The sequence below is a fragment of the Pelobates fuscus genome, chromosome 2 (genome assembly GCF_036172605.1).
Source record: "Pelobates fuscus isolate aPelFus1 chromosome 2, aPelFus1.pri, whole genome shotgun sequence".
NCBI classification, from domain to species: domain Eukaryota; kingdom Metazoa; phylum Chordata; class Amphibia; order Anura; family Pelobatidae; genus Pelobates; species Pelobates fuscus.
In genome coordinates, this window is record NC_086318.1 from 217,831,540 (window position 1) to 217,953,435 (window position 121,896).

Here is a 121,896-nt window from a genome sequence, read left to right on the forward strand (position 1 = left end):
TGCATTATTTTTAGCACACGTTACACATCTTCGTACAATGGCCTGAGTCAAGTTGGACAATCTCGGTATGTAGAAATGTTTTCTGAGAGATTCTTCAGTACTGTCTCTCCCAGAATGTGTCCCGTTGTGATAATTTTGGACAATTTCTACCGCTAGTGATGCTGGTATGACTATTCTTCCATCTTCTAGCTGATACCACTTGTTCTCCAAATACTTTCCTGGTTCAGTCTTTAACCACTCCTCTTCTTGAGCTGTATAAACTGGAGTCCATTGGGACAATGGAGTTGGTATAAGAGCAGCTATATGCCCCACATATTCCTGTCTTCTTGATTCAGCGGCACGCTTAGCTGCACTATCTGCCATCCGATTTCCTTTGGTTACATCACCATCTCCTCTCAGATGCGCTCGACAATGTATGATACCGACTTCTTTCGGCTCCCACACTGCTTCCAATAGTTGTAGGATTTCAGCTGCGTACTTGATTTCTTTGCCTTCTGAATTCAGTAGTCCTCTTTCTTTATACAAAGCTCCGTGGGCATGAGTGGTTAAAAACGCATATTTGGAGTCCGTGTAGATGTTCACTCTTAAACCTTCAGCCAATTGTAACGCTCGTGTCAGTGCTATCAATTCTGCCTTTTGTGCTGATGTTCCTTTCGCCAGTGGCCGAGCTTCTATCACCTTGTCTATTGTTGTCACTGCATATCCTGCATAGCGGATCCCTTCTTTCACATAACTACTGCCGTCGGTATAATATTGAACATCGGGGTTCTGGATGGGAAAATCACGAAGATCTGGTCTACTTGAGAATACTTCATCCATTACTTCCAAACAATCATGTTGACTTTCAGTAGGTTGTGGCAAAAGGGTAGCTGGATTTAAGGTGTTTACAGTCTCTAAATGCACTCTTGGGTTTTCACACAACATTGCTTGATACTTGGTCATACGGCTGTTACTAAACCAATGATTTCCTTTGTAATCCAACAACGTCTGTACTGCATGTGGGACTCGTACATAAAGTTCTTGACCCAGAGTGAGTTTATCGGCTTCAGCTACTAGCAGGGCGGCTGCAGCTACGGCTCTTAGACAAGGTGGAAGTCCGCTGGCCACTGCATCCAGTTGCTTAGACATGTAGGCAACAGGTCTTTGCCATGATCCCAAGTACTGTGTCAATACTCCCACAGCCATTCTTCTTTGCTCATGTACATACAGGTAGAATGTCGTGTGTGATCAGGTAGACCTAATGCTGGGGCACTCATCAAAGCCTTCTTCACATCTTCAAATGCCGTTTGCTGTTCTTGGGTCCATAAGAAGGGGTCGTGCTCTGTACCTTTGATAGCTGCGTACAGAGGTTTTGCCAGTATCGCGTAGCTGGGAATCCATATCCTACAGAAGCCTGCTGCCCCCAAGAATTCTCGCACTTGTCTTCTATTCTTGGGTATCGGTATTTGGCACACAGCTTCTTTTCTCTCTGGCCCCATAATTCTTTGACCTTCAGAGATATGGAATCCCAGATATTTGACAGTTGGCAAACACAACTGAGCCTTCTTTCTAGACACCTTGTATCCTGCCTTCCATAGAATGTGTAGTAGATCATGCGTTGCTTGCTGACAGATTTCTTTTGTAACTGCTGCTATCAACAAGTCATCTACATACTGTAACAATACACACTCTCCTGGGATGGACTCGAAATCCAGTAGAGCTTGACTTAGAGCTGAACCAAATAGGGTAGGTGAATTTTTAAACCCTTGGGGCAGTCTTGTCCAAGTCATTTGGCGTTTTGAGCCTGTTACAGCGTTCTCCCATTGGAAAGCGAAAATACATTGACTTTCTGCGGCAATTCGGAGGCAAAAGAAGGCATCTTTGAGGTCTAAGACTGTAAAGTAAGTAGCCCCGCCCGGAATTAAGGCAAGCAGGTTATATGGATTGGGTACAACTGGATGTATACTAACAACCGCATCATTGACTGCTCTCAAGTCCTGCACAGGTCGATACTCATCTGTACCGGGCTTTTGAACAGGCAGCAATGGGGTGTTCCAGGGGGAAGTACAGAATTTTAGGATACCATACCGTATGAACTTATCCAGATAAGATTGGATGTTCTTCTTAGCCTTCTGCGGGATGTGGTATTGTCTTAGGCTTACTGGATAAACCCCAAGTTTTAGTTAAATTTTTATAGGTGGAATATTGCGGGCCAGTCCTGGTGGGTTGTTCTCTGCCCAAACTCCTGGTATGTTGAATAATGACTCATCACTCCTAGGGTTTTGGCTAGTCAACGCTGTATAAAGTCGCCACTCTTCTTCCTTTGGTACGGATAATGTCATGATACCTGAAGGTCCATTAAACTTTAAGGATGTTGTTCCATTTGGTAGGAACGTAATCTGCGCTTGTAATTTTGATAGCATATCACGTCCCAGCAATTGGACTGGACATTCAGGCATATAAAGGAATTGATGTTTTACTACGTGGCCTCCCAATGTACAGAGTCGACTTTTAAGAACCGGTTTTTCAGCACTTCTTCCAGTTGCTCCTATTACAGTAATAGTCCTTCCAGATGGAGGAGCAACTAGATTAGTCACCACTGAATGTTCAGCACCAGTGTCGATCATGAACGCACTCCTTTTTCCCCCTATTGATACATCGACCATAGGCTCCGCTCGACCAAGGGGGATGGAGCCCGGTCGGTATCAATAGTCCTCCATGACCGTGTCAGCCAATCCTACAAAGTCCCTGCCTTCTCTATCGCGGGACCTTTGCGCTGCTGGGATATATCTATCTTCCCTAACACTTCCCATTGCTCCCTCTATTACCATTACTCCCTCCGGGGCCTCCTCTACCTCTCGCTCTGCCTCTAAAGTTTCCGTAACCTGCCCTGGGTTGGTCTCTCTCGTACTGCTCTCTTTGTGGACATTCGTTCCTCCAATGCCCTTCTTCCTTGCAATACGCGCACTGATTCCTACTCAAGGGCTCCCTATTCCATCTACTATCGCCTCTATCTGGGCCCCGTCTATCTACGCCTGCGATCGCTACCGCTAGCATGTCTGCCTTTCTACGCATCTTGCGCTCTTCCTCTTTCTTACTTTCTGTTTCCCTATTCATGTATACCTTATTTGCTACTTCCATTAGTTGGGTGATGGACATACCTGCAAACCCTTCTAACTTTTGTAGCTTGCGCTTAATATCTCCGTAAGCTTGGCTGACAAAGGCGGAGTTCACCATTCGGGAATTATCTGCGTCTTCCGGATTAAAGGGGGTATACAAGCGGTATGCCTCCAATAATCGGTCATAAAAGACACTGGGCGCTTCATCACTTTTCTGAATCACCTCAACTGTCTTCGACATATTAATAGCTTTCTTTCCTCCGGCTTTCATGCCAGCAATTATAGCGTCTCTATAGGCTCTGAGTTGAACCATGTCAGCACCATTTACATTCCAATCGGGATCGGTGTTGGGATAATGTGTTGCGGCCCATGCTGATGGATTGGCTTGGTTTAAAGTACGGGCTTTATCCTCTAGTGCTTTAATGGCTGCTTGATTAATTCTTGCCCTTTCCTCATTGTTGAATAAAGTCATTAATAACTGCTGGCAATCAGCCCATGTCGGGTTATGTGTCTGTACTATTGAGGTGAACAGATCAGTCATAGCTTGTGGTTTCTCAGTATACGAGGAATTGTGGGTCTTCCAATTTAAGAGATCGGTCGTAGTGAATGGGACATATACAAAGACCGGGTCAGCATGTGCCATTTGGCCTGCGGCATCGATATAGGCTGACCCAGGATTCAGACGAAGAGGCATCTGATAGTGTTTTAATTGTTGGGCACCGGTCAGTTGTCGGGTCTGTATGGGGCTACGTGGAGGGGCGTCAGTCATAGGTTCCAGTCGGGGAGAAATAGGGTATGGGGATGTGGGAGCTTGGTTTTGGGTAAAGGTTGTAAATAAAACACTTCGAGCCGAGCTAGAAGAAGCTTGACCGGAAGTCTGAAGTGGCGCCAAATCAGGATATTCGGATTTAATGGGGGTTGGTTCTGATTCTGGAAGGGGAGATTTAGTACGAGGGGGGGTGGATTCTGTACTGGAGGAGGAAGCGGAAGTGGATGAGGGTAATGAGGGGAGGGTTGCAGGACTTCCTGCATTTGCGTCACTTCCTCTTAACGGAAAGTAAGGGGGCGGCAAAGGGATCTCGGACTCAGGGGGCGTGTCCAAAATGGGCCTAACACCAGTCCTAGTGGACAAACAAGTCCTAGCTACCATGAGGCGACATTGCTCCTCGTGGCATGTCTGGAGCCATTTTGGCGAGTCATTTACGGCCTGTCTCCAACAATCAATATAAGGAAACTGGCCGTAAAGTTCAGGCCTACCCGATACAGCCACGTGTAAGCGCTGTACCAGAGTTGGATCCAAACTGCCACGTGGCGGCCATGCCGCAACCAAAGTAGGCCACTCCCTAGTACACAAAGTGACCAAACGTACAGGAGACATTTTAACCCCAAAATCACAAGTTTTGAATCCCTTTTTAAAATTCTTCACCATACAACCTAAGGGATCCGGAATCGTTGACTGCGACGGACCCATACTTAACAATGGAACGTCGTCGACAACGAATACTATACACGCGTACTATTCAACAGTCACACCCGTTTCCTCTGGCAACAGCACCACGTGGTACAGTTACCAAGTGAAACGTATACAGTAACACAATAAACACTCAGGGAATTCCCGTACACACACAGCTGTTACACCAGTCACTAGATAATCAATATTATGCCCTTTGGCGTAACTATACAGTCACCCACGCTATAATTCTCTATATACGAATTACCCGTCTATAACACACCCCAGTAACATCGTCTTTTACAAATAGCGGTTACAGTACGGTTAGCATAGGTCAAAGCACAAGTTAAGGTCACAATACGATTATTAGTGGTTATGGTGTTAAACATGCAATGGACGACAATGATTAGTACTTATATACAGTGTCAGTAAATATACAGGGTTATGGTACCGTGCACTATAATACAGCAACACACTATTAACACTCTCGCTAGACGGCTGAGCTCGCGCTATCTAACAAGATATACACTTTACTAAACAATCTTTATCACATTTACAATTCCCAACTAAACTATTGGCCAGTACCTTGATGGACTACCTAAAACTATATACACCCGTTTTGGTTAGCCACACTGCCCAAGCACCACATATAGCGAGCTAGAGGACCGAATTTACACAGGCGCCTCTTAGTCGATTACTATCAAAAATCTAGTGGGTTCCAAATTTACACGCCTTCCCACTTAGCCAAGATAGGTTGAGAGCTAGCGAACCGAATTTACACAGGCGCCGCTTAGTCTCCCGGTCCCTCCGACCTAGCGAACGTAATATACACCCTAGAACGCTAGTCTAGACAAGACACCGGTGTCCGGCTAGGGCTATTTACACAGGACCCCGCCTGACTAACCAAATCAAACGGTCTGACTAAAGAGCGTTCGATTGAGCGGTGCGCCTTCGCTCCTTCCCTCCGACAGAGGGGGCAGATTCCATACACAAATAACCCCTTATGGGCCTACCGCACAATCGGTATACCCCTAGTGGGTCTGCCGTCTAAAACAGCAGTTGTCTTACCTCCTCGTTCCTGAACCTGAGTTCACACTCATCGACGGGGACACCCCAGCACTTCTCACGTAGAGGCCGATGATCTCCTGGACAACAGACCAGTGGCGCCGAGACGAAGGGAGGTCCACGCAGAAGTTCAGGGGTGCAGCCGTAGAGAACGTGGGCAAAGATAGACCGTCTCACGCCTCTGCCTCTCAGCTACCGTTGAACGATGAGCTTCCCGGCCAATGCACCAAATGATACCGGAGAAACTGACGGAAGCGAAGCACAGAGAGATGGACACAGGTTTCTTCAGGAAGGAAGAGATTCTTTATTGGATCACCGATCGGGACTCAGAGGGACTAGCGTCACCAAAATACCACAAGTTCTGAGCCCCGGACAATAGTGCAGGCTCCTTATATAGGCACATAACTCCTCCCATATTAAGCTCCACCCGCACATTCTCTTGACCAATCAATACAAACAAGAATTAACTTCCTGCTTAACCGCATGGCTTGTCCAGCACAATGGAGGAGGGGAATACTACATCCTGTATTCTTGCACATGCTCGGTACACTACTGATCGTATCTTGCCTCGTGCAACCAACTGATCGATACGTCAGCATATGCACGTACACATGCCACGTGGTAATCTCGGCCTACTAAATTTATTTTTACCGAGATTCCACCACAATACCAGAACATTTCACTCCAATTTTGAAATATGTTCGCCATTTAATTGGAAGTCAATGCAGGGAGTGGGGAACAGGTGCTATGTGGCAGGAGCGAGTTTGATTGGTCAGTAGCCTGGCTGCTGCATTTTGTACAGTCTGAAGGCGATGGAGTTTTTTTTCTAGGAGGCTCAACTAAAGTACATTGCAGTAATTTAGCCGGGAGGATACAAATGCATGGATAATCTTGGCATATCATCCGGTGAAATTAAGTGTTGTATCCTGGCAATGTTTTTCAGATGAAAGTAGGCAGATTTTATTACGGAGGAAATCTGCTGTTTAAATGATAGTCCAGAGTCAATCAGTAGTGATGTACCGAACGGTTCGCTGGCAAATAGTTCCTGGTGAAAATAGCGTGTTCGCGTTCGCCTCCGCGGGCGAACATATGCACGGTTCGATCCGCCCCCTATTCGTCATCATTGAGTAAACTTTGACCCTGTGCCTCACAGTCAGCAGACACATTCCAGCCAATCAGCAGCAGACCCTCCCTTCCAGACCCTCCCACCTCCTGTACAGCATCCATTTTAGATTCATTCTGAAGCTGCATTCTTAGTAAGAGGAGGGAAAGTGTAGCTGCTGCTGTTTGATAGGGAAATGGATAGCTAGGCTAGTGTATTCAGTGTCCACTACAGTCCTGAAGGACTCATCTGATATCTGCTGTAAGGACAGCACCCCAAAAAGCCCTTTTTAGGGCTAGAACATGAGTCTGCTTTTTCTTCCTGTGTAATCTAATTGCAGTTGCCTGCCTGCCAGTTTCTGTGTCAGGCTCACAGTGGATACTGTGCCCACTTGCCCAGTGCCACCACTCATATCTGGTGTCACAATAGATTGCATTTAAAAACAAAAAAAGTTTTTGACTGTAATATAATAGCAATCAGTGTCCTTCATAAGTGTGTCAGGCCTACAGCGTGTACTCTGCCAACCTCTGCCAGTGCACAGTGCCACTCATATCTGGTGTCACAATAGCGTGCATTTTAAAAAAAAATGTTTTTTCACTGTTATAGATTAAATAGCAGTTAGTTGTCTTCAAGCGGGTGTGTCAGGACTACAGCGTGTACTCTGCCCACCTCTGCCAGTGCACATTGCCACTCATATCTGGTGTCACAATAGCGTGCATTTAAAAACAAAAAAGTTTTTGACTGTAATCTAATAGCAGTCAGTGTCCTTCAAGCGGGTGTCAGGCCTACAGCATGTACTCTGCCAACCTCTGCCAGTGCACAGTGCCACTCATATCTGGTGTCACAATAGCTTGCATTTAAAAACAAAAAAAGTTTTTGACTGTAATACAATAGCAGTCAGTGTCCATCATAAGTGTGTGTCAGGCCTACAGCGTGTACTCTGCCAACCTCTCCCAGTGCACAGTGCCACTCATATCTGGTGTCACAATAGCTTGCATTTAAAAAAAAAATAGTTTTTGACTGTAATCTAGTAGCAGTCAGTGTCCTTCAAGCGGGTGTCAGGCCTACAGCGTGTACTCTGCCAACCTCTGCCAGTGCACATTGCCACTCATATCTGGTGTCACAATAGCGTGCATTTAAAAACAATAAAAAATGTTTCACTGTTATAGATTGAATAGCAGTTAATTGTCTTCAAGCGGGTGTGTCAGGCCTACAGCGTGTACTCTGCCAACTTCTGCCACTGCACAGTGCCACTCATATCTGGTCTCACAGTAGCTTGCACGCATAGTACCACTAATCCAAGAGGCAGAGGCAGGCCACCCCGCAGGGGCCGTCATGGTCGTGATGCTGTGATTCCCTTTTGCCCTAGAATAATGCCCAGTTTTCAGAGGCCACGTACCCTGAACTTGAAAAGTTCTGAGGACATAGTTGACTGGCTAACACAGGACACCCAATCTTCTACAGCTTCCGCTTGGAACCTTGACGCACCATCCTCCTCCAGCTTAGCTTCGGGCACCTCTCAAGATACCACTCACCCGCCTGCCGCCACCACCAACACTAGCACCACAGCCGCTTCACTTCATCTGTCAGAGGAGTTATTTACACATCCGTTTGAAGAAATGAGTGATGCGCAACCATTATTGCCAGAGGATGTAGATAACAGGGATATGTCTCAGTCAGGCAGTATTACACACATGGACGTACGGTGTGATGATGGTGATGTTGTACCCGCTGCTGCTTCCTTTGCTGAGTTGTCAGATACAAGTGAAGCGGTTGATGATGACGATGCGTCCATAGATGTCACGTGGGTGCCCGCTCGGCAAGAAGAAGAACAGGGCGAAAGTTCAGATGGGGAGACAGAGAGGAGGAGGAGACGAGTTGGAAGCAGGGGGAGGTCATCGCAAGGAGCTAGTGGCACAGTCAGACAGCATGCATCGGCACCCGGGGTCAGCCCGACAGCACGCCAATCAACGCATGCTGTGTCCACCACCAGAATGCCGTCATTGCAGAGCTCAGCAGTGTGGAATTTTTTTTGTGTGTCTTCCTCTGACAACAGCGATGCCATTTGCAACCTGTGCCAAAAGAAACTGAGTCGTGGGAAGTCCAACACCCACCTAGGTACAACTGCTTTGCGTAGGCACATGATCGCACATCACAAACGCCTATGGGATCAACACATGAGTACAAGCAGCACACAAACTCAAAGCCGCCATCCTCCTCCTGGTCCAGCATCTTCAGCCACATCAACCACTGTTGTCCTCCTTGCCCCCTCTCAACCATCCGCCACTCTGTCTCTCGCCTTGAGCAGTTCCCGCTCATCTGCCCACAGTCAGGTGTCTGTCAAGGACATGTTTCAGCGTAAGAAGCCAATGTCAGAAAGGCACCCCCTTGCCCGGCGTCTGACAGCTGGCTTGTCTGAACTATTAGCCCGCCAGCTTTTACCATACAAGCTGGTGGAGTCTGAGGCATTCAAAAATTTGTAGCTATTGGGACACCGCAGTGGAAGGTACCCGTCCGAACTTTCTTTTCACAAAAGGCAATCCCCAACCTGTACTCGATTGTGCAAAAGGAAGTAATGGCATGTCTGGCACACAGTGTTGAGGCAAGGGTCCATCTGACCACTGATACCTGGTCTGCAAAGCATGGTCAGGGCAGGTATATCACCTACACTGCGCATTGGGTAAACCTGCTGACGGCTGCCAAGCATGGAATGCGTGGCTCTGCAGAGGAGTTGGTGACACCGCCACGACTTGCATGCAGGCCTGCTGCCACCTCCTCTCCTCCTCCTACTCCATCCTCTTCCATAACCTCCTCGGCTGAGTCCTGCAGATATCCAGCGGCGAAACAACATGCCAGTGAGGCACTTGATTTGCGACAGCCCGACACGTTGGAATTCAACACTCCTAATGTTCGACCGCCTGCTCCAACAAGAAAAAGCCGTTAATGAATATTTGTATGACCGGGATGCTAGGACAGCCTCTGGGGAGCTGGGAATTTTTTGCCACGTTACTGGGCGCTCATGTACAATGCCTGTAGGCTCATGCGTCCTTTTGAGGAGGTGACAAACCTAGTCAGTCGCACCGACTGACTAGGTTTGTCGTGTGCCCTGCGAAGAGTGCTGGATCAGGCCATAGATGAGCATGAAGAGGAAGAGTTGTGGTCACCATCACCACCAGAAACAGCCTTATCAGCATTGCTTGCTGGACCTGCGGCAACGCTGGAAGAGGATTGTGAAGAAGAGGAGTCAGAGGAGGAATGTGGCTTTGAGGAGGAGGAGGAAGACCAACCACAACAGGCATCCCAGGGTGCTCGTTGTCACCAATCTGGTACCCGTGGTGTTGTACGTGGCTGGGGGGGAAGAACATACCTTCATTGAGATCACTGAGGAGGAGGAACGGGAAATGAGTAGCTCGGCATCCAACCTTGTGCAAATGGGGTCTTTCATGCTGTCGTGCCTGTACTGGGTGTTACGCTACTAGACCCCCGGTATAAGCAGAAAGTGGCTGAAATGTTACCAAATTACAACAAGTCGGAAAGGATGCAGCATTTGCAAAATAAATTAAAAAGTATGCTTTACACAGCGTATAAGGGTGATGTCACAGCACAACGGGAATCTAACAGGGGAAGAGGTGAAAGTAATCCTCCTCCTCCCACGACCACGCCGGCAAGGACAGGATGCTTTACAGATGTGTTGTTGATGGAGGACATGCGGAGCTTTTTAAGTCCTACGCATCGCCACAGCCCTTCAGGATCCACCCTCAGAGAACGACTCGACCGACAGGTAGCAGACTACCTCGCCTTAACTGCAGATATGGACACTCTGAGGAGCGATGAACCCCTTCACTACTTGGTGTGCAGGCTTGACGTGTGGCCTGAGCTATCCCAATTTGCGATAGAACTTCTGGCCTGCCCCGCTTCAAGTGTCCTGTCAGAAAGGACCTTCAGTGCAGCAGGAGGTATTGTCACTGAGAAGAGAAGTCGCCTAGGTCAAAAAAGTCTAGATTACCTCACCTTTATTAAGATGATTGAGGGATGGATCCTGAAGGGACTGACAGTGGGCGATACATTCGACTAAAAAAGGCCTGATGAGATGAGCTGCCTTGGGCTAAAAATGGTCCGCACGCTGCTGTATTTTAGCTCTGAATGCTGGTTGACTTGCGTGACTTATCCGCCACCAACTAGGGTTCAAGCCGCAATGTTTTAGGACACTTTCTGCCTGGGAAACAAACATCAATTTTTCTGGCCGCTGCTACAGCAGCAGCTGCAACAATACCTAATTTTTCAGGCATGTATACATGCCTAATTTTTCGGGCCTCTGGTGCTGCACTGTGGCTTCAAAAACCAAACCAAAAAAAAGGCACATAACAGGGATTAAACTGATAGGAATAGTACTACTTAACACACCACTCCTATCTGGTGGCACATTAGATTGCACGCGCAGTGCCCCAAATTTGAAGTAGGAGGACCGACCAAGCATCTTTTTCCATCTCCCGGTTCCTAAAATCGATGCCATATACACATCCCCTGATAGGGCGCCAGCTCGTTATTCTCTTGGGCACCAGCTCGTTATTCTCTTTTTCACTTCACTCGGGACACTTTACTGCACTATGGGCACTTAGACCCACTCTTTGTCTTGCACAGTGTTATTCCTAGCCAGCATCTGTGATGGGAAATCAGGCAGTCATCTAAACTTTTAGATTGAGCTTTAGCTTAGAACACCCTTGAAGGTGTTTAAGGAGATTAGGGCTAGTTTATAGGATTCTTCTTAGACCTCTCTGAGTCTTTATAGCCCTTCTACCTATCTAGCATTTCTGGAAACTAGCTAAGAGAAAGGGTGTCTATGTATCTGTGATACATTTAACTTTATATCACCTTATTGACACTTTTTATGGCAGCATCACTCCGGTCTCCATACTCTCTGCCTATACCCATCTATTTAGAGGGAATTTCATGGCCCTGGCAATATTATATAATAGGTAATAGTATTATCATTATTACACAATTAGCCACTATAGGGGAATGAGTATAGTATCCAGTATCCCTTTGTTATTTATAAATGATAAAATAAAGACTTTTGTCCATTACTCAATTTACTTTAACAAAGGGTACTAACCACGGTATTAGGAAGCTTTCCCTTTCTCCCTCTATTATACACCTATGCTCACTAGGATTTGTAGGTATCACTTTATTATAGTTGTCTAACCTTTTCCTATGCCAGTTTTAGATCTCCTTCTTTGGAGATTTTTTCCTTTTTTCAGTTTATTAGCATACCTGGGTACAAGCCCTCGGTGTGGCTGGCACCACCACCTGACCACATTTCCTCGTTTCTTCCACTCATACCGCTTTTTCCATCTTTGAAGGGGTTTGTCGAAACAAGGAAATAGTCCTCTACTCGTAACAGGGATTAAACTGATAAGAATAGTACTACTTAACACACCTTATAATAACGCAGAGAGAGGCAACGCAGAGAGAGGAGTCTGAAGAAGAGGAGTCAGAGGAGGAAGGTGGCTTTGAGGAGGTGGAAGACCAAACCCAGCAGGTGTCCCAGGGGGCTTGTTGTCACCTTTCGGAGACCCTTGGTGTTGTACGTGGCTGGGTGGAGGAAGAGACCTTCAATGACATCAGTGAGGACAAGGAACGGGACATGGCTAGCTTGGTATCCAACCTTGTGCAAATTGGGAGTTTGCGGTTGTGCAAATGGACTGTTTGCGGTTGTTTGCGGTGCGTTAAACGGGAGTTTGGTCTGTCACTGTGAAGCGGGCGTAACCCTTACAACATCATACAGTAGGTCCCCCCCTCATTATTTTTATGGCCCCCACCCACCGCTCACGGGTGGGGGCGGGCGGGAGGACAGTAGGTCCCCCCCATACAACATCATACAGTAGGTCCCCCCCCTCATTATTATTATGGCCCCCACCCACCGCTCACGGGTGGGGGCAGGCGGGAGGACAGTAGGTCCCCCCTTATCCTTATTTACTGAATATTCCCCTGTATAACAATGTTTGGCATTTAGTGAATATTTCCTATTCTGCTCTGTGTCAGTGTGTATCAGGGTCTCTGAGGACAGGTGTCAATCCATATCTGCCAAGTGACCCTATGTAGGAGGAACAATCCCTATTCTGCTCTGTGTCAGTGTGTATCAGGGTCCCTGAGGACAGGTGTCAATCCATATCTGCCAAGTGACCCTATGTAGGGGGAACAGTCCCTATTCTGCTCTGTGTCAGTGTGTATCAGGGTCTCTGAGGACAGGTGTCAATCCATATGTCAAGGTGTCAATATGTCATATGTCAGGTGTCAATCCATATCCATTGTGATTTAGGAATGTTAGGTGATTTATGCCCTTTATGGATTAAAACCAGACTCTGCATCAACTGTGTAATTTTCCATGGGAGTTTTGCCATGGATTCCCCTCCGGCATGCCACAGTCCAGGTGTTAGTCCCCTTGAAACAACTTTTCCATCACTATTGTGGCCAGAAAGAGTCCCTGTGGGTTTTAAAATTTCTCCTGCCCATTGAAGTCTATGGCGGTTCGCCCGGTTCGCCGGTTCGCGAACATTTGTGGAAGTTCGCGTTCGCCGTTTGCGAACCGAAAATTTTATGTTCGCGACATCACTATCAATCAGCACTCTGAGGTTTCATGATGAACTGATGAGTTCCGTGCCTCCAAGCTCCAGACCGGTTGGGTGATCATGGGATATTTTTGTTGCCCGGGGTCCCTTCACCAAGAGTAACTCTGTTTTGTCCGGGTTCACTTTAAGTCAGCTAGCATTCATCCATTCTATGACGTCTTCTAAGCAACTGTTGATGCAGCATGTTGGGTCTGTGGTATCTGGAACAAAGGAGAAGTAGAGTTGTGTGTCCTGATGTCCCCACTAGTAGCAAGTAAGCTGCGAATAGCATGGGAGAAAAGATGGATCCTTATGGAACTCCGCAGAACAGTTCTGTTGGTGCAAATGAGCTTGATCCTGATGTTACTCTCTGTGATCTACCAGTGAGGAAAGATTTAAACAAGTTAAGGACTGTGCCTCCTAGACCACAGATGTGCTGTAAGCGCTCTATTAAAATCCTATGGTCAATGGTGTCAAATGTAGATGAAAGATCAAAGAGGATTAGGATGGAGGAACTGTTCCTGGTCTAAACTGTGATAGTTGTGCACTTGTGCAATTCTGTGTTGGAAAAGGCTGCTTGCTCATACTAACTGTAGAGCTAGATCTGGTGAGCACACAGTGGGGAGCTCAATTGCAGTTTTGCACATATCCTTGCGATCTCTGCATCCACTCCTTTACTGCTTGCTTTCTTAGTCCTGCAGTCCTCCTTGAGCAGCATGATGGTGTTGTTCCAGAGAAGATATTCCATGCCAGTGGGAGGGATTATATCAATACTATGTATGCCATTGTCGTTCTTGCTGGCATTGCTATAGTAAATTTAATGATCCTCTGTGAAGATTGGTTAGTGTCTGGCTGGGAAGAGGTAAACAGTGGGAAGGGAAGTTGGCTGACAGGGACTGGCAGCGAGGGGTTTAACAGTGGGTAGGAATGCTGGCTGATGGACTGGCTGGGAGGGATTAACAGTAGTGAGGTTGTCTGACATGGACTGGGAGGGAAGAGGTTAACAGTGGGTAGTGAGGTTGGCTGAAAGGTACTGGCAGGGAAGGGGTTAACAGTGGATAGTGAGGTTTGCTGACAGGCACTGGCAGTGAAGGCGTTAACAGTGGGTAGGGAGTTTGGCTGACATGGCCTGGCTGGGAAGGAATAACAGTGGGTAGTGAGATTGGCTGACAGGGGGTGGCAGGGAAGGGGTGAACAGTGGGTAGGAAGGTTGGCTGACAGGAGCTAGAGAACAATGTATTCATTACGTTACAGGGAGGGAGAAGAGCACAAGCCCAGAACAAATCACAATTTCAGCAGCTGCAGCATGAAAGGTAGATCTCCCTATCACACTGCAATCACTCAGTACAGAGTGCTCACACTGTGCTCTGTAATATGTGAGCTGGTAAACCCCTCTGCTGATGTCAGTACTGACAGGAGTAGGATTAGGAGGTAGGATAAAGGGGTGGGATTAGGGCATGATCAGGAGTTTGATAATAGGCAGGTTTATGGAAAGGATTAAGAGTTTGGATTACTGGTTGGATTAGGAAAAAAGGTATATGAGGGGTACTATTATACATGAGTACCGTAGCAAATACAGATATGGGGTGTTTATTGTAGTGGGACATGTGTGGTCTATGAATTACCCCAAAATAAAACACATGTGAAAAAACAACACAAAAAAAATAATATTTAGCAAATTGGATCCCAGGGAGAGGATCCACACCAGCCCTCCAAAAGGTAGGAATGCTGGATGGGCCTCAAAAAATAAAATTAATTTGTGAGAGTGTGCATGAATGTGTTTGTGTGTGTGTGTGTGTGTGTGTGTGTGTGTGTGTGTGCCTGTCTGTCACACATGTGAGGGTTTGGAGAAACACAAAGAGGAGCTGGGGTAGGAGAGATACATGATGGGGGAAGAGACACATGCATGGGCTGGGGGGGAGAAACACATGGAGAGGCTTGGGTGCTGGGAAAGACACATGGGGGGGTTGGAGAGATGCATGGAGGGGCTGGGCAGGTGGGAGAGACACATGGGGGTGGGAGAGACACATGGAAGGTCTGGGGGTGGGAAAGACACAAGGAGGTCTGAGGGGGGGGAATGAAACACGTGGAGGGACTGGGGGAGAATGAGATATGTGAAGGGGAGAATGAGGCATGTAGAGGGGCTGGTAGGAAAATGAGACACATGGAGGGGCTTAAGGTAAAATGAGACGTGGAGGGGCTGGCGCATGAGGCAGAATGGGACACTTGTAGGGGGAATGAGACACATGGGGAGGGCCCAGGGCAATTATTGCACTGGAGCCCAGGTGTTTCTAGTTACACATCTGCTGCACAGGTCCCTAGCACGCCCAGCATTGATGCGGATGCCTTGATGATGTCATATCCCAGCTGTTGGCTCACTGCAGGGCATGCAAGGGAGCTGTAGAGGAAGAGCACAGTATGTAAAGGACTCCCTTTAAACCGGGGCGCGAGTTGGACATGCCTGGTCTAGATAGTGTTGTGGGCAGTAAAGTAGGATTACAGCACAGGGAATTGCAGCATATAAGTACATTTTACTAGTGAATATTTATTATTTTTTCATGTGAAGTATCCTTTAAGAACTTTCAACACAGGGGCCAAGGATGAGTTCAGAAAAGCAATACATCTCCTACAAACTGTAATACTGTGTAATAAAAAGCCCTCGTTGTGGCTTACCACCAGATGAAAATTATCAAAACGTATAAAAGAATTTGGCTTGCTCTCAGCAGTAAGAAGAACTTGCCATGCAATATTTGCCAGACGGCACACAAATGAAGCTTAAGAGAGATGTATTATTAAATTACAGATGAAAACCAATAAATGGTTCCTTATGATTCTTTATGATTCCTCTTAGTATCACGTCACATGTGCATCATATATGGTCAATAAACTAAAAAAAAAGAAAAATATATGTTACACAGAAAATGTGCAAAATTAAACTCTCAGGTAGAAGAATGAAATCAATTATATATAGATATATATATGATATATATCTAATTTGAACACAATTTGGCATAGATTCATAGAATATGTTCTAACATAATATGTTCCGTTTTTAGATATTTAAAAATATGAAGAAAGCATATTATTTTAATTATGTGGCAGAACCAGTTTCATTATACTAAACTATTAATCACTAAAACAAATATGAATGACTTACTTATCCATAATCAGCCCACAACTTGCTGAGCAGTATGGCAATACATATAAGATGTTGAGTAGTATCACAAAGCATTAGTACAAATTTACTTATGACGCTACCATTTCTTCACCGATGTGAACATGTAAAAATACAATCAAACCTCTGATTGTAATCATCATGGTATATATTTCACAAACACCTGCTGTACCAAAGTTAGCCATCACTAGATTAACCCATGATGAGTTTTAAGATTGCGTATATGTTTTTATGATCTAATAACATTTGTCTGCTGTGCATTGAATTAGTTATGTTAGTTTGGTGCTTGTCTGTCTGCAGTGTTTATTTGACAAGAGAAAATCCCTTTTGTCTGTGAGAGGAGAGAGATCCAGCAATCTGCATAAAGGATGCTTATGTGGTGTCAGACTAAAGATGTTGCACTTTCAGGAGTCCTTCTAATATGTCTGTGTGAGAAAATGAAATCTGTGGTTTGATTGACAATTAAAGCAAAACTGACATGATGTGTATGCTATTTTTATTTCAAATAAAATATTAAATGTAATATTGCCTCTTTATTTTAACTTAAAGCAAACATATAAGTAAATATAGGTTTTAAAAGGAAAACTATACACAGATGTTTATTCCTAATGCTATAGTGCCATTCTAACACCTTGGGTTACTGCCCCTCATCACCCCCCATTTCTTCAATTTAAAGCAGTTTTGCATATCTTTTCTCCCTCACAGCGCTGGTCTCTGTACCTGCCCTGCCTCCAAGGCTGAAATGATCAATCTTGACCAGTGGTAGTCAACCTTTTTCTAACTACCGCCCACTAATGCATCTTTTTGGTTGAAAAAATGTCCTTACCGCCCACCAGTTTTCGCGCAAGTGCGGAATATTTTTTTCGAAAGGAGGGTGTTTTTAAAAAAATAAATGTACGTACATTTATCTTTTTATTTGCAATTAATGTATGTTTATAATGTTTTTAACTTTATAAAAAGTTTAATGAGAAAACAATAAAGTAAATTGAAATTACCTTTACTAGTGATTAATGAGATCCTTGAGGTTGTAAGGAACAAACGAAGGTCTCCTCTTTCGGTGATATTCAGACGACTTCTCTGTTTGCGCATAATATGATTTCTCATCTGTGCGTCAGCTCCCCTCTTCTCCCTCCTCAATTCCCCTCCCCACCTTTTTTCCCCCTTTTTTTAACCTTCCTTATAGCCATGCCCAGTAGGAAGGCTGAGCTAGGTATCCCACTATAACAGACTGGCACACATACATACAGACATACAGACACACATACAGACATACAGGCACACACACACACACAAAGACATACATACAAAGACACATACACATACAGACAGACACAAGAAACAGACACACATACATACACACATATATACAGACAGACACACACACGACACATACATACACACATATATACAGACAGACACACACACACACACACACGACACATACAAAGACATACATACAAAGACACACACACACAAAGACATACATACAAAGACACACACACATAATACATACATACAAAGACACACACACACACACACACACACACACAAGACATACATACAAAGACACACACACACACAAGACATACATACAAAGACACACACACACACAAGACATACATACAAAGACACACACACACAAGACATACATACAAAGACACACACACACAAGACATACATACAAAGACACACACACACACACAAAACATACATACAAACACACACACACACACACAAAACATACATACAAACACACACACACACACACACAAAACATACATACAAACACACACACACACACACACACACAAAACATACATACAAACACACACACACACACACACACACAAAACATACATACAAACACACACACACACACACAAAACATACATACACACACACAAGACATGCATACAAAGACACACACACAACATACATGCAAAGACAAGACACACATATATACAGACATACACACAGACACAAACAAGACATACATACAAAGACAAGACACATGTATACAGACATACACACACACAAGACACATACATAAGACACACACAGGACATACATACAAAGACAAGACACACATATATACAGACATACACACACACAAGACACATACATAAGACACACATACAGACACACACACAAGACATACATACAAACACAAGACACATGTATACAGACATACACACAAGACATACATACAAACACAAGACACATGTATACAGACATACACACAAGACACATACATAAGACACACACAAGACATACATACAAAGACAAGACACACATATATACAGACATACACACACACATAAGACACACACAAGACATACATACAAAGACAAGACAGATGTATACAGACATACACACACAAGACACTTACATAAGACACACACAAGACATACATACAGACACACACAAGACATACATACAAAGACACATACACAAACAAACACACATTATATTTAAGTCACCCTCCTGTTTCCTACCTTTAAGGTGCAGGAGGGTGACTTTCCCTGGGGTCCAGTGGTGGCTCAGGTGCATGGGAGTCAGAGTTCCCACTCTGACTCCCTCCTCCTCCTTCCTCCCGCGCGGCTCTCTGTATGCTGGGAGGAGTGACCGGGGAATCACTTCCTCCCAGCAGATTTGATGTCATCACAGGGGGCCCGGTCGCGCTGTTAAAGCGCCCAGCGCTGACCGGGCCCCCTCACAATCCACATCCATCGGGTGGCCCTGACAGCATGGGCCACCCGATGGACCCCTCCATATGCGGCCCCGGCGGTTTGCCGCCGGGGCCGCAAGTGGTGATGGCGGTACCCAGTCACAGCGGTACCGCCGCCTCGCGCCCGCCCGCCTGCCCAATTTATAAAAAAAAAAATTGAAAATCCCTACCGCCCACCTGGAATCCTGAAACGCCCACTAGTGGGCGGTAGGGACCAGGTTGACGACCCATGATCTTGACAGTCTCAGTCATTTAATGTTTTCCCATAGGAACGAATTGTGAGGTTAGTGCACAAGCCCTGCAAAATGCTATGTTGCATTGATCAGATCATCTCTATGAGACCATTCTGATTTAAATGGTCGAGTGATATTATGGTAGCTACTCTAGTGGCCGTCAGAGTGACAGCCACTAGAGGCATTTAAACCCTGCTATTAAAACATTGCAGTCCCGGCAGAACACATTGTTTTACAATGCAGGGATATAACGAGAGGGACATGGCACCCAGAAGTGAGAGGAAGTGGTCTGGTTGCCTATAGTGTTCCTTAATGCATCTTCTGGCTTATATTGGTTCATAGAAAAAGCCATTGTTAAGTCCTCTATGGTTAGCACCATTTATCTGACCAGAATGCATTTTTCATATGCCCAGCACTGGTATAGGAGTTATGTAAACACTCTAGCTTTTGTTACCTGCATTGTATTTAGTGAGAATTCGTTTTTCTAACCAAAGTGGTATTAACCCCTTAAGAACCAAACTTCTGTAATAAAAGGGAATCATGACATGTCACACATGTCATGTGTCCTTAGGGGGTTAAAGGTGGTCGCCTCCAGGAACCAAGGAATAGACGAGGTATGAAAAAGGATAATTATTTGTTTGTATGTATAGACATTATAAAGTGTAGCATATGCTACATGGTGTTTTATTTTAAATAATACAATTTGATGGCACCTTTCCTTTAAGTAAAGATTAGAGGTATGTGTCTGTAGTAAAAAATGGAAGTTGAATATATGGGTTTCTGCATGGAGCCTTACTCATTATAATGCAGAGATATTCCCTAGGAGACAAAAATATCCAATTATATATTTTATGTGCTAAAATTACATCTGTCACTCTGACTGGAGCAATTCTGAGCATGCCAATGTTAGTGTTCAGCAAACAGGCTAACATAATTCTTGCAGTAGCCAGTACATTGTGTGAAGCTTGAATGATAACACTTGCAGTAATATATAACTAAAACTTGATTAGAGACGGGGTGTGGGATGTTAATGTTGGCAAACAACTCAGCACTACTGAGCTGGCCGAATCCAGAGAATTTATACTGGGATAAACAAATAGATGTAGTACATGCTGAAACTGAACTATCACTAAAATAAAGTGAAAATAAAAATGAAAGTGAAAATAAAGGCACATACAGTGCCAGCCCAGGAATGAAGCGAGGCAGCAAAGGATTACCCAAGGCAGAAAATGGGCAATTAAATGTGCAATTACACTGAACAAAATGATAAATGCAACACTTGTTTTTGTCCCCATTTTTCATGAGCTGAACTCAAAGATCTAAGACTTTTTCTATGTACACAAAAGGCCTATTTCTCATAAATATTGTTCACAAATCTGTCTAAATCTGTGTTAGTGAGCACTTCTCCTTTGCTGTGATAATCCATCCACCTCACAGGTGTGGCATATCAAGATGCTGCTTAGACAGCTTTATTATTGCAAAGGTGTGCCTTAGGATGGCCACAATAAAAAGCCACTCTATTCGAGACAGCTATTCGAGAACACCAGAAGGAACATTGACCTGATATGGCGATTGACGACCACAACCACAACAGCACTAGTACTGTCACTAGATGCCGAAAAGAGTTAAGAGTAGACAGAGTAAAATGGCCCTACATGTTCCAACTTCTAAAACATTTAAACTTCCCAGACACTTTAATTACCACAGTGCGAGCAATGTACACTAACATTAAAAATCAGAGACCAAAACTTTGTAGTTCCAGGATACGCTGATGACATCCTCCTCACATTAATAAATCCCATTAAATCAACGCGGTCCCATTTCTATCCACTTATGGAGATATAGTAGGTTACAAAGTGAATATGGAGAAGTCCAGTGCTCTCCCTTTAGATCTCTTGGTGGCAGACACGATACGCATTGGCGACACCTATAAAATATGAATGGCACACAATCACATTAAATATTTGGAGATAAATCTCACTGTTGACCCAGAGATGCTGTACCATGCCAATTACACCTCCTGCTATGGGCACTGATGGATGACATGGAGCAATTGACCGACAAACCAATATCCTGGATAGGCAGAATTCACTCAGTAAAAGTGTTGTTTCTCTTTTAGACATTGATTATACTAATCACTGAAAAAAAAACTTAGCACCACTACAAAGAGAGATAGACGATTTGTATGGCAGAATAAGAGACATAGAGTGGCACGCAATATACTGTACCATCCCAGAACTGCTGGAGGGTTAGGACTGCCACACCTTCGCTATTACTATTTAGCAGCCCAACTAACACAGGTAGCCCTATGGCACACACCTCCAGATCAGAGGTGATGGATAGATTTAGAGTCTATGATGATGGACAGGACCAGAGTCAGCTCTACTCTGCAACATCACATTATTGGCCCGTAGTGCCTTAGCTCAGCCTTGGCTACAGTCCACCACTCCTTCTATGGCCACAGTACTCACTAAACTCAAAGATAACTATTTAATGGAAAAACTAACAGCACATGTAAGAGGGACAATAAAAAAGTTTGAACGGGTTTGTGAACCATGGGAGGCCTATTTGGGGACGATGTGAGGGAGTTTAGGGGCTTGGGACAGGTGGAGAAGTGTCAGGCCTGCCCTACCCAACCACCCTTTCCGTGCCTGTGCTCCATCCCTGGGCCCTCGAGGGATTCTGCCTGGCTGCTCTCTGTCCTCCTGCCTCCGCTTGCCTCCTCAATACATCCTGCCGATTGCAACCTCATTTTGTTACTTTATCTGATTCTTTTCTGTCCTGCACTTAACTCTTCTCCTAGTTCTCCATACTACTCCTCCCATCTTTAATGGGACTCTCAGTATATACCATCTACTTTATTAATGCTTCTCACTGGATTACGCATCCCAGAGAGAAAAATTTAAAGAAAAACCCTCATAAGGCGGGTCTAAAATAACTATCACCACGACATATGAATTCATAACACTTATACTGTTAGTCATTTCCGGTAAAATAATGCATATTCAATTTTAAAGGTTTTACAGCAAATAACTAATAGTCCAACATACTATTCGGGTAGGAAAGGAAAGGGAAACTTGGAAATAGGAAAGGGGATCCATCCATTTTAGTATACACATGAAATAGTCTACAAAACAGTTATACATCGTTGAGCTTAAAAAATATATCTTCTATAAGCAGTACTTTTTTTTAATATCTTCTTCCCATTTATCCCAAATATGTTGAAGATTTGCAAATAAATGTGTGGTTTTTTTTCTATAAGACATTTAATTTGCCTTATTGTCTAAAACCATGTTCAAAACGTCTTTACGTGTAGGTAGATTTTTTTACTTCCAGTGTTGAGGTAAACCTGAAGTAGCTGCGATTAGGATGTGGCCTATTATTATTCTATCGATTTTCATTTAAATTTCTGATATGTATAACTGTACCAATGTATAAACATGTACAATTGTAAGACGCCGAAGGCTAGATCTTACTATCAATATCAGCTGCCATATACTCACCAAGTACTAATGTTAAAGGTATCCCAATTGCAAACACATTATATTGGTTATGCATTCAATGTATTACAAAACAGTGCCATCATTAATAGTCGATTTTCATGTTACTGAACACTGTAATGTTTAATTTGATGACACTGCTACGAGTGGCAAAAAAAAAAGAATGAAAAAAAATGCAGGGTAGGAGATACAAGAGAGGATAACAGACACAAGAATGGATAAGAGACAGAAGAAGGGGATAGTAGATACAAGAGGGACAAAATGGGGGAAGTATACAGATGGGGTAATAGATGCAAGAGGAAGATAGGAGACACAAGACTGAGAATGGCAGAAATCACTGGACCACAGGTCAAATTTATCCCAGATACACAACGAGATGACGTTCAGAGAGTTCTGTGGGCTTTTAAGTTTGAGCTACTAGAGTCTATCCACTTCCCTCTGTATTTTTTTAGCAGCCATTAGGACTTTATACACTAACTTGCCTGCTCAGACTGTGAGCCAAGATGCAAGGCTTGTACCTTTTTCTATCTCACTCCTCTTTGTTTTATGTATTAAGCTTTTTTTGCATTACATTAGATCCAACTTGGATATAGAGTATGGTAGCTTTTTAACACACTCATTAATTTCTTTGGATTTACTTTGGATTTCACTACTACCTGTACGCAGATGACACCCAGATATCGCTTTCCTCCCCCCATCTCTCCCCTGCTGTCCTATAATGTGTCATCACTTGCATTTCTTCAATCTCTGACTGGATGTCCTCTCGCGAATAAGTTGGCTCTATATAAATAATAATTATAATGATTCTCCCATGATTTAATATGAGCTTTAGATAACAAGACAATCTTGTGGATTGGAAGAATTCAACTATTAAAATTCATGTTTTGTCCAGACTCCTTGTAACTTCATTTGGCAGAATACATGACACAGGATAGCCTGTGATCTTCTATATCCTCTCAAACAGAAGAGAGTACTGGGTCTCCCATATTTATATTTCTCATTTAGCCAGGTAGTCACTTGGCACTCCCATCCTTACACCCACAGGTGGGTTGACTTAGAATTATTACTAATGGGCTCTGGTTACCCTAATGTTTTATTTGGGTACCTAGACCTGGCACACCCAATATCCTGCAATACTTGGCTCCACGTGGCACCCTCTCCTCTTATTGTTTTTCTATGCAACAGGGCATTCCTCCCCACCCCCTCCCAGGTTTGAGACAAAGAGCCTTTAAGTTGATGGATTCTGGCATGCAATGGTATATGCATCTATATGTTAATATTACTTTTATCAAGATTTGTAAATAGTAATTTTCATGATCTCAGAGATTATTTTCGTTATTTGCAAATGAGAGATTTTGCATTGGGTAATTTTCTTGAAGCCCCCTTACTTTCTATGACAGGCTCCGTATGTCAGAGGTATATTAAAAAGATCTTTTATTGTTAATATGGACACATCCACAACTCAGGTTTGAAACAAAATGAAAAGCTGCTGCAAAGTGTGGCAGCCCTTGGAGGAGAGTCTAGGTAAGAAGTTTCTCTACTGCTTCTGATTCCTTATAAGCTTTCTCTGGATTTGTAGGGCACACAGATGGGGACCTTCCTTACCCCCTCAATTTTCTTTTTCTATCAACCTTTGAATTTTATTTTTATTTTATTTTTTAGAAAATGGCCGGTGATGGACTCTTGTTTATTGGCTGCTAATATAACTGTACCACGTTTTATGCATTTTTAATGAATTTTGTTAAATTAACAAACATTGTCTTGCGCAAAATTTAAAAATATGAATAAAAGAGGTTAAGAGAAACACATGGAAGTTAATAGAGCATTATTCTAGATCTTACCAAACCTGTTGAAGAAATCCTTTAATGACAAACTGAATCAGCATAGTCAAATATGGTGAATTATATTGTTGATCATCTGAGGAAAAAAAAGAAAGTTTTTGCATTTAAAGTGTATAACTGAGAAAGTAACAAATGTACTTTTTATATACACTACAAAGGGTAATCTCAATTTTGTAGGTAATAGACTTGTCATCAACAACTTTCTATATCCTCAATTTAATTCTATCAGCTGTTCAGAAGTTGTTTTTTTTTGTTTTGTTTTTTACATTTCATCTGAAATGAATGGCAGCCAAACTTGATAAATAAGCTGGTTGCTTGAGAAAAGAAACAAAAATACTTCAGAAGTACTTTTATCAATCTTTTTTTGACTAACCAGGTTAGTCATTAAAATAGAAATAAATAACAAGGAGACATCTGACTGCTATTTTGGGGTCAAGAAGGAATTTTATTAAGACACGGAGGCTCCTATTATGCTGCACTCTTTCTTTATTTCCCTCAGCAGCAAAGAAAAATTTTTTAAAACATAACCAGTACATAACATTAACAGTCTGAGAGCAGTGTCTCCTTAGCAACGGTAACAGCCAATCAGGTTATTCTCTCCAGCATAATAGGTTCTGTCAACCAATCCAATTCCTCTTTCTTTGCTGCTCCCTCAGTTAAGTAACATCAGGTCCCCACGGTTCCTTAACTGTGGGGATCATATTTTGTATTATTATTATCAAATTTTGTATTATAATTCATTATTGTACCTTTAATAATTTACTGATTAATATTGTCTATGTACTATGCCTGTGGGATTTATGTATCTCTTTAATTGATTCCTGTCATATACAGTTTTCTCCTTATACTTTCATCCTTTGTGTACATACTTGTTGTTATTTTCTAATACTCCTGGATCCTAATTCCTACACTGCCAACCTGAGCCCAATCTTTATTGATCGGGCGCAGGGAAGTTGAGCGGAATTTTGGTGTCCTGTCAGCATTTCTGCGCGCCATTTGAGCCTGTCAGATCCAACCGTCATTCACTTTGTTCTACCGAATAGCTTAGTATTATACAACGGCATTCGTGTATTTACTTACGCATTCGGTAGTTTAACCGCACAGTGATATCTAGCTTCACCTTTCGCGGCAATCAATTACACGAACACTGCCTTGTTCGTGACTTTAGCCGCGCGCGGCGGCCATTTTATTGGTTTCCCGCGCTCTGAAGCTGATAACGCCTCCAACGGCCGGAATTCGGTGTTGGGGTTTAGCGTTAGTGGCGGTCGGACGGCTCTCTGTGCATCCGGTTGATTTTTTACACTCATTCATTCGTTTATATTGTGAGTACCTATTTGTACCCTCATTTCCCCTCCTTTTTCCTTGGGGTTAATCAACCCTCCCTTCTAGGTTGTTTTATTCCTCTAGGTTGTATAAATTGAATCTGTTCTGTTTAAACCTGTCAGTTTCTCAGCATAATCATTATGCCTACTGACAAGGATGGTCAAAATCCCTCAGGGTCTCATGTCCCCATTCAAGGGAGTTCTAATACACTCCCAGCTGAATTTAATACCACTGCGGATATGCAGACTGTATTTGACAGATCCATGTCACAGGCTATGACAAAAGCCTTTACTTCAGCTATGGGACTTATGTCTGATTCACTGTCACAGACACTGACACATGCCCTCATGCAGGCACAGAAATCAGCTCAAACAGCCACTACCCAGGCCCCTATACAGCCTCAGGCTGGCCGCAAGGCATTGACAAAATCAAAACACTCCTCTCTATCTCAGATGGACAGCTATACACCTGTCACAGATGGCGCGCCTATTCCACCACCGCGCAAAAGAGCCACTAGCCGGGCAAAATCGGCTAGGTTATGGAAGAGGGCAAAAGCCCAGCTAGACTCTGAGTCGGATCTCAGTGATATTGAGGAGGAGACTTATCAGGATTCTGAAGATCCCTCGGATCTAGAATCAGATAGTCTGGCTGAAGGTTACGACCCTGACCGAGATCGCACTGCGTCTCAAACCGATGTATATCAGTTGGACCAAAAAACCCCAGGGGACACGGATATGATCCTGGACCCCCACGGGGAACCCCTGTTTTACCCTGTTGACCTGCGCCACCCGCGTTCAGCGGAATGGTCACCCTCGGACCATGTGGCGAGATATATTGCTTCTAGAGTGCGCAAGCCTTTGGATAAGGCGACACGCAATAAACTCAGGGCGGAATGCCCACGACCCACGGTCCCTGATGATGCTTGCAGAACACCTGCAGTAGACCCCAAAATTATACAATTCCTGAGTAAAACAGGTTGGAAGCCTAACAAAGGCTTGGATTTTTCCCTGCGCAATTGCCAGGATAAAGTGTTAGACATACTTGGTCCAGCAACCAAGATTTTTGAGATGGTCGAGGACGACCAGGAGTTGGACCGAGCCGCCATAAGCGGGTGGATCCAAAGACTGATTTGCTTAATTGGCAATGCCAACACTGCGATGGCTACGGAGCGTCGCAAATCTATATTGCTTAAAATTGAACCAAAATTAATTAATATGGCTCTGAATGAGCCGGGCACCCAAGCCAAAGGTCTCCTGTTTGGAGACAACTTCGTTAAGGAACTGGGCTCCTTCGTCCAGACGTTTACTGCCCTTGATAAGGCGCAATCTAACATGCGCAAAGTATTCCACCCTAAGATTTTTGGTGGGGCCGGAAGAGCCAGGAGCCGCCTGTCCGGCCGTGTTAACAGGAGTTCTTTCAGACAGAACCGAGGCTCCTACATTGGGCGAGCTACCTTCCAAGAACATCGCAACACCCCGGCCTTCTTCCCACAACGTGGGCGGCCATGGGTTGCTCGCGGACCACGAAGTGCCCACTCAGGACGACGGCCTTATGGTAAGTCCTCTTACGTTTCATTCTTCCCTATGGGCAGTGGGGGGCAGACTCCGTCATTTTTCCCATGTATGGGCACACATTACATCAGATGTCTGGGTATTGAACACTGTAAAGGGATATGGCATAGACTTCCTATCCACACCAATACAACACTACCCCCCACGGGAAATCCATTTTTCCCAACAAGACACAACCCTTGTCACCAAGGAGATACGAGATTTGGTAAGAAAACAAGCCATTACAGAAATCCCTGTGAACACACCAGGGTATGTGAGCAACCTATTCCTAGTTGCCAAAAAAGGTAGCGGTGTTCGCCCAGTGATCAATTTGAAACACCTCAATACTCACGTAGCATACAACCATTTCAAAATGGAGGGAATACATTGTCTAAGGGACCTCCTCCAGCCAGCAGATTGGATGGTAAAGTTAGACCTACAAGACGCGTACCTCACGGTACCGATTGCCCTACAACACCAGGACTTCCTGCAATTCATATGGCAGGGAAGGAAATGGAGATTCTCATGTCTCCCGTTCGGACTATCTTCAGCCCCGTGGTGCTTCACCAAGCTGATGAAGCCCGTGGTCGCCTTACTGCGCAGTCGAGGAGTACGTCTCGTAATCTACTTAGACGACATCCTCGTTATGGGCCAATCTTCGCAACTTGCCGAAACCCATCTACACTGGACTCAGACTCTGCTACAAAACCTGGGTTTTCTCGTCAATTGGGAGAAATCAATTCTGGTTCCCACACAACACATAGAATTCTTGGGGCTCATCGTGGACTCCACGTCTCAAACCTTACACCTGCCATTAACGAAACTGAACGGTATAAAGAAAGAGATCAGACGCACGCTGGCTATGCCCCAGCTCACTATCAGACAATTGGCAAGGGTGATAGGTCTTCTAGCGGCCTCTATACAAGCCATTTTTCCGGGCCCTCTCCATTATCGGGCACTACAGCGCCTACAAGCTTCCCATTTGAGAGACGGGGTAACCTACTCGGACTGGATCACCCTAACCGCAGAAGCAAAAGAAGAACTAAAATGGTGGCTCCTCCATATGGAAGCCTGGAATGGTCGCGCCATCTTTGGCACCACACCAGACCTCATTATAGAATCCGACGCGAGTTTAATCGGTTGGGGTGCACGCTGTGGGAATGTATCTACAGGTGGCAGATGGTCCGACATAGAATCATCCCTCCATATCAATTGCCTGGAACTTCTCGCGGGGTCCTTCGCGATCCGCAGTTTTTCGCCGACCCATGCCCAGTGCTCTATTCTTTTGAAGATGGACAATATATCAGCAGTTCGATATATCAACCATCTAGGGGGCACGAAATCGAGGATTCTGGCGAACATGGCACGAGATTTCTGGCAATTCTGCCTGGCACAAGGCATTTCAGTCACAGCAGAATACATTCCCGGTCTATGCAACACCACTGCGGATTGGTGCTCACGACACCTCAAGGACCCCAGCGACTGGCGACTGAGCCCCAGGGTCTTCAAAGAGATACGGTCATTATGGGGCCCCTTGGACAAAGATCTCTTTGCTTCCCGCTTGAATGCACAAATACCCAGATTTGTCAGCTGGAGACCGGACCCATCCGCACTGGCAACAGATGCATTCACCCAAGATTGGGCGTCCACAAGGAATTATGCCTTTCCACCGTTTGCCTTGATCCCACGTTGCCTACTACAACTGCGTCGCCAGACGGGAACAATGGTGATTGTGACACCGTTATGGCCTTCCCAACCATGGTTCCCTCCCCTCTTAGAGATGGTGATAGATATACCCCGCACTCTCCCGCACTTCGAGTACCTCCTCCAGGACCCGGACGGGTCCCCTCACCCCTTGATACAACAAGGTCTTCTTCAGCTCACAGCGTGGCTGATTTCAGGGGACCTTGGACAATCCAGGGAGTTTCGGAGGCAACTCTTCAGCTTCTCGAGGGCGCATGGGCACCCGGCACGAGACAGGCTTATAAGTCTGCTTGGAACAGATGGCGTGATTGGTGCCTGGAACGAGATTTGGATCCCATATCGGCTCCTTTGACTTCGATCCTTCCGTTCCTGACCTCACTATTTCAAGATGGCAAGGCCTACCGTACGGTAAACCTGTATCGGTCGGCCATTTCGGCTTCACATCGGGGCTTAGATGGAATCCCGATAGGAAGACAGACAATGATATGTAGACTGTTGCGCGGCATAAAATTTGCACGCCCACCGTTACCACGATATTCAGTATTATGGGACGTCTCCATCGTTCTCACTTTTCTAGAAGCATGGCCAGACAATGCAGTCATGTCTCTGAAACAACTGTCTGCTAAACTAGTGATGCTCCTGTGCCTCATATCCTGTAAGAGGGTTTCTGACGTCAGGGCTTTAGACCTCACCACACGCTCCTATACCCCCGAAGGGGTCACTTTCGATATTTCTCGAAGAACAAAGACATCATCAAAAAGTGTGTCATACCCAGCGTTTCCAGACAGGCCACTCCTATGCCCGGTCAAATGCCTACAAACTTACGAATCTCGTACCTCAACAATACGAGACATAACGAAACATGAACTCTTCATCTCATTCCAAAAACCACACCTTCCAGTTTCCACTCCGACACTAGCTCGCTGGGTTAAGTGGATTATGTCCTCAGCGGGCATTGACACTGCATTGTTCACACCTCACTCTGTTCGGGGAGCGATGGCCTCCAAGGCCTCCGCGATTGGTTGCCGACTGGAAGACATTATGAAAGCGGCCGATTGGTCATCAGAATCCACCTTTCGTGATTTTTATTTTAAACCTATTCAACACTTTGCGGGAACGGTAGTCTCCCAGCTTTAAACCAGCATAATAGGAGCCTCCGTGTCTTAATAAAATTCACAGATTTTACTATTACCATGACGTAAAGTCATGATTTTATTAATGACACGGAGGCGAGTATTATCCCTCCCACCCAACCCGAAGAAGGAGAGAATTTTGGGTAAGTTGATCTCAAGGTAAGTCCTGATTTGGGAAGTTTTCTTCGTAATGTCATAAAGGTTTGCTTGATCCTAACCACAAAGGTCGGATTAGTGGTAAGTGGGTGCACGGTAAGTCCTGATGTCATATAGTTTCCCTCCGGTTATGTTTCTCACCCATTACTACGTTTTCACAATAGCGTAAAATACAGACACTATCCACTATGCCTGGTAATGTTGCATACATCCAGTTTTATACTAGAATATTACCATATTTCTCCTTTTTCTACAGCCTAACCTACGTCTCACTATGGATATTACATTGATACCCGGATTAATTTTCTCAGTTTGACGGTTATCATTCTTCGGGATCGCAAATAAAGAGGAATTGGATTGGTTGACAGAACCTATTATGCTGGAGAGAATAACCTGATTGGCTGTTACCGTTGCTAAGGAGACACTGCTCTCAGACTGTTAATGTTATGTACTGGTTATGTTTTAAAAAAAATGTCTTTGCTGCTGAGGGAAATAAAGAAAGAGTGCAGCATAATACTCGCCTCCGTGTCATTAATAAAATCATGACTTTACGTCATGGTAATAGTAAAATCTGTGAATTTTTTTCTAGTTTATTGAAAATTCTGTTTAATTTAGAATTCCTTATCTCCTGCTCTGTTAATAGCTTGCTAGATCCGGCAGAAGCACATTGTATTTAATTAAAGTTCACTGTGCAGAAGATAAAAAAAAAATTATAGTAAGTAACCATTTTGTTTCCATGCAGGCTGTCAGTCACATCCAGAGGAGGTGTGGCTAGGGCTGCATAAACAGAAACAAAAGTGATCTAACTCCCAAGTGGCAGTGAATTGAGCAATGAAACTTAGAAGATGTGGTCTATACATTAAAACAGCTTCATTAAGCTAAAGTTGTTTTGGTGACTATAGTGTCCCTTTAATGATTGTCTGATGTAAGCATGCTGTTTGCAGAAATTCACCCAATGTCCTTACTGCTTTTCCCCAATTCTAATGAAGCATGGGATTGGCACAGAGATAATCAGTAATAGAGTAGACCTACAGTGTAGGTATTTTGTCAGCTGATGTTGCTACTGACATCAGTTTAGGGATCTCCTTAACTTGCTAACTACAGAGAATTTTTTCAGATCAGCTATTTCTGCCTGAATTTTGCAATAATATTTTGTGAAAAAAAAACCTCTAAATACTAGTAAATATATCACACTGCAATCATGTACATGAGAATAAAAGAGGCGGTAAAAGCACCGTCCCCTAATGCTTTATATTTTTAATGGTGATTTTATAAGCTTGACTTGACCATAAGGTTCATGAAGTACAACTAATTAGCCTTAATTTTAAAATGGAATAAAATTACCATTTATAACAAAAATGGCACTCTTCAATGAAATGTCACTATGAATACAGTAAAATTATTGTTGTTGTCGCATAATATACTAAAATGTCTAAGCAGCAAGAGTCTTCATTATTTATTGACCTTAATATATATATATATATATGAATGCTAATGTACAAACAAAATCCTCTTGTTAGTTTGTAGTGCCGCCTAGTGTTAAACTACAAAACTGACTTGCTTGAATTGTAGTTATATGGTGTCTGTTATACAGAAGAAAGCCAGTCTTTTTTAACACACAACTTCCAACTATCAAATAGGTTAGGGAAGTGTAATAGTGTATGCAGTTATTAGGACAAACAATTCCCATGATTAAATTAATATACTAGGCCTAGGACATGGTGCACATAACTAGCATATGTAGTTTGCTTTAATTTTGTATACTCTTTTATAAACACTCATATATATTACATGATCTGCCACTTATTTCAACATTGCAAATCCTGTATGTATGGTGTGACTGACCATTTGAGGTGAAAGCTCCCTAATCTCAAATCAGTGGGTCACATATCTCTGTACTCAAAATTAGTGGGAGCCACACATGGGGTACACCATAGATTTATTTCCAATCTTGTTACTGACATACTGGGAGAGGGACTGAGGAGACAGATATTGTACAATTGTACTCCCTAGCTCCTTCATCAGCATATCAGTAACAGAGGGACTGAAATAGTGATGGTCATTAATTATGTGAATTTATTTTTCCATTATAGCATAATCCATGATGTCATAGACATAAAGTTTCATGCTGGTCAGTATGATGGCACAGATAGAGTCAGTTCATCAGATATTTTATCCTTAAACAGATATTTGCGTCAAAAAGAAGCAAGCTAAGAACATGCAAAAATTAGGACATGCCTCTAATAGGATCCTATAACTTCCCAAAAAAACCTGGCTAGCTATCCATGGGGATGGTGGGGGTTGTAAAGTTATAGTGAAGGAGAAAAACATGCAAAGGTATTAAATTCACCATGAAATTTGAATATGTAAATTAAAGTAATATATAACATCCCAATACAGTAGAAATTATTGGTGAAATGGCTGAATGAGGAGACGCAAAATGCCCTGCATTTATTAACCCGGATCGTTTGTGTTTATATGTATCATAATTAAGGTCTTTGGGCCAAATGTGATATGTGCACAATTAATCAATCAGCTAAATTATGAAACTGCTAAGTGTCTAATTTAACTCTGCAACTACAAAAAAGAATTTGGGGTATTGCTGTTTTCAGGGTATGTAGCTGAAACCAAAGTGGGAATTTTAGTCTGCAAGATACTGTATCAGAGTTACAATACTCATAAGGAAAATGCAATGATTTGCCCTAAGATATCCACAGTCAGCACTAATAAATTGATTTATTTTGAGCCATTTTTCTTAAAGGGATACTATAGTCACCAGAACCACTATATTAAAGGAACACTATAGACACCCAGACCACTTCAGCTTAATGAAGTGGTCTGGGTGCCAGGTCCAGCTGGGTTTAACCCTTTTTGCAATAAACAGTTTCAGAGAAACTGCTATGTTTACCTATGGGTTAATCCAGCCTCTAGTGGCAGTCTCATTGACAGCCGCTAGAGGCGCTTCCGCACTTCTCACTGTGATTTTCACAGTGAGAAGACGCCAGCGTCCATAGGAAAGCATTAAGCCAATGACAGAAGAAGAGGGAGGAGAATCCCAGCGCTGGAAAAAAGGTAAGCGATTAACCCCTTCCTCCCCCTTCAGCGCCACGGGAGTGGGACCCTGAGGGTGGGGTCACCCTCAGGGCACTATAGTGCCAGGAAAACGAGTGTTTTCCTGGCACTATAGTGGTCCTTTAAAGACCAGATGAAGCCCTAGGGAAGCGGGTGAAATGTGTCATACTAGACATCATCGGAGGTGGATCTGAGGAACCTTGCGTGACTGAAACCTTAAAAGAATTGCTGCTGGTCGGTGTTTTATATTTGTCAAACTTGAATCTGGGTACCTGATTGGTAAACTCACCACTGCTTTAAGTAAGCTGCTTTTATTTATTTTAATTTTTTAAATTTATAATATTTTATAGTTTTTTTTTGTTTTTTCCCATTAACTAGGGATACAAAAAGAAAATCAAATCAAATCAAATACATTAACATCATATAAATAATTACAATACAAATACAAAACATATCAAAACATATAAAGAGGGAAAAAAAAATAATAAGAAGAAACATCCCAATATCTTCTATCATTTAACTCAAGCAGAACATTTAAGCTTATGTTATCTATACACACCGATAAACGCTAAATTCCTTGCCTTAATACTCCGATCTGATCACTTATAGGTTAAGTTCACATTACATATGTAACAAATTGACTCTAAGTATTCTAGGATCAGAATATCTTTATAAACAATATGGTATATTCTTAATACTGCTCTTCCCTATTTAACGTTACCAATCTCCACTTGTTCCAAATATCCCATGCTGCTTTCGCAATTTGCGTAGTCTGATATTCCTTATTAAAGCAGCATTCATAAAGCCTCTGCTCATCCAATTCAAGGTATACCCACTCAATTTTAGGAATTTTAGAGGTTTTCCACGCTCGTGCAATACATCGTTGACCCGTTAATACTACATGGAGAATTTATTTTTTAAGATGTTTAGGTATATATGGAGGGAGATTCATCTGTTCACACCACTACCAGCATAAGCACACACCTCAAACTGGAAAACAAATTATCATACACCATGGCATGCTTTGTTCCTGTAACTTATCTGCTGAGTGCTGGTGGAGAGTTCTAAAAAATAGCCCTCCTACCCCCACCTCACAAAATTATAAAGTATCCCATTCACTATATGCCCAAACAAAAATGATGTCCAAATTCATATTCCTTATGTTACTTGCCCTTGCAAATGATGTGGAGTCTAACCCTGGCCCCTCAGCTAATTCTAGTCCTAATCTCCCCACTAAAAAAGGCCTCTCTTTTGTGCACTGCAACATCCGTAGTTTACTCCCTAAACTGGATGCACTGCAAGCCTGGTGTTCCCATTACAAACCAAAAATCATTGTGCTCTCAGAATCTTGGTTCACGACTAAAATACCAGACACCGCCATTGCAATACAGGGGTATTCATGTTTTAGAAATGACAGAGCAAAGAGAGGAGGAGGCATTGTTATTTATGTTGACAATTCCATAAAGTTTACCCCTTTACAAAACCTTAGTCCTCCTGCCACCTTTGATTTCCTTTCTGGCACAATTGATGTCCCGTGCAGTAAATCAATCATTGTTGCAGGAATCTACCGCCCACCTAGCTCCCCTGTGCATTCCCTTTCTGACATAGCCCATTTCCTTAGTGAAACCATTGCTCAAAACCCTAAAAGTGAACTGTTGGTCTTTGGAGATTTTAATATTGATTGGCTTAATCCTAAAAATAATAGTTGTTGCACGCTTTTTAAGACTTTGCAGCTAACGCAATTAATCTCCTCCCCAACTCACATAAACATTAAAAGCCTTAACCATACCCTGCTAGATTGGATTCTCTCCACTTCTCCTGATAGAATCCAGGAGGCCGGTGTTCTCCCAAACACTTTCAGTGATCACTGTTTAGTGTACTGTGTGCGCAAAATAAAGGCTATTAAATCCTCTCCCAAGGTTAAAATAACTAGGTCCTTCAAAAAATTTAATCTTGAATCCTTTCTAAAAGACATCAAGACCCTCCCATGGCACAGATTAAACATTATCCCGGATCTAGACTGTGCTGTTGAATTCTTTCAGTCTGAACTCCTACAAATTTGGAATCTGCATGCCCCGCTGCGTAAGTTGAGGGTAAAAGGAGCACATATGAACTGGATCATTGCTGACCTCATCCAAATGTACCAGTATCGGGATTCTTTGTGGTCAAAGTTTAAGCGTACTGGCTCTATGAATGATCACTGTGCGTATAGACAATGGCGAAATATATGCACAAAACAAACAAAATTGGCCAAGGCCCAATATTTCTATGACAATCTGAACAATAACATCTCAAACCCTAGAAACTTTTGGAAAGTCATAAATAAACTACAAACTCCCCCAATCCACTCCCAACCCTCCACTGTCAAAGTGGATAACCAAACCCTGCAACTTCCGTTAGATGTAGCAAATGCCTTTAACAATTATTTTGTCGGATGCTCTACTGCCCTGATTGCCAAGCTAATAAATGGCAGCATCATGAAACTACAAATGTGGATCAGGTCTCACTAAATTTGCAAACGCCCAATATAGACAAGTTCATTTTTAGACCTGTACCTGTTAGTGTCATTGAAAAACATCTTAATAATCTAAAAATGAAAAACCAGTCCGGACCTGACCAAATCCCAGCAATGCTGTTGAAACTCAGTGCGCCAGCAATTGCTAAACCCGTCACAACTCTAATTAACGAATCCTTGGTGTCTGGATACTTACCCAAACTTTGGAAGACTGCAAGAGTAGTGCCTATCCATAAAAATGGTGACACTACTTTGGTTTCTAACTATCGCCCTATATCATTGCTCCCGGTATTGTCAAAAATCTTAGAAAAATGTGTCCATACCCAACTATGTGAGTATTACCAACAATCAAACTATCTGACCCCTGATCAATCGGGCTTTCGCCAGAATCACTCCACTACAACTGCCCTCTTAAAAGTTTGCAATGACATCCAAACTGGCATGGAACAAGGAGACCTAACTGGAGCTATTTTCCTTGATTTTGCAAAGGCCTTTGACACAGTAGACCACGACATTCTACTGCACAAACTCAAAAACTCAGGTATTGGTGATCATTCGCTAAATTGGTTTCGATCGTATGTATCGGAACGCTCACAATATGTGTCCATTTCTGACAGCGACTCCCTCCCTCTCCCAGTCACGTGTGGTGTTCCCCAAGGTTCCATTCTCGGCCCCCTACTATTTTCATTATTTATAAATGATCTGCCAAATGTCTGCAAATCCTCAAACATACACATGTACGCAGATGACACGGTAATCTATGCGAACAATTCCGATCTACCGCAGCTTGAGGCTGTGCTCCAAGACCAGTTTACAGAGGTAGAAAAGTGGATCGCAAAAAACAAACTCTTCCTGAACACTGACAAAACTGTCACAATGATCTTTGGAACAGTACCTAAATTACACAAATTACACAATTCCCACCTATCCATCAAAACAATTTCAAATGGCACACTGACCGCAGTCCACTCTTTCAAATACTTGGGTATGATGTTAGACCCCAATCTATCTTTTGGCCTGCACATAGAAAAGCTTGCATCTAAACTTTATCCAAAACTAGGTGCCCTGTACAGAAACAAATCCTGCCTAAGCCCAGCTCTCCCAGCTCTCCCTCTCTTCAAACCGCTGTCTCACCTTACTGCCCCCCCCCCCCCCACCTCCGTATCTCCCCCTTCTATTTCTCACTCAACATGCCTTTCAGTACTCGGACAAAGCTCCGTGACTTAATCGAAAAACAGAAGTAGTTCGATACAACCCGAGATTACTAACGGTTGCTTCACACACTTGCATTCACTCACCAGATGTCAGGGTACCTGTAGTCTCTACCTCAGATGAGGTGAGAGACTTAGACGTTTATCCTCCCAGAAGGGTTGTTTCTTCCGTTCCTCGCGGTTCTCTCGGCCATTTACAAGCCGACCGCGAGGGATCCACTTCCTTATATGACGCGACGCTCAGTAGTCGACGTCATGACGCCAACCCGGGTCGACCTGTCAGTCAAGTCCCGAGCACTAATCAGGACTCGTCGGGGGCGTGATTACCCTCTAGAATCAAGGTATAAAGTAAGGCTTTCGGCATCTGCTCATTGCCCTGCCGTGGTTCTAGCCTGTCTAGTCACTCAGTGCTCTTGTATTCTAGTTGTCTCTTTGGTTCTGACCCGGCTTGTTTGTACTACCCTGTTTACCTCTGTTACCCTTTGACTCGGCTTGTCTCTCGCTTACCTGTCCTCTCGTTCCCTCGACCTTGGCTTGTTCTTAGACCATTCTCTACTTACTCCTTACGTTAAGTCCGGCCATTCTAAGGTCCGGTATACGTACCTACCACCTGTTTGTACTCTGCGTGTTGGATCCCTGTCCCGATCCTGACATTACGACAGGGCCAATGGATCCTGCAGGTACAAACACTCAGGTTGGTCCTTCTGACTCTAGGTTCGACGCCATGGATCACAGAATGGACCAGATGGCTCTAGCACTACAGGCGTTACTATCTCGTTCTGGTAATCAACCAGAGGAGATGCGTAATACTTCTATCTCTCCTGCGAGTTCAGGTCTAGAGGTAGCCACTGTAGGTGATTCTTCCCGTATCACTCCACCTGTACGTTATGGTGGTTCTCCAGAGAAGTGTTGTGGTTTCTTAAACCAAATAGGTATCCATTTCGAATTACAACCCCGCTCCTATCCTACAGATAGGGCGAAGGTTGGATTTATTATCACATTACTTGTTGAGAAAGCTTTGAGATGGGCCAATCCATTGTGGGAAAATGATAATCCGTTAGTATATAATTATAATGCCTTTGTAGCTGCTTTCAGAAGAACTTTTGACCCTCCAGGTAGAAAGGTCAATGCAGCTAGATTACTGTTGCGCCTTAGACAAGATAACCGAACACTTGTGGATTATGCACTAGAGTTCAGGTCTTTGGCGGCAGAGGTTAAGTGGAATGAACAGGCTTATATAGATGTATTTTTAAACGGGTTATCAGACATAATCCTTGACGAGGTTGCTACTAGAGAGCTTCCTGAAAATTTGGAGGATTTAATTTCTTTTATTTCTCGCATTGACGAACGTTTAAGAGAGAGGCAGAACACTCGAGAGAGAAACCGTAGACCTTCCTTTAAACTAGCTCCTTCATTTCAAAGTTCTGAATCCACAACCTCACTTTTTCCAGAACCTATGCAGATAGGCAATACTCGCCTCTCAGAAGAGGAGAGACAGTACAGAAGAAGGGAGGGGTTGTGTATGTACTGTGGAGTCAGAGGTCATTTACGCCTAAATTGTCCTAATCGCTCGGGAAACGCTCGCACCTAAGTTTCTCTAGAGGACAGGCCTTGGGTGTTTCTATTTTGTCCTCTAATCTTAATTATAAAGATCACAGGCTTCTGCTACCCGTTTCTTTAACTTGGGAGAAGGGAGTACTAGAAACTATGGCATTGATTGATTCCGGAGCTGCTGAGAGCTTTATCGACCAAGTTTTTGTTACCAAACACGCTATCCCATCCCAGTTAAGGGAGACACCCTTGGCCGTTGAGGCCATAGATGGTAGACCTTTAGTTGAGCCTGTTATTTTCCGTGAAACCATACCCGTTAAATTAACTGTTGGTATCTTACACGAGGAAGACATATCTTTATTGCTTATTTCTTCTCCTTCTGTTCCCATAGTCCTGGGGTATCCTTGGTTAAAAAGACATAACCCTATTATTGATTGGGAATTAGGGGAGATAATCTCATGGGGTCAGGGTTGTCAGGACAGGTGCTTACGGACAGTGTCACCACTTTGCGCAGTTAACACACCGATTAATTCTACCTACTCTACAGAGGTACAAATACCGTCCCTGTACCTGGATTTAAAGGCAGTATTTGACAAAAAGAATGCTGATACTTTACCTCCACACAGGTCTTTTGATTGTAAGATTAATCTACTACCTGGTACTATGCCCCCCAGGGGTAATGTATATCCGTTGTCCACTAAAGAGAACTTAGTCTTAGAGGAGTATATTCGTGAGAACCTTGAAAAAGGATTCATTAGGAGATCCTCCTCCCCTGCCGGGGCTGGGTTTTTTTTGTTAAAAAGAAGGATGGTACACTAAGACCTTGCATTGATTATCGAGGTTTGAACAAAATAACCATTAGAAATGCCTACCCAATTCCTTTGATTACCGAGCTCTTTGATCGTCTAAAAGGCTCCAAGATTTTCACCAAGTTAGATCTCAGAGGGGCATATAACTTGGTGAGAATTCAGCAGGGACACGAGTGGATGACGGCGTTTAATACCCGTTATGGGCACTATGAATACACAGTGATGCCTTTTGGTCTCTGTAATGCTCCGGCAGTATTTCAGGACCTGATCAATGAAGTTCTTAGAGAATTTCAACATGACTGCGTTATTGTATATCTGGATGATATACTTATACACTCTAGAGAGATTGAGACTCACCACAGACAAGTCAGAAGGGTATTGCGCAAGCTTCTTCAACATGGCCTGTACTGCAAATTGGAGAAATGCAGCTTTGACCAATCCCAGATAAACTTTCTTGGTTATGTGATTTCTGGGGAAGGGTTTAAGATGGACCCGGATAAGCTCCAGTCCATTTTGGATTGGCCTTTACCCAGGGGTCTCAAGGCCATTCAGAGGTTTATGGGATTCTCCAACTATTATAGGCGCTTCATTAAGGGTTACTCTTCAATTATAGCTCCTATTACCAATATGACCAGACAGGGGTCTGACACTAAGAACTGGTCTTCTGAAGCCCTCCTTGCCTTCAAAACACTCAAGGAACTGTTTGCTTCTGCACCAATATTGGTTCACCCTGATACGACACTGCCTTTCCTACTCGAGGTAGACGCCTCAGAGACAGGTATAGGTGCTATCCTGTCCCAAAGGTTAGGTGTGGATAAGCCCTTACATCCATGTGGTTTTTTTTCCAAGAAACTATCAGGTCCTGAGAGCAGATATGACATTGGTGACAGGGAACTACTAGCAGTTATCATGGCTTTAAAGGAGTGGAGACATTTATTGGAGGGTACCTTACATCCTGTTACTATTTTGACAGACCACAAGAACCTGTCCTATATTGGGGAGGCCAAGCGCTTGTCCTCCAGGCAAGCTCGTTGGTCTTTATTCCTCACGCATTTCAATTACGTGCTCACTTATAGACCTGGTTCTAAGAATTCTAAAGCCGATGCTTTGTCTCGACAATATGAACCTTCTGCGATATCGGAGCCGGTTTTGTCTTCTATAGTACCCAGGTGCAATATTATCGCCAACACGAGTCTTAAGATTCACTCTCCGTTGCTTGGTCAGATCATGAAGTTCCAGCATCTGGCGCCTAGACAGACTCCTAGGGCAAGGCATTTCGTTCCTCCTGAACTCCAACTGGAACTCTTACAATGTTTTCACAACAGTAAGGCGGCCGGTCATCCGGGTATTCGCAAGACATGTTCCTTGATCTCTAAAGATTTCTGGTGGCCTTCTTTACGGAAGGATATTAGGGATTTCATCGGAGCATGTGAGGTCTGTATGAAGACTAAGCAACCTCATACGCTTCCATGTGGGTTGTTACATCCCTTGAACATTCCAGAGAGACCATGGTCCTGTTTGGCTATGGACTTCATTGTACATTTGCCTGTTTCTAAAAAACAGACTGTGATCCTCACGGTGGTTGATAGGTTTACTAAGATGGCTCATTTCGTGCCCTTAACTAAACTCCCGACTTCTCCTGAATTGGCGGAGATATTCGCGAGAGAGATTTTTCGCTTACATGGGATACCTTCCGAAATTGTTTCCGATAGAGGTTCCCAATTTGTTTCACGTTTTTGGAGATCCTTCTGTTCTCAACTAGGCATCAAATTTAACTTTTCTTCTGCCTATCACCCTCAGTCTAACGGAGCTGCTGAACGTACCAATCAAAAGATTGAACAATATTTGCGTTGTTTTGTTTCTGAACACCAGGACGATTGGGTCGGTTTGATTCCTTGGGCGGAGTTTGCACACAATAATCTCATTTGTGATTCTACTCGTTCCAGCCCCTTCTTCATGAATTATGGCTTTCATCCTTCCATTCTTCCCTCGGTTTCTCCTTCCGAAGGGTTACCGTCGGTTGATCTTCATGTTGCCAATTTGAGGAAGTTGTGGGATCAGACTCGACAAATTCTCCTACATAATTCCATGTTGTTCAAGAAACACGCTGATAAGCACAGAAGGGCGGCTCCGGTTTTTGTTCCAGGTGATAGGGTATGGTTGAGTACAAGAAACATTCGTTTAAAGGTTCCTTCTATGAAATTCGCTCCTCGTTACATTGGTCCTTACAGGGTTCTGACTCGAATTAACCCAGTTGCGTATCGCCTAGCTCTTCCAGCTGCCTTACGCATTCCTAACTCCTTTCATGTCTCCTTACTGAAACCGTTAGTCTGTAACCGATTTTCCTCCACTATATCCCCTCCTCGCTCTGTTCAGGTTGAGGGTCAGGAGGAGTATGAAATCAACTCCATCATCGATTCTCGAATCTCCCGGGGGAAGTTACAATATCTTATTGACTGGAAGGGATATGGTCCTGAGGAGAGGACTTGGGTACCTCAGGAGGATGTACATGCTCCTCGCCTCCGCAGGGCTTTTCACTCCCGTTTTCCATCTCGTCCCGGTTCCTTCCGCCCGGTGGGCGTTTCTGAGAGGGGGGGTACTGTCAGGGTACCTGTAGTCTCTACCTCAGAGGAGGTGAGAGACTTAGACGTTTATCCTCCCAGAGGGGTTGTTTCTTCCGTTCCTCGCGGTTCTCTCGGCCATTTACAAGCCGACCGCGAGGGAGCCACTTCCTTATATGACGCAACGCTCAGTAGTCGACGTCATGACGCCAACCCGGGTCGACCTGTCAGTCAAGTCCCGAGCACTAATCAGGACTCGTCGGGGGCGTGATTACCCTCTAGAATCAAGGTATAAAGTAAGGCTTTCGGCATTTGCTCATTGCCCTGTCGTGGTTCTAGCCTGTCTAGTCACTCAGTGCTCTTGTATTCTAGTTGTCTCTTTGGTTCTGACCCGGCTTGTTTGTACTACCCTGTTTACCTCTGTTACCCTTTGACTCGGCTTGTCTCTCGCTTACCTGTCCTCTCGTTCCCTCGACCTCGGCTTGTTCTTAGACCATTCTCTACTTACTCCTTACGTTAAGTCCGGCCATTCTAAGGTCCGGTATACGTACCTACCACCTGTTTGTACTCTGCGTGTTGGATCCCTGTCCCGATCCTGACACCAGATTAGAGACACACACCTCAGCCACGGTTTCACAAAACACGACCATGGAACGATCCCACACAGCAACTGACCACTAAATATGACCTGACTATCACAACCGCCTTATTGGAAAAGCGAACCATAGGCGGATTGACCGAGTCCGAAATACCCTACAGGCTGATATAACATTCGAACTATCAGACTACCTAATACCTACGCCACACCTTGGTCACCCATGTGCCTACTCTGACGGGTTAAACATACTCTCGCGCCATTCCTTTATAATGCACATCGCGTTCCAATTGTTGTCCGTACAATATTTGCTGGGAACTGCATGTCTCCAATACTATGATTACCTGTTAAATTTAAAGTTACTTGTTATTATACACCGTTCAGGACACGTTCTGAAATGTCTGTGCTGAATGAAGCCGTTTTAAACTTAAACGCAGATGAAACTCAAGCCAGTTAGGCCACATGACGACATTTCATGCCTGTCTTGACAAAAGCTTTATACCGGACTTCATGTCAATGGCACTTGTTTATCCTAAGCTTTATATTACTGTTATATGTGTTTACATGAGACCTGCGTGTCTATTACGTTATATTCTGACCACCCTGCTGTAATTTAAACTGAAGACACAAATAAAGCTTGTTAAACTAATTCTGTAATAGGTTCAGTTTTTCAGGGCCCCTCCCCCTCTTTGGTAGCAATTTGAAGAAAGTTACTTAAAAGTCTCTAGGCACGCCCCCCATAATTTATTTATTTTAAATTGGGTCTGGTTTGAAATTGGTCCTGCTTCAGCAAGTTTTGCACATGCCTAGTGTCCTTTAGGAGGAATTTTTCATTGAGGTTGCCATGCGGGAAGCAGAGCCTCTGTATTCACTGGTCATCATTGGCCGATAAAACCAGGGTGTTGGGTTACAGTGCCCAGAAAGAGAAGCAAGAAGCCATCTTGAAAGTAACATAGGAGCAAAGCCGCAGTAGCGCCTGGTATCTACCAAATGTAATATAGAATATATTTATTCTTTTTCTCTCCCCTAATAGCCCCAGTGACTGCCTGAGGGAATTTACGCAAATATATGAAACTAGGTACGTGAAAGGGTGACTAGGAGGGGGACATTTCTGACACACAGAGCACGGTGTTTTAATAAATCCTACTGCACAGACCCACTATTAGTACAGCCGAGACCGGAGACACTCATACTGTGGCTAGTTGAAAAGTTGTGAAGCTTTAACTGCAGGACTGAGGCTGATCTGATTCCAATCTGTAATAACTGCTGATTCACTTAACCATCTCAGCTACTTCATGGCTCCATATTACCAATGTCGATTAATTATATAGCCAGCTGCAAAGGTAATAAGTCTACAAGTATCTTGTGGCTTTAACCCTGTACGCTGAGAGCTAATGGAGTAGCCAATATGTTTCATAACTGCAGTAATATTTAAAAGGAATCCAAGTTTATCATAGCAGGGGCACTACTGAAGAGGAGATCATGTAAGGGAGAGCAAAGAGAAGGCTAGGAAGATAGAGAGAGATAAGATATCTTCACATGTTCTGTGTGGGTATCTCTGTATTACTGTGTAATCATGGCTGTGAGGCATAGTTAGGAGTCAGTGGTGTATCCTGGTTTTGTGCTTCCATAGGCAGGACAAAACTCAGGCGCCCCCCCCCCCACCCTTCCCCCTGCCCCGCCTTCTAAATACACACACACATTCACTGACAGATACGCATACATTAGCTAACAGAAACACACACACTCACTAACAGACACACACACACACACTCACTGACACTAACAGACACACACACACTCTCACATTAACACATTTGTTTTTTTAATGTAACCCCCCCCCCCCCAGCCTCCTTACCTTTGGGAATGCTGGGGGGGTCTTTATCTCCCTGGGGGTCCAGTGGCTGCTGGGCTGGCGGCTGGCGGGGGGGCACTTCCCCTGGGCGCTCTGCTCGGCTCCCTCGCGCGCCGCGGGGTGGTGCCGGGAGACGGAGTGTGATGTCATGTTCCGGCTCCCGGCCTCGCTCTGCGGCGCGCGGGGGGGCTGGGCGGAAGGCTCGGGGGGGGTGCTCCCCCGCCGGCGCTGCCCGCCCAGCATGTCAGTTTGCCGCAGGGCTGGCAAGACATTTGCCCTGGGCATTTGGGGGTGGCTTTTTTTGCCGCCCCCTGGAAAATGCCGCCCAGGGCAGATGCCTTGTTTGCCTCGTGGCTAAAATGTCCCTGTTAGGAGTATCTCCTTATTGTGTCCAGCTCTGTGTGTTATTTCTTTGAATTTTACTCAGCTCTACCTGTTGTACTGGTATCTTTGATGTCTAGCCAGCTCTACATGTATCTTTGTATTGTGCCAAACTCTGTTTTTTTTCTCAGATCTGTTTGCGATACTGTTTTCTCTGTATTGTACTCAGCTCTATGTATTTTATAGAGATCTTTATGTTGTGCCCAACGTGTTTAATTGCATGAGCATCTCTGTATTGTAGGAGTATCTTTGTACTGTATCGGGGAGTAAAATTCTGGAGGAGAAGTCTGGCACCCCACCATCTTAAAAACATCACCAACCACCACTACCCCAGTTAATAAAATATTTTCGATAAATATAAATATGTTGTTATGTTATTATAAGTTCCTGTATGTTTTCTGACATGTTTTGTGTCAGGATTTCTGTAGATGCCCAACACGCAGAACTTAAAGGGACACTATAGTCACCTGAACAACTTCAGCTTAAAGAGGTTGTTCAGGTGAGAACTATAGCTCCCTGCAGCCTCTCTCATGTAAACACTGTATTTTCTGAGAAAATACAGTGTTTACATTGAAAGCTAGGAACACCTCCAATTGCAGTCACTCAGAATGCCACCAGAGGGACTTCCGAGTTGATTGAAACATAAAACTCCTCAATCCACTCAGATCAGCTGTCAGCAGAGCAAAGGGCAACACTGTGTCACCTCCCTCTGCATGCAGACACTGAACTTTCCTTATAGAGATTCATTGATTCAATTCATCTCTATGAGGAGATGCTGATTTGCCAGGGCTGTGTTTGAATCGTGCTGGCTCTGCCCCCGATCTGCCTCTTTGTCAGTCTCAGCCAATCCTATGGGGAAGCACTGTGATTGGATCAGGCTACCACTTCTTCTTTTAGATAAACAGCATGCAGAGTTACAGCTCCTGGCTTGAATACAGTAAGATTTTTACTATATTTATGGAGGCATGAGGGACCCAGGGGGACTAGATGGTGGTTTTTACACTATAGGGTCAGGAATACATGTAGTTGCACTGGTGACTATAGTGTCCCTTTAAGCAGATGTAAAGCAAATACCTAAAACGTATTACCGGACCTTAGAATAGCTGGATTTAATGTAAAAAGGCAAAAGACACTGTGGCGGAACCAACCTCGCCACTGTGAACTGGAAAAGCCTGGTTGCTAGCCTCCTGCCCTGCGACTATGGCCCTGGGGTGTATTAACCCTGTAAGATGGGTATTTGGGCACAATGGATGTTTATATGCTGTTCCTGGCCATTTAAATACTGTGGAGCGGTATTACAACTTTTAAACTGGCACTTCGGATGCAGTCGAAGTGGCCGCCATTACAGTCGAACACGTGGCGGCGGCCATTTTAATCCAGTCGAACGCGGGGAGCTATACCTTCCCCTACCCTTCGACACTGCAGCTGGAGACTAAGTCCCGTTCGAAGATTCGAACACACGTTTGAACGGGACTTTGTCATTTCTGGGTGTAAAATAGACCTCTGGTAGACAATATAACACCACGGAAACACAACCCCGGTTTCACCTCGACAGAAGTCGAAGTGCATTCGACGATTCGAACGCTGCCTTCGGATGGGACTTTGTTATTTTCAGAGCAGAAATAGACCGACCGCACAGCTTGAATCCGTTACAGACACAAGATAGGGAAAAGCCAAGACAAAGGAATAATGCAAACGATAAACAAGCCAAAAGTCAAGAAATGGAGATATCAGAATAGTCAGGAGCCAAGCCAAAAGTCAAGGAATACAGAGATTGGATAGTCGATAAGGGAAGTCAAGGTCAGATACACAAGAAATCAATACAAGGCACACACTCTCAAATAACCAACTGGAAACCACGACAGGCCACAGAGAAATGGACAAACTAGGTTTAAATAGCTAAAGGCGTTTCCCGATAGGCTGAAGGGAAACATGTGATCCAGCTTGTGTGTAACACACCCATATTAAATTATTTCATCTGGCCCTTCAAGGGTTAAACAGGAAGCCCTTTATTATTCACAGCAGCAGCGGGCGGCGCCCTTAATGATACAGAGCCGGCTGCCGAGAGAGGCGAGGTCACCTCTGGTGAGTGTTTGGCAGTATTTCCCTTAGTTTGTGGGAATACCGCTGTAGCGATACGCGCCTGCCGGGACCCATGCTGCCCTCTGACAGGAGCAGCGCCGACGGGTGGCGTGACATTTTGGTTATTCGTATATTATTAACCCCTTAAGGACTGAGCCAAACGTACCCGTTATGATCAAAACAAAACAAAACGTAAACAAAAACTTGCGCTATATGTCTGTTCAGGCGTAATTCGTATTAACTTTCATATTATGTGCACCCACACTTATTATATATCATTTTATTCAGGGGAAACAGGGCTTTCATTTAACATCAAATATTTAGGTATGAAACATAATTTAATATGAATAAAATCTAAAAAAAATGGGAGAAATGTTTTTTTAGTTCTACGTGACATTTTAACTGTGAATGTCACAATACTGTTTGCTTTTACTGCAATAAAATACACATATTTGTATTCAACTATGTCTCACGTGAAAAACAGTACCCCCTATGTACAGGTTTTATCGTGTTTTGGGAAGTTACAGGGTCAAATATAGCATGTTAAATTTTTCAGTTTTTTCACATTGAATTTCACCAGATTGGTTGCAATTCCTTTCAGACCGTATGGTAGTGATACCGGAGAAACTGACGGAAGCCAAGCACAGAGAGATGGACACAGGTTTCTTCAGGAAGGAAGAGATTCTTTATTGGATCACCGATCGGGACTCAGAGGGACTAGCGTCACCAAAATACAGCAAAGTCTGAGTACTGAATACATAGAGTACATTCCTTATATAGCACTGTAGCTCCTCCCACAATTAACTACACCCACACATACCCTTAACCTATTTAATAAATAGAGTCTAAACTCATCCATCCGGTCTAACCACGTGGCTCATCTGATACAAAGGAGAGGGACGCGTAATTCCAGTTCTTACATTCCTGCACCTGGTCAGTACAGTGATAACAGTATCTTAGCTACGTGTAATTAACTAACTGATACTACAAACACATATACATACATATGCCTTGTGGCAATCTTAGCCTGCTAAACTTGTATTTTACTGGAATTACATCACATTCCCCCCTTTGATGCCTCTGATATTTCACAATTACTTGAGGCATCACTTAACCTTGGTTTGCATATACCTCAGGTTACCATGAACCAGACCAGACTTATCTTATGATGTGAATCTTTTAACACTCATCTTCCTGCATTGGTTCTCCTTGATCTAGAGCCTTATACTTATATATCGCCATTATCTGTGCAGCAGCCTTCCTCTCTGCTATACTTCCTATCAGGCTTTGCACAGACCTAACTACTAAGGGTATAAGACACGGTAGGAGTAGACACAACAGTAAAATCAGTAGGACTCCACCTACCACTGCCTTAAGCCCTCCAAACCACTCATACCAGCTACCAAACCAACTACTTGGATTATACCCTTTCCATACCTGAGTAGGCACATGCACTAGTTTAACCATATGGCTAGTAAGCTCAGCTATTGCTTGCCCTTCGTCATCTATTTGAAGACAGCAATTGCTCAGGTTAAACTTCCCACATACACCTCCCTCTACTGCCAAAAGGTAATCCAAGGCTAATCTATTTTGGTACACTGCTGTCCTCATCCTGGTATTATGCTTCGCTAGAAGATTGAGTGCTTGTGAGGTCTCATTAGTAATAATCTCAACCACCGCCTGTAATCTTATAATACGGTTGAGCATATAAATTGGGGTTCTATAACCAAAGGTACCATCTTCTGCCCACGTGGCTGGCCCATAATAATCTATGATACGCTGGGGAGGCCATTCATTATCTTCCCAGGTGCCTATCTCTAAGGGTCCCCTTTTCTTCCTATGATTCACATCATACACTTTAACACCTAAAGTCTCACCTGTTTCAATCGGTAACAAGAAGAAGGATGGTTTGAGCATACCCAACACACATGCCCCTTCCCAGTCCTGTGGCAACTCCGAATAGGCTTTCTTACCACAGATCCAGTACAAATTTGCTGGGGCTCTCCAGGTAGATGTGATGGATAGATCAAACCACACATCCTTTAAACTGGCATATCTAGCAAACGGGTTAGATGGTTCTGAGACATTTGAAGCCGACCACCAAGTTGTATTTTTAGTATCATCATCATAAGCTTTTTGCCCTAGACAAGTTAATTCTCCTACAGAAGTATTATACATTATTCCTTTCCTTGCTATGCAAACATAACCTATGATGGAGGTCTTTAATCTCCACTCAGATTTACCTCTAACACTCATCTGATAATCGGCTTGTGAAGATATTAATTGTTGAACTGCCTCAGAACCGGACATTACCTCCTTTGCTTCCTAAGGCCATTGGTCTCCCATGTTAGTACCTCCACACACATAGCAGTTGGTAACATTAAGACTACCGGCAATACTTTCAGCTAAATCGATGAACAGGTTTTTAGCATTATGGGGGATCTTATTATCTATACTCATCTCTTCATAAAAGGAATGGTATACTTGATGAGTCTGGGAGGATACCGTATCAGTCTCTATTCCTATAAACAATAATGTCCCAGGATCTAAACCCGTCCCGTATATCTGAAACCCAAATAAATTTCCATACTTATCTAGGAACTTGTCGGGGTTATTAATAAGTATATGGACTGGGTTGCATTCCATAGACTTACAATAAGGGCTAGTCGGCAACTTAGTCACTATCATGTCTTTATCTACTGTCTGTCCCCAAGTCGCCCACCCCACACAAGACCAATATGGACAAAAGTTATAGTCTTTATTTGGGCATCTAGGACTCACATATTTATTTTTACTACTGGGACAAATATATTTATCATTAGACCCATACGTCCTCTCCCATCTAAGATCCCCACATACATTCCACGGCTTTCTACCACTCGATATCGCTTTACACGCATCAAATAGCAGAACACCCGAAGAATGTACGGATTCTAACACCGTCTTATTAATTAGGGTCCCCTGAGGATCTCCATTCCTGAGAGTCAACCAAATTGTACGAGGTTGATACTCTGGACTGAAGCACTTAGGTTCTCCTACTCCTAAATGGCACACACTATAGTCTATATTTAGGTATCTACATCTTGATACCTCTCCTTTACATTCGTATTGTGAATGCCAAATTAGGGTTTGGGAAATATGGTTACCTGTTCTCGTAGTCTTAATGCATACCTCACAGCTAGGAGTGTCGGTACCTCTACCTTCCTGAATATAAAAACACATATAAATAAACACAATCAAAAGCACATCTTTCGCCGTCATCCTCAGTCTTCGTCCGTGCGATGGAACCTCAGCTTCCAGGATGTGAGGGCTGCAGGGAATGGAGTTCTGCTCGTCTTCACAGGTGTCCCTTCGAGACTTTCCTGGCTTATACACTATGTGTTGGTAAGCGGACAGGCTTTATTATGGCCTTCTCACTCACACCTGTAACAATAAAATTTGTAATCCACAATAATTCCTCGTTACTCCGACTGAGTAGTGCGTTTCAACCGGATCTTGCAGGGATTCTCTGGATCTGCTGTAATTTGCCAAGAATCGACTGCTGCTGGTTTAACCCTGGAGTGATGTATCCACGGAGTTACTTCGGCTACTTTTATCGCTGTAGGGGTAGACAAAAGAACAACATAAGGACCTCTCCACTTGGGCCCTAACGGTACATTATTCCACTCTTTAATCCACACTTGATCTCCTGGATGATAACTATGAACAGGGGGATAAATATTCACAGGTAATCTATCTTGTACCCATTTCTGTACCTCCTCCATAGTCTTACCCAACTCTACAACCTGCTGCCGGGTAATTCCTTCTCCCAACTGACTCAAGTCCCCCCTTAAGTTACCAAGTACGGGAGGTGGTCGCCCATACATGATTTCAAAAGGAGAGAGGCCCATCCTTCTGGTAGGGGTACTGCGGATTCGCAATAAAGCTATGGGTAAGAGAACGTTCCACTTAAGTTGGGTTTCCTGACACATTTTAGCCAACTGGTTCTTTATAGTTCTATTCATTCTCTCTACCTTACCAGAACTCTGGGGTCTATATGCAGTATGAAGCCTCCACTTTATACCAAGCATATGAGTCAGTTGTTGTAGGCACTGATGAACAAAAGCTGGACCATTGTCCGATCCTATAGAACAGGGTAGTCCATATCGGGGTATTATTTCTCGTAGCAGGAATCTTACAACTTCTCCTGCTTTCTCTGTACGAGTAGGACATGCTTCTACCCAGCCTGAATAGGTGCACACAATTACCAACAGGTAACGATGTCCACCCGATTTAGGCATTACTGTAAAGTCTATTTGTAGATCGGACATGGGGAGTCCCCCCATAAACTGGACTCCTGGTGGCTTTACTGGTCCTTGTCTTGCATTATTCTTAGCACACGTTACACATCTGCGTGCAATGGCCTGAGTCAAGTTGGACAATCTTGGTATGTAGAAATGTTTCCTGAGAGATTCTTCAGTACTGTCTCTCCCAGAATGTGTCCCGTTGTGATAATTTTGGACAATTTCTACCGCTAGTGATGCTGGTATGACTATTCTTCCATCTTCTAGCTGATACCACTTGTTCTCCAAATACTTTCCCGGTTCAGTCTTTAACCACTCCTCTTCTTGAGCTGTATAAACTGGAGTCCATTGGGACAGTGGAGTTGGTATAAGAGCAGCTATATGCCCCACATACTCCTGTCTTCCTGATTCAGCAGCACGCTTAGCTGCACTATCTGCCATCCGATTTCCTTTGGTTACATCACCATCTCCTCTCAGATGCGCTCGACAATGTATGATACCGACTTCTTTCGGCTCCCACACTGCTTCCAATAGTTGTAGGATTTCAGCTGCGTACTTGATTTCTTTGCCTTCTGAATTCAGTAGTCCTCTTTCTTTATACAAAGCTCCGTGGGCATGAGTGGTTAAAAACGCATACTTAGAGTCCGTATAGATATTTACTCTTAAACCTTCAGCCAATTGTAACGCTCGTGTTAGTGCTATTAATTCTGCCTTTTGTGCTGATGTTCCTTTCGCCAGTGGCCGAGCTTCTATCACCTTGTCTATTGTTGTCACTGCATATCCTGCATAGCGGATCCCTTCTTTCACATAACTACTGCCGTCGGTGTAATATTGAACATCGGGGTTCTGGATGGGAAAATCACGAAGATCTGGTCTACTTGAAAATACTTCATCCATTACTTCCAAACAATCATGTTGACTTTCAGTAGGTTGCGGCAAAAGGGTAGCTGGATTTAAGGTGTTTACAGTCTCTAAATGCACTCTTGGGTTTTCACACAACATTGCTTGATACTTGGTCATACGGCTGTTACTAAACCAATGATTTCCTTTGTAATCCAACAACGTCTGTACTGCATGTGGGACTCGTACATAAAGTTCTTGACCCAGAGTGAGTTTATCGGCTTCAGCTACTAGCAGGGCGGCTGCAGCTACGGCTCTTAGACAAGGTGGAAGTCCGCTGGCCACTGCATCCAGTTGCTTAGACATGTAGGCAACAGGTCTTTGCCATGATCCCAAGTACTGTGTCAATACTCCCACAGCCATTCTTCTTTGCTCGTGTACATATAAGTAGAATGGTCGTGTGTGATCAGGTAGACCTAATGCTGGGGCACTCATCAAAGCCTTCTTCACATCTTCAAATGCCGTTTGCTGTTCTTGGGTCCATAAGAAGGGGTCGTGCTCTGTACCTTTGATGGCTGCGTACAGAGGTTTTGCTAGTATCGCATAGCTGGGAATCCATATCCTACAGAAGCCTGCTGCCCCCAAGAATTCTCGCACTTGTCTTCTATTCTTGGGTATTGGTATTTGGCAGACAGCTTCTTTTCTCTCTGGCCCCATAATCCTTTGACCTTCAGAGATATGGAATCCCAGATACTTGACAGTTGGCAAACACAACTGAGCCTTCTTTCTAGACACCTTGTATCCTGCCTTCCAGAGAATATGTAGTAGATCGTGCGTTGCTTGCTGACATTTTTCTTTTGTAACTGCTGCTATCAACAAGTCATCTACATATTGTAACAATACACACTCTCCTGGGATGGACTCGAAATCCAATAGATCTTGACTTAGGGCTGAACCAAATAGGGTAGGTGAATTTTTAAACCCTTGGGGCAGTCTTGTCCAAGTCATTTGGCGTTTTGAGCCCGTTACAGCGTTCTCCCATTGGAAAGCGAAAATACATTGGCTTTCTGCGGCAATTCGGAGGCAAAAGAAGGCATCTTTGAGATCTAAGACTGTGAAGTAAGTAGCCCCGCCCGGAATTAAAGCAAGCAGGTTATATGGATTGGGTACAACTGGATGTATGCTAACAACCGCATCATTGACTGCTCTTAAGTCCTGCACAGGTCGATACTCATCTGTGCCGGGCTTTTGAACAGGCAGCAATGGGGTGTTCCAGGGGGAAGTACAGAATTTTAGGATACCATACCGTATGAACTTATCCAGATAGGATTGGATGTTCTTCTTAGCCTTCTGCGGAATGTGATATTGTCTTAGGCTCACTGGATAAACCCCATGTTTCAGTTCAATTTTTATTGGTGGAATATTGCGGGCCAGTCCTGGTGGGTTGTTCTCTGCCCAAACTCCTGGTATGTTAAACAATGTCTCATCACTCCTAGGGTTTTGGCTAGTCAACACTGTATAAAGTCGCCACTCTTCTTCCTTTGGTACGGATAAAGTCATAATACCTGAAGGTCCATTAAACTTTAAAGATGTTGTTCCATTTGGTAGGAACGTAATCTGCGCTTGTAATTTTGATAGCATATCACGTCCCAGCAATTGGACTGGACATTCAGGCATATAAAGGAATTGGTGTTTTACTACGTGGCCTCCCAATGTACAGAGTCGACTTTTAAGAACCGGTTTTTCAGCACTTCTTCCAGTTGCTCCTATCACAGTAATAGTCCTTCCAGATGGAGGAGCAACTAGATTAGTCACCACTGAATGTTCAGCACCAGTGTCGATCATGAACGCACTCCTTTTCCCCCCTATTGATACATCGACCATAGGCTCCGCTCGACCAAGGGGGATGGAGCCCGGTCGGTATCAATAGTCCTCCATGACAGTGTCAGCCAATCCTACAAAGTCCCTACCTTCTCTATCGCGGGACCTTTGCGCTGCTGGAATATACCTGTCTTCCCTAACACTTCCTCTGTTCCCATTACTCCCTCTATAACCATTACTCCCTCCGGGGCCTCCTCTACCTCTCGCTCTACCTCTAAAGTTTCCGTAGCCTGCCCTGGGTTGGTCTCTCTCGTACTGCTCTCTTTGCGGACATTCGTTCCTCCAATGCCCTTCTTCCTTGCAATACGCACACTGATCCCTACTCAAAGGCTCCCTACTCCATCTATTATTGCCTCTATCTGGGCCCCGTTTATCTACGCCTGCGATCGCTACCGCTAGCATATCAGCCTTTTTACGCATCTTGCGCTCTTCCTCTTTCTTACTTTCTGTATCCCTGTTCATATAGACCTTATTTGCTACCTCCATTAGTTGGGTGATGGACATACCTGCAAACCCTTCTAACTTTTGTAGCTTGCGCTTAATATCTCCGTATGCTTGGCTGACAAAGGCGGAGTTAACCATTCGGGAATTGTCTGCGTCTTCCGGATTAAAGGGGGTATACAAGCGGTACGCCTCCAATAATCGGTCATAAAAGACACTGGGCGCTTCATCGCTTTTCTGGATCACCTCAACTGTCTTCGACATGTTAATGGCTTTCTTTCCTCCGGCTTTCATGCCAGCAATTATAGCGTCTCTATAGGCTCTGAGTTGAACCATATCAGCACCATTTACGTTCCAATCGGGATCGGTGTTGGGATAGTGTGTCGCGGCCCATGCTGCTGGATTGGCTTGGTTCAAAGCACGGGCTCTATCCTCTAATGCTTTAATGGCTGCTTGATTTATTCTTGTCCTTTCCTCATTGTTAAATAAAGTCATTAGTAACTGCTGGCAATCAGCCCATGTCGGATTATGTGTCTGTACTATTGAGGTGAACAGATCAGTCATAGCTTGTGGTTTCTCAGTATACGAGGAATTATGGGTCTTCCAGTTTAAAAGATCGGTTGTAGTGAAGGGAACATATACGAAGACAGGGTCAGCTTGTGCCATTTGACCTGCGGCATTAATATAGGCTGACCCGGGATTCAGACGAAGAGGCATCTGATAGTGTCTCAATTGTTGGGCACCAGTCAACTGTCGGGTTTGGATGGGGCTACGTAGAGAGGCGTCAGTCATGGGTTCCGGTCGGGGAGAGATAGGGTATGGGGATGTGGGAGGTCGGTTTTGGGAAAAGGTCGTAAATAAAACACTTCGAGCCGAGCTAGATGAAGCTTGACCGGAAGTCTGAAGTGGCGCCAAATCAGGATATTCGTTTCTAATGGGGGTGGGTTCTGGTTCCGGAAGGGGAGATTTAGTACGAGGGGGGGTGGATCCTGTACTGGAGGAGGAAGCGGAAGTGGATGAGGGTAATGAGGGGAGGGGTGCAGGACTTCCTGCGTTTGCGTCACTTCTTCTTAACGGAAAGTAAGGGGGCGGCAAAGGGATCTCGGACTCAGGGGGCGTGTCCAAAATGGGCCTAACACCAGTCCTAGTGGACGAGCAAGTCCTAGCTACCATGAGGCGACACTGCTCCTCGTGGCATGTCTGGAGCCATTTTGGCGAGTCATTTACGGCCTGTCTCCAACAGTCAATATAAGGAAACTGGCCGTAAAGTTCAGGCCTACCCGATACAGCCACGTGTAAGCGCTGTACCAGAGTTGGATCCAAACTGCCACGTGGCGGCCATGCCGCAACCAAAGTAGGCCACTCCCTAGTGCACAAAGTGACCAAACGTACAGGAGACATCTTTACCCCAAAATCACAAACTTTGAATCCCTTTTTAAAATTCTTAACCATACATCCTAAGGGATCCGGAATCGTTGACTGCGACGCACCCATATTTAACAGTGGAACGTCGTCGACAACGATTACTATACACGCGTACTATTCAACAGTCACACCCGTTTCCTCTGGCAACAGCACCACGTGGTACGGTTACCAAGTGAAACGTACACAATAACAATAAACACTCAGGGAATTCCCGTACACACACAGCTGTTACACCAGTCACTATATAATCAATATTATGCCCTTTGGCGTAACTATACAGTCACCCACGCTATAATTCTCTATATACGAATTACCCGTCTATAACACACCCCAGTAACATCGTCTTTTACAAATAGCGGTTACAGTACGGTTAGCATAGGTCAAAGCACAAGTTAAGGTCACAATACAATTATTAGTGGTTATGGTGTTAAACATGCAATGGACGACAATGATTAGTACTTATTATACAATGTCAGTAAATATACAGGGTTATGGTACCGTGCACTATAATACAGCAACACACTATTAACACTCTCGCTAGACGGCTGAGCTCGCGCTATCTAACAAGATATACACTTTACTAAAACAATCGTTAACACATTTACAATTCCCAACTAAACTATTGGCCAGTACCTTGAATGGACTACCTAAAACTATATACACCCGTTTTGGTTAGCCACACTGCCCAATCACCACATATATAGCGAGCTAGAGAACCGAATTTACACAGGCGCCTCTTAGTCGCACTATCAAAAGTCTAGTGGGTTCCAAATTTACACGCCTTCCCACTTAGCCCAGATAGGATGAGAACTAGCGAACCGAATTTACACAGGCGCCGCTTAGTCTCCCGGTCCCTCCGACCTAGCGAACGTAATATACACCCTAGAACGCTAGTCTAGACAAGACACCGGTGTCCGGCTAGGGCTATCTTACACCAGGACCCCGCCTGACTAACCAAATCAAACGGTCTGACTAAAGAGCGTTCGATCGAGCGGTGCGCCTTCGCTCCTTCCCTCCGACAGAGGGGGCAGATACAGATTCAAAAACCCCTTTGGGCCTACCGCACAATCGGTATACCCCTAGCGGGTCCTGCCGTCTAAAACAGCAGTTATCTTACCTCCTCGTTCCTGAACCTGAGTTCACACTCATCGACGGGGACACCCCAGCACTTCTCACGTAGAGGCCGATGATCTCCTGGACAACAGACCAGTGGCGCCGAGACGAAGGGAGGTCCACGCAGAAGTTCAGGGGTGCAGCCGTAGAGAACGTGGGCAAAGATAGACCGTCTCACGCCTCTGCCTCTCAGCTACCGTTGAACGATGAGCTTCCCGGCCAATGCACCAAATGATACCGGAGAAACTGACGGAAGCCAAGCACAGAGAGATGGACACAGGTTTCTTCAGGAAGGAAGAGATTCTTTATTGGATCACCGATCGGGACTCAGAGGGACTAGCGTCACCAAAATACAGCAAAGTCTGAGTACTGAATACATAGAGTACATTCCTTATATAGCACTGTAGCTCCTCCCACAATTAACTACACCCACACATACCCTTAACCTATTTAATAAATAGAGTCTAAACTCATCCATCCGGTCTAACCACGTGGCTCATCTGATACAAAGGAGAGGGACGCGTAATTCCAGTTCTTACATTCCTGCACCTGGTCAGTACAGTGATAACAGTATCTTAGCTACGTGTAATTAACTAACTGATACTACAAACACATATACATACATATGCCTTGTGGCAATCTTAGCCTGCTAAACTTGTATTTTACTGGAATTACATCACATTAGCACAGGAATGAAAATTACCCTCATGGTGGTGCCTCTTGCTTAGGTGTTGCAGCCTCTGGGGCCTTTAAAAAAAAAGGTGTGTATTTGTAATGACAGATCATGTGACACTTAGATTGCACACATTTCACTAATTATGTGACTTCTGAAGGTAATTGGTTGCACCGGAGCTTTTTATGGGCTTCATAACAAAGGGGATGAATACATACACACATGCCAATTTTCTGTTTTCTATTTCTAAAAAGTAGTTTTATGTATATATTTTTCTCATTTCACTTCACCAACTTAGACTATTGTGTTCTGATCCATCATATAAAATTCAGATTAACCCCTTAAGGACGCAGCTTCAAAAACTGGACTTACCCTTAAGGACACAAGCATTTTTTGCTGTGTGTGTTCAACCTGTTTGCATTTTTCTTATTTATTACACCAACACATGTTATATATCGTTTTTTTTAAAGGACAAAAAGGGCTTTAATCTGATGTGACATATACATATATAAATTCTTATTTATTATTAAAAAAATCCAAAAAAATGAAATAAATTGTTTTTTTTCACAGTTTAGGCAATAATAACGTGTGTATAATAAGTGCAGCTTAAGGAAAGTAATTTTACAAATATTCAATTAGTTGTTCTGATTTTCAGAGTACATAATATGTCTAGGATTTCAGCTTATTTTGAAAGTTACAGGTCACAAAATACAAGGAGTAAAAACTTTTTTTAATGTGGAGCAATTTTAGAATTTGGCATGTTTGTCTTGTAAGCTTAATAGCCATCACAGAAAGCAAAATTGCTGCACAAAAGTATATATTTATATAAAGCACACATCACAGGCTATTTACCAAAGGGTATTCTGACACTTTTTACGTAGCCATTTCGCTGCCAATCTCTGCTAAATCGTGTAGTAAAATTGTGTTTTTTTCAGATTTCTAACATACACACATAAAACAAGGATTTTTAATGTGTATTTCATAAAGTTGATATATACTACTGCTGTAGAAAACCCCATATTGTTTTCAGCCATATCAACAGAGTAAAATGATACCCCCAATCTATGTCCTTGCCACTATACTGTGAAGTTATAGTGCCATAAAAGAGACCTGACCATTTCAGTTTTCACAGTGATAATTTTGATAGATGAATTTGATGGAGCAAGTCTCATTTTGGGGCATTGTAGCAGTTTAACTGTTGAATTTATCCCTCAATGACCTACCATTGGTGAAAGTAGACACTACAGTGTATCTCATATGGTATATATTGTGCCTTAGCGTGATGCCATTTTTTCACCAGTTTATGTCAAACTTTGTGGTAAAATATTTTTTTTTGCATTTTTTACATACACATTACATTTTTTGGGGTCATTTTTCAAGTCTGGTATGTGCCACTGTGATCAAAACCCCATAATTATGCTCAGCAAACTCTTCTGAATAAAACAATACCCCCAATGTATGTCTTTGACACTATCCTGTGAAGCTACAGTGCCTTAAACGAGTCCTGACCATTACAGTTTTTACAATTAGAATTTTGATAAATGGATTTGGTGTGTCTATATCACATTTTAGGTCATTGTAGCAGTTTGACAGTTAAAATTACTCCATAAATGCATACCATTTGTGAAAGTAGACACCACGTGCTATGTCATATGGTATATTTTGACCTTTATTATACAGTTATGTTAGCACCAATTACTTTCAAATGTTATCATATTGTTTTATTTTTGCATTTTTATACACACATGTTGTATTTTAGTAGTTAATTTCGGAAACTTGATATATGTTACTGTAAATTAAATCACGAAATTATTCTCAGCTATATTTCCTGAGTACAAAATTACCCCCTTTGTACACCTTAGCCAGGTTTTTGTGAAAAAATACAGGGCTAAAATCATACCCGGCCCATTACAGTTTTTTTTAAATGGCAAATTGACGAATGGTCATTATTTCATTTTGGGGCATTTTAGTCGCTCATATATTTAAATAACGCCACCAATGCATACCATTTACAAAAGTGGACAACTTGGGGACCCTCATATAAAATATTAGAAGCTTTATTGAAGTGACATTTTGTTACCATTTTGTTTCAAAGTTTGTGGTATTCATTTTTATTTTAACATTTTTACATACACATAGTATTTCTGATGATTATTTTTTAAATATCCTGTTTCCCACTGTCATAAAATTATCTTAGCTGTACTCAGCAACATCTTCTCAGTACAAATATACCCCATATGCATATCTTTGGAAAGTAGCGATCTTAATATTAATCTAAATCTCTAATCCCAAACCAAGCCCTAATTCTAAACCAAATCCTAATCCCAAATCTAACCCTCAATCTAATAATAAAGCATTACCACAATCCTAACCCATAACGTAATCCCACGTGTAACCTTAATTATAACCTTAAACCTAATCTCAATCCTACCTTTAGCAATAGTGTTAACATGATTCCCCCTGCTGGTGTCAGCCGAGGAATTCCATTGCTATATTCAGCAAGGGATGCCCGTGCTGACCCTAATCCTAATCTGAACCATAATCGGAATCCTAATCTGAAACATAATCCCAATACTACAATTAATTATAAACCTAATCTCAAACATAAACTTAATAATAAACCCAGTAATAAACCTGATAATAAATCTAGTATTTATGCTAAACCGAATAATAATCCTTAATTGTAATCCTTAATTTAATCTTAATCCCAAAGGTTTCCCTCTACTAATATCAGTGCTGATATTAGTAAAGGGATTTTAAACTAAAACACAGTGGTATGTTGCTGCCATCTACTGGCTATTTTCAGTATTGCAGTCTCCCATCTCTTACATTGAAGACATTATTCCCAATGCAATGCAATCTGTGCTGGGCAACTAAAAATGCCCAGCACTGATCAGAATGGCATTTGGGCATAGAGGGTGATCCTCCAGGGTTTGTTCAGACCCTGGGGGTCTCCCAAGCACCACATCACTTGAGAGAATGACTGTAGCTGAGCTTGATCGCTCAGCTGCAGTGTTCTTTGTGGATTTAAATGGCTACATGCAGTGCTAACTTTCAGCACTGCATGCAGCTCATCAAAAAGTCTGGGGCCACTAAAAATGGCCCCAACTGACAGAGGGGACCCCCAGGTTTCTAATGATACCTGGGTTTCCTAGTGTGAGCAAGGATTTAACCCTGCTCACACTACATTGCTGTCTATGGGGATTTAAATCCCCATTAAAAGAGCTGCTTGCCGACCTCACTTTGAGCTCTGCATGCAGCTCATCAAAAAACCTGGGGCCACTAAAAATGGCCCCAGCTGACAGAGGGGACACCCAGGTTTCTAATGATACCTGGGTTTCCTAGTGTGAGCAGGGATTTAACCCTGCTCACACTGCATTGTGCTCTATGGAGATTTAAATCCCCATTTAAACAGCTGCATGCTGATCTCACTTTGAGCTCTGCATGCAGCTCATCAAAAAACCTGGGGCCACTAAAAATGGCCCCAACTGACAGAGGGAACCCCCAGGTTTCTAATGATACCTGGGTTTCCTAGTGTGAGCAGGGATTTAACCCTGCTCACACTACATTGCTGTCTATGGGGATTTAAATCCCCATTTAAACAGCTGCATGCTGATCTCACTTTGAGCTCTGCATGCAGCTCATCAAAATACCTGGGGCCACTAAAAATGGCCCCAGCTGACAGAGGGGACACCCAGGTTTCTAATGATACCTGGGTTTCCTAGTGTGAGCAGGGATTTAACCCTGCTCACACTGCATTGTGCTCTATGGAGATTTAAATCCCCATTTAAACAGCTGCATGCTGATCTCACTTTGAGCTCTGCATGCAGCTCATCAAAAAACCTGGGGCCACTAAAAATGGCCCCAACTGACAGAGGGAACCCCCAGGTTTCTAATGATACCTGGGTTTCCTAGTGTGAGCAGGGATTTAACCCTGCTCACACTACATTGCTGTCTATGGGGATTTAAATCCCCATTTAAACAGCTGCATGCTGATCTCACTTTGAGCTCTGCATGCAGCTCATCAAAATACCTGGGGCCACTAAAAATGGCCCCAGCTGACAGAGGGGACACCCAGGTTTCTAATGATACCTGGGTTTCCTAGTGTGAGCAGGGATTTAACCCTGCTCACACTGCATTGTGCTCTATGGGGATTTAAATCCCCATTTAAACAGCTGCATGCCGATCTCATTTTGAGCTCTGCATGCAGCTCATCAAAAAACCTGGGGCCACTAAAAATGGCCCCAACTGACAGAAGGGACCTCCAGGTTTCTAATGATACCTGGTTTTCCTGGTGTGAGCAGGGATTTAACCCTGCTTACACCACAATCTAGATATAGGCATTTAAATGCCTATTTAAGCAGATACATGCCGCGCTGACTTCCAGCACTGCATGTAACTCATCAAAAAGGCTGGGGTCACTAAAAATGTCCCCAGCTGATAGAGGGGAGCCCCAGGTTTCCATTGATACGTGGAACTCCCTTGTGTTAGCAGGGATTTAACCCTGATCACACCAAATTGTAATAGTGGGGATTTAAATCCCCATTTAAATGCTTGTTTGCAGCGCTCACTTTGAGCTCTGCAAACAGAGCATCAGTCAGTCTGGGGACACTAATTCTGGCCCCAGGTGAGAGAGGGGAGCCCCAGGAATCAAATGATACCTGGGGCTCATAGTTACCAGCAAGGTAATAGACCCTGCTGGAAAAATACTGCATGACGGAAATGTTCCGTCATGCGTCCTTAAGGGTAGGACCAGCATGACGGAAAATTTCCGTCATGCGTCCTTAAGGGGTTAATAAAACATTGAACTTAAGGCTGTAATGTAACAAAATAGGTAAACAGTTAAGGGGGGTGAATACTTTTGCAAGGCACTGTAATTTGTGAAATGATGTCCACCTGTGTGCAATATAAGTGTCACATGATCTGTCATTACATATACACACCTTTTTCCAAAGGCCCCAGAGGCTGCAACACCTAAGCAAGAGGCACCACTAACCAAACACTGCCATGAAGACCAAGGAACTCTCCAAACAAGTAAGGGACAATGTTGTTGAGAAGTACAAGTCAGGGTTAGGTTATATGCTATGCCGTCCATGTGATCGTGAGGTCCTCGCGATCACATGGCCCAGGGGGGCCGAAATGGATCTCCCTGGGCTGCCAGTTGAGTCCCCACACCGTGATCGCCGGCGACGAGGTAAGTAGAAAGGACGGCAGGGACGTGCTATGCCGTCCCCCGGCGTTTAGAACCGGGTCCCCAAGGATGGCATAGCACGCCCGCCGTCTTTAGGGGTTAAGTTTGTCATAGCAAGGTTGATGCAATGAACATATTTGCTACACCCAAGTAAAATAAAGGCTTTTATGTTAGTTCCTTTTGGAACTGTGTATTTTTTTATTTTATTTTTTTGGTATCCCAGTAACAGAGTCTTTGGACCTCTTGGCTGGCTGCACAACGGTTATAGCCTTGGGATAAATCAAGAGAGCTAGGCATGAGAGCCACAAGTGCCTTGGTAAAGGCAATAGCAATCATTGTTAGCAGAGCTGCAGAGGAATATGTAGCGGGAGCGCTTAGTGATAGGAATACATCTCTGTATTTCTAAAGCTAGTGTCCCTTTAATACCCCCTCCTCCTTTGTGTGTCTCATATTTCAAAACAAGGTATTAAACATTACAGGATACCTAATATAACACAGTATGAGGCTCAGCTGTAATGTCACTTTAAATTAAAGTCAGTCATGGCAGGCCATTCGCTTTCTATGGAGGCTTAGTTTTCACAGGGAAGAAAAGCCAAAGGGCAGCCATCTCTATTATGATAACTGTCCCTTTACATGTCAGTAAAAATCCCTATGGGAAATCCAAATCAAGCCCCACAATGCAACGGGCCAATGCCATAACCGGATTCAAAAACCAATCAAACGTTACTCATCTCAGCCAATCACCACGCGTCTTTCAGAGAGAGTTTTGTGAAACCCCCTCCGATAGGCCAGGACGGCTGTGGAAGGGTGGGGTTAGACGCTCTGTCCTTCTTCCGATCCTCCTCCATTATGGCTGCTGCCGGCAGTGGTTGTAATGCAGGGAAGAGCTTGTTGCAGTTTATGAAGTTTATAGGGCAGCTAAAGGTAACGCGATCCTCTGCGACCCAGCTAATACACCATATCAGTCCGGGTCCACCGGCGAGGGAGGAACGAGAGAGAGAGAGAGAGAGAGAGAGAGAGAGAGAGAGAGAGAGAGAGAGAGAGTTACTGAGATAACTGGCTCTCCCTGTGTGTGAGTCACAGGGCTCAGTAGTAACCTCTGTCTCCAGTGCAGAGGAATAGAGCTCTATAATAATAATAATAATTAATGATATTAATAATGATATTAATAGTGATAATAACTGGCATTTTATATAATAAACCGGCTCAACCTGTGTCTTAACCTGTCAGGTGGATACCCACCATTAATAATCACATTAATACACACACTGTGTGATAGCCAGGTATTTGTTGTTGTATTATTCACTGTGATTTTAACCCCATTGTGTTACCCATCCCTCCTCCATGCTCACAGAGAAGCTCTCAGTCTGTGCTGAGTTTACAACTGACTGAACACAAACTGAAGCCAAGTTGGAGAGTTTTGAGATAGAGAGATATATATATATATATATATATATATATATATATATAATTTTTTTTTTATATAAAGTCTCTAGCTCAGAACAATGTCAGCCATAGAGTGCATGCCTAGTGATACAATGGGGATATTTTGCTTGTTATGCATAGGAGTTAATAAAGACAACTGTCACCTCTCATTTTTTTTTTTTTAAAGAAAAAATTATTTTTTTTTAAATGTATATTTTGAAAAAGATAAAAGGCCGTCCCTTCCTTTAGTGTATGACAGGATCCATTTGCATACACCTTAGGGCAGACAGGTGAGAATTCAAAGTGAATTTCAAATTTAGGGTTAGAATAGCTGAAAAGGTAAACACTCAGTGAGCTTTGTTTTCAGCTCAGCTTCTCTGACCTTAAATGTGAAATTCCCTCTAAATTCTCACTCTGGTGAATAATCCTGTTGGTCTCTATGAGCTGCCCTGCATCTGTGCACGGAGTGAAGCAAGGAAGAAAATGGATACTAACTGTCAGTTTTCACACACGGTCTGACCCAAGGTGTATGTATATCGCTTAACGATCCTGTCATGTAATAAAAGTAGGGATGAGTTTTATTTTTTATTATATTTACTTTCAAAACTTAAAGAGTTTAACAAAATACTTTTGAGGTGACAGTTTTCCTTTAAAGGGTTACTCCAACCAGCAAAACCAATGCAGCCCCCTGTAGTGGTTATGCTAGGAGTACCAAGGTGCCATTCCCTTGTACTAGGGCAAGCCATTTTACAGCTCACGCGTGGTTTATTCCGTGTGTGCAGCGTTTCATGACAAAACACTGCACACATAGACTCCAGGCAACATGACCACTTCGAATAGGTGAAGTGGTTGTGATGTCAGGAATAACCCTTTAATTATTCAGAGGCTCGAAGTTTGGCAAAATGTTACTTGAATAAAAAAAAAATATTATTGTTATCATTTATATAGCACCAACCTTTCTGCAGAGCGTTACAATTATACAATGCTAATATATAACTTTAAGTAACTGATAAAAAAATATATGTTAAAGGAACACTCCAAGCTTGGGGTAGTGATTATGGTGCAAGAGGTTCCCTCATTGTAAGTAGCTAAATAAGGTGTCAGTGTACATAATTAAACCGTTTTTGGTACGGTTTGATTATTTTTGTTTTGTTTTATCCTGGGGTCCACCAGGCACTGCAACACACTCCCCGCCTTTATAACTAATGATGGATAGCCAGAAGCTCTTAAGAAGGAGTTTCTGTTAGCTTTCCTGAGCTAATCCCACTGGCTAAGGGCACTGTAACATATATTATATCCCCTCATCTGCCAGTCTAGCCATGGCTGCCACTCTTCCCTGGTAGAGTTCATCACTTATGAGGGTCTCAGCAAATCCAATGCTTCTCCATAGAAAAGCATTGTTGAGCTAGTGGCATGAGTGGCTATTGCCACACTGTATAAATTTTCATATTCTAAATAGACATGCATTGACTCATTGCATCTCAATAGGAAGCATTTGGTGGCTTCATGCTGAGCCAAACATTGGTTTTGCAAAGATTTCAGGACCACAAAAGGAAGGGCCTCTAGTGGCTTTCTAAGTGACAGCCACTACAGGATGGCTTTCGGCTGCAATGTGAACACTGCCTATGCCATCATACAGTGCAGGACAGGACTTTAACACGTGTTGATGGCATAGAATGCCATGCATTAAAAGTACCAGCAGGGATAAATCCCTGCTTGTACCCAGCAGCCCCAGGTATTTAATATTTGAGGGAATCAGATTGACAGATGACAGATGAACTGTGTGCAGCACTGCATTTATGCTCAGCCACTGTGATTCTGCTACCCGAGAGAGGGAGACGTACAGGGTCAGGGCTTCCTGTACAAAACACACTCTCAGTGGGCTGCTGTGATAAAAAAAAAATGCCAGGGCCGAATTATTTTCCCAGTCCGGCCCTGTGTACAGGGCCGCCATCAGGGGGTGACAACCATAACGGTTGTCACGGGCCTGGGGGTCCGGCCGCCCAGGCCCCTCAGGTGGCCCACACACTTAGGGCCACCCGATGGGTATATATCTTCAGCGGCCCGGTCAGCGATGTGGTCGTGGTATAGCGCGACCGGGCCCCTTTAAAAAAAAAAAAAAGCAGCCGCAAGTGCTGCTGGGAGGAAGTGGTCACTTCCTCCCAGCTCACTCCCCGCGGGAGGAGCGCGCGCGCCAGTGAAGACGGAGAGCTGTGCTGACTCCCAGTCACATCAGCCCCAGCCACCCTCCTGCAAAGAAAAGAGACAGGAGGGTGGCTGGAAAATGAGCTGTCTGTATGCATGTATGTCTATATATGTATGTCTATGTATGTATGTATGTATGCATGTATGTCTATGGATGTATTTCTGTATGTCATTATATATGTATGAATGTATGTCTGCATATCATTATGAATGTATGGATGTCTGTATGCATGTCTGTCTGTCTGTGTATGGATGTCTATGTATGTATGTCTGGATGCATGTATGTCTGTATGTATGTATGCATGCATGTATGTCTATGTATTTCTGTATGTCATTATATATGTATGTCAGTATGAATGTATGTCTGCATATTATTATGAACGGATGGATGGATGTATGTCTGTATGCCATTATGACTGTATGTGTGTATGGATGTCAGTGTCTGTCAGTATGTCTGTATGGATGTATGTCGGTGTCTGTATGGATGTTAGTATGTGTCTGTCTGTCACTATGTATGCCTATGTGTGTGTCAGTTTGTATGCGTGTATGTCTGTTTTAGTATGTGTGTCTGTTAGTATGTATCTGTCTCCTTTTGTATCAGTGTGTGTGTTTGTGTCTGTGTGTGTATTCCTGTGGGCGGTATTTGGAGGCGGACCCCATGGGGCCCAGACCCTGAGCTGAGTTAGGGGCCCCAAAATTTCTGGTGGCAGCCCTGCCTGTGTATATGTATGAGGAATGGAAAAAAAATATTTTGTGACTTATATATACATAAAAATACTTTCCTTCAAAGTTCCTGTTATTTCTGCTAATGCACTGCAAGCAGAAACAGCCCTCCAAGATCAGAAAGAGAATCTATTAATCAGGACACTCTTATTCCTTTTTACAATCAGGAGAACTAACCGGGAGTAAAATTGTTGATAACTTCAAAGGTTAGTCAATTTGAATTGCTGAAGGGTGTTTTTAATTTCAGAAAGTTATGGGAGTGAGGAAGATAAGTAGCATTTATAATAGATTTTAGTGAGGCAGTGCCGTTATTGAGGTGCGAGTTGCATTAAAGCGTGAAGTGTGTCAGCGAGTGCCTTAGTTGCATCTTGCATTAGATGAGGTAGAATATGAGCAGTGTTTTTAACTTGTTACTCCAAGCACCATGGTTTCAGGTTTTTTTGTATATGGTTATGTTGCAAGGAACCTGTATGTGCATTTTAAGACTGTCCCTGTCTTTATGTAATTGTAAGGTATTGGAAGCCAAATAATTATGTTTCCTTTGCATAAAGTTGTTTTAATGTTTTCCTTCGGTCATTGGTCGCCACCTTGTCATTTATTTGCATTGTTTATTTGACAGAGAGTCCCAAGGACAGGATGGGTGTACCGCAAAGTGGAGAAACCAGAAAGTGTATCAGATCATATGTACCGGATGGCTGTGATGGCTATGCTAACAGAAGACCAAAAACTTAATAAGGACAGGTAACTATATTTATTGAATTTCCTCTCTTTGTATTTATGACACATATAGATAAATGTGCAAAACAAAATCAATTGTAAAGCATTTTTGTTCTTGGTGTTTCTGCTAATGTGCTACAAGAAGAACCAGAAGTAAGATCTAATTGAAAATGAAATTATTTTTTCCCATGTTGGCAATGTGATTCACAGCCAGGGGCCATCTGTGGCTATGACTGCATAATCAGAAGCAAAAGTAATTTAACTCCTAAATGGCAGAGAATTGAGCAGTGAGACTGCAGGGGCCATGATCTATATACCAAAACTGCTTCATTAAGTTATTTTGGTGCTTATAGTGTCTTTTTGAGCCTGATATTCTTAAAGCCCAGGGCGGCCGGCTACAACGCTCACTCAGCCGGCTGCCTCCATAAAGCCCAGGGCGGACGGCTACAACGCTCACTGAGCTGGCCGCCTACATGCTCCCGCAGGTGGACAGCTGGCTCCATTATTTGCCAAGACGCCCGTTTTAGATAAAAAGTTGACAAATCCCAGGCGCCAGGGCAAGCTTCTTAATCGCCATGGCGAACTGGCGTCTGGGATTTGTCAAGCCGTGTAACTAATTTATCAAATATTTCTGCTTTTTCATTGTGTAATGCCATATAACACCTGTACATCACTATGTGCTCTTTGTTTTTTATGTTTTAGCACCTAGCTGTATCCCTTTCTTTATATTATCCTTCATTTAAAGCAGGCCTGCACAACCTGCAGCCCCCCAAATGATTTGAACTACAACTCCCACTATCCCCTGGCTATCTCTTTCATTTAAATAATCATGGGCATTGGCCCATGGGGGGGGGGGTGTCTGAGTCTGTTAGAAGTTGTAGTCTAGCAGAGGTAAGAAAGTTGTTGCACTTACTTTGGTGAGACAAATTCCACATAGAGTGACTTGCTCCTCTCTTCCTCCCTTTTCCTTCCTTCTCTTCCCTGCACAAAACTAATATTGCCTGCCACAAAGAGTATTCCACCTGGCTGACTGATATCCCAGGGAGGAAGCTCTACAGATAAAATAAAAATTAATTTTAATTTCTGGAATGACACATTTTTAAAAGGAAAGGCTTCAGGGTGTGGGTCTCTGCACCATAATTACATCAGTAAGTTGAAATGGTTATAGTGCTTATAGTGATATTATAGTGATATTTTAAGACACCTTACAGTAATAATAATACAGGTATAAGTGAATAAACCTAACTATAACCAACAATAAGAAATGTAAGGTATAAAGGAATGCAGCCAGTTACCCAGGTTTGTTGTGACAGATTTTCTTTTTCCATCAGATGTATACGACTTGCTCTAGTGCATGACATGGCAGAGTGCATTGTGGGTGATATAGCTCCTGCTGACAACATCTCTAAGGAAGAGAAGCACAGGCAAGAAAAGGTGGGTGTTGTGTGCGTTGCACAAAGTGTAGTAATGATTTCTGCTTGAACATAATGTTTTTTATCCCTACTCTTTTGCATTTTAACAATATTCTGAAGTTTATTGTAAAAACTTATTTTTTTCTCTGGAAATGACTTAAAGGAGTACTTCACATCCATAGACCACTTCAACTTGCTGAATTGCTATATGGATGTGGAGTATCCCTTTAATATCCTCATTTATAAAAGTGCCAATTTCATTGTGAAATTAGCACTTTTATATCTGAAAATAGAAACGCCTCCACTGAGCTAACGGAAGTAGCAGACACGTTCTAATAGAGCGTGCCTGCCTTACTATATTGGCTGCAAGAACTGCCTGGGTGCAATCGATGGGGGACGGGCAGGAGGGAAGTTCTCCCCTCCTGCCTGTCAGTTCTTGCACGGTCTGTCCCCCTCCCTTCCCTGTGTCAAAGCCCCCCCCCCCCTCCTGTGCCTGCTGACCTTGTTGTTGCCCATCCGTAGGTAGAGGAACTTTAGTTTCTTCTACCCGGACAGAACACTTCCTGTCAGTCTGGATAGAGGAAACTAAAGATACTTTACCCACAGATCAGCAGCTTTGCCACAGGGAGAAGGGGGAGGGAGGTTTTGCCACAGGGAGAGTATGGGAAGGAGGCTTTGACATACAGAGAGAGAGAGAGAGAGGGCTTTGACGCAGGAAGGGTAGGGGAAAGGACTTTGACGCAGGAAGGGGAGGGGAAAGTGCTTTGACTCAGGGAGGTGAGGGAGGATGAGACACATGGTGGGTCTGCAGGGAGGAGAGACACCTGAAATAGAATAGAATATATTTACACACACATTACTCTTTTATGTAGAAATTACAAACAAATTCCTTGATGTTATATGGCATTACACAATGAAAAAGCAGAAATATATGGTAAATTAGTTACAGGGCTCGACAAATCCAAGGCCCCGGTTCGCCATGGCGATTAAAAAGCTTGCCCTGACGCCTGGGATTTGTCAGCTTTTTATCTAAAACGGCCGTCTGGGAAAATAACAGAGCCAGCTGTCCACCCGTGGGAGCATGTAGGCGGCCGGCTCAGTGAGCGTTGTATCCGGCAGCCCTGCGCTTTATGGAGGCAGCAGGCTGAGTGAGTGTTGTAGCCGACCGCCCTGGGCTGTATGGAGATGGCTGGCTTAGTGAGCATTGTAGCCGGCCGCCCTGGGCTTTATGGGGGCGGCTGGCTTAGTGAGCGTTTTAAACTGCCACCTCCATAAAGTCCAAAGCGGCCGGTTACAACGCCCTGGGCTTTATGGAGGCTGCCGGCTGAGTGGAGCATCAAGGCAGTTGGCTGGGGCAGGGTACGAGGGAGCAGTGATCTTCCCGCAGCTGTTCTCTGCTCCCTCACGCAGTTTAATGATGCTGGGAGAGGGAATATGACGTCATTCTGGCCCTGGCATCAAAGGGAGTTGAGAGTAGCTGCATGGTAGATTACTGCTCCCTCTCACACAGGAAGAGAGCAGCCCCACTGGACCCCAGGGAAAGTCCACTCAGCTCTCCCAAAGGTAGGGAGGCTGGGTGGATTAAAATACAAAAATTAAATGTGTGAGTGTTTGAGAAAGTGTGTGTGTGTGTGTGTCTGTCAGAGAGTGTGTCTGTTTAGGTACTTGCCCCCCTCCGATCACGTGATTTGGTGTTTTTACTCACCTTTTTTCCCCACGCTGTGCAGGTTTTGTCGTGGCTTTTCCTGCCTCCATTGCCAAGTTCATCAATGTTTATGATCTCAGCTAAGCCAATGCTTTACATTAGAAAAGCGTTGGGAGGATATTGTGCATGTTCTGTATGGTTAACATTCAGCGCTTCCATGCAGAGCACTGACACAGGACTATCTAGTGGCCGTCTGAGTGACAGCCACTAGATGTCTTAGTAGGCAGCAATGTAAACACTGCTTTTTCTCTGAAAATGCAGCATTTACATTGAAAAGACTACATGGACAGGCTATAGGCACCATAACACACTACATTAAGCTGCAGTGGTTCTGGTGACTATAGTGTCCCTTTAAAAAAAAAAAAACTGGCTCCTAGATTCCAAAACAAATTTGTCAAGCCCTGAATTAGTAAATTAGTTCATATCTCCTATGTAGTAATGATTTGAGGTGTAGTGAGAACAGGTAATTTTGGACAGTGGTTGTTGCAGTATATGCAGTTAGACACATTAGAAAAGGTGTGCAAAAAGATCCAGGCACTCCAATGCTTAAGGGCACGTTTAAGTCCTGCGTACCCAATCGGCTTATGGATTGAGTGCAATTACTGTTACTTGCCATTAGAACAGGTGGTCATCTCCCAAGATAATACAACTATTTGATGGAGAGATGTTTTTTTTGGGGGGGTTTAATTTATGGTTTTATATTTGGGCAGTGTATGATTCATGGATATAGAAAGCTAGTCCTCTGATAACATTAATGGTAAAAAGAAAGTGGCAGAGTTTATCAAATAAAATTTGAAGTACAGTCGAGCTTAAAGAGATACTCCATTTAGGACAGTTGTGTTTAACTTTTTATGTCAGGGATGCCAATTAGTTGCTTGACATTAACTTATTTACTCATCCTTCAAAAACACAATTGGCTTAGGGACCAATTCATCTCATATAAGTTAAAGGATTACTCCAACTATTTTTAATTTTTATTCAAAACTTACCTGAAATCCATCACCAGGGAGAAGCTCCTGATGCTCTTCTCCACACCCCGTTGCAACGTCACAGGCTTCCCCACGTGGTCAGGTCAAATGCGTCTCGAACAGAAACATTGATTGGACCATTCTCACAAGTTTTGAGCACATGCACACGCTTGGAGCCAGTGATTGGAGAAAGTGGAAGTGAACAGGCATGGCTGGACTGCTATTTAAAAATAAAATAAACATAATACATCTTTACAACGAAGGAAGGCTGGGATGAACTGCAAGGAGGGAGGAAGGGGGAGCTAGCAGAGAACCTTGCAGGCAGAGAACCTGACGGCAGATGTATTTTATACACCGCCCTTGCATGAGACAAATTAGTGCCTCAATTGTCTCAACTATTTCTTTGATAGTGTTGGAATATCAAAGAAATTTCAACACACTCAATAAGACTTTCTTATGCAGTTTATATTACAGGGTTCCTTTATCCACTAGGTATGAGTGCTGTTACCATAAACAACTTATTGTGAGCAGTAGCCTGTGATCTTATGAATATGATCGTCTGTTCCTACAGTGGTACAACTACTGATTATTGTATTTATTCTTGTGACTATAATCATTTCCTTTAGGCTTTTTGCAGTAAACACTGTCTTTTCAGAGAAAAGGCATTATTTACATTACAGCCTAGAGACACCTCCACTGGCTACTCCTCAGATGACTACTAGAGGTGTTTCCTGGGGCACCTACTCAGTGTGCAGCACTGACATTGAGTGTCTCCACCCTCTGCATGGAGACACTGAACTTTTCTCATTTATTCAATGAGGAGATGTTGCTTGGCCAGGGCTGTGTTTGACGTGTGCTGGCTTTGCCTCCTTGACAGTCTCAGCTAATCCAATGCTATCCTATGTAAAAGTATTGTGATTGGCTCAGAACACTACTTCTGATTATGTCAGCCAAGCAGGCAGATCAGGGGCAGAGGCCGCAGCAGCAGACTAAAATAAAGGTTAGATTTTGCTATATTTAGAGGAACATGGTGGTTTTAATACTATAGAGTCAGAAATACACGTTTGTGTTCCTGACCCTATTTAGCTTAGACTTGATGATTACTGAAATTCAAAACATTAATAAATAAAATATTGAAAGAAATAACAAAACGGGTGAAACACCAAAATTAGTTTAACTTGGGTAATAACCTAGATTCCTTGGGTCATAGTATTTGATTCAGGAAATCTGGATCTCTTTATTCTGTTAAATACAAAAGAATTAGCAATACGGGGTGAGACACGGTACCAAAAAACATCCAACAACCTCTGGAGTCTCCTAATACGTTATGTTTCCTTACGGCACTTGCTTATAGATCTATAGAACCAATTGTCTATAAGTAAGTGACATAAGGGCACAATGTTTTTTGGAATCTCTACATGTTTTTTTTTTGGTTTGTTTGTTTGGTTTTTTTGTATTGCCCCCACTGCCTTGTTTTTGTATTTAGAAAAATAAGAAGATAAAGATTTCTGGATCATACACTGTGTCCTGCAGTCGCTTTGAGAAATCCACCAATTTTGGTTTATTCTTAACATGTTACAATTACAAATACTGGTTGATGTAGTGATTGCCCAGATTATGTAACATAAATGTAATGGCAGTATACCTAGAGTTGTGGAAGGGGTTTTGTCCGGCCTATATCTACCCCCTTCCCAGCTATGTCCTGGCATTCTGCCGAACATAGAAAACCCCACCCACCCTGTCCTACAATTATCTTTTTCAGTAGATGGGCCCTTTTTTCAGCTGTGAGTGGGAAGAGCCTTCCTACTTCAAGAGTCTGGTTTGGAAAATACTCCCTGAGCAGAATCCAAGCTGTTGTTGCCAAGGCTAATTCTGATACATTCAGAGAAGTTGCTGTTTGAGGGGGTCATAAATTTAATTTGTGTGGTATTACATTTTGTTATTTTTGGTCGCTTTTCTTACATTTCTTAAAACCCTCTTGGGGAAATAAAAGTTGTAGGGTGTTTGAAAGAAAAAAAAATATGGGCATCTTCCCGTTTGACATTGTAAAAACACAAAGCAAAAAGAAATTGCAGAAGAATAAAGTAACTTTATCATTACTTGTTTAGGAAGCCATGAAGCATTTGACTCAGCTGTTACCAGAGGAAATGAAGAAGGAGGTGTATGAACTGTGGGAGGTAGGTGTTAGACTTACTATCGTGTGCATGTTTTTTTTCTTCTGTGTTCTAGTGTAATCCTTGTGTTTCAAAAGGATGAATACGTTTCAGTAAATACAAAACATTGAAGAATGAAATAAAATAATAAAGTGCATAAAAGGGGAAACCACTACAGTGTGACCTCACACAAAGAAATGAGAGAAATACGTACAAAAGTGTAGAGGATCCCAATGTGTATGAGTGACCCCACATCTCAAATCGTGAAAGCCACAAATAAATAAATGGGATGTAAGGTAATACGACTTTATAAATATGAAAGGATAGCTATAGAAAAATGTATAGAAAACTATAATGTAATACCGTATTTAAAATAAGAAGAAATGGGAGAGAGAGAACTTAAAAGAAGTACAGAAATGTCACACGTCTCCCCACCTTGGATGAATGTTTCACCGTATAGCAAAAATTAACTATGATACATTGCCTTCGTAGAATAAGTAATGCTACAATACAACCAGAACTAAAAAGAAAAAAAGTAAATATTGTTTGTAGCATTATCAGGTTGTATAAAACCATGAATAATATGTTACGGGACACACTGAACACCAAAACTACTTCATCTTAGCCACTTAATGACCTACGATAGAATTATCTTTCATGGATGTCCTTACCTTAAGAAGCCATGGCAGAATAATTCCATCATGCGGCATATTACCAGCTGGGACTGTTTCCCTGCTGTTAACAAGGAAACCCCAGGTTAAGGAGATATAGCTTTGCACAGTTAGTGATTTTTTATTGCAGTAGCACACATCTTTACAGAATAAACTACAATGTGCATGTAAAAAAACCCACAAAAAAAATATGCCATAAATTAACATGGATGTACAATAAGTACAAAATATACCATATGACATACCCTGTGCTGTCTACTTTTACAGATGACATGCGTTTCCCAAAATGTGGATTATAAAGTCCAGCACTGACTGCTAACTGAGTAAGCTATCACAGCGAAACTCGTTTTAGAGATTTTTTCACAAGCTGGACTTTATATTAAGTGAGCGTTATTGTTTTTATATTTGTATTTGATGTTATATAAACTTAATATCTGTAGCACTGTTGCCAGCACTTTATTACAACAAGGATCAAGATATACACCTGGGGAAGTGTCACAACACAAATTGACACTAGATGCGTAACCTTAGAACCAAGGACTTATAGGCTCTAAATAAGGTGAACGTCCATATTTTATTGTATCCATATTAGATATAATACTTGTCAGGCATGCTTTCTTATTGTGGTATTCCTGTGTTTTTTTCTGGACACGTCTCCAGATAGAAGACAGGTGAGGTGCTATCTGGAAAGGCACAACTATGCATTAAGTGAGCCTATATTTTGTGGTCCATTACATGTGTGTGTGTTTACACCCCACTATTCACATTTACCAAGGATTGTTACCATCTGCATTTGTTGTTCTCTCTGTTTTATATATTTTATATGCTTCTGTTTTAACTTTGCTATTGTACAGCATACTGTAAGGGGGTAAGATACTTCTTTCCACACAGCACTCCATTTTGTATTATAAGTCTTGCACTTGTAATAAATAATGTTATTTATGATTATTTTGGTTAAGGAAAGTACCTTACACAAGTGTGTTTTTTTTTTTTTTTTTTCTTGTGCTGCTTGTCTTTAATGTTTTTCGCACACTTAATATTTTCTTGTCACAGATTGTGGGTTTATTGTTTTATTCATAAGAGTTTCCCGAGCATAATTTGGAGTGTTTGATCATAGTGGCACATCAGATTTGCTAAATGGCCAGCAAAAATGTAGTGTCTATGTAAAAGATGCATACAAATTTTTACCACAAACTTTGACACAAACTGTTGAAAAATGGAAGCATGTTCAGTCACAATAAAAACTGTATGAGATATACTGGGTGTCTACTTCAAAAATGGTAGGCCTTTCTGGGGTAATTTTAACACTCAAACTGCTGTAATGCCCCAAAAAGAGACATCAAATTTCCAACTGCAAACACTGAAATGGCCTGGTGTCTGATATACCACTGTTGCTTCACAAGATAGTTGTACTCTGAATATGTAGCTGACTGAACACAATATGGAGTTTTGAAAGGAGTAGCACACATCTGTTTTATGAAACACACATTAAAAAAGGTATGTGTTTAAAATCAGAAAAAAAAGTTTTTACTAAAATGTTTAGCAGAGATTGGCAGTTTAAAGGACCACTATAGGCACCCAGACCACTTCAGGTCACTGAAGTGGTCTAGGTGCCAGGACCACCTAGTTTTAACCCTGCAGCTGAAAACATAGCAGTTTCAGGGAAACTGCTATGTTTTACTGAGGGTTAATCCACCCTCTAGTGGCTGTCTCACTGATAGCTGCTAGAGGCGCTTCCACGATTCTCACTGTGAAAATCACAGTGAGAAGATGCTGGACGTCCATAGGAAAACATTGAGTAATGCTTTCATATGGGCTGTTTGAAAGCGCGCGCGGCTTTTGCTGTGCATGTGCATTCGGTTCTGACGTCGGCAGGAGGAGAGTTCCCCAGCACAGAGGGAGCGCGGCGATAGAGAAAGGTAAGTGGATGAAGGGGTTTTAACCCATTCAGCCCAGCAGGAAAGGGGCCTTGAGGTTGGGGGGGACCTAATGACCCTATAGTGCCAGGAAAACTAGTTTGTTTTCCTGGCACTATAGTGCTCCTTTAATGGCCATGCAAAAAAATAAAATTACCTTCAATAAATAGCTTGTGATGTCTGTTTTATACACTGTGTGCAGAATTATTAGGCAAATTAGTATTTTGACCACATCATCCTCTTTATGCATGTTGTCTTACTCCAAGCTGTATAGGCTCGAAAGCCTACTACCAATTAAGCATATTAGGTGATGTGCATCTCTGTAATGAGAAGGGGTGTGGTCTAATGACATCAACACCCTATATCAGGTGTGCATAATTATTAGGCAACTTCCTTTCCTTTGGCAGAATGGGTCAAAAGAAGGACTTGACAGGCTCAGAAAAGTAAAAAATAGTGAGATATCTTGCAGAGGGATGCAGCACTCTTAAAATAGCAAAGCTTCTGAAGTGTGATCATCGAACAATCAAGCGTTTCATTCAAAATAGTCAACAGGGTCGCAAGAAGCGTGTGGAGAAACCAAGGCGCAAAATAACTGCCCATGAACTGAGAAAAGTCAAGCGTGCAGCTGCCAAGATGCCACTTGCCACCAGTTTGGCCATATTTCAGAGCTGCAACATCACTGGAGTGCCCAAAAGCACAAGGTGTGCAATACTCAGAGACATGGCCAAGGTAAGAAAGGCTGAAAGACGACCACCACTGAACAAGACACACAAGCTGAAACATCAAGACTGGGCCAAGAAATATCTCAAGACTGAAGGTTTTATGGACTGATGAAATGAGAGTGAGTCTTGATGGGCCAGATGGATGGGCCCGTGGCTGCATTGGTAAAGGGCAGAGAGCTCCAGTCCGACTCAGACGCCAGCAAGGTGGAGGTGGAGTACTGGTTTGGGCTGGTATCATCAAAGATGATGGAGTCAAGCTCAACTCCCAGTCCTACTGCCAGTTTCTGGAAGACACCTTCTTCAAGCAGTGGTACAGGAAGAAGTCTGCATCCTTCAAGAAAAACATGATTTTCATGCAGGACAATGCTCCATCACACGCGTCCAAGTACTCCACAGCGTGGCTGGCAAGAAAGGGTATAAAAGAAGAAAATCTAATGACATGGCCTCCTTGTTCACCTGATCTGAACCCCATTGAGAACCTGTGGTCCATCATCAAATGTGAGATTTACAAGGAGGGAAAACAGTACACCTCTCTGAACAGTGTCTGGGAGGCTGTGGTTGCTGCTGCACGCAATGTTGATGGTGAACAGATCAAAACACTGACAGAATCCATGGATGGCAGGCTTTTGAGTGTCCTTGCAAAGAAAGGTGGCTATATTGGTCACTGATTTATTTTTGTTATGTTTTTGAATGTCAGAAATGTATATTTGTGAATGTTGAGATGTTATATTGGTTTCACTGGTAAAAATAAATAATTGAAATGGGTATATATTTGTTTTTTGTTAAGTTGCCTAATAATTATGCACAGTAATAGTCACCTGCACACACAGATATCCCCCTAAAATAGCTATAACTAAAAACAAACTAAAAACTACTTCCAAAAATATTCAGCTTTGATATTAATGAGTTTTTTGGGTTCATTGAGAACATGGTTGTTGTTCAATAATAAAATTAATCCTCAAAAATACAACTTGCCTAATAATTCTGCACTCCCTGTATTTATATAACAGTCTTGTTTTCTTTGATGGCAAATAATGGGATACCTATCTATGAGTGCCTTGATGTCTTTTCTTTCTATTGGATTTATTACTGGTGTGACAGTCATCGGTGTACTTACACCCTTTATTTAAACCATTAATATAGTAAGAAGCTTAAGATAAACATACCAAAGTCTATATTCATCTCACATTTATATTTGTTTTACTCTTAGTAGTTTGTGACCTATAAAGGTAATTCAGACAGCTGGGAGGATGCACTTCATCATAGTTTTTTTTCTGCAGCATGAAACCTAAGGCAGTGTTTCTAAAGAGAAACATTAAAGGGACACTGTACGCACCCAGACCACTTCAGCCCATTGAAGTGGTTCGGGTGCCAACTACCATCACCCTTAACCCTACAAGTGTAATTATTGCAGTTTTTTTATAAACTGCAATAATTACCTTGCAAGGTTAAGTCCTCCCCTAGTAGCTGTCCACTAGAGGCACTTCTGGATCCTTAGATTACTTTTGGTCGTCTAAACAACGCTGGATGTCCTCACGCTATGCATGAGGACCTCCAGCGTCGCCTGAATCCCCATAGGAAAGCATTGAATAATGCTTTCCTTTGGGGAGGTGTAATGCGCGCAGCCATTGCCGCACATGCGCATTAGGTCTCCCCCGTCGGCGGGGGAGGAGCATGGGCGGAGCCTGACCCAGCGCCGAGGGACATTGGTGCTGGATTCAGGTAAGTGACTGGAGGAAGCAGGGGTGGCACTCCAGGATTCTACAGCGCCAGGAAAATGGGTTTGTTTTCCTGGCACTAGAGAATCCCTTTAAATTCAATGTTCTACTATGAGAAGCAAGCACCATGCCTCCTAGTTCATTTTATCAACTGGGAGATCATCAGTATCTATATTATCTCCGAGTACGCAGAGCAGAGCTGCGGTGAAACAGTCCATATTATATTATTATATGGTCCTAAGGAGAACGCCCCACTGAGCATCCACAGTGGTAACCGTTATAACTGCAAATATCTATATCTATGTGTTGGAATGGAGAACTGTGTTCTGTTTGTTACCTTATGTAGATTCATCCACATTTCTCTGTTTGCATGTATGTCATTAATTTGCATTCTCTTGACAGTCTGTTAGGAGTTGACTGAACTCCCACCACTGATCTTAGCTTGGGTGGTTAGTTATCTGTGCCTGCCAAGAGCACTGTCAGTGTAACAAAAAGCAATCCTTTTCGACTATTCTTACTAATCAGCATATCTTGCCTGCTACCTTTCTGCACACATGCCAGTTTCCAAGGTGACTAACTCTTCTTTAATACTTAGAAGCCCAGAAACCGTCACAATAACTTTGTTTTGCTAGCTAGACCCTAAAATAAAATAAGAAATTAAGTACACGCCTATAAATAGTATCTATAAGCTAAATATTTTCTTGTTATGCATATTTGTTTTATTTCTCTACTTAAAAATCCATGTATGACTGAATTGCCTAGATATGACCTGCTCTGTTCTTCCATCCAAGACCCCAGCATCAATGAAAAAAAATCTTAGACTGGCGGTGAAAGGTTGAGAGTGGCAGCTGAAGCTCTCGGCCTATCACTAGCTTACCATTGTTAAAATTGCATTAGAAAGTTGTGTAAATAGTTTTACCCCTTTTGGTAAGTGGGCGCCCAGGACCTCCATACACCATTATAACTTCATTAAGATGAGTAGTTGTTATGAAGAGTGTAGTGTTTCTTCAACACCTTCACTACCAGTACCTTTTGAGCAAAATAATATGAGCCTATATGATTTGAACACTCCAAGAGTGTGCGTCATGTAGTTGTGGTGGTGAAAGGGTTTAAGTTCACTATTTGTCTGCACTAGACCAGAAATAATGACAAAATCCCCCTTAACACCACCTACACTTAAACATAATAATATAAATGTTACTATTTTAACGCTGCCACCACCAAGGCAATTTATAAATGGGGTGCCTTGGTCCCCCAGGTAAATCAATAATAAAAACCCACTAAATATTACTTGGCACAATATCAATGTAATTGCAAAACACTAATTAGTCTCTGCAGGTAACGTGATTCTTTTTTTTTAAATTCTTTATTTTACTTGTGCATGAAGTAACAACAAGCGTGCAGGACCACGACAGTAGCTGCAGGCATTTTCCATTGCATTTTAAAGTGTGGCAGATTAATCAGCACATTTTTTTTTTTTTAAACTTGAGAATATCTGGCTTTGTAACATCGTAGATTGTTTTAAACATGCTAAGCTAGACAGGCGTATGATTGATTTAGTTAAGTTTAAGATTATGTTAAATACATGGCATTGCTTTTCTGAGGAGGGTAAACATGCATATTTATGCCATAGTTACAACAGTTTAAATTCTCGTTTAGTTAAGAATCAAGGTGAGCCCGTCAGGCAAGAAAAGACAGAGGAGAGACACAGAGGGAAAGCATTGCATTTATGTACATCTCAGCACTGGGTCCCCAACATTGTGAGTTATGCGTGTCTGCAAGCAAAACAGAGTAAGTTTACAGGCAGTATACTACAGACATGAGGAGTGTTATCTAGGATGGTCAATTAAGTAAGCCGGTATGCAAGTGACCGCTGGTGTCGAGTCGGGTCCCGCTCTGCTACCAAGCTCTGTGTGAGGTCTGACATGGGGAACATGCCTAGAAAAAGAAAAACGGCAGCAGCGTACCGCTGGACCTCTCAGATCTGAGGCTGCCAGTTAGTTGCTTATCTAAAGTCTCTGTGAGGGTCCTAAACTGCGGGCCTCTGGGTGCACCGGTCGGGATTGCGTCATCCGATACCAATTTTGGTGGCTTGTCTTGCGTGGCAGGGTAGGTGCTTCATCGGGGTTCAGTCTCCGGTGGGTCGTGGATTGGGTTCCTGTCGATTCCACCCGCCTGCCAACAACCTTGCGGCATCGCTGTGTGCTTTGTGGTTTTCACATGTGGGGCTGCTCTTTGTCAGTCGAGGGTTGCTGGGGCCGCTGGATGGCAGGCATGTCGGGTGCGCTGGTTGGCTTACCCTGTAGCGGTATCGATTTCGGTAAAGGACCCAGGGAGGTCTTGCTCTCCCCCTGTCTCCACATTCCCCTCCTTCGTGTAGCAGGCGTTGGGGCTAGTTAGGCGTGCTGGCGTGGGGCTTTTTGTGCACAGGATGGGTATTGGTCGACCATCTTGGGAGTACATGTACGGATCTCATTGCTCGGTGTGGCCGAAGTGAAGGCGGTACGGTTTGCGGTGGCTGCTGCCCATGGATACCGGGATGACCCCCCCGGTCCAGAGGGGGGGGGGGAGCAGCAGACCGCCGGCTGGAGAACCGGGAGAGCGGCCGTCTCTCTCGGCTCAAGCTCGTAGGCCTCAGGCCTCGGCCGGGTCACTTTGGCGCCGTGGATGTTCCTGTTGGGTATCCCCTGGGTCACAGTTGTCTTGGTGGTGCAGTGAGCACAGTTTCAGGTCGGTGTCGTGTTTAAGATCCGCAGTTGGCTCCGGTATTCCAGCTCAGAGGCCGGAGCTCAGACAAAGCGTGTCTGATCCGACCGGCGGTCAGGCCCCGCCCCCGGTAACGTGATTCTTAACAAGACAAAGGCAGAACTTAAAGGAACACTATAGTCACCTAAATTACTTTAGCTAAATAAAGCAGTTTTAGTGTATAGATCATTCCCCTGCAATTTCACTGCTCAGTTCAATGTCATTTAGGAGTTAAATCACTTTGTTTCTGTTTATGCAGCCCTAGCCACACCTCCCCTGGCTATGATTGACAGAGCCTGCATGAAAAAAAAACTGGTTTCACTTTCAAACAGATGTAATTTACCTTAAATAATTGTATCTCAATCTCTAAATTGCAATTTAATCACATACAGGAGGCTCTTGCAGGGTCTAGCAAGCTATTAACATAGCATGGGATAAGAAAATCTTAATTAAACAGAACTTGCAATAAAGAAAGCCTAAATAGGGCTCTCTTTACAGGAAGTGTTTATGGAAGGCTGTGCAAGTCACATGCAGGGAGGTGTGGCTAGGGTTCATAAACAAAGGGCTTTAAGTCCTAAATTGCAGAGGATTGAGCAGTGAGGCTGCAGGGGCATGTTCTATACACCAAAACTGCTTCACTAAGCTAAAGTTGTTCAGGTGACTATAGTGTCCCTTTAATAAATGAATGTTTATTATAAGCAAAAACTAGTCACAGTGCATACACAAATACATGATAAATTATTTACCCCAACAACAGATAAAAACAAAAATGATACCACATATCAAATGCGCGCAGCCTTGAAACCACTGACATTCTTTGAACGCTGGTGTCTATCGGAGAACTTGCCCCGTGGAACGATCACAATGCTGTACGCCCATCTCTGTTCTGAGACAAGGGAGTGGGGCTGACTAACTTACACTGAACAATGGGAACAGGAGCTCGGAGAGTGGCAAGAGATTTGGGAGGCCAATGACCACCACCTCTATATGTGTGACCCTCCAGGAGCAATCATTTAAGACAATGTTTAGGTGGTACACCACCCCAGTAAAACTACTTCGGATGCGCAAAACTATGAATGATGAATGCTGGAGGGGTTGCGGGCTAAAGGGGTCATATCTCCACATGTGGTGGGAATGCCCCAGTATGGTCAGGTTCTGGAAGGGCATCCAGACCCTTCTGAGTCGGGTTTTCTCCAGAACCATAGAGTTGGACCCATGGGTTTATCTGCTCAATAGACACCTCGAGGGCTGGACCAGGGCTGAACAAAAACTCATACATAAAATTACCTTAGCGGCCAGGAAGGCGGCAGCGGCCTCATGGTTAAAACCCACAACCCCTGACGAGTCAGAAATAGTGGCCAGAATTAAAGAGATAAGGCTAATGGACGACCTAACAGCTAGACTCAGAGGGTCCACTAAAACCTTCCACATGATATGGGACCTCTGGGACGACAGCGAACTGGGCTGAACCACTTACCCCTCCCCTCCCCCCCACTCTTCTGTGGCACTCAGGACACGGAACGACTGGCAGGGCCTCAGCACCACGTACATCCCCCCCCTCCCCTAGATCCTCCGTTCTCCTCCACATTAGACTACCTTCATATCTTGTCTCCCCTCTCTTCTCCACATGAGCCCCAGGGACGACCCTAAATTTAGGGCTTCCAGGTACCAAACAATCTGCATCCTTACATACGGGCCTAGGATGGTAACCTATCTCGCTCACTGAGAGACCTATGCTCTACAAACACGCACTCACCATTAAATAGAACTGTTGACAGCACTACTACTTCTTAGGCAACAACTCTCTGTGGCGATAACATAGACACAGGTAACCCATGATACCAAGCCACTTCCCAAAAGCCCACCGACTGAACCTATTAATGGCTTGTAACCTCATGACACGGGTCTCATCCTCACAGGGAAGGGAACTAGACAACTGAGGACCGGACAAAGCATAGCGGTGGAGGACTGATGAATCAACAGTCCCTATCTCCCCTATCCCCCTCCCCCTTTTTCTCTGTTCCCCGCTCTCTTTTACCCCTATCTCCACTTTCCACCTCTACTCAAAAACCCTCGGTGGAAGACAAGGGTATGAATCTACATATATGCATAGCCTACTGTTTCATTCTATTTGTTATTCTACATACTTATGCACCGTATCAACTGGCACTGCTTATTATGACACGGGCTTCTGTGTGAGCCTGAAAAGTTGTTAACTGCACTCCCTTTCCTACCGAGTGAAAATAAAGAATTAAAAAAAAAAAGGATAACAGAAGTCCTAATTACTCACTTCGTTTTCAAAGCAAAACGTCTGCCCAGGGGGCCAGATCATTGGATATATACCCTGTGGATTATCAAGTCTTGCCCAGGGGTGGATTAAGGTGTACCTACCTAAGGTGTAACAAACATTGGTTTGTTCCAGACCAATGTCTATCCAAATGGACACATTTGGCACTATCTTGCCTTTTGTATCGGCCACAGAAATAATAATCGCATCTACAAATTTATTATTTTCCCATCACATAGACACGTCGTACGCCCCACCCGCGATCCAATACGACGGACATCACAATTCCTGCCACACGGTTTAAGTTGTTCAACTCACGTTTAGGCTTAATTAAAAGATTGGCTTGTCCCATTCCAAATATAATAAAAATTAGGCTTAATTATTAATGTTTCTCTTTGGTATGATACTGGAACACCAGGGTCTTCATGAAACTAATACCATTACCATATCAAAGGATTGAACTATCAATTGAGAGTTTCAGGCCATATGGTCAAAGTCAGTTAGTTTACATTGAAACTAGACATATAGGCAGCTCAAGTGTAAAATGTCTCACCTTGCAGGGCCTTTGATAGATCAAAAGGGCAATCCTTTTCACACCTTGCAGAAGCCTCTTTTGATCAAAAGTGCAATTTTTCTCTGCCATTTGTCCTCTACCCAGGGGTCAAATTACTGATGCACTACGCAAGTAATATTAAATGGCAATATTCCATAGTTTAATAATAAATTATGCACCCTTGCCGTGACAATGCATATCTAGCATTTAAACATATTGTAACACGGCTATGTATTTGAAAATAATAGTAATAATTTAACTCCTTAAGGACCGCTGGCGTGCTATGCCGTCCTTGGGGACCTGGCTCTAAATGCTGGGGGGCGGCATAGCACGTCCCTGCCGTCCTATTCACTTTCCCAGTCGCAGGCAATTCCACGCTGGTGATCGCGGTGGGGAGACTCACCTGGCATCCCAGGGAGTACTCCTGCTGCCGTTCCGGCCCCCCTGGGCCATGTGATCGCGAGGTCCTTGCGAGGACTTCACGATCACATGGACGGCATAGCCATCCACAGCAGTGCCAGCAGGGGGAGTGCTTGTAAAATGTATAAAAAAAAAAAAAGGTTAAAACAGTTTAAATTAAATACACTGTCTGTGTATTTTAATATATACACCCTGTTCCAAATTATTATGCAAATTCTATTTAAGTGTCACAACGATATTAAATATTTTGTTTTTCAGTTTAACTCATGGATGGCATTGTGTCTCAGGGCTATTTTGATCACTGAAAACAATCTCGGACACCTGTGATAATTAGATTGCCAGGTGAGCCCAATTTAAGGAAAAACTACTAAAGGAGGGTGTTCCACATTATTAATCATTGCACCATTTTCATGCAATATGGGGAAGAAAAAGAAATTATTTTGCTGCCAAAAAGAGTGAAATAGTTCAGTGCCTTGGACTAGGTATGAAAACATTAGATATTTCACAAAAACTTAAGCGAAGCGTGATCATCGCACTATTAAGAAATTTGTGGCTGATTCAGAGCACAGACGGGTTCGTGCAGATAAAGGCACATTGAGGAAGATTTCTGCCAGATGCATGCATCGGATCAAGAGAGCAACTGCTAAAATAACATTACATCGCAGAAAACAGACATTTGTAGCTGCTGGTGCCTCTGGAGTCCTACGGACACCAAGGTGTGGAGTCCTCCAGAGTCTTGCAACTGTGCATAAACCTATTCGGCCACCACTAACCAATGCTCACAAGCAGAAACTGCTGCATTGGGCAGAAAAATACATGAAGACTAATTTTCAAACAGTCCTGTTCACTGATGCGTGCCATGCAACCCTGGATGGTCCAGATGGATGGAGTAGTGGATGGTTGGTGGACATCCACCCTGTTCCAACAAGGCTGCGACGTCAGGTGGAGTCATGTTTTGGGCCAAAATCATGGAAAGAGAGCTGGTCGGCCCCTTTAGGGTCCCCGAAGGTGTAAAGATGACCTCTGCAAAGTATATGGAGTTTCTGACTGACCACTTTCTTCCCTGGTACAGAAGGAAGAACTATGCTTTCCGTAATAAAATCCTCTTCATGCATGACAATGCACCATCTCATGCTGCAAAGATGGGGATAAAAGGAGAGAAAGTCATGGTGTAGCCTTCAACCTCCCCTGACCTCAATCCTATTGAGAACCTTTGGAGCATCCTCAAGCATATGATCTATGAGGGTGGGAGGCAGTTTACATCCAAACAGCAGCTCTGGGAGGCTATTCTGACATCTTGCAAACAAATTCAAGCAGAAACTGTCCAAAAGCTCACAAGTTCAGTGGATGCAAGACTTGTGAAGCTGCTATCAAATAAGGGGTCCTATATTAAAATGTAACGTGACCTGTTAAAATGTTTAAAAAGTAAAAATGTTATAAGTTTGATTGAAATAGCTTTAGATTTCAGTAAATATGCTGCAAACACAACACACGACAATTTTCAGTTCTTTACAACCTATAAAGTGTTTTGAAACTTACTGTGCGTAATCATTTGGAACAGTTTTTTTTTTTATGTTTAAAATAAATACTCTTATCATTAGGAGGTTTGGTCAATACAATTTGAATTGTACTCTTAATAGCTGATAACATGAGAATTATGCTGACTGTTATTTACATCAATTATTTAGGTAAATGAGAAAAATATAATTTGCATTAAATGTGCTATTCATTGGTAAGTGCACTTACACTTTACATATATAAATTAATTATTTTGTTTGATACAGTAACCTTGAAAAAGACCTGCAGAGGTCGAAACGTCGGTTTTTGGTTCGCACATGATTTAAATAAAACGGAATATATATTTTTTTGCAAGTCCTGTGTGTGCATCCTGGATTTTCGTCTTGTTTATATATATATATATATATATATATATATATATATATATATATATACATACACACACACACACACAATTGTATACACACATGTGTATGCATATATTTATGTAATAATTTTACATAATTAGGTCATTTTATTAATTACAATTTGCGGGACCTGCCTGACAACCCAGACCAAAAGTCCAGGGGATTTAATTTGCTAGCACTATAGTTAACCCTGTAACTTTCCATAAAACCCTTACATTGGAGTGCTGTTTTACTCTGAAGACTTTGCTGAACACAAATATTAGTGTTTCAAAACAGTAAAATGTACTGCAACGATGATATTGTCAGTGTAAGTGCCATTTTTTTGCATTTTTCACACACATACAAATGGCACTTACACTGATGATATAATTATTGTGATACGTTTTACTGTTTTGAAACACTAATATTTGTATTTAGCGAAGTCTCCCGAGTATAACAGGACCCCTCATGTAAAGGTTCCATGGTGTTTTCAAAAGTTACAGTCAAATATAAGGCTTGCTTTTCAGTTTCTTTCACATTGAAATTCGCCAGATTGGTTACGTGGCCTTTGAAACCGTATGGTAGCCCAGGAATGAAAATTAACCCCATGATGGCATACCATTTGCAAAGTAGACAACCCAAGGTATTGCAACTGGGGTATGTCCAGTCTTTTTTAGTAGCCACTTAGTCACAAACACTGGCCAAAATTGGCGTTCAAATTAGTTTTTTTTTTTTTTTTTAATTCTTTATTTTTGAAGTGCGCACAGTTATAACAGTTGCTTATGAGGTACCCCAAAGGCAATCCTCTAGCACGTTAGGCATAGTTTGAACATAGGGGTAAACATGAGATCTTGCACACAATTTTTAAGTGAGGACGTGAACAGTAATGATGTACATCGCTTAGAGAGTGTGAAAAGCATAACATATAAAAACAACGCTTTTGTTTTCGACGTAGTAGGTTAATATGCTGTGTCTGATGCTAGGCAGAAACATTTAAAGTTGTTCTGATTCTAAATTAAGCATACAGGTTACACATTATACATCTTAGTTGAAGACTCAGCTGGAAGCTAAAACTGAAACGGGGTGTTAAACGTTTAACTAAGTGTAGGCTATCGCTGGTAACTGTAAGGTCGTAGGGTCACAGGCTTAGTTAAGATAGTAACACAAGTAAGTTTAGCTAGCAAATTATAAGCAAAACACTAGACCTTAAAAATAATAAAAGTTAATCATGCAACATGTTGAGCCAGAGTTAGATCAGGCACAGTGGAAGTAAATGAGCTTTTAGTGCTTTGACAGGCTGATCATATACGAAAGTATGAGTAGGGCATTATAGAGCGATACAGTATGCTTGTGAGTGCCCTGCAGGATGAAATTAGATAAATACCAATATCAAATACTGAGTGATGCAGCAACAAAACAAATAATCAGTGCCCTGACTACAGGCTGGCAATGCTTATACTGGAAAAATGCAGTATTGAGACAGAAATGGGGAAAAGCATATCGACAGGGGGAAACAGAACAATAAATGAAAGTGAATGTAATGAGTGTAATCTGAGCTCAGCTGCAGTTATCATAGTCCTCGCTGCTGCAAACCTTCACCCGATGCCACTGACATGCTGGAACGGATAGTCCATTCTTTAGCCAGGTAGGATAACGCTGGTGCGCGCTGGTGGGCCGTCCAGGGCCGCCGCTGTGCGGGTACAGGAAGTGGTAATCCTCCAGCCCCAGGCTGGTGAGTAGGCCGGCATCACTGTGCCACAAACCCGGTGACTTCTAGAGTCCGAGTTTCCTCCTCTTGTGGGAGTGCTGGAGGGTCTGGCGTTTTGTTGCCGTTTATATCGCTGTGACCGCAGCTGCCGTGGAGGATGCTTTCGGGCTTTAGCCCTGGTGGCCTTCAGCCTAGGCGGGCTACTTGGGGTAGGGGTACTTGGCTGTGCTGTTGCTGTGCCCGAGGACACCCTCCCTGCTCCCCGCGGCCTGTGCCCCAACTCACCGGCGTGTGTCTTGGTTTGTGGCTGAGTACGAGTGCCGGGGGTGTGGGTCAGTACAACCCTCAGGTGATGATGTTGGCGTGTGCGGCTTGCAGATCTCCGCTGATCTTGCCACTGGAGTACGGTTCGCAGTGTGCTCTGTGTTCGTCGGTGGTAGGCTTATTCCGAGGGTGTTTGGGTCTCCGTGGCCCAGTTTGTTCGCCCTCGGGGGGGTTTTGGGGGCCCCTCGGCAGGGCGCGCACAATGGTGATGGCGGGCCCAGCCGTGTGTGTGTCGCTTGGTGCTCGTTGCAGTCGATGGGGTTCCCTGCGGTGAGGTCTGTCCCCAGAAGGTGCGCCTCCCCGTTGTGCTTGCTTGTGCTGGGCTGCTTTAAGTTCAAGCTTTTGCCAAAATCTCTGGAGCAGGTCGTCCAGACGCTGCTCCAGTGTTTTTTGCCGCTCTGCCATCTCACAGCCATCCGCCGCCATCTTGAGTTTTGTGGCTTGTCCATGTGTGCTGCGGCAGTGGGGAGAAACAGGTGAGTCAAGCTGCTTTCTCGAGACCGGGATAACCCCCGCCGGTCGTGGGGGGGGGGAGGGGGGAAGTATTTAGCTGCGGTCCCTGGTACCGTCAATGCCCCAGGGAGCGGCCGTCTCCCCGCAGCTCAGTTCCAAGTAGGCCGCAAGCCTCGTTTTGTCAGGTTGGCAATGCAGGGGTTCATGAGGGGCACCAATCGATTCGGTAGCCCCCCCTGAGTAGAGGTATTGTATTGGCTTGGTCGTGGGCTGTTGTGTTCCGGCGTTATACCCCATTTTCCTTCTCCAGACGTGGGAGCTTGGATCCGCCCCCTCAAATTAGTTTTTTGCATTTTTCACACACAAACAAATACTAATACTAAATTTGGCCAGTGTTTGTGACCAAGTGGCTACTAAAAAAGACTGGACATACCCCATTTGCAATACCTTGGGTTGTCTACTATTGCAAATGGTATGCCATCATGGGGGTAATTCTCATTCCTAGGCTACCATACAGTCTCAACGGCAACGTAACCAATCTGGCGAATTTCAATGTGAAAAAACTGAAAAATTTAACATTCTATATTTGACCCTGTAACTTTCCGAAACACCATAAAACCTGTACATAGGGGGTAAGTATAGCTTACTAACATTGGCAAAATACTTTATTTAATGCTAAATTGCAGACATTCTTTTTAGAGTTAAATCAGATTTTCCTAACATAAGATATATTTAAATTTTCTATAGCAATCTTTATCAATCTGTAGGAATGATATGACCCATAGAAACTTATTTTACTATTCAGAAGGAGGGGTGAGATTAAATATTCAGCAAACTTACAGGCATTAAATTAGTATATTTTGGCTTCTGGACGAGAAATTCATTCTTCCAAATGGTGGTAATCATGGTTAAAGTATAAATTAGGCTTAGTGAGGATTAATAGACTAGATTTCATACTGCAAAATACACGAAAAGAAACATTTATGCTCAATCCTGGTATTGAAGTGGTTAAAAATGATGGTGTCATTTAAGGCCCACATTATCAGTTAAAGCGGCACTGTCATGCCGAACTTACGTTTCTTTAATCGATTCCTCTTCTCTCCCTCTCTCAGGATCTGTTCTTCATTTCTTCCTGTCTGCTCTAGTTTTCTTTAAAACATAAGACAAAGTAGGGACTATTTGTCTTTTGGAGGTTTCCTACGCCTGACCATCTCTGACCAGCGGGGGAGCAAAGTGTGCTTCATTTCCGGTGGTCAGAGAAATTTTCCCACAATTCTTACCTTTCCTCCGTGTTCCCGCAATGTTTCCCTTCACTTTTTCGAACGTTCTGTCACTTAGACTTTTTTTTTTTTTAGCCCCCCACCCAAATAAAAAAATTATTAAACCCCTACCTACCCCGCTCACCCTAAAAATAACGGGGGGAAATAAAATAACTAAGTACCTGTATAAAAAAATAATTAAACCTACCATTTGATGTCGTCTTTTTTCTAAAATCTTAATTTTTCAGCCCCAATAAAACCCATAATACCCGTCGAACTTGTAAAAAATAATATAAACCAGAGCGCAAAAAAAAATCTGCCGAAAAAGAAAAAAACAGATGCTAAAAAATGAATCCAACTTCACCCGGCGAGGGCACGGCGCAGACTGAGCTCCGCGGGGCAAAGAAAGGCTTATAAATCCTTCCCACGCCCTGCAATTTGACTCATAAACCGGCTGCTCACTGTTTAGAAGACGTGCCCCTACTCGCAGCATAGCGAGTAGGGGCATTCGGGAGATTTCAGTCTCCCTTATGCTATTATACGGGTCTTTCTGACAAATGAATGGATGAAATTCCCGTTCGCATGCCCAAGTGTTTAACTGGGCATGTGCGGGAAATTCACAGCGCTATATAGTGTGGGCAGATGACATTTCCAACAGGGACTTTATCTACTCGCACAAAGATGGTGGCACCTAGGTCGGGGCAAAAAATAAAGTTTAAAAACTAGGTGGTAATAGGGGCATTTGGGGGTGTGGTCAATTAGATGCAGTGGAGTCGGGAGGGGGGGTAAAAAAAAAAAACGGGATTCGGCCAGGACAGTGCTGCTTTAAGAAAGAATTCCAGAGCCAAGAACCTTGAATAGATTTATTCATTATTTCTTTTCTTGTCAAACAAATGTCTGGCTTCTCGTATATACAAAAGCCCACATCCACCTTCTAAGCAACAGCCATCTGTCAAACCAAATTGTTATCTCATACCTCCGAAGCAGGCCTGATTTCTTCTCTGTGGACTTAAGGGAATGATTTGGTAAGCCTCTAAACCACTGTCAAGATTGGTTGAGACTGATGATTACACTAGGAGGCATTTACTTTGTGGTAGAATTTGAAAAATACTGATACCATCTAAATTAAAATTATAATTTTCTGATGTGAATGATATGACTCCTGTTCAATTCAAGTTACAAAATATAATAATAATATTGCAACCCCTCTTGGTTTTACAAGATCTGTTTTACAATGATTTGTCATTGTCGCTTAGTTTGTGCATTTCTGTTCTTTCATCTTCAGTCCTTTAGAAAGGTAATGTAATGTAAAGAAGCCTAGGTAAACCTGTGCTTCACATGCTTCAATGCATGTCTGTGTATTGTTCCTAACTGAGAGTGATTGTGGTACTGGTTGCTGTATTTTTTTTATATTTTTTTTTTTTAAATGTCGTCAAACTGTTTCTTATTTAAAGTCACCAAATAGTCACCAAAATAACTTTAGCTTAATGAAGAAGATTTGGTGTATAGATCATGTCCCTGCAGTCTCACTGCTCAATTCTCTGCCATTTAGGAGTTAAATCACTTTGTTTATGAACCCTAGTCACAACTCCCTGCATGTGACTTGCACAGCCTTCCTAAATACTTCCTGTATAGAGTCATCTAAAGTGTATCCTTCCTTTATTGCAAGTTATGTTTAATTTACATTTGCGTATCCCCTGCTATGTTAATAGCTTGCTCCTGTATGTGATTAAAGTTCAATTTACAGAGAAAGAGATACAATTGATGCAGGCTGTGTCAATCAGAGCCTGCATAAACAGAAACAAAGTGATTTAACTCCTAAATGGCAGTGAATTGAGCAGTGAAACCTGAGAAGCATGATCTATACACTAAAAATGCTTAATTAAGCTAAAGTTGTTTAGGTGACTATAGTGTTCCTTTAAGGCATAGTAGATAAAATACAGAAATAGCAAATGTGTACTTGACAGAAGTATTGTAGGTATGCATATGGAACTAAACTCAGAAAAATGCAGGCCCTTTTTTCTTTTTCTTTTTTTTTATTTTTTAAAAACAAAATTTAAACATGTTAAGCAACTCTTATCTCAGCAAAAAACAAATTATACTGTCACAAGCTAATCGAGATATGTAGAGAGTAGATGTAATAGATGCTTTAGAGATAAGTAGATATCGCCAAAGCTTGGCAGAAATGCGCTGCCTTGTGAGTAATCAGACTTGGAGGAAACACAAGTGGTGCCAATATCATATGAAGATAGTGTAGAAAAACTGCAAAAGCGTCATTGGCGACTGCCCATAAAGAGCTGTAGCCACTGAGGCAACAAAGCAGAAAATAAATTGGCCTGGGTAGGCAGTGGTCCATGGCAGGACCAAGCCTTTGTTTCCGCAGTGTCTGTCGAGGCATCTGCCTCTTCGCCACCATTTTTAGCGTTGCATCAGTACTGTCCCCGGCGGGCAACTGCTTGGTTTCAGTGTAGGCGAGATCAGGTTGAACTGCTGGTTTACCTCCTGATTGCACTGCACGTCGCTGGATCATGTACCAGAGTTGTACCCACAGTCTCTCAAAGGCTTGGGATATCCGTTCTTCCAGTGTGACCCACAGAGTGGAAGCAGCAGGCTTCCCATCAGTGGCAATTTTGTCATGCGGTATGCAAGTAGTCAGCTCCACGAGTTCTGCCAGCTCCAGGACATGTGAGTGGGTCAGCACCTCAGTGGGAACTGGGATAACCCCCCAGCGATCCAAGGGGAGGGGGTAGGAGCCTGACAGGAGCGTTGCTTATGGAGCGAGGAGATCGGCCGCCTCTCCCTGGCTTGTGAGCCCTTAGACCGCATGTTGTGATGCCGGCTCCCAGTAACTTGAAGCATCGATTGAGGTATCCCACAAGTCAACGGCTCACTTCCTATGTGTGGGGTGCAGTTTGGGGTGATTTCAAGCTTGGGGTCTGGTGTTAGCTCTTCTTTATGTGGCAGATACTGTAGGAGCTCTCTAGGCACACGTCTGTTAGGCTTGGCTGCCAAGCTCCACCCCCTGGTTGCTGTATTTTAGCTACATTAACTTTTTTATTATTATTATTCTATATTTTTCTGTTTTTGACATTAGTTTCTGTCCAGATTACTTTTGTCACCTGCATTGCATACATGCTTGTCATAGTCTAGAGATATTCTGTTCTGTAGATGCATATATTTTGGTTAGTACTATTTCAGGGTCATAAAAGTGAAGCAAAAGTTGTTCTCTCAGTCATTCCAAAGTGTTAAACTCAGATTGTGACTTTCTTTTCATATGATTAACTTAATAAATATTGCTTTGGTTAGTGGTTTTCTCTACTGAAAAAAATTGTGGTTGAAAACCCCTTCCACCTGAAGTCTGTGGATAGTTAATACAATGTTAAACAAAAATCACTGGCTTTGCATCTTTTCCTAAGTTGGTCATGCTTGTTGTCTAAGAAATTACTGTACATTACCATTTTATATAGCATAACAATACTAGTATGTGAATCCCTGCTAATTGAAGGTACTGTTATTAATTGAATCCAGCTGGATAGAGTTCACAAAATGCATTGCAGTCTGTCTTGAACTGCTGTTGCACTGTCCTCCGGTATTCAGAATGACAGCCTCCTTGTGCACACAGATGGTTTATACTAGTGCCCTTCAATGTGTTTTTTTTTATTTTTTTTATTTTATTTAATACAGAGAAAGACATTATACAATTTTATGTATAGATGCAAAGTATGATTCTGTTTTGACATGCATGTGAGTGCTAGTTTTAGTCTTGTGGCATAAAAATGCAATCCGAACTGTCTGATGCAGGAGCACACAAACGAAAAAGGAAAAAAGAACTGATAACAGAAATAAAACAAGTTCTCATTACGGGCATACTCTCAAACGGTGCAGACCAATGCAGGAATCTGTGGATGGATAAAAAAGAATCACATGCAGCAAACATGAATCCCAGGGCAAGAATTAGACAGCTACAATTATTTCATGCCTTTTGGTGGTTTGTACAGTGATGCCATCATCTCATTGGCTGCAAGATTGCATGGACAGATGATTTGATTTTGGATAATTAAATATTTAAGGAAAGTAGGCAGATGGAAAGAGCACCAAATCTAACCAGATTAATATTTAGCATCTGAGGGAAAGTAGTGACTTGGTTTCACCAAAAAAGTATACAAATTTATAGAGCACACAAAAATATATCTAATTGTCGACAGCAAATATCTAAAGGTCTTGTAAAATCTGTGATGGTTTGCTCACTAAGTAAAGTATGATTGTTTATCATGCAACAGAAAATAATTATGACACTCTGCAATAAAACGTGGTTTGTTTCTTTGCTTGATGACTCAGAGCTGCTGCGCTGGCACTGGGGTCTTCATGGTCCTCATGAACAATAAATGTGACAGAATCTGACAGTGTGATAGCAGGTTTGCTACCTGTGTTTTCACTTGATAAAACAAGTATCTGGAGAGTTTGTGAATGTGAGCTAGTATTCCTTTCCATACATGGAATACTGCAACAAAGGAGGCTAATTCTAGCATTGAGAAGAATAGTAAGCTTATTATTTTTTCTATTCCTTTTCTGGATTAAAACCAAGGATATTTCAGTAATAGGGTGCAATTTTGAACAGATACCAGTTTCTCACATTTTTATCCTTTGGAATTTACTTTAACTGAGGTTGATTCTCTAGTTCAGGCGTCCGCAACCTATGGCACGTGTGCCATGCATGGCACTCGAGGTGCCTTTGCATAGCACTCAAGGCTGCCAGAGCAAATGGCATAGTGGGACTTCAGATATCTGCTAGTGCAGCCCGAGCGATGATTGCAGTTGGTAAGGGACAATCTTCAATGTACACATTGCAGCACTTAGAGGAAAGGATCTAAGATCACTTCCTTCCCACACTTGTGCACGGGAATCTGAACTAGAGTAGAGCAGCCAGCAGCAGCTATCACAGCTCCTGCCCTTGATCTGTACCAGGCCAGCCCAGTCCCCACCGGACCCCAGGAAAGCCACCCACACTGCTGATTGTACACAGAGCTGCAGAAGAAGCCTCCCCCTCATACAAATAATGCATATAGCCCACACACAAACACACACCGTTCCCACAAACACAACATCACTGACAATCCACATACATGCACACAACCTCACAAGCAGCCACTTTCATGCAAATCCACAAGCAGCCCACCATACACAGCCCACATTCAAAGGCGTTATTATTATTATTATTATGATATTTATAGAGCGCCGTAAAATTCCGCAGCGCTTTACAATGGGTGGACGAACAGACATGTAGTTGTAACCAGACAAGTTGGACACACAGGAACAGAGGGGTTGAGGTAAAATGACACAAAAAGGTAAGGATAGTATTAGACTAGTGACAGTTGCAATACCACAAACTACTCATAAACATACAATATAACCGCCCACATAAGCACAAATACAATTACAAAGCAACTGTAGCACCCATAAATAACACAAGCATAATACTGCAACATACACACCCCAATTTAAAAAACAAAATAGGACCGGCACACCGACTTCAAGATTTTGGCGCAGTGCTATTAAAAGGTTGCCTACCCCTGCTCTAGTTAATTGATTATAGGGACACTCCAGGCAACTAAACAAGTTACGCCTAAATTAATGCAAATAAACTAAAATGCCAATGGTTAGTTTCTCTTCTTTCCATTCTGTGTAGATTTCCTGCAGTGCTGTAACATGTTTTTCTGTTTTAGCAGTGTAACTCAATCTTAGCCACCCCGTCTCACAATTTAACATATTCACAGTGTCTGAAAGAAACATACCTTTTGCAGTAAGTTCTAGTGTCTGAATGCTGTATTTGTAGTGTAACTTAAACTGAGTACTTCTTGGCCAGACATTGTGGGTGTGTCATTACTAATTCTCTGTCACGTATTCATCCACACATACAAATGTGGTTAAAGGGACACTATAGTCACCATAACAACTACAGCTTATTGAATTTGTTCTGATTAGTAGAATCATTACCTTCAGGCTTTTTGCTGTAAACACTGTCTTTTATGTGTTTACATTACAGCCTAGGGATACCTCCCTTGGCCACTCCTCAGATGGCTGCTAGAGATCCTCCCTGGGTCATGGCTGCCTAAAATGCATCCAGACATTTAGTGTCTCCTCCCTCTGCATGCAGACATTGAACTTTCCTCATAGAGATGCATTGATTCAATTCATCTCTATGTGGAGATTGGCCAGGGCTGTGTTTGAACTGTGCTGGCTCTGCTCCTGTTCTGCCTCCTTGACAGTCTTAGCCAATCCTATGGGGAAGCATTGTGATTGGATCAGGCTACCACTTCTGATGATGTCAGCAGGCAGTGGGCAGGCCAAAAGGAAACGGGGACAAAGCCTGCAGCTTCAAGCTTGAATACAAGTAAGATTTTACTATATTTAGGTAGGCATGAGGGGACCAGGGGGGCTTGATGGTTTGTGTTCCTGACCCTATAGTGCTCCTTTAATGGCATTTACCGTCCTGACCGGAAAAGTTGTGCCGAGCAACATTACGGTCATGACAGGAAAAGTTGTGCCGAGCAGCAATCATGCACATGGAAACCTGGTAATTGCTTTTGGGGTCAAAGGCCGGTTACGGCCAATCTGATCCACAGGAGGGTTTGTGCTGAGCAGCAATCATGCACATGGAAACCTGGTAATTGCTTTTGGGGTCAAAGGGTCAAAGGCTGGTTACGGCCAATCTGATCCACGGGGGGGGGGGTCGTGGTTTCATCCTGATGGTAATCCTAGTGTGCGTTCGTGATCTTGATTTTCTGGTATTTTACTTTGCCTTCATTTTGACTTAGGGTAATATATTCTAAATTAGTGAATATCTATGGTTCAAGGTTACACTCACACACGTTAGTTGATTGTAGGCATATCAAAAGGTATGATGATGATATCAGAATAGTATGAACTGCTCAGACTTCAAACCAAAGGGCATGTGGGAACAAAAATAAATACAACAATAAGTGCAGACTTAAAAGGCCAATAATAGCGCTAGTTTAGATAACACTTACACACTGGAGGTGTAGTTCAGGCATATAGTGGTCTCAAAAGGTAGTTGATCCAAGAATTGAAGGTGACTTCTTGATAATAATATAAGTAAATGTATTAGGTATAACAAAGAAATAATCAAAATAGAAATAAAATTAAAATAAAACATAAATGAATTAGATTTAAATAAAAGTCCCACAGGGGCCCAACCCTACGCGTTTCGTCCGGTGGTGTGTAAGTGTTATCTAAACTAGCGCTATTATTGGTCTTTTAAGTCTGCACTTATTGTTGTATTTATTTTTGTTCCCACATGCCCTTTGGTTTGAAGTCTGAGGAGTTCATACTATTCTGATATCATCATCATACCTTTTGATATGCCTACAATCAACTAACGTGTGTGAGTGTAACCTTGAACCATAGATATTCACTAATTTAGAATATATTACCCTATGAGTTGTCTTTATTCTTCCCTTTGTAGATATCTATTTTGTATGTATTTTCTTGAACCATAGATATTCACTAATTTAGAATATATTACCCTATGAGTTGTCTTTATTCTTCCCTTTGTAGATATCTATTTTGTATGTATTTTCTGTGAGGACTGGGAGGAGTCCTTTATTCTCTACACTGTGGGAGTTACATTTAGGTAAAACTATCCTATATATTTTATTCACCAAGTGGTGTATAGAGTTTTCCATTTTTAAGGGTATACATATTTGTTTTGTTTTGCTTCATTTTGACTTCCCTGAATTCTGGTATCCTTGATGGCTTTTGGCTTTCCCTCATCCTTGTGTCTGATTCTGTGTTCCTGACCTCGGCAAGTATTTTGACTATTCTTGGATACGTTAAGTCCGGCCATTCTAAGGTCCGGTTATACGTTATCCTTAGTCCTTGGTGTGACACAGTTCTGCATGCTGGATCAACTTGTAATCCTGATATTCTCATTGAGAATCACTAGAGCCTTGCCATTGGTGGACAGACATTGTGGGCGTATCATTATTGATTCTCATAGAGAATCACTGCAGCATGACCATTGGTGGACAGTCGGACTGAAATACAGAAAGCAGGGAGATGTGGCATGAAATTAGAGGAGAAGCAGACAATCTGATCATAGTAAAGATTCAAAGAGGCACAGTACTTCTAAAGCTCATTTTTACACTATTTAGGGAATAAAGTATTTAGTGACAATAGGTTTACTGTGGGGGAGGAGGGTTGGAATGGAGTCAGAATATGCATGTTTTTGCCTATACAGTTCATTGAACCTATTTTGACTGAGTGCTATTATAGCACGTGAAATAGATATGGGAAATCGGCACTCCAATAACTAGGCCTGGGTTTAAAAACATGTAGGTTTCTTAAATATAAACAAATCCGTGAGAAAGCCACAACTCCAGTGGCAAAAATAAAATAAAACTGTATAGACAACATCTAATTGACAATGTTTCTTTATAATGCAGAGCAGGCTATTTCCAAAGCCAGTCCGTGACCAGCAATATGTACCAAATTTCTCTCCGTGCACATCTTACATAGTTACATAGCTGAAAAGAGACTTGCGTCCATCAAGTTCAGCCTTCCTCACATTTGTTTTTGCTGTTGATCCAAAAGAAGGCAAAAAACCTAGTCTGGGGGCGGGGCCTGACTGCCGAGCTAAGCAGACGTGCTTACAAAGAGCTCTGGCATAAAGGAGCCTAAATTCAGCTATAACTTACTAAAATCGTGAAAATTGCAGCTTTGCATAACTGTGGATTGTTGCTGAATCAAGTGGGAGCTCGTGGGTACCAGCTCCGTGATTTTTTTATCAAGATATCCCACACCTCACAAATGCGGCCTAAAGCAGACGGAGGCCTAAGGGACGGGGGAGACGGCCGATCTTCCGACCTGGGGGCCTCTCAGAGCAACAACTCTCCTGGCTCCCCGCATTCCCCCCCCTGGACCGGTGGGGCTTATCCCGGTCCCCTCTGGGGAAGTCCAGATACCTACAGCAGGAGTCTCCTGTCGGAGCAAAGTTTACAGGCTGAACCCAAAATGGCTGCTGAGCCACAACCTCCGCAATCTCGAGGGGAACAAGAGATCCAGACATGGAAAGAGCGTTTTGAGATGTGGTTCGATCTTATATGCCAGGAATTCTGGAGGCGCTTGGAGCACAGAGCTACCCTTCGAGACTCACCTGCTACACCCGCAGTGACAGACGAAGCGACAGCCCATAGATCCGGTGCCGGGTCGCGACCCAATATGGCGGAAAGTTCACCCTGCCATCAGCCCCATCGGCAGAATCTTCAGACGCCAAAGTGTACAGCAGCCCGACCATACCTGAACTCTGCCAGGCCGTCTCATCCCCGCTTCCCTAGGCGACGCTCTGGAGGAAGGCAAGTCTACACCCGCAAGCCGCTCCCCCGGATGGTGCATTCCAGGCAACAAAGCTCACGAGCACGAAGAACGACCGGAGGCCCGGAGCAGACTAGAGAGCTCAGCTGCTTGTATACCGGCGAGGTGCAGCAACACACAGGCGCTGGTGGCAACCCCAAATACTAAAAGGAGGACTCGGGTTTCCCAGCGATAACAGCCTGCAAATAACGGGCATCGGCTTAGCAGACTTACACACAGATCTAGTCATGGCAAACTGTATTTTGGTAGCGAAAGGCAAGATTTTACTAGCTCACTGTTACTCCCATTTTACCAGATTTTCTGTAGTAGCCATCTTGTGGACATTATTTACCTAATAGTACCAGCACGTTATTATTTTGACCTCCATCTATTTAACATATATTTCAGGTGGCACAGCGGCACTACATTATCTTTAGCTCCAGTAGGAATCTTTAATTTCGTTTTGTGATGTTATTTTTTTAAATTTTATTTTTAAAGTCAATCATACGCTCTGCCCAAAGAATATAATAATTGAATACCATGCACTACCATGTAAAGTATGTATCCTAGGCTGAACCTATCTGCCTCCTCCAGCTAACATGATATGATGCCTTAACCATGTTTATTATATTGGCTGTGAAACAGGGCTCCAACTCTGCAATGCCATGTGCTAGTTAATCACTATGTATGTAGCCATGTAGCCTGCTATCCCATGACAACTGTTCAACGTAAGCATACTGTAATAATACAGCTAGAGTGGGCCATGCAGGCTCCCTGCCCGGGCGGCATTTCGCTGAGGTCACACCAGCCTATTTAACTGACATCCTCCCTACTGCTGTGGGTGCATTCGGGCTGAGATGGGCATGACAGTGCAACCATAATTTTACACCCTGTTAGTCTCCCACGCGCCCACACCGACCACGGTGCCCAGCGGCTACCCTACTGAAAAATGAACCACGGTTTAGCATGTTACTTTCTCTTTATCTTTATTTTAGCATAATCGACTACGTTAATGTCAATCTATATAGTATGTCTCAAGCAACCCTACAATTTTCCTGTTAAGCAACATTATATGCATTAATATGTTTACATTTAAAAATGTGCAGTTCTAATATGGCCATCTCCCTGCAGCTCCGGTCCATAGTGAAATGTAAGCCCACGAGAAGCCGATTCAGACCAATTAAGAGACAGGAAAATGCAGGCAGCTTGGTAGGGTATTAGACCACCTAACTCAGCGCTTACAATTATCTATGACGAAAACACGACCTAACGGATTACCAGTTAAGCTCATATGCCCTGTTAGATCACAAAGCGATGCTACTTTATTAACCAGCCGGACAGAGCAATGTCTCTTGTCCTTCAGAGACCGGCGACCTATGTAGGTACAGCATACCATATCTATCACTAGCCCAGCAGGTCCTACACAAGTAAGACCCACGATCACTCTACTGTCACAGAAAACTAGACATGCAACATAATGCTTTGTTTATACCATATGCACGAAAAGTTAACCCTGTTTATTCCCGTATTACTTGTAAACCAGCTCAGTTACAATCTTATACATGTCTGAGGGAAACTACTGATTGTTTAACCCCTTAAGGACCAAACTTCTGGAATAAAAGGGAATCATGACATGTCACACATGTCATGTGTCCTTAAGGGGTTAATCTCTATGCATGACCTTACTTAACTAGTGCTTATCTCACGTACTCAATTGTTCTCACCTGTTTAATTTACTTTTATTATTAACCTAAAAAATGTGCCTGACTATCGTTTACCACAACCTGTACAGCAAATGTTTACTACCATACTTTGATGTCGCTGTTGTGGCGCACCAAAGCTTACTGTTACTTTTGTGCACAACAAAAATAAAGAATTAAAAAAAAAAAGTGCAGTTCTATCATATGCCACAGTCCTATGCCTCTTGAAAAATCTGTATTTACTGTCGTGGCACGGCAAACTTGTCTGTCTAATTTCTGCACAACAAAAATAAAGAGTAAAAAAAAAAAAAATAGTCTGAAGGGCTTCCAATTTTGACACAAACTAGGAAAAAATTACTTCTCGACCCCAAAATAGCAGTCAGATGTCCCCTTGGATCAAGCAGCTATTACCCCACTAATTAGAAATGATATCGCTGTATGTTATGTTTTTGCAAGTATTTCTCCAATTACAGTTTAAACATCTGTATAAGGCAAAATTTATTTGCCTTAAATGAAATCTCCTTTCTTCCAGCCTAAATGTGTGACCCCGTGTCCTATGTATAGCCCTGTTTATGAATAGATTTCCAGATAAAGGTTTGTACTGGCCTCTCTAATTGATATAACTAGTATGGAAGATGAATTCCACTTCTATCTATAGCAAAGAAGAGGGGGATGGAAAAAAGGTATGATTCTTATCTGGGGGATGGCTCCAGGAGACTTCTGGCCCCATATCAAATCATACCTTTTAACAATTCAAATGGATCAAGAGGGACACCTTAATTTTAGGGTTGTTAGTGGACTTGTGGTCGGGGCAAGGCTGTTCTGTGACATTTCAGGCAACTTACTAATAACAGTTTATGCAACTAAAATATAATTCAGAACAAGAATACTAAAGAAATCTAATTTACTTAGGCTGATAATATGGTGAGTATTATTTCTGTGAAGCTCTCTTATATGCTTAGAGGTATCAATAATAGAGAAAAGAGAGACATCAGACTAGAAAAGAGACAAAGATTTGGGTCCCTCCTAAATAGTTGGGAAGTATGTCAACTACTACTGGCTATTGTGGTTGTGGTGTCTATACTGAACGGTCAAATATAAATATATGAAAATAAAATATATTTTAGATAAATAGGATGGGTCTGCTGACCTTTATAATGCAGGATGTTTTTGTACCTACTTTGGGTTAACATAATGAATGGAATTAAAATGTTTTTAGATTTTATCATTTTATACAGAGAACCCACTTCAACTATTTAACTTCTTCCCGACCGCGGACGTATTGGGTGCATCCAACAAAAAACGGTCCTTAAGGAATTAGAGCGCTGGAAGCATCGTGCAACACCTTCCGGGTTGCTCCACGTGGCACCCGGCAATATGGCTCCTAAGATGGCGCTGCCTTTCTTAAGGCAGTGCATCATGGGGCTTCTAGGGGTGTCCCTAGCCTGCCTCATCAGAGCTTGCCCCTAAAACAATGTTTATTCTAACTATGATCCCCATCATGTCTGATCAGGTCAATATTAGTAAATATTGACTCTGATCAGTATGGATCTCACTCCCTCTCTTCATTTGTGTTTTAGTGAGAGAGGGAGAGAGATCTGTGTTTTCGGTACAGAGATTTAGGTAGTTTTAGGTAAGGATTTGTAAAATTGTGAGACCCAAAGGCTCTTTTCAGAGCCATTAACCCTATCTTGCCAGTGATCACTATAATTACTGGCTCTTGCACATGAGCACTTTTTTGCTGTCTGTGCATTTTTATAGGGGTTAATTTTTTTAAATGTTTTTATTTATTTTTGTGAGACCCAAAAGCTATTTTAAGAGCTATTAATCCCTATCCTGCCAGTGATCACTGTATAAATCACCGGCTCTTGCACAGCAGCACTTATTTTGCTGTTTGTGCATTATTTTTAGGGGTTGATTTTTTCAGGGTTTTTTTTTGTGACAGATCACTAAGTAAAGTAATTGTGATCAGGTCACAGAGGTCGTAGAGCGCTGAGGAGGCGTATGCCATCCTTGCGTTAGAGTCTGACGTGTCTAAGTCTGACTTCGAGCCTGTTTTTGACCCTGTCAGATGCTCAGATATATCACTAGATACAGTGTCTGCTGCTAGTGATGTATCTGTGGCTGCTAGTCCCCCTGCCAGGAGATGTGCTGCTCCAGCTGGCAGTACTGCTGAGGAGTGGGTAGTGCCTCATCGCCAGAGGCCAGATATCCCACCCTTCACTGCAACTCCTTGCATCAATGTGGATGTCGCAGGATTTAGCCCTCAGCAGTATATGGTGGTGTTTCGCCCAAACGCATTTATATGCCCATACGTTCTGTGCTGCAAAGCCGGAGTATTTTTTGGCAAAGCAGCAATGGGCCCCCATTGATGTGCCAGAATTAAAAAAAATTCTGGGCATTGACTATGCTGATAGGCATCATAAAGAAGCCCTCGATCTGCTCCTACTGGAGCAGTAGCCCCATCTGCTCTGCCCCCATTTACTCCCAGTGTATGTCAAGATGGACCCAGTTTGCTGCCAGGTTTGCAGAGGCTTATACACCTGGAAGGAATATATGCGTGGATGATACCCTGATGAAGTATAAGGGAAGGCTGGGATTCAAGCAGTATATTCCTTCCAAGCGCTCCAGGTTTGGTGTAAAGGTGTATAAGCTCTGTAATAGCGAGACTGGGTATACTCAGGCCTTCCAGGTGTATGAGGGAAAGGATACCCACCTTGACCCTCCAGTTTGCCCAGAACATATGGGAACCAGTGGCAAGATTGTCTGGGATCTGATATTACCCCTGATGAATAAAGGGTACCACTTGTATACAGACAATTTTTATACAAGTGTCCCTTTGTTCAAGCTACTGTATTGTTTTGATACAGTAGCTTACGGTACAATAAAAAAAGAACCGCGCAGGTTTCCCAGGACAACTTGCATGCACCCAGCTACGAAGGGGGGAGACCTCAGCTCTGCGCCAAGTGGAGCTGTTGGCAGTTAAGTACAGAGACAAGAAGGATGTGTACCTTCTTACCACCATCCACACTGAGAGGACTGTGTGTGTGGCAGAGCTGAGAGCACAAGGAAGCCAGTGTGCATCAAGGCCTATAACCGGCATATGGGTGGGGTTGATCTGGCAGATCAGCTGCTGCAGCCCTACCTAATTATACAGAAGACAAGGGCCTAGTACAAAAAGGTTGCAATCCACTTAAATGACCACTATAGGCACCCAGACCACTAATGAAGTGGTCTGGGTGCCAGGTCCAGCTAGGGTTAACCCTTTTTTATATAAACATAGCAGTTTCAGAGAAACTGCTATGTTTATATTAGGGTTAAGCCAGCCTCTAGTGGCTGTCTCATTGACAGACGCTAGAGGGCTTGCGTGCTTCTCACTGTGAAAATCACAGTGAGAAGACGCAAGCGTCCATAGGAAAGCATTGTAAATGCTTTCCTATGAGACCGGCTGAATGCGCGCACGACTCCTGCCGCGCATGCGCATTCGGCCAAGGAGATGGAGAGCAGGAGTAGAGCTCCCCGCCCAGCGCTGGAAAAATAGGTACGTTTAACCCCTTCCACTCCATCCAGCCCGGCGGGAGGGGGTCCCTGAGGGTGGGTGCACCCTCAGGGCACTATAGTGCCAGGAAAACAAGTATGTAAGTGAAATGTATTCCATACAAATAAAATCACATTTGTTATAAAAATAGATATAATTTATTGTGACAAATAAAATAATAATAATATTAGGCAGCATGCATGATAATAATCAGTGAATATTTAGTATAACATAAGTATGCAATACAATGGAATGGCTAAACATGTTCCAATGGCTAACAGCATCAACTGTCAAGACTTACAATATTTATGAGGGTACTTCACAGGCAGAAAGCTAAACTTCACACAGCCCAGCGAAAAGCCATAAAACCTTGGCTAACAGTTCAACTGAGTAACCCTTTCAATGCTGGCTAGATCCTCCTAAGCATATAATATCCTATTCTCATGGAATTTTCAATTAGAATATCATTTAAACCAGCTTATTAATCATTTCCTGGAACCATCCAATAAGAATAATCTACCAGATTCTATAAGCCGAATTTTAATTTGCCTAAAAAGATCTTATCTTATTTAGAGCAAATCAATACACCTGGATAAAAACAGCGGTATGCTAACACGTGATAATATCACATCTATATTTAATTATTCTTAATTCCACCTGCAGAATGGAATGTTTATAACTATATATTCTTTAGTTAACTTTTCTAAATATTGAAATCTGACCGTCATTTATCCAGTCATATATCATGCTATTAGAGTTTTAATTAATTTAGATTAATTAAATAAAACCAGCATAATTACCAGTTAAGTAGATATTCTCATCAGATGAGTTAGGTAGTCCCAGGAACTTGAATGCGTGTATGATTGGTTGTATGGAGGTATGTAAGTAATAGTAAAAAGTAAGTGTCGCCTCACTATACCTTCCTATCCAGGAAAGAGTTAACTTTTCCTGATGATGATTGTGACATAATTTGGCTTATCTAAAATGACTACCATAACTTAAATTTGCTGTCAGTTCAAAGTGTTTGCCTCAGTCTTTGTGGCAACGACTTTGATCGTAATTTCTAAAATTGACATGTCTAAACTTAATTTCACCCCTTACTTACAATGGGACCTTGTATAATTTAGAAAGTAAAATTAATTACTTAGTCTTCTCTGTCACTAATGTCTGTGTTTAGAATTATTTCTATTCCATTAACATTTAAACAGAGCATTCCATCCCTTTCTTCATTGCTTATCACTTGGCTTGTTTATATAATGCATTCCTTAGCTCAGAAAGCAAGAAGAAATTATGTGTCTTTGTCTTGCCTGAAGATAGCAAAATGGAGTCTGCTCTGTTCTGAGTGACTCTGACAATATACACTTTTAATTTCTATTTTAGCACAAAATGTCTGCCGATATAAATATCCTGACACTATAGTGGTCCTTTAATGCAGATTGCAACCCACAACGCTTTTTTGTTGTTCAGAAAAGCAAACCCCAGATCATTTCGAGGATTCTGTACCGTGATGCACCTGCTCCACGGGCGGTGATGGGAGAGACCGAGAAGGGGCTACACAATTTATTTTTAAAATCCCCCCTTACTGCGACAAAGCAGAATCCCCAAAAAAGATGCAGAGTCTGTTTTAAGAGGGGGCAGAGAAAATATATTACTGTCCTGATTGCCCTGAGCAGCCTGGACTCTGCATTGGGGATGCTTCAAACGATACCACACACTGGTCCATTTTTTATTTTATTTTTTACTTTTTAACATTTGTCGTTCAGTGTTTTTGTATTTTGGTTACGTTTACCCTATGTATGGGGGGTATGGGTGTACTCAGGAGGCCTCGCAGAAAACAACCTGGAGTGTTTTCTTGCAATAACCAAAACAGGCTCTCCTAAATCAGTCAAAAAGCAATGTGTGTGTAAAAATAAAAATTGAAAAATGACCACCACACATGTTCTCCAATTTTTTACTAAAATGCTTGCGTCAAAGGCAACAAAACACTCCATATACAATACCGTGGGCGGTCAACTTTTTAAATATATGCACGCTCATGGCAAGAAAATAAATTGGGATGTGTAAAGATGCCCCCAAAAAGAAGATATGTCAAATTTGAAAAACACATGTTAGAAGTTTGGCATTGCACTCCCCAAACAACCCAACCCAACAAGCCTATGCAAATGTGGAATCACTGTACTCAGGAGATGTTGCTGAACACATATTGGGGTGTTCTTTGGCAGTAAAACCTAACAGGACCTGAGCGCATTCATGCCTAAAGTAGAATGTGTGTGAAAAATAACCCCCAAAAAGTACTACCCAAAAGTTTGACAAAGACTGGTGGTAGAATTAGTGCTTGGAAAGTGTTAAAATACCACAATTTGAAATACCCTAGGGCAGGCATAGGCATCCTTTGGCACTCCAGATGCTTTTGGACTACACCTCTCATGTTGCTTTTCCAGCACTATGGGTGTCCGAGCATTATGGGGGATGTAGTCCAAAACATCTGTAGTGCCGAAGGCTGCCTATCCATGCCCTAGGGTGTCTACTTTTCAAAAATATATGGTTTGATGGGGGGTAAATTACATTGGCTGGCTTCAAAAATGTCCCTAATGGGACATGTGTGCATGAGGACCAGCTGTGAAAATTCCAAGTTGGAAAACAGGAATGCGCAACCTTCAAATAAGGTTTTTTAGCCCACAGAGAACCTGACACACCTGTACATGGGTGGTATCACTGTACTCAGGAGATGTTGCTGAATACACATTGGGTTGCTCTTTGGCAGTAACCCTTAAAGTTATCAGTACATGTGTTCTTGAATTGCTATGTGTGTCAAAAAAAAAATCACCTATTATTATTTTTTGCTAAATTTGGCATAGATTGGTGGTAAAATGGTTACATGAAAAGAGTCAAAATACCCAATAATAAGTTATTACCTTAGGTTGTCTTCTTTTAAAAAATATATATACATGTGAAAGGGTATTCAGGGATTCCTGACAGCTATCACTGTTACAATTTTTTACAATTTTTTTGGGAAATAGCAAAGTGCTACTTAGAGCCCTATAACTTTCCAAAAAAAGCTAAGAACGTGTTAACATTGGGTATTTCTAAACTCAGGACAAAATTTAGAAAGTATATTTATCACGGGTGGTTTTTGGCGTTGTAGATGTGTAACAAATTTTGGGGGTCAGAGTTAGAAAAAGTGTTTGTTTGTTTTTTCCATCATATTTTAATAAAAACATTTATAGTAAATTATGATATGATGAAAATAATGGTATCTTTAGAAAGATCATTTAATGGTGAAAAAAATAATATATAATATGTGTGGGTACAGTAAATGAGTAAGAGGAAAATTACAGCTAAATACAAACACTGCAGAATGTAAAAAGAGCCCTGGTCCTTAACGGTAAGACAATTGAAAAATGGTCTGGTCACTAAGGGGTTAAAGGGACACTCCACTGCTCAAATGGTGGAAAAAGAAATTCACTGTTAAGAATATATTCACGAGGAAATAATCAGAGGCTTTTCATTGAATTGGAGCTCTTCTACAGGCCCTGCACCGTTGTGTGTGCACGTGCATGTGTGCACATCTTGTCTGGAGGAGCTGGGCGAACTGATCTGAGGGCTGTGGGGTAGGAGGCAACTGCACTCAAGTAAAGCGTGCCTGTCACTTCCATTAGCTTAGGGAGGCTCAAAGGTGCTCCATAGCTTATTTATAAAAGTGCAGATTTCACATAGAAAGATACATGTTCATAAACTGGGGTTAAACTAGGATACTAATCATCCATGAAGCACTTTAGCAAGCATCATGATGATATCCTCTCCGTGAAGTCATTATGGTGTCAGACGAATGCCCTGGATACCATCTTACTTTATGGTGTTAAACCATTTTTGAACAGTTTAAAACCAAAGTCCTCTTGATTGTAACCATCCTCTAACTTTTTTTTTTGTATAAATACTTTGTGTGATCGTCTTGTCATATGCACAGTATACAATGTACTTTACATGTGATGTACATTTCTATAAGGGTATCGTTATCGGTGTTACATTCCATTTTCCTTTTAGCAATCTTTTACATTTCAGCTGATCAAGTTGTCAAGACACATCTCATTTTTGGTATTAATCAATAACCTAAAACCAAAAACAGGTTAACCGTGTGTTAAGATATCGCTTACATTGTTTTATTTAGCTATTTGTTTCCCCGCTGCGGCTGTGCTACCCATCCCGTTTATTAGGACGCTGGATCGTCTTTGGGCCTTAGCGTATGCGGTTTTTACGGGCTTTATCTCCTAGTCCCCTCCAGGGGAAGGAAGGAAGGATAGAACAGAAGCATAGAGAAGAGCTAGAAAGAAAGAGATCTAGAGAAGTCATCAGGTCGGTAGGGTGTGGCGTGTCTCGGTATACCGCTCTGCGTTCCTAGTCTGTATAGTTCCCTTACTTGGTTCCGCCCCAGAGAGTGGAGGGAAATGGAAGCTATTCGGTTTCCACCCTGTCTGTTCTGCTGAATGCTTTTGTCTATCTGGCTACCTCACCCAAGCTGTCAGGCTGTCCATGAGGTAGACCTCTTTTATGTTAGTGATGTTAGTGAGTACGGTCTGCACTGAAGGCATATCTACCTTTAGCCACGACTGGGCTAATGCTCTCCTAGCTGCTAACGTTGCCTTGAGGATCAGTTTTTACTCCCTTTTCTTCCAGTCCTCTAGCGGGGTATTCAACAGATATGTCCACGAGTTTAAGTCCGGTGTTCTATGGAAGATCCGAAATAGTATATCACGTATCTCCTTCCAGAAAGTTTGCACCAATGGGCATTCCCACCACATATGGAGGTACGTGCCTCCGAGGCCGCATCCCCTCCAGCATTCATCGGTTGGTGTCTTTTTCATTTGACACAGTTTAACTGGGGTGATATACCACCGGAACATCGTTTTATATGATTGTTCTTGGAGAGATACACATATGGACAAAAAGATATTCGCCTCCCATATTTCCCGCCACTCTATGCCTTCCAGCTCCTCCCCCAGGTCTTTTTCCCAGATTTTTGCGTAGGTTAATGTGCCCCATTCTTCTGTTTCTGAACACATGTATTTCTCAAATAAAGACATTGGCCCTGTAGCTGCTTTTTGTATATGTGGGTGTTTCACATAATCTTTGAGTTGTATGTACCCGATGGAGTGAGGTTGGCTATCTGTTTCAGGTTTTCGAATTTGACTATCGTGTTGTTCTCAAACATATGGCAAATTCTCTGCAATCCCACCCTTTCTAAGTTTGTAAAGTCCCTAGCCGCTAGTCCAGGGGGAATGGTCTGTGTCTCAGCAGTGGGGTTAGTGGCAATGGTGATGACGCTAGTTTGTATTTGTGAGCTGAGGCGTCCCATATTCGAAGGGAGTTTAGGATCACTGTGCAGGTTGCTCATAGGATTGGCCTATTTTCCCTGGGTACCCACATGTGGTTTTGGGGTAGGTCTGCTTCCGTCAAAAGGGACTCTAGATCCACCCATCTCCTCATTGCGTTCCTTTCTAAAACATTTTCTCTCAGAGGCTGGCCAGTTTATAGTTTGAGTGCATTATTAGCTGATGCTATCAGCCTATCACTGGAACAGTGGGAAAGGTTTTAGCATTGGAGCACGAAGAGGAGGTGGATGGTTGCCACCAGACTTTGGGTCTGTTAAATGATTTAACCCCGTAAGGTAAGTTGGTATTCAGGTCCTCTAGACCAGTGTTCCCCAGCCCGGTCCTCATGGACCACAAACAGTCCAGGATTTTATCAGGACCTCCACTGGAATAAAACAGGGAAATGCATAAATCCTGGACTGTTGGTGGTCCATGGCGACTGGGTTGGGGAATACTACTCTAGAAAACATTCAGATTAAGTTGTTATGGTTCCTGAAGTGTCTCTTTAAGTCCAAGAATGCACAGACTCTAGTCCTATCAGTTAAACAATATCTTGAGATCAGAATGTCCATGCCTTCTTCTTTCCCCATGGAAATATTCCTTTTGACAATATCCCTGACTTTATTAAGCATGATATTGTTGAAATGTTGACCTATAAGGAATTCTTTCTGTGGAATATGGAATATAGATAGATACTGCTAGATACTGCTCTAACCTGTGACACTGAAAATGAAAAAAGTTTTCAATATGACAGATTTTGAGTCATATCTGTCTCTGCCTGACCTCAATGTAATTTTGGTATTTTTGCGATCTAGTAATAATAATTTTTTTTTTAATAGTAATAATACAATCTTAACTGTCAAAGAAATAACAATGTAAATATCACAGAAACGCCTTTGTAAATATAACCCTTTTGTTTATATATTCAGGAATACGAGCATCAGTGCAGTGCTGAAGCCACGTTTGTGAAAGAATTAGATCAATGTGAGATGATCCTACAGGCTCTGGAGTATGAGGAACTGGAGAAGAGACCAGGAAGATTGCAGGACTTTTATAACTCAACAGCAGGTCAGTAATGGTTTCCATTCACAGTACATAGGAGAGGGATTTGTCTTGTGAATTGTCATATTATGCACTGATATTTGACCATACATATAGTAATAAAAGTTCCCCATGGTGCTGTGACATTAATTGCTCTACATGAGACAAGTTACCAAATTCCTAAATGTCAAGTTATTTTTTATTTTTTTGTAAAAGAACATCTAATTTTAGATGGTTCTTTATAGTAGATCCTCAAAATGTTTGGATGCCCTGTCCAACTTCAGGTCACTTTGCTTTATTTGCATTTTGCTATATAAGTATTTGTTATAGCAGGAAGAGAGAAAATATTTAAAAAATCATAATAGACATTCCTTTACATGTTCATTATCTCAGTTGACAACAAACAGATGCAAGGAATTCATTTTATAATTCTATTTTGATCTGCACATTTTTTAGCACTTGTCATAGCAAATATGAAATCAAATCCGTGCTATTTACAATATGCTTTTTGAATAGGTTATGGTGCAAGGAAGTGCCCTCTCTCTGCTACATGGCATGCACATGTTATAAAAATCCCCATCTATGCCAACAGGCTCCCTTACTGGTCACAAATACATGCTCACAATACTGTAAATGGAATTGATGGTGCTAAATTACAAAATCAGCTCTATTGAAATTATGAGACTAACATAACTATCTTGGCTACTTTTGTTTTGGTTACACTTCCACTGCACAATCCTGAAATTTTGCAATACATTTTTTTTCCATAATTATGTTTTGTTTAGTTTTTTTAAAGTGCCTTGATCTTATTCATCAAATATACAAGTACACACCTTGTTTAAATGAAAGTTCATTATCATCATCTTTACATTTCTAGCAGAAATTATTTCAAATGTTTATATTTTAATTCTGATCCTCTTCAGAAATTTGGCCTCTTTCCTCACCTGTCGATCATCTCTTGGCATTGACATCACTATCAACAAAAATTTCGGTTAGAAATCTAGACTAAAGTATTGGAGTAACATCCATAACCTTGGAGTCAATCACATGTTCTGATCCAGGAGAAATATTCAGTTCATACCAGCCAAAAAAAGTTTGACTCAAACCAGCTATTAAGGAGAAATAAAGTACATTTATTTCTTGATTAAAACCTTTTGACCGAGACACAGCATGTTTCCCATGCTTTCAGAGGGATTATAAGACATTCTGATGCAGATAAGCTGCCAGTGGAGCAAGCGTAATCACAGTGGAGGATTGCCATGCCTGTAGCAAAGGACTGGGTGTTACAGAAGTTTAATATGAGAATGCCCGCATTTAAAGCGGCACTGTCATGCCGAATCCCGTTTTTTTTTTAACCCGCCTCCACTACATCCAATCGACCCCCTAGTCATCCCCAAATGCCCCTAAGCCCCCCACATTACCTCTTTTTAATACTTTATCTTCTGCCCCGATCTTTATTCAGGGCGCCGCCATCTTTGTGTGGGTAGGTGAAGTCCCTGTGGGACACGTCATCTACCCACACTACACAGACTGTGAGATTCCCGCACATGCCCAGTGAAACACCTGGACATGCGAACGGGAATTTCACCTATTCATTCATTCATCAGACAGACGAATGAATGAATAGAAAAAATCAGATGAACAAACTAACACTGAGTATCAGTGTTAGTTTGTTCGTTCAGTTTATTACAAGGAGGGAGCTACCGGCGTGCAGCTCCCTCCTTGTAATATGTAACTATAGAAGCGGCAGGGAGCAGTGCTCCCCGCCACTTCCTAAGCCCCCCATGTCCCCCCTCACTCTATGGGGGTCAATATGACCCCCATAATAGCACAAGGGAGATTAAAATCTCCCCAATACCCCTACTCGCTATACCGCGAGTAGGGGCATGTCCACTAAACAGTGAGCAGCCTGTGGCTGCTCACTGTAAAAAAAAAAAAAAAATGGTAATAAGGGGGGGGGGGGGGGGGGGGACCTACTGTCCTCCCCCCCGGCCCCCACCCCTGAGCGGTGGGTGGGGGCCCTAATGAAACAATAAGGGGGGGACCTTCTGTCCTCCCCCCCGGCCCCCACCCCTGAGCGGTGGGTGGGGGCCCTAATAAAACAATAAGGGGGGGACCTACTGTCCTCCCCCCCTGGCCCCCACCCCTGCGCGGTGGGTGGGGGCCCTAATAAAACAATAAGGGGGGGGGACCTACTGTCCTCCCCCCCTGGCCCCCACCCCTGAGCGGTGGGTGGGGGCCCTAATAAAACAATAAGGGGGGGGGGACCTACTGTCCTCCCCCCCTGGCCCCCACCCCTGAGCGGTGGGTGGGGGCCCTAATAAAACAATAAGGGGGGGGGGACCTACTGTCCTCCCCCCCTGGCCCCCACCCCTGCGCGGTGGGTGGGGGCCCTAATAAAACAATAAGGGGGGGGACCTACTGTCCTCCCCCCCTGGCCCCCACCCTTGCGCGGTGGGTGGGGGCCCTAAATGACCCCCCCCCCATCAAGGTGACTAGGGGTCCCAAGCCCCTAGTCACCCCCCACCCAAAACATTCTATCCCCTACCTACCCCCCTCACCCTAAAAATAGTGAGGGGGGAATAAAATAACTAACCTGTAAAAAAAATAAAATAAACTTACCATTTGACGTCTTCTTTTTTCTAAATTCTTCTTACTTCAGCCCCCCAAAAGGCCAAATAAAAATCCATAAACCCGTCGCACTTTAAAAAAAAAAAAAAACGAGCGCAAACAAAAATTAATCCATCTTCACCCATGGAGGGCACGCCGCGTACTGAGCTCCGCAGGGCGGGTCAAGGCTTATAAAGCCTTGCCCCGCCCTGCAATTAGGCTTAGAACACAATGATTGGTTGGTTTAAGCCAATCAGAGTGCTCTGTGTCATTTTACACAGCGTGGGAAAATTCAAAAGAACTTTCCCACGCTGTGTAAAATGACAGATCACTGTGATTGGATGGTTTTCAAGCCATCCATTCACAGCGCTCTGTGTCATTTTGCAAGCGTGGGAAAATTCCAAAGAACTTTCCCACGCTTGTAAAATGACACAGAGCAGTGTGATTGGATGGATTTCAAGCCATCCAATCACAGTGCTCTGTGTCATTTTACACAGCGTGGGAAAATTGAACTTTCCCACGCTGTGTAAAATGACACAGAGCACTATGATTGGATGGTTTGAAATCCATCCAATCACAGTGCTCTGTGTCATTTTACAAGCGTGGGAAAGTTCTTTGGAATTTTCCCACGCTGTGTAAAATGACACAGAGCACTCTGATTGGCTTAAACCAACCAATCATTGTGTTCTAAGCCTAATTGCAGGGCGGGGCAAGGCTTTATAAGCCGTGACCCACCCTGCGGAGCTCAGTACGCGGCGTGCCCTCCATGGGTGAAGATGGATTAATTTTTGTTTGCGCTCGTTTTTTTGTTTTTTGTTTTTTTTAAAGTGCGACGGGTTTATGGATTTTTATTTGGCCTTTTGGGGGGCTGAAGTAAGAAGAATTTAGAAAAAAGAAGACGTCAAATGGCAAGTTTAATTTTTTTTTTTTTACAGGTTAGTTATTTTATTCCCCCCTCACTATTTTTAGGGTGAGGGGGGTAGGTAGGGGATAGAATGTTTTGGGTGGGGGGTGACTAGGGGCTTGGGACCCCTAGCCACCTTGATGGGGGGGGGGGGTTCATTTAGGGCCCCCACCCACCGCGCAGGGGTGGGGGCCAGGGGGGGGAGGACAATAGGTCCCCCCCCCTTATTGTTTTATTAGGGCCCCCACCCACCGCTCAGGGGTGGGGGCCGGGGGGGAGGACAATAGGTCCCCCCCCCCTTATTGTTTTTATTAGGGCCCCCACCCACCGCGCAGGGGTGGGGGCCAGGGGGGGGAGGACAATAGGTCCCCCCCCCCCTTATTGTTTTATTAGGGCCCCACCCACCGCTCAGGGGTGGGGGCCGGGGGGGAGGACAGTAGGTCCCCCCCCCCTTATTGTTTTTATTAGGGCCCCCACCCACCGCGCAGGGGTGGGGGCCAGGGGGGGAAGGACAATAGGTCCCCCCCCCCTTATTGTTTTATTAGGGCCCCCACCCACCGCTCAGGGGTGGGGGCCGGGGGGGGAGGACAGTAGGTCCCCCCCCCTTATTGTTTTATTAGGGCCCCCACCCACCGCTCAGGGGTGGGGGCCAGGGGGGGAGGACAGTAGGTCCCCCCCCCCCTTATTGTTTTATTAGGGCCCCCACCCACCGCTCAGGGGTGGGGGCCAGGGGGGGAGGACAGTAGGTCCCCCCCCCTTATTGTTTTATTAGGGCCCCCACCCACCGCGCAGGGGTGGGGGCCAGGGGGGGAGGACAGTAGGTCCCCCCCTTATTGTTTTATTAGGGCCCCCACCCACCGCGCAGGGGTGGGGGCCAGGGGGGGAAGGACAATAGGTCCCCCCCTTATTGTTTTATTAGGGCCCCCACCCACCGCTCAGGGGTGGGGGCCAGGGGGGAGGACAGTAGGTCCCCCCCCTTATTGTTTTATTAGGGCCCCCACCCACCGCTCAGGGGTGGGGGCCAGGGGGGGAGGACAGTAGGTCCCCCCCCCTTATTGTTTTATTAGGGCCCCCACCCACCGCGCAGGGGTGGGGGCCAGGGGGGGAGGACAGTAGGTCCCCCCCCCTTATTGTTTTATTAGGGCCCCCACCCACCGCGCAGTGGTGGGGGCCGGGGGGGAGGACAATAGGTCCCCCCCCCTTATTGTTTTATTAGGGCCCCCACCCACCGCTCAGGGGTGGGGGCCGGGGGGGAGGACAGTAGGTCCCCCCCCCCTTATTGTTTTTATTAGGGCCCCCACCCACCGCGCAGGGGTGGGGGCCAGGGGGGGAAGGACAATAGGTCCCCCCCCCCTTATTGTTTTATTAGGGCCCCCACCCACCGCGCAGGGGTGGGGGCCAGGGGGGGAGGACAGTAGGTCCCCCCCCTTATTGTTTTATTAGGGCCCCCACCCACCGCGCAGGGGTGGGGGCCAGGGGGGGAAGGACAATAGGTCCCCCCCCTTATTGTTTTATTAGGGCCCCCACCCACCGCTCAGGGGTGGGGGCCAGGGGGGGAGGACAGTAGGTCCCCCCCCCTTATTGTTTTATTAGGGCCCCCACCCACCGCTCAGGGGTGGGGGCCAGGGGGGGAGGACAGTAGGTCCCCCCCCCTTATTGTTTTATTAGGGCCCCCACCCACCGCGCAGTGGTGGGGGCCGGGGGGGAGGACAATAGGTCCCCCCCCCCTTATTGTTTTATTAGGGCCCCCACCCACCGCTCAGGGGTGGGGGCCGGGGGGGAGGACAGTAGGTCCCCCCCCCCTTTATTGTTTTTATTAGGGCCCCCACCCACCGCGCAGGGGTGGGGGCCAGGGGGGGAAGGACAATAGGTCCCCCCCCCCTTATTGTTTTATTAGGGCACCCACCCACCGCGCAGGGGTGGGGGCCAGGGGGGGAGGACAGTAGGTCCCCCCCCTTATTGTTTTATTAGGGCCCCCACCCACCGCGCAGGGGTGGGGGCCAGGAGGGAAGACAGTAGCCTCCCCCCCCCCCCCAATCTTTAACCCCCGCGCAGGGGAGGGGGGGTGTTTATTAGTTTTTTTTTTGTTTTTTACAGTGAGCAGCCACTGGCTGCTCACTGCTTACTAGACATGCCCCTACTCGCGGTATAGCGAGTAGGGGCATATTATTTACTAATACTAAGTAATCTTTACTTAGTATTAGTAAAGTTGGCTGAAAGACCAATTCAGGTCTTTCAGCCTTTTAGTAGATAGCTCCCTGATACCGTGGGAATTAGGGAGTTATCTACTAAGCGGCTGCAAGATGCAGCCGCGGCAATGAATAGGATCGGAGTTTCATTCATTAGAATGAAATTCCGATACAAACAAAGTACCGAATTGCATCCTAACACCAATGGAGAAACTCTTCTCATTCTGTTAGGATGCAATTCGGCAGTTTTGCCGGCGTTCTGTCTAAGTGACAGGACGTTCGGCAATACTGACAGGAAGCATTGTGGGAACAGGGAGGAAAGCTAGGGATCATGGGAAAATTGCTCTGACCAGCGGAAATGAAGCACACTTTGCTCCTCCGCTGGTCAGAGCTGGTCAAGCGGAGGAATCCCATAAGACAAAGAGTCCCTACTTTGCCTTATGGTTTTAAAGAAAACTAAAGAAGACAGGAAGAAAAGAAGAACAGATCCTGAGAGAGGGGGAGAAGAGGAAGAGATTGAGGAAAGGTAAGTTCGGCATGACAGTGCCGCTTTAAGCAAGGGGGAGCAGGTAAGTACAACGTTAGAAGCTCCCAGTGCAACAATATACATGTTTTATCACTATAATAAAAAAAATATTTACTGCCTTGGGAGCTACCACAGCTTAAAGGAACACTCTGGGCACCATAACAACTTAATTGAAATGAAGCTGTTATGATGCCTGGAGGCCCCTGGCGCAAACTTATATTTTGGGGTTAAACTGTTTAGGAGAGCGAATCAGTAGCTTCACATTCATAAAAAAAAAGGCGTAGGAGCTACTGATTGGTTTAGAACGTCAGCTGACCACTTTTAGACAATCAGCGATGCCGCTGGCCAGCCTCTCATTATCTAGGATTTCAGTAAACAGAAGGATAGTGGGAGGAACAATCTGGCACTGAAACATAGATTCTGGGGTTAAAACGTTTGTGAACCATTTAACCCCTTAAGGTGACCTCCTGACACCATAACAACGATATTTTGATGTTGTTATGGTGCACAAACTTTAAGGTGAACATGTTGTGACAAGTTCACTTGAGACAAAAGGCTCACCATAGCCTAGAATGCTTTTAAGGTTGTTTACCTGTGTACCACATAGCTTATATTTATCTGATGAATTATTTAAATATTTTATCAAACAAAATATTACAGATCACTTTTATTTTTTCCCCCCAGGAAAATTTAAGCATCCAGAAATTGTTCAGCTTGTTTCGGCCATCTATGAAGAGAGAGACTCCAATATAGCATCACAAAGTACTGGTCCTCCTCCTTAAATTGTTCATGAATAAAAATAAAATATTTATATATTTTATATCTGTATCTCATTTGTAAATCCACAGTACTTTTCACAATAGGCTTTTTTTTTCATAACATTGAACATATTGTGAATATATACATCAGTGTGAGCAATACAGTTTGTTCATATTACCTTTAATATATGCATACTGTTTGAAAATACATGCATGCATACATTTTAACCATCACACAGAACAGTTAAATAATCTAAAGGCTTAAAGAACCACTCCACACTTGAAAAAACACCAAACAAAAAACAGTTTAGTAGATATATCCCCAATGAATATATGCATGCATATTTTTATGTATGTGTTCATTGGAAGTATAGTCTAAAACAGCTAGCAAAAGCTGTAGTTCTTATGACTGCAACCTTTGTAAGCCCTGCTCCTTCTTATTTTTCACCAGAAGTGACTATCACTTCATGGAGAATTGTCCATTCCGAGGCTTTTTTTTATCGTCAATATTTTAGTTTTTGGGTGTTTAGTACGTACTGTCTATGAGCTGCAGAAGATTTTCTGCAAGTGTCCTGTGACATACAGACATATTTATCCGTTTCCCCTTACCATCCCCTGAGTGAAATCGGTGATCCCACATGCCATCTCCCTCACCCCTCAACACACTTCCATCATATTAGCCCCCATCCCCCCCAGTATGCCTTGGCTGTCTTGGACTAAGCTGGCCAAGAGGTTGGTCCTGGTAAGGTAAAATCTTCCAGTGGTATAATGGAGAGTTCGTGGAGGAATTTCATCGTGTCGTTCCCTGGTAGGTAGTTAGGTATACGTTCTTCCCACCTTAAAGTCCACTATTTTAAATGGGTGTCCCCAGGTAAACCGGATCACATTGTGGCGCAGTACATCTGCCATCGGTTTCCAGTCGCGTCTGCGTTGTAAGGTGCCTGGAGAGAGATCTTGGTACAGAGCAATCTTGGTACCTTGATATGTGAACTTGTGATCTCTGTTGTATCGCAAGATGGCTTCCTTGGTGGTATAGTAATGGAAGCGTAGGATAATGTCCCGTGGCGCTTTGTGCTCTGAGTGCTCGGTCTATCACCATTTTTTCTCTTGGGATGTCAGGCAGCAGGTGCTGGAAGTAGTCCTCCATTTTTTGCAGTAGTGGGCCTTCTTTAGGCGTTTATGGTAGACCTCTTATGCGCAAGTTATTGTACCTTGATCGGTTTGATAAATCCTCTATTAGCATTTCCAAGTTTCAGAGCTGCTGTTCAGGGTGGAGTGCTGCACTTCTGAGTTGTGTGCCTTCACTACTGTTTCAGCTCTGTGTTCTAGGTCAGCATTGCGCTTCCCCAGGGCCTGAATCTCGGCCTTGACTTCCTGAGATTTGCGAGCAATTTCGTCTGCTAGGTAAGATCTCCCCTCGATAGCATGGAGAGTATTTGTGTAGTATCTCCAGGTTATAAGTCCATCATGTCATTCTCTGCCGTGGAAGCTGGAGACCCTGAACGCTGGCGGCCATCTTGCGTGGCCTGTGAGGATTGGGATGCCGCGAACATGTCGGCAACATTTTGGGAGAAATCCTGCTGCCCTCCTCGTTTCTTACGACGTGGCTTAGGTAGGACATTGATAGATGCAACTGTTGTGTTTATGAGCTGTGATGCTGTTTGCAGGTGCTTGATTGCCCGCGGATGCACGGGAGCCCTCAAGCTTTGCGGCCATCAAGGTTGCAATCTCTAGATCCTATGTTTTATATTCAGAAATCATTGTAGTACAGTGATGTATATTAGAGCTGTTCTCCAAAGCCATATTGTTCCTAGGTAATTCAGAACAGGTTGTGGGTGTGATGAGAACAAAGTATAAAAAAAAAACAAATTTGCAGCCATTTTCAAATCGTGGTTTTGTACATGCTCAGTAGCTATTTTCTGCCTTGCTAACATACTTGAAACTGTATCATTGCTCAAGTGTTTAACAGATTTCTGGATGATTTCTCATTGGGATGGAATGTGAAATGTCCAATGCACCCCCTGATGAAAAATACATTGTATTAATATTAAAAATAGATCTTGGAATGGCGGGGCTGGGCCGCCGGGCCGACCAGACGCCATCTACATGGGCTCCAGCACTAATCGGAGCAAAAAAGCCCAAAATACCGATCCGGAAGACCCAAACGCCTGGTATCGTGACAGTAGAGGAAGGGAAACGACCCCAGCTATCTTTGGATGCCGACAAGACAACATACCGCACACAGGGTGAGCTAGAGAGGCCATGCCAGGCCTACACGCGGCAGAACACCCGACCGCCCACAGCTAGCACAAGCGGCACAATGCCACAGAAAGACACAGCCCCGAGACATCTGAACGGGGGACAAAACCGCCTAATGTGGGCTTTGCTCTGGCCCGGGGCACGGCCCTGCCCCCCCCCCCTCTCGGCCGGCGGGGGTTATCCCGGCCACATAGCGGTGACCAGCGCCACAGGGGGAGCTCCCACGTGGGGCGCACGCTGGCCGCCTATACTGGCAAAAAGCTGTATGAGGAACAGCAAGCCAGCAGAAAACTGAGTTATCGCAGGGAGGCACGCAGACCATGAACTAGCAGGGACAGCTTACTACTTGCAAAACAGCCCGCAGACAGCATTGGCGAGATGGCTCTAAAACCGATACGAGGAAAGTCACCTGCACCTATATAGACATTTCAGCATAACATATCACACCCTGAGGGCCACAGCGGAATTAAGCACAGGGGACTGACATGGACGGCTCGTGC

General features: G+C 43.3%; 1 protein-coding gene across 1 annotated transcript; it reads left to right on the plus strand.

Moving 5' to 3' along the window:
- Window positions 1–63,960: 63,960 nt before the first annotated feature.
- Window positions 63,961–119,199, plus strand: HDDC2 (HD domain containing 2). Its single transcript, XM_063443180.1, has 6 exons — window positions 63,961–64,069; window positions 68,118–68,239; window positions 69,547–69,649; window positions 74,409–74,477; window positions 112,039–112,177; window positions 119,064–119,199. Exons 1-6 carry the CDS (start codon window positions 63,995–63,997, stop codon window positions 119,159–119,161), a joined length of 606 nt encoding a protein of 201 aa, XP_063299250.1. The 5' UTR covers window positions 63,961–63,994; the 3' UTR covers window positions 119,162–119,199.
- The last annotated feature ends 2,697 nt before the right edge of the window (window positions 119,200–121,896 follow it).

What these genes read in the sequence shown, in the direction of transcription:
- HDDC2 (XM_063443180.1), top strand. Translation starts at nt 63,995, where the DNA reads ATGGCTGCTGCCGGCAGTGGTTGTAATGCAGGGAAGAGCTTGTTGCAG. An exon ending in CAAAAACTTAATAAGGACAG is followed by an intron (nt 68,240 to 69,546) that starts GTAACTATATTT and finishes TTTTTCCATCAG; the next exon opens with ATGTATACGACTTGCTCTAG. An exon ending in AGGTGTATGAACTGTGGGAG is followed by an intron (nt 74,478 to 112,038) that starts GTAGGTGTTAGA and finishes TTATATATTCAG; the next exon opens with GAATACGAGCATCAGTGCAG.